The 144,179-nt window shown below is 43.8% G+C and overlaps 1 protein-coding gene across 2 annotated transcripts; it reads left to right on the forward strand.

Moving 5' to 3' along the window:
• Positions 1–35,312: 35,312 nt before the first annotated feature.
• Positions 35,313–101,044, forward strand: RAD51 (RAD51 recombinase). Of its 2 annotated transcripts, none has more exons than XM_073610295.1 (10): positions 35,313–35,630; positions 55,463–55,552; positions 68,021–68,158; positions 69,478–69,595; positions 69,719–69,810; positions 80,530–80,624; positions 90,010–90,123; positions 95,026–95,155; positions 99,621–99,742; positions 99,862–101,044. In XM_073610295.1, exons 2-10 carry the CDS (start codon positions 55,478–55,480, stop codon positions 99,983–99,985), a joined length of 1,008 nt encoding a protein of 335 aa, XP_073466396.1. In that variant the 5' UTR covers positions 35,313–35,630; positions 55,463–55,477; the 3' UTR covers positions 99,986–101,044. The 2 variants fall into 2 exon arrangements, with proteins under 2 accessions (XP_073466396.1, XP_073466397.1); XM_073610296.1 differs by having other exon boundaries at positions 35,313–35,464.
• The last annotated feature ends 43,135 nt before the right edge of the window (positions 101,045–144,179 follow it).

Here is a 144,179-nt window from a genome sequence, read left to right on the forward strand (position 1 = left end):
CAAAAACCAGAAGTGACGAGGATTCTGGTTTTTAGTTTGATGTTTACAGTTACCGGCTTGTGCAAGCATCTGATCAAATGGATCTCGTTTGCACAGATGCTTTGGAAGCCAGAGGAGAAATTTGGGGTCTAATAGACCCCAGATCTCTCCATAAAGAGGACCTGTCACTGACAATGTTATCACAAGGGATGTTATTCATCCCTTGTGATAGCATTAAAAGTGATAAAAAAAAAAATTAGAGACATTTTTTGTTTAATAAAATAAACTAAAAGAAAAAAAAGCAAGAAGCAAAATCCAGCAGGAAGGAGGGAGGAGCCGGATGTGCGCGTCTAGTTGGGACCCATGCCAATTCTGGGATGCCTGGCGCCTCTCCTCCTCTGGCTTCAGGCTAGGCGCAGAGCGTCCCCCCCAGGCTTCCCGTGGGCTCCGCGGCCCGACACCTTCGCCCCCCCCCCGGACATCCTTGACTGAAGCTCGGTATTTCCTGGGCCTGCTCAGAGCGAGTGAAGTGAGCGTCTGTCTCAGCTGCAAGGAAGACACGCCGAATCAAGCCCTTGACGGGCGCACCGACACTCTCTCGAGGCTGATGCTGTGACCTACTGTTACCCAGCGTTTGATGCCGATATGGGGCTCACGACCCCGCTCATCTCACCAGCCACTATCCGTCAGCTCCAAGGAGGCCTCCGTGAAATGACCGGGGAGGCAGTGGAGGAGCACAAAGATGAAAAACAGAACCCCAGACGAACGAGACGTTGGTAAAAACGCTCGAGTCCGTCAGATGGGGTAAGTGTGCCACACTAATTGTATATCACAGGGATCCCCCCTACAGTGGTCCCGAGAAGAACCAGGAAGACTGACAGGTAGCTTTGCCTTGTTTATTATACCCCAAACAGATTAAAAGAACTTTGACTGTATATTATCGATCGTGATGTTGCACACAGCACACAGCACTTTATGTACATGCTGAAGTTTGACCATACAGCCAAGCCAACCTAAGACAGCCTATAGGCTGACGCATCCATTGAGAGTTTACTGGACTATGAGACTTGACGCCAATCTGCACTTTATTCTTATACTCACTCCCAGCCTACCCTGACGCCTAACGTACCGAGACTCTGTGTATTCTCCCCCCACTAGGATCCTATACAAATACTTGCACCTTACTGGGGCAAAAACACACTTATACTAAATGTGCAAATTGAAACCAGATGTAAGGCAAATACGGCTTGCTCTATAAGGGTACAGGAACTGAATCCGAGAGGCCCCTCTGTACAGAGCAGATAAGTCCTTTTCCTGTTGCCCATAACTCCACAGCGGGAAGTAGCTTTTAGGAGTCCACTGCGTGGCTTTAAAATTAATTGTGTAGACCGAATGGACAGTGTGATCGCAGCTCTTGACTCCTGAATAGACCTGAATAGACCATTGAGTAATTCGGGTGCAAATTACACGTACAAGATCGGTGTCCCTGAGCTCAAATGGCCTATTAAAGAGGGATCCTATTGGGACTTCCCTGACATTTTCCACAGAGCTCCTTAATATCATACAACCTACACAACCAACGGCACTTGTTTAGTCCGCCAAGAGGTTAATAGCGTGACCCCCTATCCTAACGAGACCCCCCTAGTGGTTCGTCTATACACTATACCCACTATACACTCAGCAAGCTCTCTTAGATGGTTTTGGAAGCAGAGTGGGTAGGAGGGAGTAAATAGTGGGGGTGTACAACCTTGGACAACCCTGAACAACCCTGAACAACCCTGCGAAATCAGGTTTCTATCCGAATTATAGTAGAGAAAAAAAAATGAAGGGGAAGTCACGGAAGGGGGCCACAGCTAACCCTACTAGAACAAGTGTAAGCCTGGGCGCCATTAGAAAATACATGGTCCATGATAGCGGCAAAGAAAGCCAGGAAAGGCAACTGGGTCTAAAAGTAAAACCCCAGAGTGCCCACCCAAAATTAGTACGAGAAGACAGCTGGCTGAGATTGATACCCATATCGCAAGCAAAGAGATAATAGAAGAAACATTAATGGAACCCCAGCAAAACAAACAACTCCCAACAAAGAGCGAAATGGCAGAAATGTTTGCAAGGCTGGAAACATCGATAAAAGGAGAAATTGAAACAGTGCATGAAGATATGAGCCACATCCTAAAAAGAGTAGAAGAGGTTGAAACAATGATGGATAGGCAAGGGGCAGAGATAAAAGGTCTCAAACACCAGATGGAAGAGATTCAGCGTGAACAGAGAAATTTACTGTACAGACTGGAAGACCAGGAGAACCGTAATAGGAGGAAAAACCTACGGATTAGAGGCCTCCCAGAGACACAGGGTGAAAAAGAGAACCTACAAGAAAAAATTGATCAAATCTTTGGAGGCCTGGTACATCCACTTGATAACAGCTTTAAAATTAAATTGGAAAGAGTGCATAGGATAAGAAAGCCTGCAGAGATTAGTGAGGATGCTCCACGGGATGTAATTGTAAGATTTCACAATTACCATGACAAGGAGCAGATTAAGACCAATATGAAAAAGAATCAACCAGTGAGGTTCGGCGAGACAAATCTGCAGATTTTTCAAGACTTGGCAGCGGAGACGTTATCCAGGAGAAGAGTCCTGAAACCATTACTGGCTCAACTCAAAACTTATGATGTTCAATATTCTTGGGGTTTCCCAGCCTGCCTAATTGGTCGTAAAGAAGGTCGCTCAGCAACATTGAGATTCCCTGAAGAGATGCTGAAATTCTGTCATCGCCTAGATGTGCCACTAGTGGAAATTCCAGGATGGTGGGAAAGAATAGTAAACCATGACACTACAGAGGAACCACCATGCTGGAAACCAGTTTTTAAAATGAAAGGCCCACAAACAAAGAAAAATTACGTACAACGAGATTTATAAAAATATAAGTTCTGGGCTTTGTAATGTAACGATTGGGTGTGTTGGGGGGGTACGGGTGCTGGGTGGGGGGTTGGTGGGGATGGGGGGGGCAGGTGGGGGGGTTGTTTACAGTAATATCCCAATCCCAGGGGAGGATATAGGTTCCAAGGATTGCCCCTCTGAGCTCAACCTCCAGGGGGTTAACCGAGGGGCCGGGTGGTGTTAGTGGGGCCGCGGTTATTTGGGCCATGGGGTGGCCTGTTACTCCCAAGGGGGTGAGAGGGGGTTGGGGAGTTTGGGGAAAGGGTAGGGTAAGTGAGAGAGAGAGACACAGGTGGGTGGGGGGGGAAGGGGAGGGAAGGGGGTTGGAGACTTGTATTCACCTCAGTGCTTCCCACTCCCTAGTTCAGTAAGGATAAGCAAAGCCTTCCTCGTTGTACAAATAACAAGATGTCTGGGTTAAATATAATCTCATATAATGTAAGGGGTCTCAACTCTCCCATAAAATGTGCAAACATAGTGGGCGAATTTAAATTTCTTAAAGCAGAGGTGGTTCTGTTACAGGAGACGCACCTTTTCCTCGGCAAGAGTCAGAGAATTCTTTCCAGAGACTACCCGACGTGGTTCTACGGGGATTCCCCGATCAGGGGAGCAAAAGGAGTTGCGCTTGGCTTCGCAAAGGATGTTAGGTTCACGCTAGAGAAGAGAATGACTGACCCAGAGGGACGGTTTCTGTTCCTAAAAGGTAAACTTAACGGGTTAGATTGCTCATTAGCAAACGTGTACGGCCCGAACAATAACCATAGCAGGTACCTACTGGGAATCCTTTCAAAGTTTGAGGCTTTTAAGAAGGGGGAGGCCATTATAGCAGGAGATTTCAATCTGTGCCTTGAGCCAGGGAAAGATAGTACGTCGCGTGCCTGGGGGACTGGAGGGATATGGATGAACAAACTGAAAAAGAAGCTGCTTCAATGCCAATTGGTTGACGCCTGGAGACTGCAACACTTTAATGTAAGAGACTATACTTTCTACTCCCCTGTACACGCAACGTACTCTAGACTAGACTTTTTTCTAGTGGAACATTGGCTCCTTGAGGATATGGAGGGCACAAACATAGGTTCAATGATGTTCCCTGACCACGCGCCCGTGAGCTTACAGTTGAAAATAGGTAAACGTAAAAATTTGCACAACGACTGGAGATTAAACGAAGACCTCCTCCACGATAGAGAAACTGACAAGCGTATTAAAGAGGAACTGGAATTATACTTTAAAACAAATACGTCGGGCGAGACATCAGAAGCTATAGTTTGGGAGGCTCACAAAGCATATATCAGAGGTATCTTAATGATAGTAGGTTCGGAGAAAAAAAGAAGACAGGTAAAGGACAAACTAGTCATACAAAAAGAAATTTATGACCTAGAACAACAGCATAAGTTAACAGGGGACAGAGAGATACTGGTGGGCCTATATAGGAGAAGAGAGGCTATGCAGGAGCTAATTGAACAAGAAAACCGAAAGTTATACAACCTTGTGAAAAAAGAAAGATACCTAGGTGGTAATAGACCTGGTAGATTCCTGGCAAAGGCCTTAAGCAAAAAGAAAAACAATAACTATATCGACAAAATAAAAACTAAGACAGGTGAGATTAGCTATAAAGACACAGATATTGCGACAGCTTTCCAGGAATTTTATGGGGGGCTATATGCTACAAACAAAAATGATACTCTGGAGGAGAGGGGAAAAAAAACGAGTGAAAATAAAAAACGATTTAAAAGACATTGGAATGGTTAAAATAACTGAAGGAGAACAAACCTCCCTAGAGGCCCCCATAACCAAGGACGAATTAAGAAAGGCACTTAAGGAGACGCATGTAGGTAAGAGCCCAGGGCCGGATGGGCTGAAGGTCCTGTACTATAAAAAATATCAGGATTATTTAATACCCAAAATGTGCTCCTACATGAACGATATTGGGGATAAAGGGGAAATGAGAAGAGAAGCATTGGTAGCTAATATAGCCCATATCCTTAAAGCGGGGGTCCACCTATCTATCGTTTTTTTTTTTTTGAGTTCATTCACAAACTTTTCTTCTCAGTATTACATACTCACATATTGTGTGTAATATGTCCGCCTGTGTCAGATTTCGTCGGAAAGAATAACTTATATTATTCACTGCAGGCGGTTTCCATCTTCATTGTGGGCATTTGAAGCCCACAAGCATTTATTTCCTGGATGTTGTGAATGCTGTGCTCCCAGCATTCACTGCTCATTCCCGCACATGCTCAGTGGCATCCTGGGAAGCCTGAGACTAGCTCCCAGGAGTCTGGGAGAGGCTAGAAACACGCCTACTCCCATGGGAGGAGAACCAGGAAGTGCAAAGAAGAATAGAAAAATAAAAAGGTAATTACGGCGATTTAATTTTTTTAAACGGCATGTCAGCATCTAGGCAAGGAAGAGAATACATACAGATATTGTTCAAAATTTGGGTGGAACCCCACTTTAAAGAAGATAAAGATAGTACACTATGCTCCAGCTACAGACCCATCTCGCTCCTAAATGTGGACACGAAATTATTCGCAAAAGTGATCGCGGAAAGATTTAAACAAATAATAAACAAGATCATACACCCAGACCAGGTCGGGTTCATATCAGGAAGGGAGGGACGCGACAACAGCATTAAAACCCTCTTAGCAGTACAGAAAATCAAAAAGAGTGGAGCCCCAGGTCTACTTCTGTCAATAGACACTGAAAAAGCGTTTGACAGAGTAGACTGGGACTTCATGATGGGCACACTGGAGGAGATCGGCCTCGGGGAAAGGATCTGTAGATGGATAGGAGCATTATATTCCAGACCTTCAGCGAGAGTGAAGATAAATGGGGTCCTGTCGAAGCCCTTTGAAATGTACAATGGCACAAGACAGGGGTGCCCACTCTCCCCGCTGTTGTTTGTATTAGCCCTTGAACCCCTTCTCTCTAAGATCAGGCAGATCCCGGACATCAGTGGGGTAATGACTGGTAAAGATGAGTATAAACTAGCTGCCTTTGCGGATGATATCTTGCTTTACGTAACACGCCGAGGATTTCCCTCCCGAATATCATGTCTACCTTATCAGAATACGGGAAGTTATCCAACTTTAATGTTAACCCGACTAAATCGGAAACACCGGATATCAACATTAATAAATCCAGAGACTACTCATACTAAAAACACTTCCCCTTTCTGTGGGGGAAAAAATAATTAAATTATCTAGGGGTCAAAATCACTACAACAATAGAGACGCTTTTTCAGGCAAACTATATGCCCCTTCTCAACGAGATAAAGCAAGAACTAAATAGAATCTCATACGGACAGCTATCCCGGGTAGGGAGAATAAATATTTATAAAATGGTAATACTGCCAAAAATTACATACGAAATGCAAATGCTTCCAATAACGCTCCCACAAACATACCTTAGAAGTTTACACACAATGTTTTTAAGATTTATTTGGAGAGGAAAAATACCTCGCTTGAAATTTACACAATTGACAAAAGCTAAGGGCAAGGGGGATGGGGGGCACCAGATATTCGTAAGTATTACGAGGCTATGGCCCTAGCAAGGGTAATAGACTGGGTTAAAAACAATGTAGAAAAACACTGGGTAAAAATGGAAAATAAAATTAGTGAAACTAAACTGAATAAAATAATATGGATTCCACCTCACTTAAGAAAATGTAGCATCAAAAAACATGATATCACAGGACACGCACTCAACACTTGGGACACATTGCACAAAAGGGAGCACTGGGGTTTAACTCACCTCTAATCCCACTTAAGGATTCAGATTACTTTGCACCAGGGAAAGAGGAGTGGTTTGGCAAGTGGATATTGTAGGAAAACGCCCAACTAAAAGATGTAATGTGCCAGGATAAAATATGCACATTCCAGGAGCTCAAAGATAGGAAAAATCTGTTAGCATTAATACATGGCAGTACAACCAATTGAGCCATTTTATAGACTCACTCCCGCAGCCAATCAGATCTACAGACAACCTACTCCCACTAGAGAAAATCTGTATTAATAAAGACAGGAGGGGGGGTTCTCTAAGATCTATAAAGCTTTACTAGGGCTGGGAAATATAGAAGTCCCAGCTTTCATTGGGAAATGGGAGGAGGAACTGGAAAGGAAGCTTACGGACCCAGAAGTGTGGCTGATACTGAGAAGAGCAACCGCTACCTCAGTTAACTGTAAAATATTGGAGTTAACCACTTCAGCCCCGGAAGGATTTACCCCCTTCCTGACCAGAGCACTTTTTACAATTTGGCACTGCGTCGCTTTAACTGCTAATTGCGCGGTCATGCAATGCTGTAACCAAACGAAATTTGCGTCCTTTTCTTCCCACAAATAGAGCTTTCTTTTGATGGTATTTGATCACCTCTGCTGTTTTTATTTTTTGCGCTATAAATGGAAAAAGACCGAAAATTTTGAAAAAAAATGATATTTTCTAATTTTTGTTATAAAAAAAATCCAATAAACTCAATTTTAGTCATACATTTAGGCCAAAATGTATTCGGCCACATGTCTTTGGTAAAAAAAATGTCAATAAGCGTATATTTATTGGTTTGCGCAAAAGTTATAGCGTCTACAAACTAGGGTACATTTTCTGGAATTTACACAGCTTTTAGTTTATGACTGCCTATGTCATTTCATGAGGTGCTAAAATGGCAGGGCAGTACAAACCCCCCCCAAATGACCCCATTTTGGAAAGTAGACACCCCAAGGAAATTGCTGAGAGGCATGTTGAACTCATTGAATATTTATTTTTTTTGTCCCAAGTGATTGAATAATGACAAAAAAATAAAAAATAAATAATAAAAAAAAAAAATTACAAAAAGTTGTCACTAAATGATATATTGCTCACACAAGCCATGGGCATATGTGGAATTGCACCCCAAAATACATTCAGCTGCTTCTCCTGAGTATGGGGATACCACATGTGTGGGACTTTTTGGGAGCCTAGCCGCGTACGGGGCCCCGAAAACCAAGCACCGCCTTCAGGATTTCAAAGGGCATAAATTTTTGATTTCACTCCTCACTACCTATCACAGTTTTGAAGGCCATAAAATGCCAAGATGGCACAAAACCCCCCCAAATGACCCCATTTTGGAAAGTAGACACCCCAAGCTATTTGCTGAGAGGCATGTTGAGTCCATGGAATATTTTATTTTTTGACACAAGTTGCGGGAAAGTGACAATTTTTTTTTTTTTTTGCACAAAGTTGTCACTAAATGATATATTGCTCAAACATGCCATGGGCATATGTGGAATTACACCCCAAAATACATTCTGCTGCTTCTCCTGAGTACGGGGATACCACATGTGTGGGACTTTTTGGGAGCCTAGCCGCGTACGGGGCCCCGAAAACCAAGCACCGCCTTCAGGATTTCTAAGGGCATAAATTTTTGATTTCACTCCTCACTACCTATCACAGTTTTGAAGGCCATAAAATGCCAAGATGGCATAAAACCCCCCCAAATGACCCCATTTTGGAAAGTAGACACCCCAAGCTATTTGCTGAGAGGCATGTTGAGTCCATGGAATATTTTATATTTTGACACAAGTTGCGGGAAAGTGACAATTTTTTTTTTTTGCACAAAGTTGTCACTAAATGATATATTGCTCAAACATGCCATGGGCATATGTGGAATTACACCCCAAAATACATTCTGCTGCTTCTCCTGAGTACGGGGATACCACACGTGTGGGACTTTTTGGGAGCCTAGCCGCGTACGGGGCCCCGAAAATCAAGCACCGCCTTCAGGATTTCTAAGGGCATAAATTTTTGATTTCACTCCTCACTACCTATCACAGTTTTGAAGGCTATAAAATGCCAAGATGGCACAAAACCCCCCCAAATGACCCCATTTTGGAAAGTAGACACCCCAAGCTATTTGCTGAGAGGCATGTTGAGTCCATGGAATATTTTATATTTTGACACAAGTTGCGGGAAAGTGACAATTTTTTTTTTTTTTTTTGCACAAAGTTGTCACTAAATGATATATTGCTCACACAGGCCATGGGCATATGTGGAATTACACCCCAAAATACATTCTGCTGCTTCTCCTGAGTATGAGGATACCACATGAGTGGCACTTTTTGGGAGCCTAGCTTCATACGGGGCCCCGAAATCCAATCACCGCCTTCAGGATTTCTAAGGGCGTTAATTTTTGATTTCACTTCTCACTACCCATCACAGTTTCGAAGGCCATAAAATGCCAAGATAGCACAAAACCCCCCAAAATGACCCCATTTTGGAAAGTAGACACCCCAAGCTATTTGCTGAGAGGCATGGCGAGTATTTTGCAGCTCTCATTTGTTTTTGAAAATGAAGAAAGACAAGAAAAACATATTTTTTTTTTCTTTTTTCAATTTTCAAAAGTTTGTGACAAAAAGTGAGGTCTGCAAAATACTCACTATACCTCTCAGCAAATAGCTTTGGGTGTCTATTTTCCAAAATGGGGTCATTTGGGGGGGGTTTGTGCCATCTGGGCATTCCATGGCCTCCGAAACTGTGATAGGTAGTGAAGAGTGAAATCAAAAATTTACGCCCTTAGAAAGCCTGAAGGCGGTGCTTGGTTTTCGGGGTCCCGTACGCGGCTAGGCTCCCAAAAAGTCTCACACATGGGGTATCCCCGTATTCAGGAGAAGTAATAGAATGTATTTTGGGGTGTAATTTCACATATTCCCATGGCATGTTTGAGCAATATATCATTTAGTGACAACTTTGTGAAAAAAAAAAAAAAAAAAAAAAATTTGTCTTTTTCCCGCAACTTGTGTCACAATATAAAATATTCCATGGACTCGACATGCCTCTCAGCAAATAGCTTGGGGTGTCTACTTTCCAAAATGGGGTCATTTGGGGGGGGTTTGAACTGTCCTGGCATTTTATGCACAACATTTAGAAGCTTATGTCACACATCACCCACTCTTCTAACCACTTGAAGACAAAGCCCTTTCTGACACTTTTTGTTTACATGAAAAAATTATTTTTTTTTGCAAGAAAATTACTTTGAACCCCCAAACATTATATATTTTTTTAAAGCAAATGCCCTACAGATTAAAATGGTGGGTGTTTCATTTTTTTTTTTCACACAGTATTTGCGCAGCGATTTTTCAAACGCATTTTTTGGGGAAAAAACACACTTTTTAACATTTTAATGCACTAAAACACACTATATTGCCCAAATGTTTGATGAAATAAAAAAGATGATCTTAGGCTGAGTACATGGATACCAAACATGACATGCTTTAAAATTGCGCACAAACGTGCAGTGGCGACAAACTAAATACATTTTTAAAAGTCTTTAAAAGCCTTTACAGGTTACCACTTTAGATTTACAGAGGAGGTCTACTGCTAAAATTACTGCACTCGATCTGACCTTCGCGGTGATACCTCACATGCATGGTGCAATTGCTGTTTACATTTGACGCCAGACCGACGCTTGCGTTCGCCTTTGTGCGAGAGCAGGGGGGGCAGGGGTGCTTTTTTTTTTTTTTTTTTTTTTTTCCTTATTATTTTTTTGCTTTTTTATCTTATTTTTAAACTGTTCCTTTCATTTTTTTTTTTTAATCATTTTTATTGTTATCTCAGGGAATGTAAATATCCCCTATGATAGCAATAGGTAGTGACAGGTACTCTTTTTTGAAAAAATTGGGGTCTATTAGACCCTAGATCTCTCCTCTGCCCTCAAAGCATCTGACCACACCAAGATCGGTGTGATAAAATGCTTTCCCAATTTCCCAATGGCGCTGTTTACATCTGGCGAAATCTAAGTCATGAAATGCTCGTAGCTTCCGGTTTCTTAGGCCATAGAGATGTTTGGAGCCATTCTGGTCTCTGATCAGCTCTATGGTCAGCTGGCTGAATCACCGGCTGCATTCTCAGGTTCCCTGTTGGGACAGGAGAGCCAGAGAAAAACATGGAAGACGGTGGGGGGGGGCATTCCCTCCCACTGCTTGTAAAAGCAGTCTAGAGGCTAATTAGCCGCTACGATTGCTTTTACATGAAAGCCGACCGCTGGCTGAAAAGAATGATACCAAGATGATACCTAAACCTGCAGGCATCATTCTGGTATAACCACTCAAAGTCCAGCAACATACCAGTACATTGCTGGTCCTTGTTGGGCATACATTGTAAACTTTTTTTTCATGCAGCCTGTGGGCTGAACGAAAAAAAGATCTTGATCGGTGGGTATGCCCACCATTAGAATACCTCCCTTCATCCACCCACTTCTAATGATGGGCATACATGCACCGTTTTATATATGCCGAAGCATGGAGGCATCCTCCCACAAAAGGCAGGAGCAAATCGCTCCTCCACCCACTGCTGCCCCCACGCTTCGGCATATATGCTGAAGTATGTAACTGTGGTGGTGAAATCACCTCCGACAGCGCTGGAGTCACGGCTTTATGTATCGTGGGAGCAAACGCTGTTGCTGTCAAGATAAATAAATCCGCGCTGCAACTGAATGGCGTACCTGCTAAGCAAATGATGGTAAACAAAGTAACATTACAGTATAACAGTAATACTTACCATACCTGCAAAGCAAATACAAAAAAAAAAACATACTAAAAAATAAAACATTTAACGCAACCTGTGCCTACCTAAAATATATATATGCCGAAGCATGGGGGCATCCTCCCACAAAAGGCAGGAGCAAATCGCTCCTCCACCCACTGCTGCCCCCACGCTTCGGCATATATGCTGAAGTATGTAACTGTGGTGGTGAAATCACCTCCGACAGCGCTGGAGTCACGGCTTTATGTATCGTGGGAGCAAACGCTGTTGCTGTCAAGATAAATAAATCCGCGCTGCAACTGAATGGCGTACCTGCTAAGCAAATGATGGTTAACAAAAAACAAAGTAACATTACAGTATAACAGTAATACTTACCATACCTGCAAAGCAAATACAAAAAAATAAACATAGTAAAAAATAAAACATTTAACGCAACCTGTGCCTACCTAAAATATATATATGCCGAAGCATGGGGGCATCCTCCCACAAAAGGCAGGAGCAAATCGCTCCTCCACCCACTGCTGCCCCCACGCTTCGGCATATATGCTGAAGTATGTAACTGTGGTGGTGAAATCACCTCCGACAGCGCTGGAGTCACGGCTTTATGTATCGTGGGAGCAACCGCTGTTGCTGTCAAGATAAATAAATCCGCACTGCAGCTGAATGGCGTACCTGAAAACAAAAAAATGGTTAAAACACATTAAACTATAAAAAAATTACATACCTGAAAAGCAAACATGATAAAACATAACAATAAAACATTGCAGAATAGAATACAGTAAAAAAGAGCAGAACAATAGAGAGAAAATAGAGAGAGAGAGAACAATAAAACGACAACTATTTTTGGTTTTTTTATTTTATATTTTTTTTGTGTATTTTTTTTTTTTTTTTACTTTTTTTTTTTTTTTTTACATTTTTTTTTTATAACTGTAACTTTTAAAACTGTAACGGTTCCAGGTTTGGGTCTCTCAAAATGCGATGGCATCTTGGGAGACCCTGTGAAAGTGTGTCCTAGTCTGTGCAGTGCTGTACCCTACGCTAAAACTCAACTAGTGTATGGTAGCGTTCAAAACATTCACCAATGCAAAGACCAGGATTGCCAGGACAGGAGGGACAATAATACCGGGTGTCACGCCTAAATCCGCGCTTGCTGCAGACACGACATTTTCTTTGGGGGGCTCGTTGGGTAGGAGTACTCGGGATGGCATAAGGAAAATGCCTCTCATGCAGCCGGCCTACTGCATTTGGTTGGGGAAGGTGAGGTGGAGCACCGCCTGGAAACAGAAGGGCTCTGACGATCTATAATAAACTATAAAAAACTACAAAAAACAAACCAACTAACCAGCGTCACCCGTAACAATTATATGGTGATCACTGGTGAAAGGGTTAACTAGGGGGCAATCAAGGGGTTAAAACCTTTAGAAGGTAGTATATGGGGGTCCCTGTCGCTATAAAAAACACTGACGGCGAACCTATATACTTACCTCCCTAACTAGCGTCACCTGTGTCACTAATACAGCGATCAGAAAAACGATCGCTTAGTGACACTGGCGAAGGGGGGTGATCATGGGGTTAAAACTTTATTAGGGGGGGTTAGGGGGGTACCCTGGACCTAAGGGGGGGTACCCTAGACCTAAAGGGGGCTAACCTAACTGCCCTAACACTTGTAACTGACACAAACTGACACCAATGCAATAATCAGAAAGAAAAAAAAAAACCTGCTATTGGTGTCAGTATGTGTGGGGGTACAGGGGGGTGATCAGGGGGTGACTGGGGGGTGACAGGGGGGTGACAAGTGTGCCTGCGTGTTCTACTGTTAATGTAGTGTTGGTGCACTTACTTGGATGTCTTCTCTCCTCGGCGCCGGATCAAAAAGACCGGCTCGAGGAGAGATGACATCACTTCCTCCGCTTCTGTTTACATTCACAGAAGCCGAGGAAGCTCGTCATTGGCCAGGAGCGATCGCGAGGGGGGAGCCACGAATGAGTGGCCTCCCCCTCACCTTCGATCGACCCTGACCTCGATCCGACCGCCGCTGGCACCGGGGGGGGGGTCCGATCGGACCCCCCACCCGCGGGCAGGCAAGGACGTACCTGTAAGTCCTTTTGCCTGCCCGTGCCATTCTGCCGACGTATATAGTCGTGCGGCGGTCGGCAAGTGGTTAAACTTTAAGTGTCTGGCCAGAATGTACTTGACCCCTGATCGTATACATAATTACCAGAATGAAACTTCACAATATTGCTGGAGGGGTTGTAAGGAACTAGGGTCAATGGCCCATATTTGGTGGTTCTGTCCGGAAATTAAATTTTCTGGAGGGAAGTGAGGGGATTCATTAAAGATATCACCAGTATCGACATACCCGATGACCCTTGGGTATGTCTATTCCATATGAGTGAAATGCCCACAAAAACGTATTTGAAAATGCTACTACCACATCTTATCGATGCGGCTAAAAGTCTCATACCTAGGTACTGGCAAAAGAAAGGAAGACCCACGATGAGGGACTGGTTTAACAAAATCAACGATATTCACAGCTTAGAATACCTAAGGTTTAGCGAAGGGACGAAAATGGCGGCCTTCAAAATGAAGTGGAGGGCATGGGTGGAGTTTAAGGACTCCCTAAGAGCCGCTGAGATATGGGCTACCTAGCCTAGAGACCTGGTCTTCGTTTAGTGGTGATAAAGGGGCTAGGGGAGCAGATACTGGTGTAGACAAGAGGAGTTTGGTGTGGGAGAGGGTGGGAAAACAAGTGAGGTATGGTTAAGGGATTGGGGGGGGAGGGGAGGGGGGGCGTCTCGAGTTGGGTTTTATATGGGAAATATGTGTAATAAATATTTGCTTGTGTTATACTTGTTTTGTAAAAACGCAGATTAAAATTGCCACTATGATGTGACGAAATGATGGGATGAATTCGAATTTTAAATAACTGAAAGATGACTCCCGGAAAAATACCTCGCTGACGTGGCAAAAAAAAAGATAAAAAAAAATGTAAAGTGCCCGCGCGTTTATGTAAATGCCGATCGCACCATACATGTGAGGTATTGCGCACGACAGAGAGAGAGCAATAATTAACCTGTAAAGGCTTTTATAGCATTGCCTAAGGAGATTTTTGGGTACCATATTTTGGTGCCATCCATGGGGATACGCAATTTTAAAGCATGACATGTTTGGTATCTACTCGGCGTAACATCATCTTTTATATTTCACTAGGGATAAGCCGAACACCCCTGGTTCGGTTCGCACCAGAACTTGAGAACAGACAAAAAATTTGTGCGAACATGCGAACAACGTTAAAGTCTATGGAACACGAACGTGAAAAATCAAAAGTGCTAATTTTAAAGGCTTATATGCAAGTTATTGCCATAAAAAGTGTTTGGGGACCCATATACTGCCCCAGGGGACATGTATTGATGAAAAAAAGATTTTTAAACGGCCGTTTTTCAGGAGCAGTGATTTTAATAATGCTTAAAATTAAACAATAAAAATGAAACATTTCTTTAAATATCGTGCCTGGGGGGTGTCCTTAGTCTGCCTGTAAAGTAGCACATTTTCCCAATGTTTACAAAAGTACCAAAGCAAAATTTAATTTCTAAAGGAAAAAATGTCAGTTAAAATTGCTCACGGCTGTAATATATTGCCAGATCCTGGAAATATACAGTGCCTTGCAAAAGTATTCACCCCCTTAGGTTTTTAAATATTTTGTTACATTACAGCCTTTAGTTCAATGTTTTTTAATCTGAATTATATGTGATGGATAAGAACACAATAGTCTAAGTTGGTGAAGTAAAATTTAAAAAAAATATACATAAAACTATTTTTCAGAAATAAAAAACAGATAATTGGCATGTGCGTATGTATTCACCCCCTTTGTTATGAAGCCCAAAAAAAGCTCTGGTGCAACCAGTTACCTTCAGAAGTCACATAATTAGTGAAATGATGTCCACCTGTGTGCAATCTAAGTGTCACATGATCTGTCATTACATATACACACCTTTTTGAAAGGCCCCAGAGGCTGCAACACCTAAGCAGGCGGCACCACTAACCAAACACTGCTATGAAGACCAAGGAACTCTCCAAACAACTAAGGGACAATGTTGTTGAGAAGTACAAGCCAGGGTTAGGTTATAAAAAAATATCCAAATCTTTGATGATCCCTAGGAGCACCATCAAATCTATCATAACCAAATGGAAAGAACATGGCACAACAGCAAACCTGCCAAGAGACGGCTGCACACCAAAACTCACTGACCGGGCAAAGTGGGCATTAATCAGAGAGGCAACACAAAGCTAAGGTAACCCTGGAGGAGCTGCAGAGTTCCATAGCAGAGACTGGAGTATCTGTACATAGGACGACAATAAGCCGTACGCTCCATAGAGTTGGGCTTTATGGCAGAGTGGCCAGAAGAAAGCCATTACTTTCAGCAAAAAACAAAATGCCATGTTTTGAGTTTGAGAAAAGGCATGTGGGAGACTCCCAAAATGTATGGAGGAAGGTGCTCTGTTCTGATGAGACTAAAATTAAACTTTTTGGCCATCAAAGAAAATGCTATGTCTGGCACAAACCCAACACATCACATCACCCAAAGAACACCATCCCCACAGTGAAACATGGTGGTGGCAGCATCATGCTGTGGGGATGTTTTTCAGCAGTCGGGACTGGGAAACTAGTCAGAGTTGAGGGAAGGATGGATGGTGCTAAATACAGGGATATTCTTAAAAAAAACCTGTACCACTCTGTGTGTGATTTGAGGTTAGGACAGAGGTTCACCTTCCAGCAGGACAATGACCCCAAACACACTGCTAAAGCAACACTTGAGTGGTTTAAGGGGAAACATGTAAATGTGTTGGAATGGCCTAGTCAAAGCCCAGACTTCAATCCAATAGAAAAGTCAGACTTAAAGATTGCTGTTAACAAGCACAAACCATGCAACATGAAGGAGCTGGAGCAGTTTTGCAAGGAGGAATGGGCAAAAATCCCAGTGGTAAGATGTGGCAAGCTCATAGAGACTTATCCAAAGCGACTTGGAGCTGTGATAGCTGCAAAAGGTGGCTCTACAAAGTATTGAATTTAGGGGGGTGAATAGTTATGCACATTGACTTTTTCTGTTATTTTGTCCTATTTGTTGTTTGCTTCACAATAAAAAAAAAAAACTTCAAAGTTGTGGGCATGTTCTGTAAATTAAATGATGCAAATCCTCAAACAATCCATGTTAATTCCAGGTTGTGAGGCAACAAAACACCAAAAATGCCAAGGGGGTGGGATGAATACTTTTGCAAGGCACTGTACATAAAAAATCATTTAAAAAAACAGCGTTGGTTTCCCAGGACTATACCAGGCCCTTCGGGTCTGGTATGCATATTAACCACCTCAATACAGGGAATTACACCCCCTTCCTGCCCATGCCATTTTTCAGCTTTCAGCGCTGTTACAATTTGAATGACAATTGTGCAATCACGCTACACTGTAACCATGTGAAATTTTTATCATTTTCTTCACACAAATAGAGATTTCTTTTGGTGGTATTTAATCACTCCTGGGTTTTTTATTTTTTCCTAAAAAAAAAAAAAGACCAAAAATTTTGAAAAAAAAAAAGTTTTTCTTAGTTTCTGTCAGTAAATTTTGTAAATAAGTAATTTTTCTACTTCACTGATGGGCGCTGATGAGGCAGCACAGATGGGCACTGATGAGGTGGCACTGATGAGAAGGCACAAATATGCCGCACTTATGGGCACTGATAGGTGGCACTGATGTGGTACTGATGAGCACTGATAGGCGGTAGTTGTAACAACACCCCGAGTATGAAAGGGGTTAAAGTCATTTAGGACATTCCATACCCAAACACAAAGTCAGCTACCGGACACTTCCATCAGCCGAACCAGGAACCCATACAAATAATTCTCCCCCAAATACGAGACAAGATGCTCTGTCTTAAGGTTCAAGCAAGAATCAACTAATTTATTATCTCACATGGACACAACAGATAAAATAACTCAGAGACTCTTTTCCCCCACCCTTGTAAAAGAGGGCGGGTTAAACTGTCCAATGACAATAGACACACAGGTCAGGTGTGTTCAAACTTCTCATCAATAAACAGCAGCAGGGGGCTGCTGGAGGAATCCCCCCTCCCTCCATAGAGTTACACATCCTGTGATATCCAAGGCAGACAGACACAATAGAACATTGGGATACAGCCCCACCCCAAACTAGCACAGCAAATAGTATACAACACAATGAGAATGAGACAGCACACATTATATATACGTATATACAGCATTGAGTCTGACTAGCACAGATCATAGTGGGGTTCTCATTCACCTTGTGCCCCTATTAGTGACTCCCATATCCGGGGTCCCCAGAGTCTATGTGTCTTGGGGGACATAGACCTGAATCTAAAGTAATGCCACCTCAAGGGTCCCCAGGCATACAGCTCACAAAGATCACCGTTCCCCCAAATGCCAGGGCCCATAATCGGTTGACAAGAGGCTGGCATTCAGTCCCCTCCAAAAGCTTCTGTTCTGGCTAGGTCTGTCACAGGCAGCACTGATGGGTGGCACTGATGGGCACTGGGCACGATAGGCGGCACTGGTGGGCACAGATAGGTGGCACTGGTGGTGTTAGGTACCTGGTAGTTGAGCCCGACTTGTAGGAGAAGACCCCTCTTACAATGCTGGTTCAGGAGCCACTGGAGTGGTAACAGTGGTCTTGTGAGCACAGTGGGTAGGATTGCCTGATGGAAGTTGCAGCGGCCGGCTCAGGAACAGAGTAGAGATCTTCCAGGAATGGCTGGACTGCGGATGACAGCAGGCAGAAGTGGATCAGCAAGCTGAAGGCAGGAGATGCAGGAACAGCGGCACCTGGAGCTGGATGAGAAGGTCGAGAACACAGCAACACAAGGCAGTAGGCAGAAGGCAGGGTCAGACAGTCAGGGTTGGCAGGTGATCAGGCAGATGAGTACAATAGGCAAACAGCAGAGTTAGTAGGACAAGCAGGAGTTCGGCAACGGGTCACAGCAGAGGTAGGCAGAGTCAGGCAGGCCGGGTGGGATTGGAGATGGTAGAGAAGTCAGACGGAGCCGGGTCAGTAACAACAGCAAACAATCAGCAAACGGATACAGGAAACACTGGTACAGAGCTGCAGACAAAACAGCGCCGCCTAAGTGCAGCTGAAACATTCTTAAAGGCTCCTTGGCGGCAAACGGCGATAACGCGCACAGGTGCGCCTGGGGAGCGCGCCGGCGCACACCAGTGGGTGAATTCTGTTGCACAATTCGGGAAGGGGCCCGCGTGCGCATGCGCACATGCATGTTCCCCTGAACAGTACAGCACGTCCCTGACAGGTGGGCACAGATAGGCAGCACTGGTGGGCACAGATGGGCAGCACTGGTGGGCACAGATGGGCAGCACTGATGGGCACTGATGGGCAGCACTGATAGCCAGCACTGACTGGCATCACTAATGGCCACTGATTGCTGGCACTTGTGGTCACTGATTGCTGGCACTTGTGGGCACAGATTGGTGGCAATTGTGGGAACTGGTTGGCACTGATTGCTGGCAGTTGTGAGGAATAATTGCTGGCACTGGTGGGCACTTAATTGTAATCAGGGCACTGATGATCAGTGCCATGATTACATACCTAGCTGTCCCCTGTGAGGAGATACCGCTGATCGGCTCTCCTCTCCTCACACTCTGTCAGTGTGAGGTGAGGAGCGCTGATTAACGGCATCTCCCTGTTTACATGTGACCGGTTGTAATTGGACAAAGCCGATCATATGGTTAAAGAGAACACAGCAGGGCTCTGGCCTGAGACTCAGGAGGGAATCTGAGAGAGAGGAGCCCTGTTTGTTTGGATTGAAAACAAAGGTTTGCTTTACCTCATGTTTTGTGGGTGACGGGACCAGCCCATCACCCTATAGAGAGCAGTGTACTGTTTAGTTTAGCGCCGGACGCAAGGATTTGTTTTACTGTTTTGTTTATTTTTATGACTTTGCAAACCGCCTGTAAATAAAGCTGGCAACCTGCCAGATTTTAAAGAAACTGCCTGTACGCTAACCTTCATTTCAAGAAAAGGTGATTGTTGGATAGCAACATGGTTTAATATCATACTTCTGGTATTTCACTTCCTGGTTGATACAGCCAGGTAGCCTCAGTTGGAATGAAACACATCAAAGCTTTGTAATCAGAATAACAATGGCTTGGCTCAAGCCCACCTGCTGTGATATGTGCGATTACAAGCTTCCAAGAGAGCCACTGATGCCAAGATGTCTATGGAGATTTGACACAGGGCTAATAGAGATGATTCATGGACAAACGCTGCCCCTAGTGATTAATACAGCATGCTTCCTGGAGAATGGGCAGACATTTGAAGGACTACCTCTTCTATTATATCTATTGGATGGAAGGCAAATGGGGGTGGCTACAAGTGGGCGTGTATGTTTGAATGAAAGGAGCACACACAGACGATTTCTCTCACTCTTCCCCTTCTCTCTCTGCTGATGCTAGTTTTTGCAAGCCTCATGGCTCTGCCATCTTGAGGCCTTGCTCTGGGTGCTAGCTCGGGCCTAAGCCATGCGGCCCAGAGCTCCTTTTTCAACATCGTGAGACCAGCCGCTAGGAGTCTATTTTAGAGGATGTGATAAGTATATTCTTGTATTGTGTTCTGATTGTAAGCATTGTAACATTGTAATTTCTTTTAATACCTTTATGTTAGTTTTTTTCTAATTCTGCTGTGTAGTATATTCCTATTTTCTTGGGAAATAAATATAACATTGTTTACTAAGCAGATGTATTTGTTAAATCATTGTGCTTATTAGACTCTTATAGACTAGCTAACTGTAGGGATTAGACAAATTATTATATAGGTACAATAGTAAGTATTCTACCTTTACTTCAGTGATCCCCATGAGCTAATCTCCCCACATGTGGTGGATTCAGCGGGCAATTTCTGAAGATGGAGGAAATGATAAAGGCCCTGCTACAGGCCAATGCAGCTCAGCGGGAAACCAACCACCAAGTCGCAGAGGCCGCTGCAGCACAGCAGTCGGTCGCTGCAGCACAACAGGCTGCCAAGCAGGAGTTGAACCGGCAGTTCGCAGAGGCTCTAGTTGAACTGAAAAAGGGGTCCGCACCTCCTGTGCCAGTGGAACCAAAGATGGTACATGCATCCTACCACCTACAGAAAATGACACCTGCCAATGATGTTGAGGCATGCCTTGCGACTTTTGAGAGAGTTGCTGTCCGCGAAGGATGGCCAAAAGAACAGTGGGCGGGTCTGTTGGCCCCATTTCTGACAGGAGAACCTCAAAAGGCCTATTTTGATCTGGCACCGGATAAGGCCCAGGACTTTGAGACTCTGAAGACAGAGATACTCGCACGCTTGGGTGTCACTATGGCAGTCCGGGCCCAGCGCATGCATCAGTGGACCTACTCCAGCAACCAGCCACCCCGTTCTCAAATGTTCGACCTGATCCACCTCACCAGGAAGTGGTTGCAGCCGGAGACCTTGACAGGCCCTCAGATCGTGGAACGTGTGGTAATGGACCAGTACCTGCGTGCGCTCCCTGCTGCTCTGAGGAGATATGTTGGACAGGGGGACCCCAAAAATGCAACCCATTTGGTGGACCTAGTGGAGAGATACATTGCTACTGAGGACTTGGTGAATCCGTCTATGCCCCACTTCGGTGTGTTCAGGGGTACAAGATCGCCCAGCCGTTCTGGTAAGACTGTCCTGGGGTTCAAGAGCATGGGGAAGTTAGATAAGACTGTTGTTACGACTAATGAGACTGTGGGTCCTAGACCCGGAGACTGGCCAAAGAAGCCAGGAAGGTCTTTGGGACCGTTAAGAGGACTGGGGGTAGAGCATATACGGTGTTTTCGTTGCCATTCATTAGGGCATATTACTGCAAACTGTCCTATAAATGATGAAACTATGCAATGCAATTATGCTTATATGAAAAGACGCATGTCTCTGTTTGCACAGGTCGCATGTACTGCATAATGTCAGACTCGCATTGAAAAACAAATGTGTGTTATTTCAGTGGATGGGAAGCCACTCACAGCCCTGTTAGACTCGGATAGTGTGGTGACCCTAGTCAGGGATGATTGTGTAAACCCCACAAAACTACACCCCAGTACTATTGGGGTAATTTGTGTCGATGGGGACACCTGGGGCTACCAGATTGAGATTGATACCCCCTGGGGCAGTGTAACACATTCAGTGGGGGTGGTACCTTTGCTGCTTCATGAAGCTTTAGTGCGGAGAGATTTTCCCCATTTTTGGAATTTATGGGAGAGCAAAGGGAGGCTGGTAGGTAGAGCTCCCCTTGCTGGGGAAGCACGGGAACTCTCACCAGACCTTTTTTGCCAAAAGGAAGGGGATGCTGTTGGTGGGATCAAGGAAGCCGGATATCCTCTTCCTTTCCTTGTCATGGCTGGGGAGCCGGAGGACCTGGAAGCTAGCTCCCAGCCCGAGGGTAATGAACAGGAGAACACCTCTGACCCCGACAATGACAGTAGCCAGAATGTGGTACCCGACTTAGAGGTCAGGAGAGAGGATTTCTGTACCGAGCAACACTGAGATGCCACCCTCACCCTCACCCAGAGAAAACGTTAAGATGGTGGATGGGGAACCAGTGGATATTAATTGGGGGGTGTCTCTGCCCTACATGGCCCTTAAAAACCACCTACTGTATCAGGTGATAAAACAGGGAGAGGACGTGGTAGAACAGCTACTGGTTCCCAAACCCTTCCGTAGGGTGGTGCTAGACCTGGCCCATGGTCATGTAATGGGGGGACATCTCGGTATAGAAAAGACCAGGGAGAGAATCACCCAGAGATTTTTCTGGCCCAGGTTGTATGCAGATGTCAGGGAGTACTGTGAATTGTGCCCCGAGTGCCAAATGTCGGCACCGTCACCACATTTTCGCAGTCCCCTTGTTCCTCTAGCAATAATCGAAGTTCCATTTGAGAGAATTGGCATGGACCTGGTGGGGCCGGTAGCAAAGTCTGTCCGGGGTCACCAGTAGGGATGAGCTTCGAGTTCGAGTCGAACTCATGTTCGACTCGAACATTGGCTGTTCGCAAGTTCACCGAACAGCGAACAATTTGGGGTGTTCGCGGCAAATTCGAATGCCGCGGAACACCCTTTAAAAGTCTATGGGAGAAATCAAAAGTGCTAATTTTAAAGGCTAATATGCAAGTTATTGTCATAAAAAGTGTTTGGGGACCTGGGTCCTGCCCCAGGGGACATGGATCAATGCAAAAAAAAGTTTTAAAAACGGCCGTTTTTTCAGGAGCAGTGATTTTAATAATGCTTAAAGTCAATCAATAAAAGTGTAATATCCCTTTAAATTTCGTACCTGGGGGGTGTCTATAGTGTGCCTGTAAAGGGGCGCATGTTTCCTGTGTTTAGAACAGTCTGACAGCAAAATGACATTTTGAAGGAAAAAACTCATTTAAAACTACTCGCGGCTATTGCATTGCCGACAATACACATAGAAGTTCATTGATAAAAACGGCATGGGAATTCCCCAAAGGGGAACCCCGAACCAAAATTAAAAAAAAAAAATGACGTGGGAGTCCCCCTAAATTCCATACCAGGCCCTTCAGGTCTGGTATGGATATTAAGGGGAACCCCGGCCAAAATTTAAAAAAAAAAATGACGTGGGGTTCCCCCTAAATTCCATACCAGACCCTTCAGGTCTGGTATGGATTTTAAGGGGAACCCCGCGCCAAAAAAAAAAAAAAAAACGGCGTGGGGTCCCCCCAAAAATCCATACCAGACCCTTATCCGAGCACGCAACCTGGCAGGCCGCAGGAAAAGAGGGGGGGACGAGAGTGCGGCCCCCCCTCCCTCCTGAACCGTACCAGGCCACATGCCCTCAACATTGGGAGGGTGCTTTGGGGTAGCCCCCCAAAACACCTTGTCCCCATGTTGATGAGGACAAGGGCCTCATCCCCACAACCCTGGCCGGTGGTTGTGGGGGTCTGCGGGCGGGGGGCTTATCGGAATCTGGAAGCCCCCTTTAACAAGGTGACCCCCAGATCCCGGCCCCCCCCTGTGTGAAATGGTAAGGGGGTACATAAGTACCCCTACCATTTCACGAAGAAAGTGTCAAAAATGTTAAAAATGGCAAGAGACAGTTTTTGACAATTCCTTTATTTAAATGCTTCTTCTTTCTTCTATCTTCCTTCATCTTCTGGTTCTTCTGGTTCTTCTGGCTCTTCTGGTTCTTCCTCCGGCGTTCTCGTCCAGCATCTCCTCCGCGGCGTCTTCTATCTTCTTCTCCTCGGGCCGCTCCGCACCCATGGCATGGGGGGGAGGCTCCCGCTCTTCTCTTCTTCTTTTCTTCTCTTCTTCTCTTCTTCTTTTCTTCTTTTCTTCTCCGGGCCGCTCCGCAATCCATGCTGGCATGGAGGGAGGCTCCCGCTGTGTGACGGCGCTCCTCGTCTGACAGTTCTTAAATAACGGGGGGGGCGGGGCCACCCGGTGACCCCGCCCCCCTCTGACGCACGGTGACTTGACGGGACTTCCCTGTGACGTCACGGGGAATGCCACAGGGAAGTCCCGTCAAGTCACCGTGCGTCAGAGGGGGGCGGGGTCACCGGGTGGCCCCGCCCCCCGTTATTTAAGAACTGTCAGACGAGGAGCGCCGTCACACAGCGGGAGCCTCCCTCCATGCCAGCATGGATTGCGGAGCGGCCCGGAGAAGATAAGAAGAAAAGAAGAAGAGAAGAAGAGAAGAAAAGAAGAAGAGAAGAGCGGGAGCCTCCCACCCATGCCATGGGTGCGGAGCGGCCCGAGGAGAAGAAGACAGAAGACGCCGCGGAGGAGATGCTGGACGAGAACGCCGGAGGAAGAACCAGAAGAGCCAGAAGAACCAGAAGAACCAGAAGATGAAGGAAGATAGAAGAAAGAAGAAGCATTTAAATAAAGGAATTGTCAAAAACTGTCTCTTGTCATTTTTAACATTTTTGACACTTTCTTCGTGAAATGGTAGGGGTACTTATGTACCCCCTTACCATTTCACACAGGGGGGGGGCCGGGATCTGGGGGTCACCTTGTTAAAGGGGGCTTCCAGATTCCGATAAGCCCCCCGCCCGCAGACCCCCACAACCACCGGCCAGGGTTGTGGGGATGAGGCCCTTGTCCTCATCAACATGGGGACAAGGTGTTTTGGGGGGCTACCCCAAAGCACCCTCCCAATGTTGAGGGCATGTGGCCTGGTACGGTTCAGGAGGGAGGGGGGGCCGCACTCTCATCCCCCCCTCTTTTCCTGCGGCCTGCCAGGTTGCGTGCTCGGATAAGGGTCTGGTATGGATTTTTGGGGGGACCCCACGCCGTTTTTTTTTTTTTTTTTTTGGCGCGGGGTTCCCCTTAAAATCCATACCAGACCTGAAGGGTCTGGTATGGAATTTAGGGGGAACCCCACGTCATTTTTTTTTTTAATTTTGGCCGGGGTTCCCCTTAATATCCATACCAGACCTGAAGGGCCTGGTATGGAATTTAGGAGGACTCCCACGTCATTTTTTTTTTTAATTTTGGTTCGGGGTTCCCCTTTGGGGAATTCCCATGCCGTTTTTATCAATGAACTTCTATGTGTATTGTCGGCAATGCAATAGCCGCGAGTAGTTTTAAATGAGTTTTTTCCTTCAAAATGTCATTTTGCTGTCAGACTGTTCTAAACACAGGAAACATGCGCCCCTTTACAGGCATACTATAGACACCCCCCAGGTACGAAATTTAAAGGGATATTACACTTTTATTGTTTGACTTTAAGCATTATTAAAATCACTGCTCCTGAAAAAACGGCCGTTTTTAAAACTTTTTTTTGCATTGATCCATGTCCCCTGGGGCAGGACCCAGGTCCCCAAACACTTTTTATGACAATAACTTTCATATAAGCCTTTAAAATTAGCACTTTTGATTATTCATGTTCGTGTCCCATAGACTTTAACGGTGTTCGCATGTTCGAACGAACTTTTTTCCTGTTCGCATGTTCTGGTGCGAACCGAACAGGGGGGTGTTCGGCTCATCCCTAGTCACCAGCATATTTTAGTAATCCTGGACCATGTGACGCGCTATCCTGAGGCCATTCCCATGCGTAACACCTCGGCTAAGGCTATCGCCAAGGAGCTAGTGCAGGTGTTTAGTCGAGTGGGGATCCCAAAAGTGATCTTAACCGATCAGGGCACCCCATTTTCTGTCCAGGGTTACCAAGGAACTGTGTAAGTTATACAAAATCTCCCATCTCCGTACCTCTGTTTACCACCCCCAAACAGATGATCTTGTCGAAACATTTAATAAAACTTTGAAAAGTATGCTGAAAAAGGTGGTCAACAAAGATGGGAGACACTAAGATTTTTGTTACCTTATCTCATGTTTGCCATATGTGAGGTTCTGCAGGCATCCACAGGCTATTCCCCCTTTGAGCTCTTGTATTGTAGACATCCCAGGGGGCTACTAGATGTCGCCAAAGAAACGTGGGAAGGAGAGGCCACCCCATATAGAAGCATCATAGAGCATATCTCCTTGATGCAGGATAGAATCGCAGCTGTCCTGCCCCTGGTAGGAGAACATATTGAGCGAGCCCAGGAGGCTCAGAGGAGGGTCTATGATCGGGGTGCCAAGGTCCGTACTTTCAGCACTGGGGACAGAGTGTTGGTACTGGTGCCCACGGTGGAAAGCAAGTTCCTAGCCAAGTGAGTCCCACAGTGAGTAGTCGAGCCCCATAGTGCTGGTCCCAAAACCTGATGGCACTATCAGGTTTTGTAACAACTTTAGGAAACTCAACAGTGTGTCTAAGTTCGATGCATACCCGATACCTCAGGTCGACAAACTCGTGGACAGGCTGGGACAAAGGCTATTGGCAAATACCTCTAACTGAATCGGCCACTACAAGTGGATGCCTTTTGGACTGAATGGAGCCCCTGCATCATTCCAGCGAATGATGGACAAAACTTTGAGACCACATCGCCCGTATGCAACTGCTTATTTGGACGATGTGGTCATCCACAGCCCAGATTGGGAATCGCACCTGCTCCGAGTACAAACAGTGGTAGATTCCCTTAGGAAAGCAGGTCTCACGGCCAACCTAAAAAAGTGTGCCATAGGCCTGGAGGAGGCCAGATACCTTGAGTATGTTATTGGCCGGGGACTGGTCAAGCCTCAGACCAATAAGGTTAAGGCAATTCAAAAATGGCCCCAACCGGTAAACAAAAAACAAGTTCAGGCCTTCCTGGGCATTATGGGGTATTACAGACGGTCTATGCCCAACTTTGCCACCCCTCTGACCGATCCAACGAAGGGTAGAGGGTCAGTCATGGTTAAATGGAATCCTGAAGCCCAGGAGGCGTTCCAGAAATTAAAGCAGGCCCCTTGTGTACTACCGGTGCTAGTGACCCCGGACTTCACAAAGGAGTTTGCGGTACAAACGGATGCCTCTGAGGTGGGACTAGGGGATGTACTATCCCAGAACAGAGATGGTGAGGAACACCGGTTGTATACCTGAGCTGGAAACTGAACAAGCACGAAAAAAACTATGCCATTGTCGAAAAGGAGTGTCTCGCTATTAAATCGGCCTTAGACTCCCTGAAGTATTACTTGTTGGGGAGATCATTTCAGCTGGTCACCGACCATGCTCCCCTAAAGTGGATGTGTGACAACAGAGAGAAAAATGGCTGCGTGACAAGGTGGTTCCTGGCTTTACAACCCTTTAAATTTACAGTAGAGCATAGGCCGGGCAAGCTCCAAAACAATGCAGATGCCCTCTCCCGCATGCACTGTATGTTTGGGACAATTGCTTAGCCGCTAGGGCTTGAGCAGAGGGGGAGGATATGTGACGGTATGCGAGGTGAGGTAATCGATAATCGGTATATTTCACCTCGCATTTGTTCTATTGTCAGAGACTGAACCGGAATCTGGGCCAGATTTTTCCAGCCTCAGTGGCAGGCTTGGTTCCGTTCCGGGTCTTCTGATCCACTTGAGTCCATGCTCAGGTGGACTTTAAATGACCAGGAAGAGAGCATAGCAGGGCTCTGGCCTGAGACTCAGAAGGGAATCTGAGAGAGAGGAGCCCTGTTTGGATTGAAAACGAAGGTTTGCTTTACCTCATGTGTTGTGGGTGAAGGGGACCAACCCCACACCGTATAGAGAGCAGTGTACTGTTTAGTTTATTGCCGGACGGCAAGAATTTGTTTTACTGTTTTGTTTATTTCTACGACTTTGCAAACCACCTGTAAATAAAGCTGGTAACCTGCCAGATTTTAAAGAAACTGCCTGTACGCTGACCTTCATTTCAAGAAAAGGTGATTGTTGGATAGCAACATGGTTTAATATCATACTTCTGGTATTTCACTTCCTGGTTGATACAGCCAGGTAGCCTCAGTTGGAATGAAACACGTCAAAGCTTTGTAATCAGAATAACAATGGCTTGGCTCAAGCCCACCTGCTGTGATATGTGCGATTACAAGCTTCCAAGAGAGCCACTGATGCCAAGATGTCTATGGAGATTTGACACAGGGCTAATAGAGATGATTCATGGACAAACGCTGCCCCTAGTGATCAATTTTTTTAAAGAATTTTAAAAAATTCTTTTTTTAAAGAAACTGCCTGTACACTGACCTTCATTTCAAGAAAAGGTGATCCCCCATGAGCTAATCTTCCCACAATATATATATCAAATACACTGCCTGTACTGACTGAATATAGAGTTTACGCTGTATATATAGGCTATGCTGAATGCAGAGTGTATATATATATATATATATCTCAAATACACTGCCACTAACTAACTTGCCTGCCTAATCTAGCTCAATCTCTCAATCTCTCTATCTCCGTCCACTATAACACACTTAATGAGTGCTGTGTAAGCAGCCTTATATAGTGTGGGGTGTGGACTTAGTCCCCCTGAGCCATGATTGACCAAAGGCACCCTGCCTTTGACCAATTATGGCTATCGCTGAGGAGCGTGCTGTGTTTGGCCAAAGCATGCAGGTCAGGTGTATGCTTTGGCCAGTCATCATACAGCAATGCACTGCGGTCTTGCAGTGCATTATGGGGCCCTCGAATTTGCTGCAAACTTCCCATAAAATTTGCTGTTCGGCGAACACCCAATGTTTGAGTCTAACTTACGTTCGACTCAAACTCGAAGCTCATCCCTATATGTCACCAAAAATTGGATATTATTTTGTGTTTTTGTGCCTTAAAATTTATTAACCACTTGCCGACCGGCTCACACTGATATACGTCAGCAAAGTGGCATGGGTGCGCAAAACAACATACCCGTACGTTGCTGCTTTATCCACGGCTAGCGAGCGCACGCCCGCCGTGTGCTGTGGGAGTGTGCCTGCAGGTCCTGCGGACTCAATGTCCACCAGTGGCCCGCGATCGTGGCACAATTAATTTGCCTGTTCTGCCAAGCAACATGACAGGGATCTACTGCGCCAAGTGATCAGGAGCAGTAATCTCTGTCATGTTCTAGTGAGCCCACCCCCCCCTACAGTTAGGACATGCTGAGGGAACACACTTAACCCCTTGTTCGTCCCCTAGTGTTTTATACCTTCCCTGCCAGTGACATTTACATTAATCAGTGCATTTTTATAGCACCGATCGCTGTAGAAATGCCAATGGTCCCCAAATAGTGTCAAAAGTGTCCGATCTGTCCACCATAATGTCGCAGTCATGATAAAAATCGCAGATTGCCGCCATTACTAATAAAAAAAAAATATTAATAAAAATGCCATAAATCTATCCCCTATTTTGTAGATGTGATAACTTTTGCGCAAACCAATCAATATATACTTAATGCGATTTTTTTTTTTTTTTTACCAAAAATATGTAGAAGAATACATATTGGCCTAAACTGTGGAAGAAATTTTGTTTTTTTATATATTTTTTGGGGATATTTATTATAGCAAAAAGTAAAAAATATTGCTTTTTTTTTCAAAATTATCACTCTTTTTTTGTTTATAGCACAAAAAATAAAAACTGCAGAGGTGATCAAATACCACCAAAAGAAAGCTCTATTTGTGGGAAAAAAAGGACGTCAATTTTGTTTGGGTACAACGTTGCACGACCGCGCAATTGTCAGTTAAAGCGACGCAGTGCGGTATCGCAAAAAAGGGCTTGGTCAGGAAGGGGGTAAATCCTTCCAGGGCTGAAGTGGTTCCAAGTTTTTTCCAAAAAATTTTTGGAGTTTAACCAGTTACTGTCCGGCCTACAGCAAGATGATGTTTGAGCGTGACTTTTGTTGATGACATCCTCCCGGATTGCAAATCGACAACAGCCGATGACTGATCAGTTTAATGGCTTGCTGCTGTTTTACAGCTTTGCACATGTATTTAAAGCGGAGTTCCACCCACTTTATAATCTTATTCTCATTCAGTTTTATATTGTCCATATTTTCAGCAATGGGCTCTTTAAATTATTTTTTTTGTTAGCTTACCATATTTATAAGCTTTTCCTTTTCTCTTCTGCCTTCTCCCACCCACGGATATTTGCGTCATATCCGGCGGGTCACTGTCTCCTGGGAACTATGTATCATTATTACCAGGAGTCAGTGTGGATCGCCGCCGATCATCATGGCGACACCGCCACCCATTGTGATGGCAACCTGAGAAGTTTGCGCTGTGAGCTGTGCATACTGTGCATGCATGAGAACAGGCGGTGCATCCTGTTTTTTCAGCAGCACCGTATCCAGAAGATTATTCTTGTGGGCTTCACATGCCCACAAGCAAGATGGGAACTGCCAACAAGGACCAATATAAGGTTATTGTTTATATAAAATATTAACTGTAGCAGCGCAATTTAGAAGAATAATGAATGACACATTAGTATAGTATGATGTGATTAGATGCATTTAAAAAAAAATGTCTATATGTCGTTGGAACTCCGCTTTAATAAAGGAAGACTATTTTGGATATCATCCTCAGTGCCGACCATCCCTTTCTTTATTCTGGTACGTTGGAGGTGGCAGCAACCTCAAGGTCTGAGCACCGGGCGGAGCTTTTATGTGGGAAGGTTGCAGCGCCTATACACCTGTTTTCCTACCATGTGACCAATCTCAGCAGATCACATGACAATTGTAAACAATGGAATGCTTCCTTTCATGCCATCCATTGTATATAATTGTGTTGCTAGCTGTGATTGGTAGACATGTGCACTGCCGAAAAATTCATTCGTTTTCGTTTCATTTTTTTTTTCCTTTTTGGGGTCATTCCTTATGATTGAAAATTTGAAATAATATTTATGGTTTTGCGCCAAACATATCTTTTGGGATCATGGCCAAAAAGTTCAACCTTGGTTTCATCAGACCATAACACATTTTCCCACATGCTTTTGGGAGACTTCAGATGTGTTTTTGGAAAATTTAGCCAGGCTTGGATGTTTTTCTTCTTGAGAAAAGGATTCTGTCTTGCCACTCTACCCCATAGCCCAGACATATGAAGAATACAGGAGATTGTTGTCACATGTGCCACACTGTCAGTACTTGCCAGATATTCCTGCAGCTCCTTTAATGTTGCTGTAGGCCTCTTGTCAGCCTTCATGATCAGTTTTCTTCTTGTCTTTTCATCAATTTTGGAGGGTAGTCCAGTTCTTGGTAATGTCACTGTTCATAGTTGCCAACATTGTAAAAAAAAATTCCGGGACACTTTTTTGGCTGTAGACGGAGTCACACTATAATTAGGGGGCGGGGCTTGCGTTTGTAGGCATGGCATAGGAAAAGAAAAAATGTGGCGCGCGAAGCGCACCGCCCCAAGGATGGGCGTGGTTTACGCGGAAAGGTGGGCGTGGCTAAAATGGGCATGGCTCAAAAGGGGCGTGGTTAGAGTCTGAGATGAATGAGGGATGGAGAGGGAAAGGGGGAAAGGGGGGTAGAGGGAGAGGGATGGAGGGACAGCAGACGCAGATCCTACACCACAATAGCAATGTGTATTCCAGAGTTTAACAATCAGCAGATAAAGATACTCCAAACACCTGATGTTAGCACTTCAATCATCCCGGCACCATGGTTGTTATGGTGTCAGGATGATTGAAGCGCATTTTTTCTATTATTACATTGTAATATAAAATTAAATCCTTCAACTCACCATAATGCAGAATCAGTGGGACCCCTGAGCGTGTCACCTGCCACTAGATGCTATCAGGTGCCCCCAGCAGAGTCCGTCCTTACATCAGGTGCCCCCCCCCCGCAGAGTCCGTCCTTAAATCAGGTGCCCCCAGCAGAGCGCCTCCTTAAATACGGTGTCCCCAGGACAGTACCTCTTGCATCAGGTGTCCCCAGGACAGTACCTCTTACATCAGGTGTCCCCAGGACAGTACCTCTTACATCAGGTGTCCCCAGGACAGTGCCTCTTACATCAGGTGTCCCCAGGACAGTACCTCTTACATCAGGTGCTCCCAGTACAGTGCCTCTTACATCAGGTGTCCCCAGTACAGTACCTCTTACATCAGGTGTCCCCAGTACAGTACCTCTTACATCAGGTGTCCCCAGCAGAGTGCCTCTTACGTCAGGTGTCCCCAGCGGAGTGCCTCTTACGTCAGGTGTCCCCAGCGGAGTGCCTCTTACGTCAGGTGTCCCCAGCGGAGTGCCTCTTATGTCAGGTGTCCCCAGCGGAGTATTGGCTGCAGATGGAGTGTTGGCTGCAGTCTAGCTACATCTCCTCAAGAGTGGTGGGTGGAGGCATGGTGACTTGGGGTGTTACAGACTGACTTGGGGAAGGGTGGAGGCATGGTGGTGATTTGGGGGTGCAGGCATGATGGTGACCTGGGGGGTGCAGGCATAGTGGTGACTAGGCCGGAGGGGGTGCAGGCATGGTGGTGACTAGGCTGGAGGGGGTGCAGGCATAGTGGTGACTAGGCCGGAGGGGGTGCAGGCATGGTGTTGACATGGGGGGGGCGGGTGCAGGCATGGTGGTGACATGGGGGGGCGGGTGCAGGCATGATGTTGACATGGGGAGGAGGGAGTGCAGGTATAGTGGTGACACGGGGGAGGGGGGAAGCAGGTATGGTGGTGACATGGAAGGAGGGGGGGAAGCAGGTATGGTGGTGAAATGGGGGGGGGGTGTGCAAGTATGGTGGTGACATGGGGGGAGGGGGGTGCAAGTTTGGCAGTGACATGGGGGGAGGGGGGAAGCAGGTATGGTGGTGACATGGGGGGAGGGGGTTGCAGGTATGGTGGTGACACGGGGGGAGAGGGGGGTGCAGGTATGGTGGTGACACGGGGGGGGGGGGGGGGGTTGCAGGTATGGTGGTGACACGGGGGGGAGGGGGTTGCAGGTATGGTGGTAACATGGGGGGAGGGGGTTGCAGGTATGGTGGTGACATGGGGGAGGGGGTTGCAGGTATGGTGGTGACACGGGGGAGGGGGGAATCAGGTATGGTGGTGACAGGGGGAGAGGGGGGTGCAGGTATGGTGGTGACATGGGGGGGAGGGGGGAATCAGGCATGGTGGTGACACAGGGGGGAAGCAGGTATGGTGGTGACACGGGGGAGAGGGGGGTGCAGGTATGGTGGTGACATGGGGGGAGGGGGTTGCAGGTATGGTGGTGACATGGAGGGAGGGGGTTGCAGGTATGGTGGTGACATGGGGAGAGGGGGGTGCAGGTATGGTGGTGACATGGGGGGAGGGGGTTGCAGGTATGGTGGTGACATGGGGGGAGGGGGTTGCAGGTATGGTGGTGACATGGAGGGAGGGGGTTGCAGGTATGGTGGTGACACGGGGGGAGAGGTGGGTGCAGGTATGGTGGCAACATGGGGGAAGGGGGGTGCAGGTATGGTGGTGACATGGGGGGAGGGGGTTGCAGGTATGGTGGTGACACGGGGGGGAATCAAGTATGGTGGTGACAGGGGGGAGAGGGGGGTGCAGGTATGGTGGTGACATGGGGGGACGGGGTGCAAGGGGGAGCCAAGACCTTCAATGCACTGTCCCCAGCCAGCGGAGCCCCAGTCCTTCCATCCGTGTGTCTGTGACTGTGTCCCTGCTCATCGCAAGGGGGGAGCCAGGACCATGATTGCACTGTACCCAGCCAGCGAGCCCTGCTCCTTCCATCAGTGGCGCTCTGGGACACTGTCACACATGGGGCAGAGCGGAGGGTTGGCGGTGGCGGCGACTGAACACTTCCTTGTGTTCAGTGGAGAGGGGTCGCCAATCCCTGTAGCCAATAGGCTTCAGTGTACAACAGAATTTTCTATTTGTACACTGAAGAGAGAAGCCGATTGGCTGCCCCTCTTCCCTGCACTGAACACAAGGGGGAAATACACTCGTCGAGGTGACGGCGGCCATTTTTGTGGAGCCGTTGCCGTTTTTTGACAAACCCAAAATCCCATAAAAACAATCGGGACAAGATTAAATCGGGATGAGGGTCCCAAAATCGGGCTTGCCCTGGGAAAATCGGGACTGTTGGCAACTATGACTGTTGTGACATATTTTCTCCACTTGATGATGACTATCTTTACTGTGTTCCATTGTATGTCCAATGCCTTGGAAATTCTTTTGTACCCTTCTCCTGACTGATCCCTTTTTAACAATGAGATCCCTCTGATGCTTTGGAAGCTCTTTGCGGGCCATGGCTTTTGCTGTAGATGCGACTAAGAAAATGTCAGGAAAGACCTACTAGAACAGCTGAACTTTATTTGGGGTTAATCGAAGGCACTTTAAATGATGACAGGTGTGTGCTGACTCGGACTCCTATTTGACATGTTTGAATGTGGTTGCTTAATTCTGAACACAGCTACATCCCCAGTTATAAGAGGGTGTTGTCAGGGCTGGGCTCAGCCCTTCCTTCTCTTAGCTGGCCACTCAGCTGTTGGCTAATTGCCAGCTCCTATCTTTCCACAGTTACTCAGCTGTTGATGATATCCTGCTCATCAGTCCTGCCTACTTAAGCCGTCCAGCCCAGAGGCTCTCTGCCTTCGCCTTGGTCACATCACAGAAACTATCGCCTGTGATCCTGGTTTAGACTTGCTTTGCTGACATCCCTTCTGGCTCCAGATCCTGCTTGCTGTTTCACTACATTGATCCCTGACTTCTGGCTTGGCTATGTTTTGACTACGTTTGTTCTTTTTACTTTTATTATTAAACACGTGTGATTTAACTGTACTTCTGTCTTGGTCTGATTTCATGGTTTCTGACAGGTGTGCACACTTATGCAACCACATTATTTTTTTTTTATCTTTACTTCCCACCACCTAAAAGATTTCCGTTTATTGTCCAACTGAGTTGTACAGTTTATAGGTCACATTAAAGGTGGAAAAAGTTCTGAAATGATTTATCTTTGTCTCATTTTTTTACATCACAGAAACTTGACATTTTAAGGGGTGTGTAGACTTTTTATATGCACTGTAGATAAACGAAAGGACAGGATCTCCAATGCAGTCATTTACTTCATACAAAACGTCAATAGATATAGCGACTTTACAGTTTCAAGCATTCCTGCTGTTCCTCAAGGTGTGTGTGTATATATAAAATGTGTGTGTGTGTATATATAATGTTTGGGGGTTTTAAGTAGTTTTCCAGCAAAAAAAAAAAAAAAAAGTTTTTTCCCACGAATTAAGGACACAGCGTGGGTCTGCTGAAGAGCAGCGCCTTTCTGTGCAAATTAGCAATTATGCATGTGTTCTCCATATATGTGAACCTAGTAGCCAGGAGAAAATAAAGAAAAAAACAATGCAGTCACCATAAGTAAGGACTAGCAAGCTGCAACATGTGACATTGTTTGTTTAGTGTGGATATGTTTAGCTCCTCATTTCCCATCATGCTCCTGGGCAGTACATAGGATCTCTAGCAATACCACATATCACCACAGAGAACACACTCCAGACCGTCAATAAGGAGATCCCTCCAAGTACGCCCCACTCTGCGCCGGAAGTGAGAGCTGGGGGTGTGACGTGTGACGTGTGACGTGTGACGTGTGACGTGTGACGTGTGACGCCTGATTTAGCGGGATATTCGTATAGGCCGGGGTGCAGCTGATCCGCGTCTAGTAAAGAGGACGACGGGAACGGGTCGGTGTGAAGGGGGAGGACACATCGGGAGTGACCGTGAGTGTGCTGCAATATTCCAGGACACAGTCCGCTTTTCCCCGTCATTCAGCGGACTCGCGTGTTGTGTCTGGGCGGTAGAGTCGGAGCACTATATGTGTGGTGACGGAAGGTGTTTCCCGCACATGCAGATAGGCTGCTGGTAGAGCTTCCAGAACGCAGACAGGTGAGCGGAGACAGCGGGCCGGCTATAGGTAACCAGTGGTGAGTGAGCGTCGGCCTGAGAGTAGGAGCGCCCCCTACAAGCTGGAGTGTGTATAGAGCTGTGTACATTGTGCTGCAATGGAGGATTGCAATCTGCAGCCTCTAAACCTGCTTGTTTAAACTCCATTAGCACTGTGGCCGGATGGTCAGTTCTAGGCTGATAGAGCAGAGTGCTGTTAGGGCTCCTGTACTCTCTGGATGGTTTGACAGGCAGTGAGGAGATATCACTGTCTGTTTAAACCGCCTACATTTTGCACCGCAGCTGCATGCAATGCATTTGGCAGTCTGTAGTTGCTCATTGCGATGCAAAGCGCCCTGACACGTGTACACCCCTGGCTGCTGTCTTTGTAGTTAAATGGGTAATGGGGGCGCGGTGTGAAGTTGGCAACCTATGTTTGTAAAACTTGAATAAAAGTATACGATTTGTTTGTGCCGCAAAAATGAGCGTTTGTGCTGGTTCCATTTCTGAGATATTAAACATTCAATTAAACGCAAGCCCCGCCCACTTTGCACCAAATGCTGCTGAATTTTAAACACAAATGCGCCATTTGTGTCACAAAAATGTTTGCCGCTTTGGTTGCGGAGATATTGTGCGTTATATTTGCTTAAACCCTGCCCACTTTGCACGCCATGTTGCTGAATTTTAAAAACAAATGCTCCATTCGTTTGTGCTGCATTTGTGCTTTTTTGTGCTGCAAAAATAAACCTCTGTGCCGCTTTGGTTTCGAGGGGATATTGAGTGGTATATGTTGTCAAACCACACTGACTTTACACCTCCTTATTAAATCTTACATACAACTAGATTTATTTGTTCGCGGTTTGTGCAGATTTGGTGGATATTGTACATGGTGTTTTACTTCAAATGCATAGTTTTGCCACCCCCACAGGGATCCCCCCCCACCCCCCCCCCTTCCGATTCTCTAGAGCTGACTGAAAGAACAGACAGAGGAGGAAATCTGGGGAGGGCACAGCTGGCTCTGGCTCTAGTGAAGCAGAGCCAGCTGTCAATCAGGCGGCAGGGTGGATCTCGACAGTATTGTCGGGATCTGTCCCGGCTGCAGCGCAGTTCTGCGCTGTCAGGATATAGTGGGCAATAGCCCGCCACATGCACATGAGTTTTTTTTGTCACAGGAGAACATACTATATGTCATCTTGTGAACAAAAAGAGAACTAAGGCCAAAAAAGGTTGGGCCATAGTTCTCTTTTAACAAAAGTTTAAACCAGGTGTTAACCAAGCAAAACAGCACTCCAGCAAATTCTCTTATATAAGTCACTTCTTTTTTTAATTGCTTTTTAAAAAAAAAAAAAAAAAATCATCTATGTCAGCAAAACATTCTTTTCCTGGCAGACTACGTGTAGGTTAACCCCGCCTCCTCTCCAATGCTATAGGACCCCACTCCCATAAATTTGAGCTCACCACTAGAGACTGTGTTCAGTAATTAGCAAACTCATGACCAAAGGGTGGGAACTCCGTCTGCCATGGAGTCCATCAGGCAAGGAAAATTACGGTAAGTATTTGATAATAAAGTAAATAAACAAAAACACCAAGCGCAATAATGTTCTAGCGTGACATATACAATCAAATGTATGTGAATGCACGTGCAATTAATTAAATAAAAATTGTTAGATTGACAATGATATCAAGCTGTTATCAATTATATAGTGGTCAGAATCCCCTAAAAATTAAAACCCATAACATAGATTGATGCGCTCTGATACAAAGTTCAATCAATGTGAGAAAATAATTTTTTGTGCTAAAAAAAAACCAGTGTGAAAAAAAATTGCTACCAAATCGCTAAAATATATAAAATCGCAAATATATGAAAAAATCGCAAATATTTAAAAACTGTTTTTCTCCAGTTATACAAATCCACTGGAAGTGGTGCGATATCTCCAAAGTAAACTAAGCAACAATTGTGTATAGATATACTAAAAATGCGTTTGCAAATAGTAATCAATCCAAATTAGTGCCAATAAATAAATTAGATATATTCCCTGTGATAAGTGTTAAATCCTCCATAATAAAAAAATAAATGATATGCTTATAAAGGTGCAATATATATACAATTGATGAGTATAAATAGATAGTGCCAATAGATTAAATATAGATGATTAAATTCATGAGATAGGATAAGTAACAGGCGACAGTTCAATCCTCAGTAATCTGGGATATCTGGATTCCTGCAGTACTTATTTGTTCACCCTCTGAGCTATTTCTTCCACAGCCACAATGAATGGTAATTTTCTCAGTATCAAGTGGTTTTATGTAAAATAAACAAAGAGAAAACATTGCGCAATATTGTTACAATAAAAGTTCACAGGCAAAACAGCACAGTGATACACTCACGTGTGCCTGACTTGTTTTAGGCATGCAGATAGGCAGATCTCAGCTGGCTTGTAAGGACAAGGCTTGCTACGCAAGCTGCTGCTGCTTGATACAATGTATTCAGCAGACTGTGTCCTAGGCTCCTCCCACGCGTTGCATCACTGACACGTGACTTTCTCAAGGCTAGTCATGTGTAGATTAGACGTGTAGTGCAGATTTCTGCGCTGAAGCCACCAGAAGAGGCTGTTTCTCTTCACTGAAGTTATGTGACTGGACTGATTGTCGTCCCCCGAATTCCATTGTTGAAGAAACCCTCTCTGAAAAGGGTGTAATCTCCCCAGAGACCACTGGACTATGGGGGTCGTAGAGACCATTGTGCCAAAAATCTTTAAGCATTGCAAGGCTTTTAGGTGTGAAGAGCTCTGAGCTCGTGAGATTTTTCTTTGAATGACTGGAATCTTTTCAACGGGTAGAGAGATGGAACTTTCTACTGTGTGGAACTAAGTACAGTATATCAGGTGCTGGACTGGTTCCAGATTGCTTTTTCCCCAGACGTGCTGGAAGAGAAGCAGACGCGCCCCCACCCGACCCGCCTGGGCAGGCCCAAACTCAAAATGGCTTAGCCGGCTTTCGTCCACTGGACACCTGGCTCTTAGTGGGCTTCTGGAAGGATGCCTGTCTTCTGCTCCAATTCCTTCTGATATCTCGTCCGGGCCTGTAAGAGCGTGCTTCCCTTGAACGCTCAGTACTATGTCTTCTGTGCTGAGGCCTTTTCTGATTGAACAGATGCCTAACCTGAGGCAGGAAGCCTGACCCACCTGTGGCCTGGGCTATGGCGCTATCCAGCTTGTCACCAAACAGTGAGGACCCTTCAAGGGGATCCTACACCAGGCCTGCTTGGATGCTGGGTCAGCGAGCCAGGGGCGCAACCACAAGGCCTGCTTGGCCATGACCGAGGACAGCATAGTCTGGGCCGACAGGCGGATAAGGTCGATTGAAGCCTCCCCCAGGAAGGCCACCGCCAGCTTCTGCACCAGGATTACAGAGCCCCTGGCCAGTTCTTCCGAGACTCCTTTGATCATGGAGTCTACATTCTCCATCCAGACCTCCATGGCCTTGGATATGCCCACAAGGACCAAGGCGTGTTTGCAAGCCATCCCGGCTGACCCGTAAATCCTTTTAACATCTTTATCTACTCTTTTCTCAAGCCCATCTTTGAAGGATACCGCATCTTCCACAGAAAGAGTGGCGCGTTTAGCTAGTCGCATCAGAGCTGCGTCTACGTGGGCAGCGTTTTCCAGATATTTCACTTCCTCAGCCTTGAAGGGGTATAACCCGGAGGTTCTACTTGACATAGAGGTCTTCTTATCTACCTTGCTCCATTCCTTGTCAATAATATCCTTTAATTCAGAAAGGAGTGGAAAATTGGAATGTTCTTTCTCCAGATGCTTAAAGAATTTCTTCTGTTTTGTCGGGGGAGTAGAAGAGCCTTCCCACTTAAGGGCCTCTTTGACCACTTTAATTAGTGGAGAAACGAGGGTGAAGTCGAAGCCTCCGACAAACTCATCTCCCTCCATCTCGCTGTGTGAGGAATCATAAGGCTGGAATGGGCCCGGATCCTCCTGGGCCTCATCAACCAGGGATCCAGATAATGTGGTGGACTGGTTCCACGTGTAAGATGTACCCCACTCTTTTGGGGGATTTTCACCACCCATTTGACCAGCGTCTCCATTTGCCGGCTTTCAGCATCTTTTTCCCGACCGCCTTGGCATAACAAGCGTCACATAAGGACTTGACTTCTGGGACCCGGGTCCCATAACCCCAGCAGGATCTGTGATCAAAACGGCTGTCGTGGCAGTGGGTGTGGTGGTTGGAGGAGGAATGGGGAAATTTCCTCCCCTGTTGGGTCCTGGACGGAGAGTCACGTCTGGACCTTGATGAAGAAGGTGTGTGTTGCGGCTTGGCAAGGTCCCTGTCATCTTGGACAGTAAGCCGATGGTCTGACCTGGAAGGGCTAAAAAGGAAAATGTGACGTTTAGGGAATCGGTCCATCTGCACGTGGGCCTGGCCCTCCCCTTCTCATGCCCCACATACCTAGAGCATGAGGGCTGGCCGCACCGAGGTGGTGATCTGTCCATGGCACCCTGGCGGATGAATACGAGGCGATCCTGCAGCTTTGTAGGAACACTCGCACGTCCTGGAACAAAGGAGTACAAATAGTGCAGCTTCCCCTTTTTTAAGAGGCATCTTAGCCCCCCTTCCCGCTTTTACCAAAGCTCCAGGCTTGAAGCTAACCATGATCTGGGAACGTGGGGCCTGAGGAGCTGCCGCAAGCTGCCTGTAGTAATCCTTAGAATGACAGGGCTCTCAGGGATTCAAACCTCCCCGCCGGAATGGCGTCACCACTGTGCCTGGACTGCGCCTGCACAGTGGCGACCTGCCGTAGAGCGCCTGCACGGCCGCCGGGTCCCCTGCCGCACCGCGCATGTGCAAAACCAAGCCTCGGCTTCGTCCGAGGATCACACATGCACAGTAGAGAGCTGGAGCCGCGACCTGGAAGAGAGCGCCATAGAAGCAAAAAGAGACAGCAAGGCACATGAGGGAAAAAGCAAACAGGGAGCTTTTACATACAAAAACTGCTGCCATGGAGAATCTTCAGACCTGCCAGCCGTTTCACCGAGCCTGGGCATAAAAAAATGTCCCCACCACAGGGCACAGGGGCCTGGAGCCACACACCCGCCCATGGCTGGGCCCTGGCCTATCTTGAAACTGCCCGGCATCATCTTCCACGATCAAATTTGGGCATCCGTAAACGTAAGTGCATTGACTTGTAGGTTCAATGAGGGGGACAAAAAAGGAACGCAGTCTCTAGTGGTGAGCTCAAATTTATGGGAGTGGGGTCCTATAGCAATGGAGAGGAGGTGGGGTTAACCCACACAAAGTCTGCCATGGAGTCTGTCAGGAAAAGAATGTTTACTGACACAGATGTGTTTCAAAAAAAGCAATTAAAAAAGAAGTGACTTGTATAAAATAATTTGCTGGAGTGCTTGATTTTGGCTTGGTTTTGCTTGGTTAACACCTGGTTTAACCTTTTTTGGCCTTAGTTTTCTTTGTTCACAAGATGACATATAGTATGTTCTCCTGTGAAAAAAAAAACAAACTTGTGCATATGGCGGACTATTGCCCACTATATCCTAATAGCGCAGAGCCGCGATGCAGCCGGGACAGATCCTGACAATACTGTCGAGATCCACTCTGCTGCCTGATTGACAGCTGGCTCTGCCTCACTAGAGCCAGAGCCAGCTGTGCCCGCCCCTCCCCAGATTTCCTCCTCCATCTGTTCTTCCAGTCAGCGCTAGAGAATCGGAAGTGGGGAGATCCCTGTGGGGGTGGCAAAACCTACGCATGTGAAGTAAAAAATCATATACAATATCCACCAAATCTGCACAAACCACGAACAAATAAATCTAGTTGTATGTAAGATTTATTAACGAGGTGTAAAGTCAGTGTGGTTTGACAACATATACCACTCAATATCTCCAAAACCAAAGCAGCACAAGCGTTTATTTTTGCGGCACAAACCAGCACAAACAAATGGCGCATTTGTTTTTAAAATTCAGCAAAATGGTTTGCAAAGTGGGCGGGGTTGCAGCAACTATAATGCACAATCTCTCCGCAGCCAAAGCGGCACAAACGAATGGCACATTTGTTTTTAAAATATAGCAACATGGGTGCATAGTGGTCGGGGTTTCAGAAAATATAACGCACAATGTCTTCGCAACCAAAGCGGCACAAACGTTTATTTTTGCAGCACAAACGCAGTACAAACAAATGGCGCGTTTGTGTTTAAAATTCAGCAACATGGGGTGCAAAGTGGGCGGGGCTTGCATTGAATTGAATGTTTAATACCTCCGAAATCGAACGGGAACAAATGCGGCACAAACTAATGGTATATTTTTATTCAGGTTTTACAAACATGGGGTGCCAACTTCACACAGCTGGGGGAGGGGTAATAAAAAATCAATCACTTGGTTTTACCACTCCCAACCATAACTGAGCCCCCCCCAAAAAATATGAAGCACTCTTGGTTATAGGGTTGCCACCTTATCCCTTTAAACCACTACACATATTACACAGGTTTTGTGGCGGATTAAGGTGGAAATTAAACGCAGTGCCTTATCTGCATTAAATTGGCCTCAGAACCTGTGTAATGTGTTCGGGTTTAAAGGGATAAGGTGGCAACCCTAGGTTCACACCATATTGAGTGCCTGACAGCCAGTTCATTTCAATGGGCTGCCAAAAAACAAATGTGGCTGCACCTATTCCTTTTTATATGTGCATAATAATACATTATATCAAATCCTTTCATAAAAACTTTCATATTAACAATGGGGCTTGGAGGCTCCTGCATCATGTCCGGTAACGGCAGCGCCACCAAATTGAAGTCACATGCCCGTGACGACACGCATTTGGGTGAGACCCAGCTTGTCGTCATGGTCAAGAGACTTCTTCAATTTGGTTGCCTGCAGCCATCCACTAGAATTTGCCCTATACTACACACGCCAGAATAGGTAGCGCAGGATAATATAATATATTCTTTAACCACTTCAGCCCCGGAAGGATTTACCCCCTTAATGACCAGGCCATTTATGCAATACGGCACTTGACGCTTTACCTGACAATTGCACAGTCATGCTGCCCTGTGCACACACAAAATTGATGTGCTTTTTTTCCCCACAAATATAGCTTTCTTTTGGTAGTATTCTCCTCTGCGGTTATTTTTTGCGCTATAAACAAAAGACTGACAATTTTGAAAAAAAACAAAACAATATTTTTTACTTTTTGCTATAATATCCAAAAAAAATAAATAAAAAAACAAATTTCTTCATCAGTTTAGGGCAGTATGTATTCTTCTACATATTTTTGGTAAAAAAAAATCACAATAAGCATACATTGATTGGTTTGCGCAAAAGTTATAGCATCTACAAATTAGGGGAAAGATTTATGGTATTTTTTTGTAATTTTTTTTTTTTTTTTTTCTTGTTACTAGTAATAGTGGCGATCAGCAATTTTTAGCGGGATTGCGGCGGACAAATCAGACACTTTGACACTTTTTTGGGACCAGTGACATTAAAGTGTTCAGAGCTAAAAATAGCCACTGATCATTGTATAAATGGCACTGGCAGGGAAGGGGTTAACACTAGGGGCGATCGAGGGGTTAGGTCTTCCCTAGGGAGGTGTTTGTAACTGTGGGTGGAGTGTACTGACTAGAGGAGGAGGAGAGAGATCGCTGTTCTTGATCACTAGGAACAGACAATCTTCCTACTCCCCTGTTAGAACAGGGATCTGTCAATGTAAACAAACAGATTCTGTCTCTCTGAGGAGTGATCGCGGGTGGCCAGCGGACATTGCGGCCGCCAGCCACACGCATGGCTCCGATGACGAGCTGCGGGAACCTGCTATAGCTGGTAAAGGGACCGACGTACAGCTACGGCGATTTGCTGATCCTACCTGCTGCAGTATAACTGCTTCGGCTGGTCGGCAATCGGTTAAACACGAGAACATGGAAAAAGTATGGCAGGCACGATTTTTAAAATCTCACTTGGCCAAACCACGTGGTACTATGCTTTTTAATCCACCTCATGGTCACAGTGATGTCAGTAATGCGTGAGTGTCCCTTTTTTGCACTATATTAGAGCCGCTTGCAAGCCAGACATACACAGCTGTTACTGCTGTTTCCAGGGGATACGTATGGCACTCTCGGTCATACTTTCCTTAAAGTGGATGTAAACCCGACATTTTTTTTTTATGTCATAATTTAGAGTATAAGATTTCCTATCATTTGAGCCCAGTCTTGCCACAAAGAGTTAATCCAGCTCTGAGCAATCCTCTTTTATTGTTCAGTGAGATAAATCGTGACAAACAGAGAAAAACGTTGTCAAATCCTCCCCCTTGCTGTGACAGACAGGTGATTTACATATCTCGTGCACTAGCCTAAGACATGCATTATTTTTTAATTCCCACCCCCACTCCTTTCTTCAGCAGCTCTGCAAGGATTGGCTGTTCCACACCTCAGCATGCTGAAGTCATGTGGTTACTTTCTGTTTTTTCACTGGATGTTAGAGTTTATAGCAGAAGTTCAGTGTAAGAAATACACAGGAGAAAATGCATATTGACAAGGGGAGTGTAGAGGTGGGTGGGGAGTCTGGCATCGCGACTCCACCCACCGAGCTCCAGACAACAGACCCACCCGCAGAATGTGCAGTTTTTCGGGTCTCATAACAGACAGAGGGGAGAGATTTGACAGGTAAAGATACATGCAGGAGGCATGTATATCCTTATAGATAACCCCTATGGCAGTAGTTTAGAAAGGATGACATTGGCTTTACATCCACTTTAATCTAAACATTTAGATCCTGAGGTCTCTCTTGACTGTGATTCTGCGGGATCCTTGCTGGTAATACCTGGGAGTGAGGGTTGGAAAATCTTTTATAACACCTGTCTAGCTGTTCAGCTACCATGTCCAATCACGGCTGATCACGATGTAAACAGGAAGAGCCGTTGATTTGGCTTTTCTTCACTTGTGTCTGACAGCGCAGCTCGCTCCCCCCCCAGTTGCCCGCCCAGGACCACCAGAGATGCCACCAGGGATAGCAACCACACTGGACCACCAGGTATGCCACCCTAGACCACCAAGCAGCTGCCAATCAGTGCCAAATCAAAATGCCTGCCAGTGATGCCTATCAGTTATATCTATCAGTGCCAGCCATCACTGCCCAGCAGTGCCATCTATCAGTGCCACCCATAAGTACCCATCAGTGCAGCCTATCAGTTCCATCGTCGGTGCCGCTTTATCAGTGCTCATCAATGCCCATCAGTGAAGGAGAAAACTTACTTATTTACAAAATTTTATAACAAAAACAAACTTTTTTTTTTTTTTTCCAAATTTTGTCTTTTTTTTTTTTTTTAAATTAAAAAAATTTTTTTTTTTGTTTAGCAAAAAATGCAAACCGCACAGGTGATAAAATACCACCAAAAGAAAGCTCTATTTGTGGCAACAAAATTATAAAAAAATGTAGTTTGGGTACAGTGTAGCATGACCGCACAATTGTCATTTAAAAAGTGACAGTGCTGAAACTTGGCCTGGGCAGGAAGGTGCGAAAGTGCCCTCTATTAGCCAGTCAGGCTAATTCCGGAAGTTTCTTCTAGAAGAAACAGATCTTATTCTAATTTGGCCCTAGAGGCCATGGTTTTCCCCGTTGCAGATTCTGCCTCCACTGAGTCTTCCTAAGAGACAAGACTTCTTATCTCAGGGTCCGGTGTCGCACCCACAGGTGGTTTCCTTGAACTTGACAGCCTGGTATCTGTCAGAGAACCCCTGGGCGCTTAGTATCTTTTCTTAAAGTAGTAAAGACTCTGGTAAATTGCAGATAACCAGTCACTAGAGACATTTATTCCAAGGTCTGGAAGAAATTTTAACTCATGATATTCCTTCAATTTTGGAATTTTTTCAAGAGGGTGTCGACAAAGGTCTTTCAGTTAGTACTTTAAAGGTACAGGTGGCAGCTATCAGTGTTTTTCTCCAATTCTCTTGGAAAATCTCACTGTAGCTAGGTTCTTTAAATGTAATTTCTAGGTACAGGCCAGTGGTGGTTAGAAGTTATCCATCCTGGGACCTGTCTCTGGTGCTTCAAACTCTGGTAGAATTCCCTTTTGAGCCCCTGGAGGATATTTCGGTTAAGTTACTTACCTTTTTAAAACCATTTTCTTTGTGGCAATTACCTCAGCTCATAGGGTAAGTGAGTTACAGGCCCTTTCAGTGAGGGAGTCTTTCCTCACAATTTTTTGAGGATCAGGTTGTTTTGAAAACTGATTCAGGATTTCTGCCTAAAGTGGCCAGTACATTCCACAGATCCCAGGACGTTGTACTGCCAACCTTTTGTAGCTCGCCAAAGGGCGACCAAGAAAGTTTATATATATATATATATATATATATATATATATATATATATATATATATATATATATATATATATATATATATATATATATATATATATATATATATATATATATATATATATATATATATATATATATATATATATATATATATATATATATATATTTATTTTTTTTTTTTTGACGTGAGAAGAATTCTTCTCGTCTACCTTTCAGGAGCACACAAGGGAAAGAGTGCATCTAAAGCCACCTTGACTAGATGGATAAAGCAAGCTATTTCTGAAACGTAAAAAATTATGGAAGTTCCTCCGCCTTTTGTCACTGCTCACTCAACAATTACCTTGTCTGCGTCTTGGGCTGAGAGGGCTGGAGCCTCAACTGAACAATTTGCAGAGCTGCCACATGGTCCAGTTTTTCGACCTTCATTAAACATTATCATGTATAAAAAAAAAAAAAAAAAAAACCCAAAGGGTTAACGCTGCGCTAGAAAACTAATTATTATAAATCAAAAAAATTGAAAGTGAAAATCCAAAATCAACAAAGCCGCCAGCATCAAAGAGTCAGATACAAAAACTACAATACATGTAATAAAGAAATGATGCAGCGCTATGATAGTACAAAATAGAATAAGTGATTATATAAATAATCCCACAAAGGAAAACTAAAGCAGTTACCAAAAATGAAAGAACATAAAATGAATTATATTTTTTACATAAGTTGATTCATGCTAAAATAGCAATAATAAAGAAATCATCATAAATAAGTGCCACAAAAAGATAATTGATCCACCAGAAAGAAAGCAAAAAATTTGTGATAAATAGTGAAATCCAACTAAAATAAAACACCAAATGACATCCAAGCACTATTTAACACCATAAATAATGAAACAATAAATGTATATAAAGTCCCATCAGAAGTGGTGCAAAAATTTAATTAAGAGTAAATATTCCATGAACATAGTAAAGATGCTAATCCAGAAAATGTGGTCTAAATGGGTCCAATCTCCCAAATGCTTAGCACACCCGAGTGAGTAATGAGGCTCCTTACCGACTCAGATGACCACGCAGGTGGTCTCACCAGGCACAAGGAATATTAAGGTCTCCCAAAAACCTATAGCGGCATCTGTAGTAATGGCTAGATCTGTGATACTCGGGAAATATAAACAAGAAATGCTCCCATAGTGTAATCGTTCAAAAAGCGGGATTTATTGTATAAAAGTCTGCACTTACAAGAAGATCCAGTCAGTAGAGCATATACGAAATGTGGATAAAAGATTTAAAATGTCCCGGCGTCTCCACAGGCTTCCCACTGTTCATTTGCTTCCCATCAGTCTCTGCAAGAAGAACGTAGTGATGTCAGCATCACAGGCCCCGCCCTACACGTTTCGTCATGATAGGACGTCGTCTGGGGGTTGGCCAAAGTGACACCGCCACTACGCTTAGGGTATAAATAGTACCGAGCCTTCATCTTAGATACTGGCCGCTACATGTAAAAGATAGGAAGCAACAATGGGCGCCACTATATTAGCAGCTAGCTGCCCAAACAAATAAGTATGGCTTAAGACAGGAAGCCCGATGTATAAAGAAGAAAGTGGGAAGGAGTATTACCGCCATCTAGTGGAAAAAAGTTATACTGAACTAATGGATGTCAATGTAACAAACAGGAAGACAAATGGAACGCCACATGATATACATAACATTCTCATAATTATATATAGATTAAATAGGGACAATAAAAAAAGGACAATAACATTGAATCAAAATAACTACTGAAAATTAATAAAATAAATCATAATAAAAATATTTAAAAAGTTATTAAAAGATGAATAAGAATTATTGAAAAAAGTTGTTGTTCCAATCAACGTTGAGGCCAAAGGGCACATAAATTTTCATATCGAAGATCCATCTTGTTTCAAGCCTGGAAATAGCTCTAACTTTAATGCCTCTCCAATGAAATTGAAGTTTGGCCAGAGCTACAAAGAGGATTCCTTTTTTGATTTTTTTTTTTTTCTTTATCGTGATATTTAGCATAATGTTTGGATAAATTGTGTTTGCTATAACCACGTCTAATATTGCCCATATGCCCATATGCTCAGACGCACGCTTAAAAGAATTTTTAATAAGTATTGGAGTTTCTTGAGAAACAATAAAATGCTTGGCCCTACCCTCCCTGACCGCCCAGTGGTTATATTCAGAGGTTCACCCTCTTTACGTCATAGGATTGCCCCAAATGTTGTAGCTCCTCCTAAGACTATCTCCTTTTTTCCATCTATGAATGTTTTTCATCCTTGTAGAAGGTGTGACATCTGTCAGATTAATGCGTTTAGAGGACGTAGATGTGAAAACTTCCAATCAACTCAAACTAATAAAGTTTACAGTATTGAGTCATTCATTACGTGCTCTACGTGTATATGATACAATGCCCATGCTCCAAGCAATACATTGGACGCACTAAACGGGCCCTTCATGTGCGTCTGTCTGAGCATGTGGGCAATATTAGACGTGGTTATAGCAAACACAATTTATCCAGACAATATGCTAAATATCACAATAAAAAAAAAATCAAAGGAACCCTCTTTGTAGCTCTGGCCAAACTTCAGTTTCATTGGAGAGGCATTAATAAAGTTAGAGCTATTTCCAGGCTTGAAACAAGATGGATCTTCGATATGAAAAGTTATGTGCCCTTTGGCCTCAACGTTGATTGGGACATTAATTATTTTATCAATAATTCTTAATTATTATTCATCTTTTAATATAAAAATGTATTTAAATATTTTTATTATGATTTATTTTATTTGATTCAATGTTATTGTCCTTTTGTTATCTTATTATCTAGATTGTTTGTTTGTTTTTGATTGTCCCTATTTAATTTTATATATAATTATGAGAATGTTATGTATATCATGTGGCGTTCCATTTGTCTTCCTGTTTGTTACATTTGCCATCCGTTAGTTCAGTATAACTTTTTGCCACTAGATAGCGGTAATACTCCTTCCCACTTTCTTCTTTATACATCTGGCTTCCTGTCTTAAGCCATACTTATTTGTTTGGGCAGCTAGCTGCTAATATGGCGGCGCCCATTCTTGCTTTGTATCTTTTACATGTAGCCGCCAGTATCTAAGATGGCGCCACGGTACTATTTATACCCTAAGCGTAGTGGCGGCCAACCCCCACATGACGTCCTATCGTGACGAAACGCGTAGGGCGGGGCCTGTGACGTTGACGTCACTACGTTTTTCTTGCAGAGACCGATGGGAAGCAAATGAACAGCGGGAAGCCTGTGGAGATGCCGGGACATTTTAAATCTTTTATCCACATTTCGTATATGCTCTACTGACTGGATCTTCTTGTAAGTGCAGACTTTTATACAATAAATCCCCCTTTTTGAACGATTACACTATGGGAGCATTTCTTGTTTATATTTCCCGAGTGTCACAGATTTAGCCATTACTACAGATGCCGCTATAGGTTTTTGGGAGACCTTAATATTCCCTGTTCCTGGTGAGACCACCTGGGTGGTCATCTGAGTCGGTAAGGAGCCTCATTACTCACTCGGGTGTGCTAAGCATTTGTGAGATTGGACCCATCTATACCACATTTTCTGGATTAGCATCTTTACTATTTTCATGGACTATTTACTCTTTTAATTACATTTTTGCACTGCTTGTGATGGGACTTTAACCCCTTCCCGCCGACCGTACGCAGATATGCGTACTCAGCTTTCCGGGGTTATACCGGGATGATGCCCGCAGCTGCAGGCATCATCCCGGTACCGTTGTTTACAGCGGGCGATCGGCTACCCGAGTATAACAACGATGCGGCTAAAAGCCGCTCGGCTGTTATACCGGAGGAGCGGGAGGGGACATCACCCTCCCGCCGCTCTTACCGGGCCTCCCGTGCGATCGGGAGGCCCGGTGTCCAATCGTGTGCTTTCGGCGGCTGGAGGCGGGCTGGAACGAAGCTGTGGGCGGCTTCGTTCCAGCCTTCTCATTGTAAACGCGGAAGCGACGTCATGACGACACTTCCCATTTACTCGGCTGCCAATTGCGCCGGTTTCAAAAAAATATACAGTATTCAGAATCGCCGTTTTCGGCGATCTGAATACTTTGAAGTGCAAAGGAGGGATCGGGGGTCTTTTAGACCCCTGATCCCTCCATAAAGAGTACCAGTCACCACCTATTACTGTCACAAGGGATGTTTACATTCCTTGTGACAGCAATAAAAGTAAAACACAATCTATAAAGTAAAAAAAATTAAAAAAAAATAAAAATTTTTAAAGTGCCCCTGTCCCCGCGAGCTCACGCAGCTAAGAAAACGCATACGGAAGTCGTGCCCGCATATGTAAATGGTGTTCAAATCACACATGTGAGGTATCGCCGCGATCGTCAGAGCGAGAGCAATAATTCTAGCCCTAGACCTCCTCTGTAACTCAAACCTGGTAACCGTAAAAAAATTTTAAAGCGTCGCCTATGGAAATTCATAGGTACCGTAGTTTGTCGCCATTCCACAAGTGCGTGCAATTATAAAGGGTGACATATTTGGTATCTATTTACTCGGCGTAACATCATCTTTCACATTATACAAAAAAATTGGGGTAACTTTACTGTTTGGATTTTTTAAAATTCATGAAAATGTCCCTTTTCCAAAAATTTGCGTTTAAAACACCGCTGCACAAATACCGTGTGATAAAAAATATTGCAACAATCGCCATTATATTCTCTAGATTCTCTGCTAAAAAAATATAATTTTCTAGCAAAAAATACGGATTTTAACTTGTAAACACCAAATTTCAAAAATAGGCTTAGTCATGAAAGGGTTATATACATTTATTGTTTCATTATTTATGGTGTTAAATAGTGCTTGGATGTCATTTGGTGTTTTATTTTAGTTGATTTCACTATTTATCACAAATTTTTTGCCTTCTTTCTGGTGGATCAATTATGTTTTTGTGGCACTTATTTATGATATGATGATTTCTTTATTATCGCTATTTTAGCACGAATCAACTGACTCAGGTTGAACTGGATGGACTGGTGTCTTTTCAACCTTACTAACTATGTAACTTGTGTAAAAAAAAAAAAAAAAAATAATAGAATTCATTTTTGGTAAGTGCTTTAGTTTTCCTTTTGTGGGATTATTTATATTATCACTTATTCTATCATAGCGCTGCATCATTTCTTTATTAAACATTATCACCTGGATCTCCTATCTGCTCAGGAGCAGGCGTTTGGTCGTAAGGTCCTTCAGGCAGTTGTCACTCCCTAGACTGGTAAGTTCTGGCTTATCCTCTCATGGCTGTCCTGGAAGACTCTCAGAAAAGGAGTTACCGGTAAATCTAACTCAGCTTTTTATATAGACTATAAACTGAAGGACTTATGAATAAATAGTTGTGGAACTAATCATCTGAGTTTCCATTATTTCTTATGGGGAAACTTTGCTTTGATATACAAGTGCTTTGGATTACAAGCATGTTTCCGGAACGAATTATGCTCGCAATCCAAGGTTTTACTGTACTTTGTTTTATTTCACACTAATATACCATGAGCAGTCAATGTAGAGGTCCCCAAATCAGTGTTGCCTGCAGGAGGGCCATATCACTAACTTTTTACAATGTTTTATAAGCTTGGATGTTTGTGCTGCCACCTGTGTGATTGAGGGCTTGTGTCTTTTGTTTGCATCAGAAGGGTTTTGCATTTCTATGGAAGTCTTAAAGTAATTGTAATTTTAAAAAACAAAAAAACAACATGTTATACTTGCCTGCTCTGTGCAAGTGTTTTGCACAGAGCAGCCCCGATCCTCTTCTTCTGGGGTGCCCCGGCCGTGCTCCTGGCCCCACGGAGAGCTGCTTTCCCTGGGGGCACCCGTGCAGGCGCACTCACGTGTCCCGCTGCTGTGTCCATTGACATAGAATGCATTAAGGTGAAAAAACTGGAGACTCTACAACCCCTTTTTTTTAAGGGAAGGCAAAACCCAAATGAAGGAGGTCACTTTTAGGTCAAATGCACCGGTCAATGAATTCTCAATGATCGACACAAGCCCATAGTCTGAGAGAGGCCCTAACTATGTGGCGTTAAGTTTTTAATAGGGCTGTGAAAATTAACGATGAATTCCTCGATTAATCGTTAATTTTTTTGATCGATTAAAATTTTTCGGACCGGTAGGCCGCTTGCCCTGGGGCCGCTTTGGGCCAAGCTGTGGCTGCAGCGCTCCGCTCCCTCCTCCTCCTCCACTATATGTCATACAGTCTGTGGGCATCTCCTGCTGTGTGTCTCTGAGCTGAGTGTGAAAACTTTGGCCACGCTGTGAGAAAATCCCCGCCCTCCTCCTAGATCAGCTTGTGCGATAGACGCAGTGTTCTGTCTATCACACGAGCTGATCTAGGAGGAGGGCGGGACTTTTCTCATAGCGCGGCCAAAGTTTTCACACTCGGCTCCGAGACACACAGTGGGAGATGCCCGCAGACTGTGTAATCCAGGCACTGACACTGACTACAGTGAGGCTGCGATTATGGGCACGGTGAGGCTGAGTGTGACGTCCTAGCCATGCCCCGCTATGTCCGGCTTCGACCGTTGCCATAACAACGGTGCTAAATCAGCTAAAAGTAGTTGGATCTGTATGTGTGTCATAATTGAAATTTAGTAGATTAATCGATTAAAAAAAAAAACGATTAATCGAACACGAAAATTTGAATCCATAACAGCCCTAGTTTTTAACATTTATTAAAATACTGCACATCTGAAGCGGCTATCTTTTCTGTTTACTCTGTATTTGTATAAATGTACAAGATATCAGTCGCACCAAGTGTAACCGATTCCAGCGCTCCAAGTATTTAAAAGTCACGCACTATAGCAGCTATTATAAGAGTATAAAATATTAACAAAAATATACATAGATAAACAAATCACAGCATTAACAGGGCTAGCTGAATATCCTAAAATATTCAGTGCAAAAAATAGCATTCAGTGGGCTAAAAACATTACACACATAAAGTGAGCGACCTCAAAGTCAATACAAAAGTCCTTAAATCAGTGTGCGGTGCCGTATCCCATCAGAAGTTTTAAACAAAAGATTGTTCTTTTCTTGAATACTGTCACCGATCCACTAGGGGTGCAAAGGATCAAAAAACTCATGGATCAGAGCGTTCCTCGGATCAGAGTCATGTTTTTCGGATCAGCAAAAAAAAAAAAAGACAAATTTTGTTACACCCACCAGAGTTTTAGATTTCAGTTATTTTCAACACAAAACAAAGCTTATATGCTTAATTACAGTATTTGTAAATCTGACGGACTGTTTAGATGTTAAATTTTAAAAGCGGCAGCAAACCTGCTGACCTTACATGGTTGCTAATGTGACAGAACACCTCTGATTTTCACATTTAACTAAATGTTAAATGTGAAAATCAGAGGTGTTCTGTCACATTAGCAACCATGTAAGGTCAGCAGGTTTGCTGCTGCTTTTAAAATTTAACATCTAAACAGTCCGTCGGATTTACAAATACTGTATAGCATATAAGCTCCATTTTGTGTTGAAAATACCTGTGAAATCTAAAACTCCAGTGGGTGTAACAAGATGTCTGCTTGCCCCCTTCTCACTCTACCATTACTGTGGAGTGTGGGGTGTAGCAAGATGGCGGTGACGAGACGTCACTGACGAGACAGCGGCCGCCGCGGGGGTGTGCCAAGATGGCCGCCGCTAGGCCGCGGCCTTGCCTATGGCTGAGGCAGCGGAGCGCTCCGCGGATCGGGTGGTGTGCCGATCCGTACAGGTTGACCCGTTCGGATCACGGATCGGTGACGATCCGTTGCACCCCTACGATCCACCATGTGAACACCCCTTTGTTACTGCACTCACCGCAATTAAAAATTAACCGGTTCAATACAGGGCATTTTCACCCCCTTCCTTCCCTGGCCAATTTTTAGTTTTCAGCGCTGTCGCACTTTAAACGACAATTGCACAGTCGTGCAACGTTGTACCCAAAAAAAATTGACGTCCTTTTTTCCCCACAAATTGAGCTTTCATTTGGTGGTATTTGATCGCCTCTGCGGTTTTTATTTTTTGCGCTATAAACAAAAGAAGAGCGACAATTTTGAAAAAAACACAATATTTTTTACTTTTTGCTATAATAAATATCCCAATTTTTTTTTTTTTTTTAAAAACAAATTTTTTACTCAGTTTCGGCCAATACGTATTCTTCTACATATTTTTGGTAAAAAAAAAATCACAATAAGCGTATATTGATTGGTTTGCGCAAAAGTTATAGCGTTTACAAAATACGGGATAGATTTATGGCATTTTAGAAAAAAAATATTTTATTTATTTTTTTAGCGGCGATCGCAATTTTTTTTTCATGACTGCGACATTATGTCGGACACTTTTGACACATTTTTGGGACCATTCACATTTATACAGCGATCAGTGCTATAAAATTGCATTGATTACTGTGTAAATGTGACAGGCAGTGAAGGGGTTAACCACTAGGGGGCAGGGAGGGGTTAATATGTTTCCTAGGGAATGCTTCTAACTGTAGGGGGAGGGGACGTACAAGGGGAGGAGACCGATCAGTGTTCCTCCATTCTAGGAACACAGATCGGTCTCCTCTCACCTGACAGGCTGTGGATCTGTGTGTTTACACACACAGATCCACGGTCCGGCCCGGTCAACGGGCAATCGCGTGTGCCCGGCGGACATCGCGGCCGCCGGGCACACGCACCGGGTCCCGAGCAACGCGGCAGGCGCGCGCGCCCCCTAGACGGCCGGGAATCCCAGGACGTCATATGACGTCCACCCAGGATGGGAGATCCCATCCCAGGACGTCATATGACTATGGCTGGGTAGGGAAGTGGTTAAATAAGCCTGGTATCTCCAAAAGAATATTGGTAAAACTGGACCCTCTCCTAAGGTTACCAAAGATCTTTCTTGGGACGACTCAGCTCAGCAGGTGCAACATAGAAAAACACAAGGTAATGCTCTGCATAGCGTAATACTCTAATTTTTTAGAAACACGAACCCCCGCATACAAAATGTGCTTACAAGATGAATCGATAAAAACAGCGTGTCAAATTTAGCCTGTACAATACAGCGTAACATCTTCTTGCCACTTCCTGGAATTCCTAGAATCAGTGACATTCCTAGAATCAATGAATCGATGGCAGAGCATTCCCTTGTGGTTTTTCTATGTTGCACCTGCTGAGCTGAGCCATCTCAGGAAAGATCTTTGGTAACCTTTAGAAGAGGGTCCAGTTTTATCAATATCCTTGTGGAGATACCGGCTTATCTAATTTTTAATTGCAGTGAGTACATTAACAAAGGGGTGTTCACGTGGTGGATCGGTGACGGTATTCAGGAAAAAGAACGTCTTTTGTTTTAAACTTCTGATGTGATACGGCACCGCACACTGATTAAAGGACTTTTGTGTGGACTTTGTCGCTCACTTTAAGTTGTATAAATGTCTATAGATTTTACTGACATTTAAGTTTTTAACATTATTTATTTAACATTTCCTTTCAGTTTCATTGAAGAAAAATGGCCATGCAAGCACAATATGAAGCATCTGCTGAAGAGGAAGCCTTTGGGCCTCAGCCCATATCCAGGCTTGAGGTAAAGTATGCACAGCGCCAAAGCTTTCTACAATCCAGTCTTGTTCATGGTGGTTGACGGACAACCCTGCAACTTTCTAAAATATGATTACTTCTGAGGGAATTAGAATGTTGCCCATGTGCTCAGTATACTCTTATAGCATATTCACATTAGTAGCACATACTCTTTCTGCATTTTGAATTGACAGTTAAAATATTTTGTCAGTTCTGGTTCGTTGAGAGAGGGCCTTCTATATTCATGTGTTAACATACGTTGTGTGTGTTTTTTGTTTGTTTTTGGGATTAGTAAATCCAATGCATCTGAAAACGTGTGCTTGTGTAACTCATATTGATGCTTTTGCTTACAAGCATGCGTGGTCTGAACTAGTTCATAAGCCCCTTTTTTCTTTTAAAGGCCCAACTCCAGCCAAAACATTTCTGTATGCCTTTTCCTATCCTGGTGACAACTGCTTCTTCTGCTGTGACGGGGGCAGCATGAGGCTGCCAGTTTGCTGAAGCCCAAAACCCCAGCACTAAATCCTCAAGCCGACCTAAATCCATAGAAAAAAAGTTATTCTTGAAATGCTGGAAATGCTAACTGATTTTTGTGTCCTCAACCAAACTGTCAAAGCATCAAATGGCTGGTGTCATAACTGATCACTTGTGCAGCACCATGGCAGATGCAGATCAAGCTGAAGCAGCTTCCTTGGCTGTAACGGTTAGGACGGTTTAATTCCGCTTTAAGGCTGTCAGCAGATTGGCCTCTACTAACTCAGAAGTGCCCAACAATGGAGAGCGACTGAGCATATACAGAGCAGGGTGAGAGTGTATTACTGAATTTTAAACAGTATAGACACTTATTTTTAATGTTTTACATAGCTATACTTGCAAATGGGGCCAGCCTCAGTGATCTCAGAAGTGATCTAGCAGGAGTTCCACTTTAGAAACAGCAATAATAACTGTATAGAAGTGTTTACTCTACCCGGGTCTATTCAAAAGTAAAGTGTTTTGATTAAAACTATATTTTATTTATTTTTATTTTTTCTAATTATAAAATTTTTAAAGCAGAACTTTACCCATAACAACTTGATAAAAAAAATAATGTTCTTTAGCATGCAGCATACATTGCACGTTAATGTGGACCTCCACCCAAAAGGGGAAGGTCCGCTTGTCTTTAACCAATGCTTGGCCAGACACTGATAGAAGCAATAAGACTGCTTTATACTGCTGATGAGAAAAGGAATTTCTTTATCGTACATCATAGGAGACAGAGCCTTAAGTATTTACTTAGGTGGTGGTTGGCAGGAGTGAAGATGTGCTTTGCGGAGCTCCAGGAGGGATCCATGCTGGATTTAAAAAGCCTCCACAACCGGATTCATCCCGCCACTGTGGCTCCAGGGTGGTACCCGGGCCTCGCATAGAAGAGTGAGGCTTTGCCTGTAACGCTCTTCTTTGAGGGCTGGGCCCTAGGAACCAGGACTCTTTTTGGTCTTGCTACATTACCTAAAGCTGTCCTGAGGGGTGCTATACATGGTCCAAAGGAGTGGAACCCCTATTAAAAGGGCCCCAGTCTTTGAAGGTTTAAACATGCTGCCCGCTGTGATGGGTGAAGTTTTGATCTGTCTGTTTACAGCAGTATCCTGCAGCGAGGAAAAGCTAAGAGGAAAGCATAGGAACTGCAAAGTCCACCTATGACTTTTCTTTCAATTATATTGTAAAATGCCTTAAAAACTCCTCTAGAGGGACTAATAGTGTATAGACCCTATTTAAATCTGTGCTAATACAGCGTGTGTCTCAGCAGCTGGAAGGGGAGGGGGTCTCCTTTCCCCCTAAATTGGGAAGCTGAGTGGATAGGGATACGTGTTATGTTTAAACAAGCATAAATCTGAATAGCTGATAAAAAGGCTATGTAAATCCCCTTCCCCACCCCCTCCCCTCTGAGGTGACTCTTGCTAAAGCACAGGAAAGGGCGTGGCACATAGACAATCAGGCTCACACTTGAAAAAGCTTAAAGCTGATACTCTGGGAAACAGACAGTGTCTATCAGAGCAGCTGAAGCAAGGCTGCCACAGGACAAAGAAGCGCTGGTGCACGTGAGGGGTTTACACAGGCATTTGCAGTACAGGAAAAAACTTATTGTTTAGCATTAGATCAATCTATGCTACCACTGTTTTTCCTACTATTGTTCAAATAAGTAGAACAGTTCTTGGAGTACCTTTTGCTTTTTGTACTTTGCACTATGGCTTCAAGGCTTTTTACTAAGGCACCAAAACCACCCCCAGGCACTGGGAACTCCAGACATGCTTCCACGTTGTCATCCTCTCCAGAGATCCCTGACATGGCAAGCCAGGGTGAGTCATTGGAAGCAATTGGTGGTGCAACTGCTTCTCACACTTCAGGCCCTGTATATGTGACTGAAGATGCATTTCCCCTGCCCTGCAGGTCTTAGAAGGAAGATTAGCAGCTTTAATCGCATCCTCGATTAAAGGGGATAAGAAGTGTGCTAGATCCCTCTCTCCCACTCCAAACCCCTTACCAGGGGAACAGTGGGGACAGGATGAGGTATTACCCTCAAACGATCAGGAAAAGCAAACCGATTACTCCTCTGTGGAGGAAACAACAGTTGACGTTTCAGCTTCACAATCTGAGGTACAAATCCTTACGGACATGGTTCGCTCCACTTTCATGCTACCCCTAACAGAGTCAGCTGAAAGTCTGGTTTCTTCTTTGGGTTCCTTGAAACCTTCACATCCAGTGCATGTGTTTCCAGTCCACACGTTACTAGAGAAGCTTATTTATACCGAATGGGATCATCCAGATAAGCATTTTCTCCCTCCAAAGAGATCCTTAGTTCTCTATCCTTGGGGGGAAAAAAAAAATTCACCAAAAAATGGAAAGTTACAGCAGTAGATGCTGCGATTTCCAGTGTGAATATAAAAGTTTAACTTGTCCAGTGGACAATGCACAAATGCTAAAGGATCCAACAGGTAAAAAGTTGGAATTCCTGTTAAAATCCTCTTTTTCCTTAGCAGGTACTGTTGCTCAGCCTGCAATTGCAGCTATAGGCATCTGTCAGTCCTATAAAGACCAGTTCACAGAGGCCCTTAACAAGCTCCCTGCACAACAGGCCAGTGAGTTGGCCGATTTACCAAAAGCATGTTTTTCCATAGATGCTATAAAGAATTCTATTCACTAGGCGTGAATAGCCTTGCACTTGTGCTAGTACACATGCGTAGGACCCTTTGGCTAAATGGTTGGTCTGCCGAAGCACCCTGCAGAAACCTACTGTCTAGTTTCCCATTTCATGGGGAGCGACTATTTAGCGATGATTTGGATAAATACATCCAGACAATTTCCAGTGGAAAAAGTACTCTTTTGCCAGTCAAAAGAAAGTATAAACGTCATTCATTTAAACTGACTTTCTCTCCTGCGCCAAGCGCATCCGCCTCTTGGCAGTGGCGATGGCTTCCACCGTCAGGTTCCAGAGGAAAATCGCAGGGTCAGGTCCAGGCCCAAAGGAAGACCTGGAGCCGCAAGACTACAAAGCAGAATACTAAGACCTCTTCATGAAGAGGCATCTCCCCTCACCAAGGTGGGGAGAAGACTTCTGCATTTCGCAGAAGTCTGGCAGAGGGAAACTCAGGACAGTTGGGCTCTCTCCACAGTGACTCTAGGATACAAATTAGAGTTTCGGGAGTTGCCACCATCTCACTTTCTGAGATCAAACGTTCCCAAGGATCCAGGGAAAAGACAATCCCTGTTTTAAGCATTAGACCGATTATTGACTCAAGGGGTAATCGTACAGATTCCCACAGAAGAACAAGGTTTAGGTTTCTATTCAAACCTGTTTTATGGTGCCAAAACCAAATGGAGATGTCAGACCCATTCTGGATGTAAAAAATCTAAATCGGTTCCTAAAAATTTGCTCAAAATATTTCCCGCTCACCAAAGGTTTCTGTGATTCGAAGTGGATCAACGGCACTTTCAGTTCGCGGCCTTACCGTTCGGGGTAGCCACAGCACCACGGGTATTCACAAAAATACTGGCCCCACCTCTAGCCAGGTTGAGGGCACAGGGCATAACAGTGTTGGCGTACCTAGATCAGCTCCATACAAGCAAGGTCAAAAGCAAATCCTTCAATTCGCCTTTGCATTAGGTTGTTGGGAAAGATGGTAGCTTCATTCGAAGCAGTCCTCTGTCCCCTATGTCCAGTTCCATTCAAAACTGTTGCGAAACAGAATCCTCTCTGCTTGGAACAAGATCATCCAAGCTTTGGACTTGCCAATGTGGCTGTCCCCAAGAGTGTCTCAAAGCCTCAGTTGGTTACAAAGCCAGAATTTGCTGAAGGGGAAATCCTTCAGACCAATAATCTGGAAAGTAGCAACGACAGATGCCAGCCTCTCACACTGGGGAGCGGTACTAGAGGAGATGACTGTCCAGGGACAGTGGTCAAAACTCGAAAGAGCCCTGCCCAGCAACATCCTAGAGATTTGGGCAGTGTATCTGGCTCTGAAAACCTGGACCTCCAGGTTAAAGAATTGTTCAGTCCGGATTCAATCCGACAATGCCACAGCTGTGGCCTATATTAATCACCAAGGGGGTATCAAGAGTCTCTCAGCTCAGAGAGAGGTGAACCATATCCTTACTTGGGCAGTTTTCATTTCGGGAGTAGAAAATTGGCAGGCGGACTATCTAAGTCGCCAGCAGTTATTCCCTTCACCCTGAAGTGTTTTGGGCTGTTTGCCAAAGATGAGGGACTCCAGACATAGATCTTCTAGTGTCCAGATTCAACATGAAGTTAGTCAACTTTGTGTCCAGAACAAGGGATCCACTCATACATGGAACAGATGCACTGGTAACTCAGTGGGATCAGTCTTCACTGATCTACGCTTTTCCCCCGCTTCAGTTGCTGCCTCGACTTCTTTGCAGGATCAAGCTGGAAAGAAAGCCGGTAATTCTGGTAGCAGCAGCATGGCCCAGAAGGTCGTGGTACGCAGAGATCGTAAAGATGGCAGTGGAGGGTCCTTTGCCTCTCCCACTAAGGCCAGACCTGTTAACGCAGGGGCCGATATTCCATCCTACTTTACGAACGCTAAATTTAATGGCTTGGCTATTAAAACCCACATTCTGAAGAAGCGTGGACTTTCCAGGTCTGTTATCTCAACTTTAATCAATGCAAGGAAACCAGTTTCCAGAGCTGTATATTATAGAGTTTGGAAAGCTTATGTTTCCTGGTGTGAATTCAAGGGTTGGCACCGTCACAGATATATTATAGGAAGAATCCTTGCCTTTCTACAATTGGGCGTAGAGATGAAGTTGGCCCTAAGTACTATTAAGGGCCAAGTCTCAGCCTTATCGGTTTTATTTCAAAGACCGCTTGCTACGCATTCTTTAGTCCGGGGTTTTATGTAAGGGGTGATGTGGATTAATCCGCCAGTTAAATCACCTTTTAACCTCTTGGGACTTGGAATTTAGTTTTGTCAGTGTTACAATCCTTCTGACTGATATTTTTGGTTACTATATCCTCAGCAAGGAGGGTTTCAGAATTGGCTGCGCTTTCTTGTAAAGAGCCATATTTGATTATTCATGAGGACAGAGTGGTGTTACGCCCTCGTTCAGGATTTTTGCTAAAAGTGGTTTCGGGCTTCCATTGTCCTGCCGTAGTTTTTCCCAAAACAATGTTCCAGGGAAGAAAAGTCACCTCATTGTCTTGATGTAGTGAGAGCAGTGAATTACTTAGTGGTAGTAATTAGTAGAGGCAGCAGTTCTATTAACCCTCTCCAACTCTTTATTTAGTACCCAGTCCTTTGTGCGAAGATTTCCTTTTTCTTTTAGCCAGAATGGTTGACAGCATTTGTAGGTATTCATTCACAGGATGCAGTTGTCAAATTGTGACAGCAGGTGTGATGTCTAGTTCCCCTCCCACTTTAACAGGGAGGGGGTATAGAAAGCAGAGAATGCAGGAACGTGTTCAACTCTAAAAATGTTCCAAAGGTGGACTTGCCAAAACCCAAAATGATCCCGTGCCACACACTGTGACACACTGTTCAGTGTTTATATGTTAATATATAAATATTCAAAAACCCAAAATTCATCAAAAACAGAAAGCCGCCATATAATTCCAATGTCAAATCAATAAATACAAAAGAAATGTGAAAAAAGTCCACATGTTGGGCTCCATCTATAATCCCCTTGAAAGTACTCCCTTATGCTGTAAACACCATGTGACATTTACCACCACCATTAGCAGCTCCCCTCACCTTTGACCTATCACCTTTTTAAGGGTAATCTTCGGATGCGGTCAGATCTCTCAATCATCTCCAGATCTGTTCTCACCATATATAACATTCATCAGTTCCACTGTTGGAAAATTGGAGATAAAACACACAGACCATCATAGTGCTTTCCATATAAAATGCCACGTTTGTTGAAATAAACTCGCTCACATTTAAAAGTGCACTGCTAGCTGGTGCAGGACAAACGGCGTATGCAGTGGATCAATCCACCATGTAGGGCATCACCATTGGAGGATGCAGCTTGTGGGTAGATGATTCCAAAGGTGAACTTAGCCTTAACCACTTCAGCCCCGGAAGATTTTACCACCTTCCTGACCAGAGCATTTTTTGTGATTCGGCACTGCGTTGCTTTTGCTGACAATTGCGCGGTCGTGCGACATAGTACCCAAACAATATCCAAGTCCTTTTTTTCCCCACAAATAGAGCTTTCTTTTGGTGGTATTTGATCACCTCTGTGGTTTTTATTTGTTGCGCTATAAACAAAAAAAGCGACAATTTTGGAAAAAAAAGCAATATTTTTTACTTTTTGCTATAATAAATATGCCCCAAAAATATATAAAAAAACATATTTTTCTCAGTTTAGGCCGATATGTATTCTTCTACATATTTTTGGTAAAAAAAAATAGCAATAAGCGTATATTGATTGGTTTGCTCAAAAGTTATAGCGTCTGCAAAATAGGGAAAGTTATAGCGTCTGCAAAATAGGGGATAGATTTATGGCATTTTTATTATTTTCTTTTATTATCTGCAATTTTTATCGTGACTGCGACATTATGGTGGACACATTGGACACTTTTGGGACCGTTGTCATTTATACAGCGATCAGTGCTATAAAAATGCACTGATTACTGTGTAAATGACACTGGCAGGGAAGGGGTTAAACACTAGGGGGCGATCAAGGGGTTAAGTGTGTCCTAGGGAGGTGTTCTAACTGTGAGGGGGATGAGCTTCCACTGACATGACAGCGATCACTGCTCCCGATGACAGGGAGCAGTAGATCCCTGTCATGTCACTAGGCAGAACGGGGAAATGCCTTGTTTACATAGGCATCTCCCCATTCTACCTCTCCACACCGCCATCGCGGGCCTCTGGCGAATATCGAGTTCCTGGGGGAAGGTTGTGCTAATACCACAGGTAAGCTACTTTTTTTTTTTTTTTTTTTTTTTTTAAACCCTTTGCTCAGCAGAATGTATTTTGGGGTGTAATTCTTGGTGTGTACATGCTATGTGTTTAAAAGCCTGAAGGTGCTACTTGCATGTTTGGCCTATGTATGTGGCCAGGTAGTGGAAAAGTCTCACATGGGATATCGCCATACTCGGGACAAGTAGCAGAATGTATTTTGGGGTGTCATTTTGGCTATGTACATGCTATATGTTAGATCTTCTAAATTGACAACTTTGTGAGGAAAAAATAGGTTTTCATTTTCTTTCCATATTTTCCAAAAACTTTTGGAAAGAAAAGACATGTTAAAAAGACGCATTATGCCTTATAGAATATACATTGGGTTGTTTTCTTTCCATAATGGGGTCGTTTTGTGGGTAATGCCATTGTCCTGGTGCTCCAGGGCCTTCAAAAATGTGATAGGTACTCAGGAAATGTGTAATTTATGCCTTTAGAACGTCTGATGGTGCTACATTTATGTTGGGCCTCTGTGGAAAAGTCTCACGTGGGGTATCGCCATACTCAGGATGAATAGCAGAATGTATTTTGGGGTGTAATTGCAATTATGCCTGTACCGTGTGTTAGAAATAAAAAAAAAAAAAAAAAAATTCACCATGCCTCTTACTAAATACCTCAGACTGTCTTCTTTCCAAAAAGGGGTCATTTGGGGGGTATTTGTACTGTCCTGACATTTTAGGGCCTCAAGAAATGAGGCCATCAGTGCATTAGGATTGATACATTTTCAATAATGCGTAGCATAGCTTGTAGACTCTAATGCCGCGTACACACGGTCGGACTTTTCGACCGGACTTGTCCGACGGACCAAATCCGGCGGACAATCCGATCGTGTGTGGGCTTCAGCGGACTTTTCCAGTCGGACTTTAGATTTGGAACATGCTTCAAATCTTTATGTCGTTACTCTGCCGGACCCAGAAATCCACTCGTCTGTATGCTAGTCCGACGGACAAAAACCCACGCTAGGGCAGCTATTGGCTACTGGCTATCAACTTCCTTATTTTAGTCCGGTGTACATCATCACGTACAAATCCGTCGGACTTTTGTGTGATCGTATGTAGGCAAGTCCGGTCGTTAAAGTCTGTCGAAAGTCTGTCGGACGGGCTGTCGGACTTTTGTAGCTGAAAAGTCAGACCGTGTGTACGCGGCATTACTTTCACACAAACCAATGATCATACACTTATCAGAATTTTTTTTTTACCAAAGACATGTAGCAGAATACATTTTGGCCTAAATTTTCGACAATTCTAATTTTTTTTTTTTTTTTGTTTCTTTTAAAACAATAGAAAATTTTGTTTTCAAAATATTCACTATTTTTTCACTTATATCACAAATAATAAAAAAAAAGTGGTGAATAAATACCACCAAAAGAAAGCTCTATTTGTGTGAACAAAATGATAAAAATTTCATTTGGGTACAGTGTAGCATTACTGAGTAATTGTCATTTAAAGTGTGAGAGCACTGGAATCTGAAAATTGGTCTGGGAAGGAAGGGGGTGAAAGCGCCCAGTATTGAGGCACCTAAAATACTAATCAAATATGTAAATTTATGAGAAACCTCAAATGACGCCTTTTTTTGCTGCCATGACATGTTCAGGCTATGGAGAACAATGGAAATGTCAAGCTTCCGCTCAATGCTGGCTTCCTGGATGACCATTATTCTCTAGAACTAGATTTTGCAGTCTTAAAGCTGAGTTCCAGCCTGGAAGAGAAAAAATTAAGTCAGCAGTTACAAATACTGCAGCTGCTGCCTTTTTTAATATAAAAACACTTACCTGTCCAGGGAGTTCACGATGTCAGCACCCGAAGCCGACCCGTACATCTGCTCCGGGTGCAGGCACCGGCATTCTTACTAAGGGGAACTGGAAGTGAAGCTTTGCGGCTTCACAACCTGTTTCCTACTGCACATGTGTGAGTCACGCTGCGCTTTCTGAATGGTCCCACTGTCTTTATTTTTTTGCAATATGGGACTGTGTCGCTTTAACTGAAAATTTGTGCGGTTGTGCGATGTTGTACCCAAACAAAATTTATGTCCATTTCCCCACAAATTAGCTTTCTTTTGGTCGTATTTGATCACCTCTGCAGTTTTTATTTTTTGTGCTATAAACTAAAAAAAGGGACAATTTTGAAAAAACACTATTTTGTACTTTTTGCTATAATATCCCAAATATTTAAAAAAAACTAATTTTTTTCCTCAGTTTAGGCCGATATGTATTATACATATTTTTGGTAAAAAAACACAAGCGTATATTGGTTTGCGCAAAAGTTATAGCGTCTACAAAATAGGGGATGAAATTTATGGCTTTTTTTTCCACACTATTTTGGGACCATTGATATACAGCGATCAGAGCTAAAAATAGCCATTGATTACAGTCTAAATGTCACTGGCAGAGAAGGGGTTAGCACTAAGGGGTGATCAAGGGGTTAACTGTGTTCCCTCAGTGTGTTCTAACTGTAGGGGGGATGGGACTGACTAGGGGAGGAGACCGATCGATGTTCATACATCGTATGTTCATACTATCTGTCTCCTCTCCCCTGGGAGAACAGGGATTTTTGTGTTTACACACACACAGATCCCGGTTCTCGCTCTCACGAACGATCGCGGGTGCCCGGCGATGTACAGCGATTTGCGCAGCCGCGCCAACCTGCCGCAGTATAACTGCAGTGGCTGGTCGGCTAGTGCTCTCTGGTAACGCAGAGTGTAAATACTACACAGCCCTGGCCCATCTGTAGCAAGGGAAATGTATACCGTATTTGTAAGTATCCGAGGTCTGCCATTATTTAAAACTAGGGCTGCAACTAACGATTATTTTCATAATCGATTAGTTGGCCGATTTTATTATTTCGATTAATCGGTTAATAACCTTAAAAAAAAAAGTGTGGTGTATAAATTAGTTAATATGTAAAGTTTTAAAGGCAATTTTATTCTTAAATACCTCTATGCAGTGGTAAATATAAATAACCAACTATATGGTTAGGGAGCAAATGATCTAATCCACTCTGAGAATGACAGAAGAGATATACTGTATATACTATTAAAGGGTGAGTCTGGTAAATATCAGACTCAGATCAAATTTTTTTTATAAAAAAAAAGCAAACAATGGCTTCCTTTTTATAAAAAAAAAAAAAAAAAAAAAATTTTAAGAACGTTCGTTCGATTTTCTAAACGTTAGTGGGGTCAAATCGACGTGTTCATTTTCAACCACAGTGACGGGAAAATTTTGGAACTAATAGAAAACTTCTTGGTCAAAGAAATTTTCAGTGTATGTGGTTTTCATTGAGAAATTACATTCATTTTAAAAACAATGTTAAAAACAAGTGAAAATTTCAAACCACATTCATTCAGCGAATTTACAAAGATTTTTTCATCTGAATATTCTCGTCTGAAAATTGATCCGTGTGGCCAGCATTGATCTGTTTCTGCAGTGCTTTTTGCTGTGCGTTTTGATATTTGCGCACGTGATTTTGCTGCGATTTGCGTTTTTTTGCTTTTTTTTGGCCAATTTGTTGTTGGGCAGATTAAAAAACACAAATTGCTGCAAAAACGCATTACATGCTTTTCTGCAGCTTCTCCATTGAAGTATATTGAACCAAAAAAGCAGTTTTGCGTTTAAAAAAGTCCCTGACCCTTTCCAAGTACGCAGCGGATGAAAAACATAGAACGTGAAAGTGAAAGAAAGTGAACGTGTCCCATAGGAAACCATGTAAATGAACTAGTGCGTTTCTGCAAAAAACACATAGATGTGAACCAGGTCTAAGACATTTCGTAACATAATGGGGTTAAACTAAAATTAGCCCTTTAATAGTCCAAAAAAAAGCATATAATCACTACTGTAAGGGGTTCATTTTTTTTACTGTAGAACTGTGACTGTAATATATTTACAGTAGCGATTATTTGCTTTTTTGTACTATAAAGGGCTCATTTTAGTTTCTTTTTTTAACCCCCCCATTATGTTACTGGCCGATTAATCAATTCATTTCATAATCGATTAGTTGTTTCAGCCCTATTTAAAACGGTAATGAAGGTGTTAGGATTTTGCTTTAAGCGTATCTGAACCCAGAAACAAAAATTTAATATATTGCAGCTTAGATGTATTGGCTCTGTTAAATTTTTTTTTTTTTTTATTATTATTTTAAGCATTTTTTCCCTTAGATTTACTTGTTGAAGTGTGTACCTCTACTAGGGTGATGATGCTCATTCACCATTCTGTACCAGGAAAACAGGAAAGGACCTTTAGAATCCACATGCAGAATACATAACCTTAAAGTATCTGCACTCTTAGTTCAGTTATGCCTATTTTGCTGCTTGCCTTACTGCTTTCCCTCTGCCAGTCTTTCTACTCACTTGTCCCCAAACCAGTGAGATATCATTCATGGAGCCACTTGTAAAAATGTGGGGGAGCCAAGTCTGTGCATGCACTGTGCATTGTACTCAGTCCTATGGAGGAGAGTTCATACTGCTGTAACTCATTGTATTTTGAACAACTATGAAGTGACATGGGCTACATAAATAGTTCTGTTTTTATATACGTGCCTCCTGCTACAGAGTTGTAATAACCATCTTGGCACAGAATTCTACAATATTTCATTTCTAATTTTGGTACTCTGACAAAATGGTGAGGGCCGTGACAAAATGGATATGTGACAGTTTTTTTTAATTGTTCTATATAGCCTGTTTATATCTTGGCATGAAATGTCTTAAAAATGGTGATGTATTGCCAGGAAGCAAGTTCTTTTGTTCTGTTGTGTGGCTTTATAAAACAGCCTGGACTGCTTCACCCAGCAAAATTCACTCACCATTTTTCACTATATTTTCATTGTCATTTGCCATTTTTTCCATAGGCAAGTTAGAATTTGGTGTTATGTACTTTTGGCTCTGTCTCAGCCATTGGAATTAGGAAGTTTCTTCACAGCCCTGTCTATCCACAACTTAAAGCATTTATTCCACTGAATTTCACATTAAAGAACAATGGCAGTAACTAAATTTTAATGTTTTTTTTTTCTATATTTTCTGTTAAGCAATGTGGCATCAATGCAAATGATGTGAAGAAACTGGAAGAAGCTGGTTTCCATACAGTAGAAGCCGTTGCTTATGCACCAAAGAAGGAACTTCTTAATATTAAAGGCATTAGTGAGGCCAAAGCTGACAAAATTCTAGTAAGTCAGACTCCATCATCCTACTTTTCTAGATGCTTTGTTGTTACAGGACATTAACCCTTAATTGGACAATATATAATAGATTGGATAGGGCAGCAATTGGTTTAAAAGGATGACCGATGCTAAAATCCCTGTTTTCCCATTCCCATATAATGTAACATGGCAGTAGTCTAGTGAAATTCTCAATATGCAGTATGTATTAGATGTTTTCAGCATCTCTCTGATGCAGCAGTGCTATGGCTGTAACTTCCTGGTCCTGCTACACACAGATACGACAAATATGTTCCCTACTTATAATTTTTAAGAGCTTTAGATTTTTTCTTTTCTGCAGCTTTTGATCTCCTTCAGTCACATAGCATGCTCATTCACTGCTGCTACAAATCTCAGATTTGGTTACATCATATCTATATTTTATATTGTGCAGTGTGACTCAACAACACTCTGTACCCAGCTCCACAATGTATTTAATTTGAGCATTAGAAAATCTGTACGTATGAAGCTGCCCTGTGTTGAGAGACAGAAACATCCTTTTGCAGTCTTAAGCTCTGTGCTCCACTATGAATTCCCTACACTTATGAGAGAAATGTTGATGCTGCCATTGCTGACCCCCTGAACATGGTAGGTGCCTGTCTGTGACCCACTGGTTTCAATACTGTCCTAGCCACTGACCTTGAACAGGTATGCAGATCAGGAAAGTCCTTATGTGCGTGTTTTGTTTCAGGTCAAAGTATTGAAGAAAAAAGGCCAGCCTGTTGGTCAGGCAACCACTATTTGTAAAAGTATGCTTAGGAATGCAGTCTCCCGGTTTTCTCTCACTACGGGTTAATTTTAAAGCGAGCCTGTTGGATGGAAGACCTTTCGCACAGCAATATCATTTAAGAAGTGTTCTGCTTGTGTTTTTCTATTGGGTGGAATGTTGAAACTGTGTGACCTTGAGGAGCTCCAAGTGGCACTGCTACCCAACACTTTTGGTATATTGGACCAATACATGTAGACCCCCTACATGACTACAAAACACTACAGAGTAGTGATGTGGGTTTTAGAGGAAGGAATGACTGTGATCATGCTGTCTAATAAACCCCCCTAAGTACCAGATAGCGGTGCCTGGAGATTTTCAAGAAAGTGAAGCACCTCATAGGGAAAAATAATTCTTCTGTTGCATAGTTTTGCTGTTTAAAGGTTTGCCATCCCCTGACAAGGTAACTTTAAAGCTAGTCTTATTGCTGATTAAACCAATTCAATACTGATTTAAAACTTCCTATAAAACATTTTTAGCATGTTGTAATTACAATTATGCTTTTTTTTTTTTTTCCCTGAAGGCAGAAGCTGCTAAACTTGTTCCTATGGGATTTACTACAGCAACAGAATTCCATCAGAGACGTTCTGAAATAATACAGATCACAACAGGCTCTAAGGAACTGGACAAGTTACTACAAGGTTCACACATTTTCCCCTTGAATGGAGTAATTTATATTACATAATTTTCTAGAAATAAGCATCTTGTGTTTATGTGGTGAAAATGGTGTTGTGTACTCATATATTTTATTTTTTTTAAACCAGGGGGTATTGAAACTGGGTCCATTACAGAGATGTTTGGGGAGTTCCGCACAGGAAAGACTCAGTTGTGCCACACGTTGGCAGTGACCTGTCAGGTAAGTGCACTCAAATCTGTATAACTGCTTTTTTTTTTTAAGTTTAACCAGTTGCCGACCGCCGATGTACGTCGGCACAATGGCACGGGCAGGCATAAGGGCTTACCTGTACGTCCCTGCCTGCCCTGATCGGACGCCCACCCCCCCTCGGGGCCTACGGCGGTCGGATTACCGTCCGGAGCGATCCGAGGTGAGGGGGAGGCCACTGATTCATGGCCACCCTCACACGATCGCTCCTGGCGAATGAGATTCTTCCTCTGCTGCTGTAATGTAAACAGCGGAAGAGGAAGTGATGTCATCGCTCCTCGTGAAGCCTTTTCGTTCCGGCTTCCGAGGAAAGAAGACATCAAGTAAGTTTGCACTAACACTACACTTGCAGTAGAACACTCTAGGCACACTTTTCACCCCCGCTCACCCCCCTGTACCCCCTGTCACAGTGACACCAATAGCAGTGTTTTTTTTTGTTTTTTTTTTCTGATTATTGCATTGGTGTAATTTTGTAACAGTTATAAGTGGTAGGCCCCTTTTAGGTCTAGCGTACCCCCCTAACCCCCCCAATAAAGTTTTAACCCCTTGATCACCCCCCGTCGCCAGTGTCACTAAGCGATCGTTTATCTGATCGCTGTATTAGTGTCACAGGTGATGCTAGTTAGGGAGGTAAGTATTTAGGTTCGCTGTCAGCGTTTTATAGCGTTGGGGACCCCCATATACTACCTAGTAAAGGTTTTAACCCCCTGATTGCCCCCTAGGTAACCCTTTCACCAGTGATCACTGTATAACTGTTACGGGTGACGCTGGTTAGTTTTTTATAATGTCAGGGCACCCGCCATTTATTACCTAATAAAGGTTTAACCCCCTAATCGCCCGGCGGGTAATATAAGTTAGGTTTTAGGGTCAGATAGGGTCTGCGTCGCCCCAGGCAGCGTCAGGTTAGTGCCAGTACCGCTAACCCCCATGCACCCCCCATGTACCCCCATGCACGCAGCATACACCTCCCTTAGTGGTATAGTATCTGAACGGATCAATATCTGATCCGATCCAATCAGATCTATACTAGTGTCCCCAGCAGTTTAGGTTTCACAAAAACGCAGCGTTAGTGGGATCAGCCCAGATACCTGCTAGCACCTGCCTCTCCGCCCAGCCCACCCACTTGCAGTATCGATCAATTACTGTTACTTACAAAATCACTAAACGCATTTTGCCTATGAGTCTCACTAGTGTACCACTAAATTTAGAGCTCAAAACGGCAAATTGAAGGTACACTAGTGTAGAGGCCTACATGTTTATGAGCATGACAGATAGTGAAGAGGAAGTCACTCATCTGTTAGGGGTGCTGAAATTAATCGCCGCAATGATGCATCACGATTCGGGTGTCCCCGATGCGGCATGCATGCGACTATCGAAATCGATTGCCGTGACGTCATTGCCCCGCCCCTCCCGGGAGAGCGCTCCGATCGTATCCCGTCGTGTACAATGCCCGCCTCTCTCCTCTCACTTCCAGCTCTTCTCACGTCAGCGGAGAATTCTCAGCCCCGCCCACTGACTCACTATCAAATCAGAAGAGAGGCGGGCGGGGCTGAGAATTCCCTGCTGACGTCAGGAGAGACGTGAGACTTGAGAGCAGAGAGGCGGGCCGGGCACGGGCAGTCACATCAGTGGTGCCTATGCTCAGGGCCACTGATAAGGGGGTACAGGCAGCCCATCCTCCTAGCCCACCCACATAGTTCACTAGGCTAGCACTCCGGAGCGATGTCAGGACTCAGGGAGGGACTAATGAGGGAACTTGAGATACCCATTGGCACCGCCTCCTCAGCCAATGGGTGCACAGGGAGGCCTGTCCATCACATTCTTCGTCCCTCGGTCTTCCTGACTTGGTGCAGGCACTGGATGGAGTGGCTTTCAATGGAGCTTCTGAGCAAACTTCATTTGCTGACTGAGGTGAGGAAGAGTTTTGTCCAAGTAGTCATAAAGGCAAACTGAGCAGCTGCTAGAAGTGATGGCATGCTTGGATGGATGCTGGGGAAAGCCCATGCAGTGATAGCTCAGTCTGGCAGAGAAGTGAGCAGAGGAAGTTTTCTTTTCTGAGATCGTCTGAGCTATCACTGCACTGGCATCCCTTCAGATGAGAACAATAAGCAGACAAGAAAAGTCAGAGGGGGATGATTCTTCTACAGGATTCCATATGGTTTAAGGAGCACCAGTGCACCCCCCCCCCCACTGACTGGCAGTGCCGCCAAACTGCCCCCATTAGGCACCAGGACCCCTATCTCCCCTCACTAATCACTTGAGCCTCCTATCTCTCCCGTCACTAAGCGCCAGGACCCCCCATCTCTCCCCACTAAGTGCCAGGACCCCCCAATCACCCCCCATCTCCCGCCACTAAGCGCCAGGACCCCCCATTTCCCCTAATTGAGCACTAGTGATTCCTTTTGTCCTCCTTGAAAAAAATTGAGATTTATTATAGCAAAAAATAAAAAAATATTGTGTTTTTTTTTTTTCAAAATTGTTGCATTTCCCCCTTCGTCTTTCAGGACAGCCACCATGAGAGATAGTCTCCTCCTCTTCCTCTAGGAAACACTGCGCCAGCCCATAAATTCTTACTTCCCCCTGCCAGACCTCAGTATTAGTGTTTCCCCCGGTGGGGAGACACTGTGCAAGGAACCGGGCCACTCAGTCAGGGTGACTGTGGCTGTTTGTTTTTTTTGGAGCCTGTAATGGGAGCAGGGGCTTCCTAGGTGCATGGGCGGGACTTACCCCTCGTTCTGTTGCCACCACTTCCTAGCCGAGCGCGGCTTCAGGCTGTGGGGGTTCCCTATCGCAGCTACAGGGCTGCAGCATGCAAGCGTCCGCCTCTCCTGTATACCATACAGACCGCTCTTTTTTTGGAACTAGGCGGGCCGGACGACGGGCGACGTCATTTCCGGCGGAAGGACGAATGCTTGCCTTTGACCCGCGGCTTCCGGTTCCGGGTCGCGGAGCTGATAGGGAAGCCAGGCACAGGCTGGAGACGAGTCCGGTACGCGCACAGGCAGCGTGGGACTCGGTAGTAGCAACCACCTGCAAGTCATGTCGGAAGCGGATGCTCAGCCAACGGACACTACCTCCAGCCTTCCTAAGGTAAGAGTGCCTTGGGGAAGAGTACTCTTTATCTAGGATTGTCCCTCCATGTATGGTTCCTATCATGGGGGGGCAGACACCCTGGGTGGTCAGGGGAGGGAGGCTCAGATCCCCACATTTTAAGGAGGGTCTAGTGCACTCCCAGGGTTGTATCCTTGTTTTTAAAAAAAAAAAAAAAATTACAAAATGTTTGTTTTTTTCTTTTTATGTATTTCAGAAAGCTACAGAGAAGTCTAAGTCTACGCATAGCTCTAAGAGGAAGTGTGGAAGCATGGACAAAGGTCTTGTGTAGGGAGTGCATAGACTCCCTTGTTAAAGAGAGGGACTCTGAACAGGAGTCAGGACTTGCAGCCTCAGTAAAGGAGCTCTCGTCCACCTTTTCTTAATTTAAAGCCTTATTTGAAAGGTTTCAGCCTCCCATTAGTCCAGCTCCCCAGGATACAACCCCGCCTCTTGCGCAGGGCTCTGCTCCTGCCCAACCTGCAACTTCAGCTAGGGCAGATGAAGCTCCAGGGCCTTCCGGAGTGGAACAAAGACAGCCAGACAGTTCCTCCTCCGATTCCCAGGATGGTTCAGAGGGGGAGGACCAGGACGGGGAGTCCAGCAAATCCTCCAGATATAAATTATCCCTGGAAGAGGTAGAGGACCTCTTAGGGGCTATCTATACAACCCTCGGTATTCAGGAGGACAAGAAACCCCTGACCCTTCATGACCAAATGTACAGGGGCTTGGGGGAACAAAGGAGAAAAGTTTTTTCCAGTTCACGAAGTACTGGTTGAAACTATTAAAAAGGAGTGGCAAGATCCCGAAAGGAAACCCTTTTTTTCCTAGATCCTTAAAAAGGAGATTTCCGTTCTCGGATGATCCTGCATCTATCTGGAATAAAAATCCCAAGTTAGATGCTGCTTTCTCCCAGGTTTCCAGACACACAGACCTGGCATTTGAGGACAGGGGGGCCCTGGTGGATGTCATGGATAAGAGAATAGACTCTCTCCTCAAAAAGACTTGGGATTCAACAATTGGTAACTTAAAACCTGAGTTGGCCGTTACAGTAGTGGCTCGCAATCTGGAGCACTGGCTCTTGAAGATCCAAGAGCATATTGAAGCTGGAACGGCAAAAGAGACCATTCTATCTTCTTTTCCTACGATTCTGCGAGGTATCGCCTACATAGCTGATGCCTCGGCAGAATCAGTTCGTATGTCGGCCAGATCAGCGGCTCTGGCCAATTCGGCCAGGAGAGCTCTCTGGCTAAAAACTTGGCCGGGCGATAGCGCCTCTAAAGTCAAGTTGTGCGGGATACCGTTGACGGGAGACCTTCTCTTCGGCCCAGGGTTAGAGACCGTCTTGGACCGCACAGCAGACAGAAAGAAATCCTTTCCAGTCAAGCGGAAAACCCCTACACAAACAAAGAAGGGGTTTCGTCCGCAAAAACGTAAAGAAACCCCAAAGCCAGAAGGGCGAAAGAAATTTTGGGGTCAAAAAGGCAAGGGCAGGGGAGGGGCGATTTTTCGCCCTCCTGAACAGCCCCGTAAAAGCCAATGACTCCCCAACCACGGTGGGGGGAAGACTGGGGGCCTTCCTCCCACAGTGGGAGGCAATATCCCCCAATCGCTTTATCCTAGGGGTTATAAGAAGGGGGTACCGTATCGAATTCACAAACCCTCCTCCACGGAGATTTCTTGTCACGCACCTACCCAGGTGTACGACAAAAGCCGAGGCTCTGTTGGAAGCACTAAGAGATCTGGTAGATCAAAATGTGGTTCTCAGAGTTCCAAGGGCCGAGGAGGGCGAGGGTTTCTATTCACACGTTTTCGTAGTGAGGAAACCCACAGGGAAGTTCAGACTAATTTTGAATTTAAAGCCCCTGAACAGGTCAGTGACATACAGAAAATTCCGTATGGAGTCAATTTTCACAGTCAGAGCCCTGTTGCCCCACAACTGCTTTATGGTATCGCTGGACCTAAGAGACGCGTATCTACACGTTCCTATAATAGAAGCCTCACAGAGGTTTCTTCGGCTAGCAGTAGACGTAGGTGGAACAATGGTACATCTACAATTTCAGGCGCTGCCTTTCGAGCTATCCTCCTCACCCCGCATTTTTACCAAAGTCTTGGCGGAGGTGATGGCCTTTCTTCGGCTCCAGGGAATATCGGTGATAGCATATCTGGACAACCTGCCCCTATTTGCAGCGTGTCCACTGCAGTTAGTCAGAGATCTAGAACTAACAAAAAGGGTTCTTACAGGTCTAGGGTGGCTAATGAACTTGGAGAAATCCAGTTTGATTCCCTCTCAGCGCATCACGTACTTAGGCTATCTGTTGGACTCAACGCTACTGAGAGTGTTTCTTCCAGCAGAAAAAGTACAAAAACTGGACAGGGCAGTGGCTGTTCTCCAGTGCAGCAGTCAGGTCTCCATAAGAGTTCTGATGTTGGCCCTGGGACTATTAACAGCTACCCTCCCAGCAGTGCAATGGGCAGGTCTGCACTTTCGCCCCTTACAGTCCTTTGTCCTAAGGGTGTGGGATCACAGTCAAAAAGATCTGGACACCTTGGTACAGGTTCCGCCCCAAGTAAAGAGATCCCTCTGGTGGTGGAGGAAGGTCTCAAACTTGTCGCAGGGTCGTCTGTGGTTCATCCCAGTTTCTCAGGTGGTAACCACAGACGCAAGCGGCAAAGGTTGGGGGTGCATCTGGGTTCCCTTTTAGCACAAGGCACCTGGGAGGGCGACGAACTAAGAAGGTCGTCCAATTGGAAGGAGCTGAGGGCAATCGGGCTAGCACTCAGGTTCTTCAAAAAGGAGCTACAGGGCCACCATGTTCAGGTGCGGTCGGACAACTCGTCCGCCGTGGCCTATGTAAACAAACAGGGCGGCACGAGAAGCGGAGTCCTGTTGGCCTTAGCATCAGACATTCTGAACTGGGCCGAGACTCACACTCTCTCACACTCAGCAGTCTTCCTGAGAGGAGAAAATGTGATAGCAGACTTCCTCAGCTGAACCAAACTGAGAGAGGGAGATTGGATCCTCAACCAGGAGGTTTTCAATCTCATTTCAGAAAAATGGGGTCCTCCAGAAGTAGATCTGTTCGCGTCAAGAAACAACGCAAAATCCCCTTGGTTTTTTCTCCCTAAACAAAGGGGAGGGAGCGCGAGGGGTCGACGCATTGATCCAGAACTGGCATTTCAGAATCTGCTATGCCTTCCCGCCCCCGGCGTTATTACCGGCAGTTCTCAGGAAGTTCCAGATGGAAGACACGTCCCTGATTCTAGTAGCACCACATTGGCCAAAGAGGGCTTGGTTCTCAGTATTCAAGCAGCTAGCAGTCGAACCTCCCTTATTCCTGCCACCTCGAGAGGATCTCCTCTCACAGGGTCCAGTCCTCTGTCCACAGGTACACCAATGGCAGTTAACGGCCTGGCTACTGAGGAGGGTATGCTAAGAGCTAGGGGTTTTTCTGAAAAATTAATCTCCACCCTCCTCAACAGCAGGAAGAAGGAAACACGCCAGATCTATAAAAAGGTCTGGGTACGTTTCAATGAATGGTGTGCAGAAGGCGCCTTTTCGGTACACAGTCCCACTGCTGCGGTTGGAGTTCCTTCAGTGCGGGGCAGATAGGGGTTTATCCATAAGTACCCTTAAAGGTCAGGTGTCAGCACTCAGTGCTTATTTAGAAAAGCAGCTGGCCACCAACCCATGGGTGGTCAGATTCTTTAAGGCTCTGTCTAGACAGAGACCGGTTCAAGGCCCCCCCTTTCCCAAGTGGGACCTATCTTTAGTTTTACAGGGCCTGACGGGAACCCCCTTTGAACCTTTAGAAGGATGTCTACTAAAGGATCTTACGTTAAAAACAGTTTTTTTGGTAGCAGTGACAACTGCCAGGAGAGTCCGTGAGATTGAGGCCTTATCTGTTAGACCTCCTTTTTGCGTTTATTTTTCCAGATCGGATCATCTTCAAGACTGATCCAGCATTTTTGCCTAAGGTTGCTTCTGGTTTTCACAGAAGTCAGGAGGTAGTTCTACCCTCATTTTGTCCCAACCCCTCGGGGGAAAGGGAATTAAAATTTCATTCCTTGGATGTAAGGAGATGTATCCTTCAGTACCTAGAGCTGACCAGGATGTTTAGAAAGTCAGACTCTTTATTTGTTTTGTTTTCTGGGGCCAGAAAAGGATGCAAAGCGTCTCGACGCACTATTGCCAGATGGCTCAGAGTAACCATTGGCCAGGCCTATTCATTAGCAGGGAAAGAAATCCCAATGGGTATAAGGGCACACTCTACCAGAGCTATGGCAGCTTCTCAGGCAGAAAAGACTGGAGCAACGCCAGAGCAAATATGCAGGGCTGCAACATGGTCCAGCTATTCCACTTTCGTAAAGCACTACAGAGTGGACCTGGTGTCAGCTAGTGAGCAAGCCTTTGGGCGAAAGGTGTTGCAAGCTGTAGTCCCACCCTAACTGGTAAGTGCTCGTTCATCCTCCTCATGGTGGCTGTCCTGAAGGACGAAGGGGGAAAATTAAAGTTACGTACCGGTAACGTCTTTTCCAGTAGTCTTTCAGGACAGCCCTAGTTACCCACCCGAAATTTGGCGGTGTCTTATAAAAGACCAGAACGCAGCATGATAATGATATGGGATAGTATGTTATTAATGTGTTCTTGTGTCTCCCCAGCTGACCGGAGGTAATCTCGGAATATACTGAGGTCTGGCAGGGGGAAGTAAGAATTTATGGGCTGGCGCAGTGTTTCCTAGAGGAAGAGGAGGAGACTATCTCTCATGGTGGCTGTCCTGAAAGACTACTGGAAAAGACGTTACCGGTACGTAACTTTAATTTTTTTTGTTTATAGCGCAAAAAATAAAAACCGCAGAGATGATCAAATACCACCAAAAGAAAGTTCTATTTGTGGGGGCAAAAAGGACGTCAATTTTATTTGGGTACAACGTCGCATGACTGCGCAATTGTCCGTTAAAGTAACAGTGCCGAATTGCAAAAAATGGCCTAGTCATTGAGCAGCCAAATCTTCCGGGGCTGAAGTGGTTAAGGGAATGAGGTTATTTTTAATTCGAAGTTCCAGTAAATTTTTTTGTTAAGTCGGTAGCTACAAAAAATTCTTCTTTTAATAAAGACACTCACCTGTCCCACAATCCAGCGACATGGCCACCCGAACCCTTCTTTCTCTCCCCCGCCTGTCCACGGCGCTGGCAATACTACTGTGGGCATGGGGTGCACATGTCTCACTGCGCTGTCCTGAATGGCCGGGCAATCTTTTGGGACCTGTGATGTGTCTAAGAAGATTGCAGGGTGGAAGGGCCGCCTAGGCGTCCCAAATAGAAGTGCGAGCTCGTCGGTAATCGTGATGCATCGTGGAATCGAATCCAATCATTGGCCAGATAATCGTAATCTAATCGTGTGACCAGTGAAGATGCGCACCTCTATCATCTGTCAGATTCAGGCTCAGAATACGAACCTGTAGACAGCAGCAGCTTCATGACAGATTGCTCTGACGACGGAGTTGTGGTCCCTTTTCAAGGTCAGGCGTACCAGACCCCAATCTGATACCCACGCTCACCTGACCTAAATCCAATCGAACACCTCTGGGACATTTATGCTTTGGTTCATCCGAAGCTGCCAAATTGCACCTCAGTCTGTACAGGAGCTCAGTGATGCCCTGGTCCAGATCTGGGAGGAAATACCCCAGGACACTATCCTTTGGTTAATTAGGAGCATGCCCTGACATTGTCAGGCATGAATACAAGAATGTAAGGGCCATACAAACTACTGAGTACTAGGGATGAGCCAGATGTTCGCCGAACAGCAAACATTATGCGGTGTTCGCAGCAAATTCGAAAGCCGCAGAACACCGTTAAGTCTATGGGACATTAACATGAAAACCAAAAGTGCTGATTCTAAAGGCTTATATGCAATTTATTGCCATAAAGTGTTTGGGGACCTGGGTCCTGCCCCAGGGGACATGTATCAGTGCAAAAAAAAAGTTATAAAAACGGCAGTTTTTTTTCGTGAGCAGTGATTTTAATAATGCTTAAAGTGAAACAATAAAAATGAAATATTCCTTTAAATATCGTGCCTGGGGGTGTCTATAGTATGCCTGTAAAGTGGCCCGTTTTTCTCGTGTTTAGAACAGTACCACAGCAAAAGGACATTTCTATAGGAAAAAAAGTAATTTAAAAAAAAAAAAAAGGGGGGGGCAGCACAGTGGTGTAGTGGGTAGTAAGAAGGGTCTCTGGTTCGAATCTCAACCACGACACTACCTGCCTGGAGTTTGCATGTTCTCCCTGTGCCTGCGTGGGTTCCCTCCGGGTACTCCAGTTTCCTCCCACACTCCAAAGACATGCTGGTAGGTTAATTGGCTTCTGTCCAAAATTGGCCCTAGTATAAGAATGTGAGTTGGGGACCTTGGATTGTGGGCACAATATGGGTACCCTAAATAAAAATAGGGATAATTGTAGACACGCACCCACACTCACTCAGGTTGAACTGGATGGACTGGTGTCTTTATTCAACCTTACTAACTATTTAAAACTGATCTCGGCTGTAATGAATTTTCTGGTTCCCCCCCCCCCAGTCCATTACCAGGCCCTTTGGGTCTGGTATGAATATTAAGGGGAACCCCAAACCAATTTTTTTTTTTTTAATTGCGTGGGGGTCCCCCCAAAATCCATACCAAGCCCTTCAAGTCTGGTATGGATTTTAAGGGGAACGCTGCACCAGAATAAAAAATGGCGTAGGGGTTCCCCCCAAAATCCATACCAGACCCTTATCCGAGCACACATCCTGGTAGGCTGCAAGAAAACGGGGAGTGAGGTGCCCCCCTCCTGAACCGTACCAGGCCACATGCCCTCAACATGTGGAGGGTTCTTCGGAGTAGCCCCCCAAAGCACCTTGTCCCCATGTTGATGGTGACAAGCGCCTCATCCCCACAACCCTTGCCCGGTGGTTGTAGGGGTCTGTGGGTGGGGGGCTTATCCAGATTCTGGAAGCACCCATTAACAAGGGGACCCCCAGATCCCAGCCACCCCCCTAATTGGTAACAGGTACCCCTACCATTTCACAAAAATAAGTGTCAACAACAGTAAGCCAGGAGACACTTTGAGACAAGTCCTTTTATTAAGATAAAATAATTAAAATGTCCCACAATGTAAATCCATCTCGTGCCTCCCGACGAACCGGAAAAAAAAAATAAAGCCGCTACAGCTCTGCCTCCATGGGAGGCTCCCGCCGAGTGACACTTCTTCTCGGTGACAGCTGTTATATAGCTGAGGGCAGGGCCACCCAGTGACGTAAATGGGTGACTCCGCCCCCCCTCTGATGCCACGTGATGTCAGAGGAAGGCGGGGTGGCTAATTTACATCACTTTGACTTTTGGGGTGTCTTTGAATTCAGCCCTGCAGGTTGATAATTTTAATTTCCATCAAACGATGTGGCATCCTTTCGCTCCGAACACCTTACCCAGTCCATATCAGTATATATATCCAGCATGATATTTTTCCCCATTGAGATCCGATGTGTTTTCAAAGTGTTCCTTTGCTCTAAAAAATTATTGTATTTTAATTATGTTACAGTTTTGTGTTGTACACGCCTCTTATTTTTCAGCTCCCAATTGACAGAGGTGGTGGTGAAGGGAAAGCCATGTACATAGACACAGAGGGCACTTTTCGACCGGAAAGGCTGCTTGCTGTTGCTGAAAGGTACTATATGCTTTAGTGTTTTTTTTGTTTTGTTTTTTTTTTTTTTTTTTTTTCAGGTACTAAAGTATATGTAAATAGGAACTCTTAGTAATTAAGATAAGAGATGTAATGTAGTGGCTAAGTGGTTAGCACTAGGGTCGTTGGTTTGAATCCCAACTAATTGGCCCTAGTACATGTATGTGAGTTTGGGACCTTTACAGTGTAAGCTCCTTGAGGGCAGGGACTAATGTAAATTATAATATATGTAAAGTACTGATTAAATTGGCAACGCTATAGAAGTACCTATAATACATTTTTAAAAATGTAAAAAAATTGTGTATTTAAAGTAAGAAAAAATAACCGAAGATTCTAATACAGTGGGTATAGAAAAGAATCTAGCAGCCTGAAATGAAGAATTATTTTTTTTTTTTTTTATCCGGCTGTATTTACTAGTTATAACATCCAAGTGAAAAATATAACGCCAACATGTCAGTGTTTTCAGTTTTTTTACTTTTTTTTTTTTTTCCTGTGCTGCAAAAAGGATCACCCCCTCCGCCAGACATGTCTTTTGGTGTTGAGGCCAAATAATTACATTTTAGTCTCCTCTGACCGCAACACCTTTTTTCCATGTGGCCTCAGAATCTTCAAGGTGCGTTTTTTAAGGTGGTCAGATGAGACTAAAATTGAATTGCCAGCCAAATAACATTCCTACAGTAAAGCATGGAGGTGGTAATATCATTTTATGGGGGTGTTTTTCTGCAGCAGAGACTGGAGCACTTGTCAGGATAGAAGAGAAATGGATTGGGCAAAATACTATCAAATTCTTGAGGAAAATCTGTTGCCCTCTGCCAGAAAATTGTCAATGGGGAGAAGGTGTACCTTCCACCATGACAATGAGCCCAAAGAACACCTCAAAAATGACCACACAGTGGTTGAAGGAGAAGGTGAATGTCCTTGCATTGCCTAGTCAGAGCCCAGACTGAAACCTCATTTGAAAATCTGTGGAATGACTTGAAGACTGCAGTCCACAAATGGTCACCGTCAAATTTAAGTGAACTTGAGCAGTTCTGCAAAGAGTGAGCGAATATTGCAAAGTCTATATGTGCAGTTAGTAGAGACCTATCCCAACAGATTAAAAGTCTGTAATTGAAGGAGTTTTAAACCCTCAAGGTTTTTCAGCTTAATACATTCTTTGCATTAAGCTGAAAAACCTTTTGTAGTGCAGCAGCCCCCCAGAACCCCCCTTTTACTTGCCTGAACCCGATTGTTCCAGCGATTAGGACGAGCATAACAAGTACCAGCTGCTGTCTCTGGTCCTAATTGGCTTGATTGATAGCAGCAGGAGCATTGGTAAATGTGGCATGTTTAACCACTTCAATACCAGACACTTTCGTCCCTTCCCGCCCAAGCCGATTTTTAGCTTTCAGCACGGTTGCACTTTTTTTTATCATATCATTTTGTTCCCACAAATAGAGCTTTCTTTTGGTGGTATTTGATCACTGCTAGTGTATTTTATTTTTTGCGTAACAAATAAAAAGACAAAAAAATTAGAGAAAAAAGTTGACATGGCGGCGCTGACGGACGCTGGTGGGTGGTGCTGCTGGGCATCACTGAGACCTCTGGCAGGCATTCATAGTGGGCACTGATGAGCATCTTTTAGGGCACTATGTGGCATCCTTGGTGGCCATGGGGGACATACCTGCTCATCAATGCGGTGGGCGCTCTGGTGATCCATTGTGGGCATCCGCAGGTGGGCTGCACTGATAAACAATCAGCCCAGACCCCCCATCAGTCGAGCCGCCGTTCGGCTCTCGCGAGTGAGGAAAAGCTGATAAACGGCTCTTTCTGTTTACGCTGTGATCAGCCATGATTGGACACGGCTGATCACTTGGTAAAGCTCCTCCGTCAAAGGCTGTTTACCGAGATCGGTGTAGCTGTGTGTTAGACTGACACGCTGCACCACCGATCGCTGCGCGCGCCGGCAGTTATCCTCCTGGCCGTCATTTTGCTATAGGCTGGGCGGGAAGTGGTTAAAAAAAGAACCTTTACAACCCCTTTAAAGCAAAATGTGGTCCTACAAAATACTGACCTAAGGAGGGTAACCCTTTTTCCAACTCCGTGATTGAATTAAAAAATAGAATAAAAATTCTGATGTGTTGGTGTTATCTTTCACTTGGATGTTGCACTGAGTAAATACAGCTGGATAAAACAAACTGTCTGCCTTCACTCCAGGTAGCAAAGCCACAAAATATATGATTTTAAAGAGAGAGGGGTGATTCTTTTCTATACCCACTATAAGTCCCTATGTAAGCTAATGGAAGGATTGCAAAATCTGTAGCAACAGCAAATCTGATTTTTCCCATTATAGGACATCTGTGAACTGTAATCTGCTAACTATGGGTTTTAACTTTAGATTGTAAGCTCTCACGAGCAGGGCCCTCTTAACTTTTTTTTTTTTTTTTTTTGATTACATTGTATTGGAACTATACAGTCTCCTGCTTTAAATAGCTGGTTCAATTACACTGACAAGTTTATTATTAACTTTTTTGTGTGTGCGTATATGTACCTTTTTTTATAATCATCAGTCCTCTGCTCCGATACATGAGTTGGAAAATCTTAATTTGGATTTGCGTAACGCTTGGTTAGTACTCTCCATCTTGTCCTCCTTATCTGGAATCTCTAAATTGTTGACCATGTATTGTTTATGGGCTTTTATTACACTGGGCAGTAGGCCCCTGAATGGCTGCGCTGCCAGCTTGCCAGATATATAGGTTTTTTAAATGAAATGGCTCATTTCACACTAGCCTACTCAATGTTATGCATTCAACAAGGGCTGTACTGTTGAAGATGACACAAAGTGACAGCAGTGTACTGGAAATGACATGGCGTGAAATCTCCCCAAAAGGGATGGCCTGACAGACTATCCAAAACTAAATGTTTTGGTTGAAGTTGGACAGGCAAAGCTTTGGCATTTTCTGATGGTCAAAAAAGAAAACTGTCTCAAGGTAAAAAAAAATAGCACTTTATAAAATACTTCTATAGGGATTTGGTGTTATGCGAGGTGTTATGCGAGCTCAACAGACCTCCTCCTTTCTAAAAGTAAAGATAAAAAGATCTTCCTGATGGTGCAGAAACTTCCCCAATCAGTATTAGCCAGTGAGACTGCTCATTATTGTGATGAGCCAGTAGAAATATGTGGAGTGGGATTTGCTTCAAGCTATCACAAACAAGATTTCTCAGCACACCTGCCAGCCTGCAAATCAACCAAATTGTTTTTAAAGTAAACTGTTAAAGACTGGGTCAGTTTTTTGTTTGCACACATTTGCAAATATTCATAAGCTGCCATGCCCATGGCCATGGGGTATATGCTGCGCTCCTAACTTTCAATTCCCAGAGCCTCCATAGTAGGAGCAGATATAAGAATGGATAGATTAAGGCAGTGGTTCCCAACTCCTGTCCTCAGGACCCACTAACAGGCCAGATTTTAAGTATTACCTTGGGGAGATGCAGACTAGAAAACTGCAATCACTGAGCAGCACAGTATATCACCTGTGATTTATTTCAGTTTTCTTGCAAACCTGGCCTGTTGGTGGATTCTGGGGACAGGAGTTGAGAACCACTGGATTAAGGGGTGGGATTTGCTCCAAGCTTTGTCTGTCTGGCATTCAGCTAAGAAAGGAAGATATGGGAGGCTGCTGCAAGTGTATATAGGCACCCTTTTTCTTGTGAATAAGTAAGTGGGGAATGCTTTAATCCCCTGTCGTTTTTTTTTGCCAAGTGTCCCTTTTTTTTTTAGACATGCTTTCACCTGCTGCATTCTACAAACAAAAGGGTAAGAGGAAGTCTCTCCAAAGTGAGAGAAATCCCCCTCTTAGGGCCCTTTCAGACCTACTGTGGCATGTGGTGCCCTCTGGAATCTTTCAGATTGCTTTTCAGAGAACATTTGACAGCCGGTGAAGAGGCATTTTAAGTGGTTCTAAAGACTGGGTGTTAATTTAATGCATTCTCTGCATTAACCACTTGAGGACCAGGCCTATTTTTTAATAGAAAACTACTTAGAATCCCCAAATATATATGTGTGTGTATATATATATATATATATATATATATATATATATATATATATATATATATATATATATATATATATATATATATATATATATATATATTAATTTTACAATTTTTTTTTCAGACACCCTAGAGAATAAAATGATGGTTGTTGCAATACTTTGTCACACATTTTCCCCAGTGGTCTTATGAACGCAATTTTTTTGGGGGGGGGCGCGCACGGGGGGACACTTTTAAATTGAATAAGAAAACAGTAAAGTTATGCCAATTTTTTTTTTTTTTTTATTGTGAAAGATAATGTTACGCCGAGTAAATTGATTCCCAACATGTCATGCTTCAAAATTGCACCCGCTCGTGGAATGACGTCAAGCATTTTAACCCTTAATATCCATAGGCGATGTTTAAAAATTTCTGCATGTTACCAGTTTTGAGTTAGAGGAGGCGTTTTGCTAGAATTATTGCTCTAACAATCGCGGCGAAACCTCACGTGTGGTTTGAACACCGTTTACATATGCAGGTGTGACTTGCGTATGTGTTCGCTTCTGCAGATTATTTCACTGTCCCTTTAAAAAAAAGTTTTTTGGATCACTTTTATTCCTATTACAAGGAATGTAAACATCCCTTGTAATAGGAAAAAAAGCATGACAGGACCTCTAATGTGAGATCTGGGGTCAAAAAGACAAGGCTGTCTGGCTGCAGTCTTCTTTCCCCTTTCTTCCTTTTCCCACAGGGAAATTGGCTCCTGCTGCTGTCAATCAAATGGTGTGAGGAAGGGATCAGGGGGTGGGGCTGAGTCAAGCTGCCTGTGTCAATGGTTGCACATGTGCCCCCATAGCATGCGGCTTGGTATGGGAGCACACAGAAGACGAGGAGCCTGGAGCACCATCGAGGGACCCCAGAAGAGGAGGTTCGGGCTGCTCTATGCAAAATCATTGGACAGAGCAAGTGAGTATGACATGTTCCTCAACCAGAATATTCCAAAGTGGCAGGATCGCTGGGTCTCTGGTGTACATGATGGATGCGCTGATGGTGCCGTGGGATTAGTAAAATCTCCTCTCCGCTTTCCAGTCCTTTGGCTGCTCCTTGGCCACTGTGTATGATAGGAGCTGAAGAATTACTGGTCATTATGGTGGCCCTTGGTATGCTGGTGTGGTTGGGGGCAGATGCTCCCTGGCTGCTGCCTCCTTCGGGTGGACCTACTGTCTCAGGGGCTGGTCTTCCACCCTGCTTTACAGTCACTGGCTTTGGTGGCATGGCTATTGACAGCCAGGTTCTGGAGGACGGGGTTGTCTTGCTCGATGATCCTGACTATTACTCGTAAGTCTACCTTCTGGAAGATTTATCGTCTCACCTGGAGGGCTTTATATAGTTTGAAAAGCCTTGGAGTTTCATCCTTGTGCTTTCTCGGTAGCTCAGGTGGTGGCCTTCCCTTGAATTTGGTGTTGTCGGCACTTCAGAAGTCTCCCTTTTAGAGCATTTGGGATATTCCCTTGCTTACGCTCTCACAAAAATGTTGCCTTTCTAGTCGCTATCACTTCAGCGCGGCTGGTGTCGGGATTGGCGTTGTCCCGTAAGCCGCCTTATCTGATATTACACAAGGACAAGGTGCTGTTTCAACCTTTTCTTTCTGCATGAGGTGGTGTCAGATTTTCACCTGAATGAATCTTTTCTTTTGTGTCCTCCGCTGTTGCACCCTAAGAAGGTGGCTCTGCATTCCTTAGACCAAATGGGGAGAAAAAAAGGGAGAGAAGGGAATCGCCAGTTAAGTGTAGTGTGGCAAGTATGAATTTTAAGAACAATGGATATAAAAGCACTCATAAAGGTAAGTTAAAAGCATGCTCACCTGGTAGGGTCTGTGTCTGTTCCTAGTCTGTCCTGCAGGGCTGTTGGCATTGGTTCCGACTGCTACAGATGGTTGTGCTGAGGAGCCTGGGAGAGCCCAGGGAGTCTGCACTGACCAGCGTGGAACGCACAGCGGAAATGATGTCACCGGATGGATTGGACAGACCAGATGAGAGGAAGGCTACGCGCTGGGAGCATGTAGCTCCTTCTACATGCCTAAGGGAACGTTGCTACAGGAGGCTATTTATAGTATACTCATGCAAATGATCCCGATGCCTAGTTCGATACCTCACTGTGATCGGTGCGGCGGCGGGGGATGTTATAATCGCCGATCTCCTTGTGTGGCTTTCAATAAAGCGGCTGACAGCAGCTTCACCTCCTCTCCTCCATGGCTTTCAGCTGCTCTATTGAAAGCCACACAAGGAGATTGGTGATTATAACTTCCCTGCCGCTGCACCGATCACCCCAACTGAACTCTGTATCCTCCAGCTCCCCTGTGTCCTCCTCCTGTGGGTCCTCTGGTCCCCTGCACCCCCCCCCCCGTCCCCCATCACATTGCTATAATCTTTTTATATGGACTATAAACTGAAGGACTTATGAATAAATGGTTGTGGAACAAATCATGTCAGTTGCCATTTCTTATGGGGAAATTCGCTTTGGTATAAAAGTGCTTTGGATTACAAGCATGTTTTTGGAATGAATTATGCTCGCAATCCAAGGTTTTACTGTACCTGGTGATTTTTTTTCCATGAAAGTCTTTGTTCAGGAATGTGAAGTGACAATTACCTCTCCCCTAGAGGTGCCTGGCAACTGCATATATCTTCACCTGTTTTAGAGTTTCAGGACAATTTATGCTTTTAATTTTTTTTTTTTACATCTGATAATATCAAGTGTTATGCCCCCTGTGACTGTTGGTCACTGTGATTGGGATGGTGGTGGTGGGGGAGCAGTGCTGTACTTAAATGTAAATATTAGACTTTACATGAATTCTCTGGAATCCTTTCAGTGAAAATATTTGGTAGGTACACGTGGGAACCTAAAGGTTCTTGTTTTATTCATGTAACCATTTTACAAACATTTGCAAAATTACTTTAAACATGCCTTGCTTATGTGGAGGTAGATTTCTGCAAACCTGGGCTTTTATAGTTATTGGCTTCCCCAGCATGGTAGGACAGCTTTAACCAAACACACAGCTAGTCAGGTGTGTGTGGTGGTGTTTGTTTTTTTTTTTCCTGATTCCTTTTATTTAACAAAGTTGCATTTTCAAACGTGCATAAAAAGGTCACTTGAATTGACAGATCTATAGAAATCAGTGGTAATGCAATATGATCTGCACAGCATCTATTAGAAGGTTCAGTAAAGGAGGGTGGGATAAAGCGCTGGCAGGGGCCAATAGTGAGAAGTAAACGATGATAATAATAGTAAGAGTCCAGTTAGTATTTGGAAGCTTAGTCCATTTTCTTCTGGATCCAGACCTGTTAAAGATTCTGGTGAGAGTTGAAAGCGGCAAACAGCTCAGGAGAACAAAAGAGACTCTATGGTAATGAGAGAAAGGAAGATAGAGCAGCGCCGCTCAAAGTGTAATTTATTAAAAAAAGCTTTAATTTGCTTTAAAAATACACTCGCACTCACATTTGAGCAGCGGTAATCAGGCATTGGTTTTGGTTGTTCTGTCAGCTGTCCTTGATGTTCCCTCGGTTCCAGCTGGGCGGCAGTGATGGATCAGTCCCCGGCCGCTCCAGTGGCGTCCGTAGCTCTGAGGCTGGAGGATATCACAGCAGGCACGTCAACAGGAATCGTCAGACGCTTGAACGGGGGGCATGGCTTGAGCGCTCACGTTCGGAATATGCATGCTCCTTCATCAGGCATGTGATTTGGCTATCATCGGCACTGTTTATGTAGAGGAAGGGGCGGCGCCAGGAACTGTAAGGTGCAGCAGACCAGCGCTAGTTCCAAAGCATGGATCGTGCACAAATCGGTTTAGCCATACAACAGGGTGCTTGTGTTTGGCAAGAGATGTTAAAGGAGTCCATACATATATGTACACGACACAGGACTAAGGATGAGTAAATGAACTGAGATACATAGTTCCATAGTAGGTGAGGTTGAAAAAAGACAGTCCAAGTCCAACCTATGAAGATGAGATCATTATTAGTATTTTTTTTATAAGATATATAATATAAAATGAAATAAAAGTTATTGAAATAAAAATGAAAATCGAATTAAAGTAAACTATAGTGATGAAATCAAATAAAATACAGAAAAAATATAAATAGATCGAATGGAATGAGTTAAAATGAAATAGAGTGAAGTAATATGAGTAGCCTTATAATTTTTTTTTTTTTTTTTTTTTTGTGTGTGTTTAGAGCAGTGTTTCTCAACTCCAGTCCTCAAGGCGCCCCAACAGGTCATGTTTTCAGGATTTCCCTCAGATGAAACAGCTGTGGTATTTACTAAGGCAGTGAAACTGATCAAATCACCTGTGCAAAATAATGGAAATCCTGAAAACATGACCTGTTGGGGCGCCTTGAGGACTGGAGTTGAGAAACACTGGTTTAGAGGATAAACATGAGTAGGAGGTTCATTAGTTATATACTTACAAATGTGCGTTGACAATCTCATTGACCACAAAATTCCTGGCGCCGCCCCTTTCCCTCCCCTTTCTCCACATAAGCTGTGCCGATGATGGCCGAATCACATGCCTGATCTAGCACGCATGCTCCGAGCGCTCAAGCCACGCCCCCTGTTCTCAAGCATCTGACGATTCCTGTTGACGTGCCTGCGGTGATATCCTCCAGCCTTGGAGCTACGGACAGCACCAGAGCGGCTGGGGACTGATCCATCACTGCCGCCCAGCTGGAACCGAGGGAACATCCAGGACAGCTGACAGACCAACCATAACAATGCCTCATTAACACTGCTCAAATGTGAGTGTATTTTTAAAGCAAATTAAAACTTTTTTAACTAATTTATTACGCTTAGAGCGGCGCTGCTCTCCCTTTCAATGAGAAGGTTCTCCTTTTTAATTAACTTTCAGCTCGACCTCTAGTTATCACAGAATTAGTAGTCTGATCTGGCTTAGGCATGTAAGTTTTTCGTAAGCATGGAATATCATATATGCTTTTATTTAGACCCCTTTCACACAGAGGCTCTTTTACAGGCACTATAGCACTAAAAATAGCGCCTCTCCTGTCACTCCAATGTGAAAGCCCGAGGGACAGGCAGGACATCAAAAAAAGACCTGCAAGCAGCTTCTTTGAGGCGCTTTAAGAGCGGTGTATACACCGCTCCTAAAGCGCCCCGCGGTGCTTTTAACCCTTTTTTTGGCCACTCACGTGGGTTAAAAGTGCCTTGCTAGCGGCTGAAAAGCGCCGATAAAAATAGTGGCACTTTACCGCCGAAGCCCGGGCGTTGTGAGTGTGAAGGGGCTCTAAAGGGAAATTGCACCCTTTTTGGCCTGTGATATAATATTTTTTTTTTTTTATCCTAATAGGTATGGGTTGTCTGGCAGTGATGTTCTTGACAATGTGGCTTATGCTCGGGCGTTTAACACAGACCATCAAACTCAGCTTTTATATCAGGCGTCTGCCATGATGGCAGAATCCAGGTAAAATTAACCATTGTTTATATTAATGCAATGTATAGGACATTGTGCAAATTTACAAAACTATACATGTGGCTTGTAAAAGTTTGAACTTTATGTATTGCTCATTTTTTCTAATAGTGGCTCTACTTTCACCAGTTTATGAAGCTGGTCTTATCCATTTCTCCACTTATTTTTGCAAAATTTCAACAAAGCTGAACAGAAGCAATCAACTCTTAATTTCCAGGTTCCCCATGTTCTAAAACATGACATTTTCCTGGGTGATTTTTTCACCATAGAAAACCTGGTTTCATCTGTTTAAATACATTGAAAGATGAAATTTTCTCAAGGTGGCATAATTGCTTTCCATTTTGCCAGCTACATGTTGGCAATGCTGCTTTTGATATCAGAATATATAGGGCGAGTCAAACCATGCAACCATCTTATGGGAAATTTAAGAAGCAGTTTTCTGATCCTTGTACCTGGGCCCCCTGTAATGGAGTGTTTTCTTAACCTTTTTATCAAGAAATGACTAAAGCAAATTCTTTTGCATGTTAAGTTTGAGAAAGTGGTAAATTTCTCAGGTATCCACCAAGCCTTGTCTGTCTAGAGCTCTGGGGTAAAATATGGGTTACCAAATACATGTATTTTGCAGTTTTCCCCTAACATTTGTAGAGCCACCTCCAAAAGTGCAGTTCCAAGAGAATAGATCTATTTTGTCCCTGCCTGTTTTAATAGAGGACTCTGCTTCTGTCACAATCTATCAATTTTGTTAAAGAAAGGTAGTTTATGAAATATTAAGAAATCCACTCCTATTTCGGTGTACAACCAGCTATGGTTTTCTAATTGGACAGAAAATCCATATATTGCTTGTAACTGTGAAAACTACACTGCACAATTAGGCAAGTGGGTATTTTTGACCAAATCATCATTTTTATGCATATTGTCCCAACTCCCAAGCTCTTTAAACTTGAATGCTTATTGGATTTAAGCATATCAGGTGATGTGTATTTGTGTAATGAGGGAGGGTGTGGCCTAAAAAGATCAACACCCTTTATCAAGGTATGCATAATTATTAAGCAGCTTCTTTTCCTCAGGCAAAATGGGCCAAAAAAGATTTAACTGACTGGTCAAAAATTGTAAAAAGGCTTTCAGAGGGATGCAACACTCTTGAAATTGCTAATTGCTTTTGGGGTTGAAGATGAACTCAAAATCAACTCCCAAACCTACTGCCAGTTTTCAGAAGAAACTTTCCTCAAGCAGTAGTACAGGAAAAAGTCTTCATCTTTCAAGAAGACCATAATATTTGGCAGGACAATCCTCCATCACATGCATTCAAGTACTCCACTGCGTGGCTAGCCAGTAAAGACCTTAAAGATGAAAGAATGACATGGCCCCCTTTCTCACTTGACCTAAACCCTATTGAGAACTAATGGGCACTTCTTAAACGGGAGATTTATGGTGAAAGGAATACAGTACACCTCTCTGAAAGTTGATCGTCAAACTGACAGACTCCATTAATTGAAGGCTTATGACTGTTATTGAAAAGAAGGGTGGCTATATTTGTCACTGTTGTATTATTTATTATTATTATTGTGTATATATTTTTTTTTTCGCACTTTAACAGATGACAAACAAGTGAGATGGGAAAAATTCTAGTCTTTCATTTAGTTGCATAATTCTGTAAACTAAAAGTTGTCCAATAATTGTGCACACACCGATATTCTCCTAATGAGATTAATCCTCAAAAATATAATTTGACTAATGTACACACAATGTATACAGCAAGCCCAGAGAAATGTTATTTCTTGCTCCTGTGATTGGCCCACTGCTTATTCATATTGTTTCATTTTACAACACTGGAACTGATCGTGTTATTCAAGCGTTCAGATCCTCCCACGTAGTACCCGAGGAGGAAATGACTGACTTGTTAAATTGCATTTAACCTGGAATAGATTGGAGTTTGACTTAGAAAAATATCTTCCATTTTTATTGCCTTGCCCAGAGCTCAGTGAAATGTTGGCATGCATCATTACTTTTTTAAATTCAGCTAGAACTGTTTGTGTCAGGCATCCACATGCCAGCCCACACTCCAATGTGTGACTAACTGCCTAATAAGGTACCCTTATTCAGGATTTATATAGTGCCAACAGTTTACGCAGCGCTTTACAACTTGAGGGTAGACAGTACAAATACAGTAGGAATCAGAGGGCCCTGCTCCTTGGAGCTTACAATCTGAGAGAAGGTCAAGAGATACAAGGGGTAATAACTGTGGGGGATGTGCTGATGGGATGTGCCAGATAGGCTTCTCTGAAGAGATGAGTTTTCAGGGATCATCTGAAAGTGGATAAAGTAGGAGAAAATCGGACAGATTGGGGTAGAGCATTCCAGAGGATGGGAGAGGCTCTGGAGAAGTCCTGAAAGCGAGCATGTGATGAGGTGACAAGGGAGTTTGAAGGCAGGAGATCTTAGGAGGAGCCAAGGGAACAATTAGGTTGGTATTTTGAGACTAGGTTAGTGATTGTAGCTGGGGGCCAGGTTGTGGATGGCTTTGTAAATTATAGTTGGCCAACAAATTAAATTCAAGATACTGAGTTGCAGCCAATGAAGGGATTGGCGGAGGGGTATAGCAGACGCTGAACGGTTTGTGAGGTGGATGAGGCTGGCAGCAGCGTTCATGATGGACTGAAGTGGGGATAGCCTATTTAGAGATAAGCCAATGAGGAGGGAGTTGCAGTAGTCGAGACAGGAGATGACCAGGGAGTGGTTTAGAAGCTTTGTGGTGACATTGGTTAGGAAGGGGCGTATCTTAGAGCTGTTGCGGAGGTTGAGGCAGCAAATTTTGGATAGCGATAGGATGTGGGGCCGAAAGGTTAGTTCAGAGTCCAGGATTACACCTAGGTCATTGGCATGGGGGGACAAATTGATAGTTGAGCCGTTGATATTGACAGAGAAATCAGGGGAAGTGGTACCTGAGGGAGGAAATATGAGCTCGGTTTTGGATAGGTTGAGTTTAAGGAAGTGATGTGATATCCAGGCTCATATGTCTGCTAGTAAGTTGGTGATGCGTGAGGAGACAGATGGAGAGAGCTGGGGGGTGGAGAGATAGATTTTGGTGTAATCAACGTAGAGATGATATTGAAGGCCATGGGAGGCAATCAACTGACCCAGGGAGGTGGTGTAGATTGAGAAAAGGAGAGGTCCAAGAACAGAACCTTGGGGGACCCCAACGGAGAAAGGAAGAGGAGAGGAGGAAGTAGAGTTATGACACTGAAGGAGTGGTGGGATGGGTAGGATGAGAACCAGCGGAGATTACAGTCACGGAGACCAAAGGAGTGGAGTTTATTGAGGAGGAGGGGGGCGGTCAACTGTGTCAAAGGCAGCAGAGAGATTCAGGCGTAGTAGTACAGAATAGTGTCTGCTGGTTTTAGCCGTTAATAGGTCATTTGAGAGTTTGAGAGCAGTTTCTGTGGAGTGTTGAGTGCGAAATCCGGACTAAAGGAGATCAAGAAGTTTGTTCATGGTCAGATGGTCGCTCAGTCGGTTGTAGACCAGTCTTTCAAGAAGTTTGGAAGGCAAGTAAGGAGATGGGACGTAGGTTGTTAAGATTGGTGGGATCCAGTGAGGGCTTTTTAAGTACGGGGGGGACTAACGCATGTTTTAGAGAGTTTGGGAAGATGCCACAAGAGAGGGAGAGGTTGGAAATGTCAGTTAGTCTAGCATCGAGTCAGAGGGTGAGCGTAGCATTTGCATGTGATGAGTGTTGGATAAAAGTTTAGCAACCTCATTCAACCCTGCTAGTATCTGTGGACATGAGGTGCTGTGTGGGGGAGGTTTCTGCGCGTTGGAGATCTCCTTATGAATTGTATCATCCTTGGCGTGGATGAGACTTTTGTCCCAGTTCACATGCCTCCATAACAAAGTGAAAGAAACCTCAGACAAGGCATAGGGGAGGGAATTGTGTGGACTGAGGCGCTTTGTAGTGCCTGCTGTTAGGACTATCTTGTAATTATAGATGGAGTGGGGGAAGTTATGTACTAATCTGGTCAAAACTTCACCGAATCATAAGCCAGTACTGATCCACTCCAGGAGTTCCAGACAGGACCAGGGTTTTCGCCAGGTGCTTTCCTGAAAGGCCAGCAACAAAACTTTGTAGGACTCTTTCAGGACATGTGTACTTCCTTCCCTTTACTTAAATTAACTCCTGCTGTGGAGGTGTAGACAAGTGGGTAAAGCATGTTCTCAGATTGTGGTTTTTGTCTGTCCTCCTTTTTCATTATAAAGATTTGTTACCAAAGAAATGCACTGTCCAGGCTATGAATTTGCTTGGTTCAGTGCCCAAATGTTTGGATTGAGGTCCTCTGGTGTGGCTGGTCCCTGGTGAACTAATGGCTTAAAACAGTTTTTGCACATAAAATCTCAGCCTACGTCATTGAAAGGTAAATCGACAGTCACAACCATGCTAATTTATAGAATACTTTAATCAACATAGTGTGGTTGTGGTATTTTTCTTTTTTATACGACGTGGACTTGTGTCTTTTTTCAACCTCACCTACTATGTGAATGCTTCCGAACAGGGAATGTGATATCCTTGTGTATTACTCCCTCTCCCTTTTTTTTGTTATAAGCTGAGGGCAGCTTCACATTCTGCCGCTGTGCTTTTGCTAAAGCGCAGCTAACCTGCCTTTTTCATGCGAGTTAGCTGTGCTTTCCTATAGGCTTCTACGAGGACTTTCTTTTTTGGTGTAGTTTCAGAAAGCGCACAAACTCCTGCGTGCTGCATCTTTGGTGCGCTTTTTGAAATTATACCAAAGCCGCAGGACAGTTAGCTGTCCTTTTCTTTGGCACCAGGGCCACACCAGTGCAGTTCAAAGCATCCCTCAATGTTTGTTTGTTTTTTTAATATTGTCTTATTTATTTCTCTAGGTATGCACTTCTCATCGTGGACAGTGCTACTGCTTTATATAGGACAGATTATTCAGGAAGAGGGGAACTTTCAGCAAGACAGATGCATTTGGCTCGTTTTTTGAGAATGCTACTAAGACTTGCTGATGAGGTTTGTACTCTAATTTGAGATTTTAAGCACGGCAGACATCTTGAATGTGCAGTAAGTGCTGTGATTCAGCAGCAGTTATTCAAAGAATAAACTGATGGGGGGAAAAAACACCTTCTAGTCCTCATAAATCACAAATAACTCAATGAAAATATTAGATGTTTTGATTTTGGTGAGTGTCTATGGTTTCAAATGGGGATGCACGGATACTGGTATGGGTGCTGATACCAGGGATTTGAGCGAGTATCTGTACTTGCCCAAATGCTACCGAAACCGATACTTTGCGGCACTATTTGTATCAATGCAAAACAATGGGCTCAAATTGTACTGCAGAGAATGGCATGCGTTTTGAGCAGGAACATGGTGCCATTCCTGTCCGAATTGCATGTAATTTCCCCCACTGCTCGTGTGTATAGAAGCGCCATCTAGTGGGCAGTTTATAACTCACAAAATTCAGCAGAGGAAGCGCTATTCCAGTAAGTAGGTAAAGAGCGCTGTTCCAGTAAATAGGTAGAGACAGATTAGAAGTTCAAAACGGCAATCCTTTATTGGAAAACGCAACAGATTGATGACATTAGATAAATGGATCACAAGCCCATTCAGGGAGATGGCAGAGTGCCAGTGAGGCACTGAGACTTGCGGGTTCCATAGTTGAAGTTGAAGTGATGAGCCCTTACTGGAGATGTCATTTCTGGGTGTGCCATAGATCCAGCATCCATTGGGCTCACCGCCCGCCCCAGGAGCTGCAGGCTTAGAAGCAGCCGTTCATTCCACCAGGCTTAGCAGTCCTCTATGGAACCCGTAAGTCTCAGTGCCTCACTGGCACACTACCAGCTCCCTGCATGGGCTTGTGATCCATTTACCTAATGTCGTCGGTCTGTTCAGTTTTCCAATAAATATATGGAACAATAGGATTTTTGTGGGATTATGGCGGTGCCAAGGAGTGAAAAGGACAATTAGAAAACGTATACATTTTATTTACAAGGATTAAAATCTGAATCCATAGAAAGATTTTACACATCACTTCATTGGTCATAAGTTTCCATTGTGTAGGTGGTCATGGAGTGATGTCTGATCCCGACAAGTTTTGCTAAGATTAGCTTCTTCAGATCACTACTAGTCAAGACTAGAATAAAGATAGTCACATATATCCTCAATTATCGATACAACATTCTATACAAAATCCATTTATATGTATTTTAGCTAAATATTCACTCTGTCCAACTCATTACAAGCTTACCCAGCAGACCATAAGGGAGGTCACCACCACACGGGGCACCGTGTGGCCACAGGACACGGAAAGACCAGGCTACGATGAAAATAATAAATATATGAACTATCAATATCAAGAGACAAATATCTGGACATACCAATTAGTATGTCCAATTAAGGGCCAAACCTGGCCTTTAATATTTACTCTAAGTGTAGCATTAAACGAAAACAAAATGAGGGCGCCTATTCTTAATGCGACCGCAACCAGCAAATAACTTTTAGTGGCTAAAAACAAAGGAGATATATGCTGCTATGACTATCACTATCAATCTGCAAATTCGTATACCTGTGAATACATACGCATAAACCTACAGCTCTCTATATCTATATTTCTTGCCTGCTGGCACTTATTAAAATGGTACTACACCAAGAGCTTGCTTGGTGCTGCTCTCATCTAACTCTTCTGCAAAACCATTGCACAGAGCAGGTAAGTATGACCTGTTGTGTAAAAGTTAAACTTCTTACTTTGGTGTGCTGGCTTTGTAAATTGAGCCGTTTGTATGATCAAAGTAGAAAACTTCTACAATTACTAAAATACTGCACAAAAGGGAAGTAGTGAGGATGAGGATTATTACGGTGCCAAAACTATTCAGTCAATAATATATAATATACATAAACAGTTATTCAAATAGGAATTAAAAGAAAAGGAGCACATCTAGTTTACAATTGGCCAGAGTGGTATAAATTAATTCCTATTTGAATATCTGTTTATGTATATTATATTTGTTTTTTGATACTATGTAATAAAATTTATATTTTTAATAACTTTTGACTGAATCGTTTTGGCACCGTAATAATCCCCATCCTTTCTACTTCCCTTTTTTAATTATTGGGATGAGGTGCCTTCTCTAACTTGGACATATCTGACAATTTTTTTTCTAAAATATTGTACACGTGCTAGCCTAAAACTTCTGAACTGGTGTATAAATATTGTTATGGACAATATTTTCTAAAGTCCCCATTTGCCGTGGGGTGTCTTTTGTTTTTTTGTTTTTTTTTTTGTCGTTTTCTCTCCCCCCACTACTCATGAGCACTAGTGGTTGCAGTTTTTGTTCTTCCAGCTTGACTAGGTTAGAAAACCCTCTATCCAGTATTTTGAACACAAACAAGCCTATTTAATATAGTAAGTGCACCAACTCCTAGACAATAATCCAATCAGTAATCTGACTTCAACAAGCTGTACTCCTATTGGTGGTTTATGATAATCTATAGTACAGTGTTACTTAAACTGCATTGATTTTTTTTTTTTTTTAATAGAAACTGGTTATACTAGCCTGCTCTGTGCAATGGTTTTGTACAATCCTCCTTCTAGGGGCCTCCTGCGGATGCTCCTGACACCTACTCCTCCCCCCCTACTGAGTGCCCCTATCACAAAGAGCGTGGCTTGGCCCTGCTCCCTCCTCACTGACTGTAGTTGACAGTAGCAGGAGCCAATGGCTCCTGCTGCTGTCTCGCTAAGCCTATAAGGAGAGCGAGAGCTGCTGCTCTCATGCACAGCTCTGGAACAGGCTCAGGTACGTAGAGATACAATGCATGAAAGTAAAGAAAAAAATCTTTTTACTTTTTTTAGAACCACTTTAAAGATTCATTCCTAACATTTGCTCTCCCCTATGTTGTTGACAAATGCATACACTAAATTATTCCTTAGGATCCTATACTTTTGGAGTGAGGAAACTCTTTGCTAGACGTTGGATACATGATGAGCAACTGACTCTGGGGATGTGGATAAAAATAGTAAATGCAGATGTGATGTATAAAATGACTTATGAAGCTAGGGGGGCTCCCAAGAAGTTTAGGAAGGTATGGCTCCGGTGGGTGGACTCTGAGAATACACTGGATGAGGAGGGGTCCTAGACCATTAGATAGGTATGACCTGTTGCTATTACCAACTCATGGCAAAAGGAGCACAGTTGGCCTGCTCCTTTCACTACAGACAGGCTAGGCCTTCTTGTATCTTAGTAAACAACACTGAATATTGACATCCCGGGGGGGGGTGGAGTTTCTTTGCTTGTTTGTTATTTTTTTGACTGGTTTTTAGGGGGGAAAAAAGAGGAAAGCACATATATACTGAAATATACAGTAGGGTAGGCTCGGTGACCCGAATGGCACACTTAGGTTACAGAGATATTTGCAATACTAATGCTGTATTTACGGAGATATAAATGTTGATGTAACCCCTATCTGATGTACTGTATGATTATTCTTTATGTGCACAATAAAAAATCTTGTTTTAAGAAAAGATTCATTCCTTCCCTACAATAAAACCTGTCATAGGAAAATAGATCTGCTTTCTGCTGTGTATCTTTATAAATTTAAGATTGTAGGGATAATCCAGACTATATTAACAAAATTAGGGAAAACATAGTCTCCATTGAGTAAGATTTTCTAAAGGAGTTGAGAATCTTCAGTCAAAATGTAAATCAGCCCAAGTTTTTTAGGTCTTGGCATATATTTCTAAACCTCAGAGCCGTATGGCCACAACATGAATCCACCTATCAACTATGGTGGGCATCGGAGACCTAAGTGTGGAATTTCAAGGGAGATGGTGTGGTTACAGTTTATTCTCTACTGATCTGTGCAATGTTGAATTGCACATAAAACTTTAGCCATCTGCATATAGTACTAGACATTAAAGCTGATCTTCAGTCATTTTTTTCAACTTTCCATCTATTAAATCTTCTGCCCTTGTTTTAACATTGGATAGTAAAACTTTTTTTCTGCCAGTAAATACCTTATACAGCCCACTTCCTGTTTCTTGTTATTAGCCTAGGCTTATGACATCATGCACAGCTCTCTCTCTCGCTGTCTTATTTGAGAGTTTGCCAGGAAGGGAGGGGGGGGATGAGTCATAAGAGGGCCAATGAAAGCTGCAGAGCTGTGTGTGTAAATCCAGGAAGTGAACAGGCAGCAGCTTCAGCTGCCCAGTTAAAATGACTGCAGCCAGACTTGGGGGAGGGAGATTTCTGCAGAATATTACAGAATCGGTGTGTGTGTATATGTATGTATATATATATATGTGTGTGTGTATATGTATGTATGTGTGTGTGTATATATATATATATATATATATATATATATATATATATATATATATATATATATATATATATATATATAATGCAAAGTGGTTTTATTGCACATTATGTGAGCAGACTGCAGTTCCTCTTTAATTCCGTAACACATGTTTTTCTCTCAGTTTGGAGTAGCTGTTGTGATTACAAACCAGGTTGTAGCACAGGTGGATGGAGCTGCCATGTTTGCTGCCGATCCTAAAAAGCCCATTGGAGGAAATATTATTGCACATGCATCTACTACGAGGTATGACATAAGCAAAGGTTGCAATTTTTTTTTCTTTATAGCTATGATATTCCTAGTGTTGCGCACAATAAATATAACTTCTTGTGTGTTTTTGTTTTTAAATTTTTTATTTTTTACAGACTTTACTTACGGAAGGGTAGAGGAGAAACCAGAATCTGTAAGATCTATGACTCTCCGTGTCTGCCTGAGGCTGAGGCAATGTTTGCAATCAATGCAGATGGAGTGGGTGATGCCAAGGACTGAATGTTCACAAATACTATATACATGCAACACGACTTGCTCATCTTGCATAAAGAATGTACAGAGGATGGGGATACCAAGATAACTGCCATTGAAGGAAATATACATTGTACAGTTAATGTCCCTAAAACCAAGTGTGTTATATTTCAACTGACATTTTAAGTTTTTTTGTGGATCTTTGATCTTGCTCACAGAACAAAGTACATGCACAAAATACAATTTACTGTACATTTATGGTTTTCACATCACTTGCATTACTTGGACTTATTTTTCTTGATCTTCTCTTTCAATTAACTTTGTCTACAATAAACAAAAAATGGAGTAATGGAGTTAAAATCTAAATACCATTGAAAATAATGATCTGTTGCCCATAGTGACTAGCGAGGATAGTGTACATGATACTTTATTTGCACAAATAGTTAAATTTTTAGGGCAAGCTATTAAATCCACAAGTGATACAAAGAAATGGCGAAGTATGTGCAATACTCAAATGGTTTATTTAAAGTACTCTGTGGCCACAATCGCCTAAAACAGTTTAACAAACGCCTTAAGAGATCAGCGCCTCCAAGTATCAGTCTCCCAGGTTTATACTCTATATTCAAGTGCTGGCAAAAATAGAGAACATTTCACTCCAAAATGTAATGTAATATAGCATGCAGATACCGCCACACACTGTAATCAACTCCAGTGTAAGGTGAATGAACAACTGGCTTCAGCTCGCATCCCATTCCATTGGTCACATCCCTCTTAGATGTTTCACCCACATTGGGCTTAATCGTATGATCTGAGCTGAAGCCAGTATTTTATTCACCTTTTACATTGAAGTTGAATACAGTGCGCAGCGATTTCTGCATGCTATATCACCTAAAATCGTTCTAATTTATAATGTAAACTAAAAAAAAAAAATTAACTCTGTTGCGAGCAACAACCTGTTTCGGCAACAGAATCTAAATATGTACATCAGAATTTTCAGGTGACATCCCTCTTATAAGATGTTGTAAAAAAAGTTTTTTCTTTTGTTTTAGATTTGATGTGTATATATATATATATTGATAAAATAAACGGAATAATAATTTCATACTTTTGCATTGATCATTGTTATATATTTTTTTTCTATTTAAAGAGGAACAGAACAGTTAGCTGTGACAGTTATGTGGGCTCTCAGGTGAACTTTCAACCCCTAAATGGCTGGTGTCATAGCTGATCACATCTGCAGCACCATGGTAACTACATATCGAAATGGTTACTAAGATTCTGTCTTCAGCTTCTAAGGCCCCATTAACACTATATTTGCAGAGGAAACTTGTCCAATGCAATCCCAACATATTCAAGGTAATTTTCCTGATGTTCTTTTCAGTTCTCACCGCTATACAGAAGTGGTATGCACTGAGGAAAAGTAGCAGTGTGTTGCCAACGCAGTACACATCAATGCATAAAGTTTGAATTAAATATAATTTTGTGACATTTCAATAAAGATACGAAAAAGTAAACCTTAATCGCTTGCCGACCGGCTCACGCCGATATACGTCAGCAGAAAGGCACGTACAGGCATATTAACGTACCTGTATGTTGCCCTTTAAGAAGCAGCTTGCGCGCGCGCCCACCGTGATCTCCGTGAGTGTGATCGCGGGCTCTATGTCCGTGGGGATACCTGCAATCGTCTCACGGAGAGGAAGAACTGGGAAATACTGATGTAAACAAGCATTTCCCCGTTCTGCCTAGTGAGGGGACACTGATCACCGCTCCCTGTAATTGGGAGCGGTGATCAGTGTCGTGTCACACACACAGCTCATCCCCCCCACAGTTAGAATCATTCTCTAGGACACACTTAACCCCTACATCACCCCCTAGTGGTTAACCCCTTCACTACCAGTCACTCTTACACAGTAATCAATGCATTTTTAATCGCACTGATCGCTGTATAAATGTGAATGGTCCCAAAATAGCGCCAAAAGTGTCCGATCTGTCCCACATAATGTCACAGTCACGATAAAAAACGCTAATCGCAGCCATTACTAGTAAAAAAAAAAAAAAATTAATAAAAATGCCATAAAACTATCCCCTATTTTGTAGACTCTATAACTTTTGTGCAAACCAATCAATCGCTTATTGCGATTATTATTATTTATTTATTTTTTTTTACCAAAAATATGTAGAAGAATACGTATCGGCCTAAACTGAAGAAAAAAAAAAAAATTTTATATATTTTTTGGGGATATTATAGCAAAAAATAATGCGTTTTTTTTCAAAATTATCGCTATTTTTTGTTTATAGTGCAAAAAATAAAAATTGCAGAGGTCATCAATACCAGCAAAAGAAAGCTTTGTGGGGGAAAAAAGGATGTCAATTTTGTTTTGGAGCCACGTCGCACGACCGCGCAATTGTCAGTTAAAGCGACGCAGTGCCCAATCGCAAAAAGTGCTCTGGTCTTTTGCCAGCCAAATGGTCCAGGGCTGAAGTGGTTAAACTACACATTGCATCGGTCTTCACAGCCCATAATCAGCAGCTGCACTGTAATGCATGCTGCTTGTGTGAATAGACGCTAAATGATAGGAGGGTTTAGTTCCACTTTAACAGTTAAAAATAAAAAAAGGTACATTGGTATAACCACTAGGTGGTACCATAAATTATCAACTTGATAGAAAGTGATTTCTGATCTTGATGCAATTGTGTATAGCTGCAAATTTACTGTAGGGTGCATGTCAGTGTAACAGTTTTTTTCTATTTGGGCAAAAGTTAACAGGAAACCTCCTTCTGAAACCAGCATTTTTAACAGTTGATGAATGTTATGAATTTAAGTAAAATGCACCTGTACTTTTGTAAGCGCATTCCAACTAACCTTATGAATTGTTAGAAGGGTCTATGCAGGTCCTGCAAGATCTGGTACAGCCTTTAAAGCAGTGGTTCTCAACCTTCCTTAGTGCCGTGACCCCTTGATAACATTTCCCAAGTTGTGGGGACCCCAACAGTAAAATTATTTTCGTAGCGTGGGTTGTCACTACCCAAGGCAAGACAAGTAATTTGCGCCCCTAACCCACGGACATTTAGCGCTCCCTGAGTCCTTTCCACTTGTACAGTATTAAAACCCCTTAGGTACATTTTAGGATGTAACACTTTCTCTTTTGTTCTACTTTCTTTCCCTTTTTATCTGTCTCTATCCTAAATTTCTTGTTTCTCCCCCTCCCCCCCGATCCGTCTTTCTTGTTCTTACTCTTATTCTTTCTCTCCCTTTTTTTTTTTTCTTTGTTCTTCCCCCTCTTTTCCTCTCCCTTCCATGTATTTTTTTTCCCCCTCTTACTCCTTGGTGGGGGTGGGGGAATGGTATGAGTGACAATGCTGGGGGGAGTTCTGATCAGTCATCTTAGGTGCTCTTGATCGAGGTCATCTACTGATCTGAACTGTAGTGGGGACTTTTAATGGCAACAATAATCACAAGTAGTGTTACTCACTGTCTCTGGCTTCTCTGTGGCTTCAACTTGTGTGGTGTCTCATAGTAGTGACACCTATGCCAAAATCGAGAGATGGGGTCTCCTCCAGCCCCTCCCACTTAACCTTCCTCACCAGTCAGCTGACCTCTAGCATTCTGCCCACCAGCCATGCCGTGAACTGAATGGGCGGCTGTGAAGAGGCTGACTGGGCAGCCGCGGGCTCAAGGATCAGCCCTGCTGGGCAGCCGCAAAAAGACTGGGAGAGCGGTGCGGACTTCAGGAACAGCCCAGGATTCGGTGACCCCTGGCAAATCATCATTCGACCCCTGAGGGGGTCCCGACCCCCAGGTTGGGAACCACTGCTTTAAAGCTTCCGTATTGCCAATAAGTCATGTTGTAGGTACACACCGCTGTTGCAAATTCTAATTTCAGTAACTAAAGCAGGGGGATGGATTTTGTGAACTTGACCTGGCCTAAAACTTTTCTAAGCCTAGGTTCACATTGCAGTGATTTGACATGTCAAATCCCATGCTGACTTTGCTTCACTGCACTGATACCCAAAAGTAGTTTTTCTGTACTGCTTTTGGCGACTTCGGGGTGCGATTTGTATAGACATCTGTTCAGCAACCCGCATAGATGTCTCTGAAATAGCCGCTGAAGTCGGGACTGACATGCGGCAATATGAGATGTATGTATGTGTGTGTATATGTATGTAATATAGATATAGATATAGATTGTGTGTGTGTGTGTGTGTGTATATGTATGTGTTTATATTTTTTGGGGCATTTTTCAGAGAATATGGATAGCCCAGACTTTTCTTACACTCGTGGTTGGTGTTTGGCTGAAGCCATTTATTAATCAACCGTTTACTCTTTTTAAATCATGACAACAAACTACCCAAATGACCCTGATCAAAAGTTTATATGCCCCTGTGATTTTGGCCTGATAACATACACGCAAGTTGACACAATTGGTTTTGAATGGCTATTAAAGGTAACCATCCTCACCTGTGATCTGTTTACTTGTAATTAGTGTGTGTATAAAAGGTCAGTGAGTTTCTGGACTCCTGACAGACCCTTGCATCTTTCATCCAGTGCTGCACTGACGTTTCTGGATTCTGAGTCCTGAGGAAAGCAAAAGAATTGTCAAAAGATCTGCAGGAAAAGGTAGTTGAACTGTTTTTAAAACAGGACAGGTATATAAAAAGATATTCAAGGAATTGAGAATGCCAATCAGCAGTGCTCAAACTCTAATCAAGAAGTGGAAAATGAGGGGTTCTGTTGAAACCAAACCACGGTCAGGTAGACAAACTAAGATTTCAGCCACAACTGCCAGAAAAATTGTTCGGGATGCAAAGAAAAACCCACAAATAACTTCAGGTGAAATACAGGACTCTGAAAACGTGGTGTGGCTGTTCCAAGATGCACAATAAGGAGGCACTTGAAGAAAAATGGGCTGCATGGTCAAGTCGCCAGAAGAAAGCCATTACTACGCAAATGCCACAAAGTATCTGACATGGAAATTTTATAGATGGGCAACTCCTATCCTCATATTGATTAGTGGTTCCAAATTAACTACTGCAGTAGGGAACGGACACAAAAGGTACGCTCCGCATCTTTCCAAATAACTGTTCCCTACTGCAGTAGTTATTAATAATTTGGAACCACTAATCGTTGCCTATCTATAAATTTTCATGTCAGATGGCGAGCTTTGCCTAGGAGGGGATTTACAGGTGACTCCAAGAATCCGAAACAAGGAGCTTGAGACGATCCGGGAATTTCTGATAATCAGCTGGCTGAGGTAAGCCTTTTGCTTACATTTGAGTTATCAGACTTCCTTGATTGGTAAGGCATTTTCGGGACAAAGGGTACCTACTTTACTTCCCTTAATTGAACTGTATTGATCAGTGGTTATGTTGTCACTGTCTACTGTCCATCGGAGTGTTATAGATAATAAAGGGAAGAATAGTGCTGTTCACAGGTATATGTAGTACACATCTGCTAGATAAAGTAGTAGAGGCAAGAGGGTATAGGCACAAGTAGAGAAGAGAGAGACTGACCAGTCGTCATGGGCATTAAATTAAGTAAGGGAATGAAGGGTAAGAGACCCTCAAATGCCCAGCGCAAGTGGAGCGCTATAAAATATATGAACCGTAAGTGCGGTTCTGCCTATACTGAGCCCCTAGCTAAGTGGTTAGAGTGGACAGGGATCCACAATGGGTAACTGGATTACCAAAGTCCACAGGGACTAAGAATCATGCAGAGTAAACAGCTAGAGAAACAGCCATCTATGTGAGCAGGATGGATCAAGGGTGACAATTAACACTAGACAGACATTTTGATGTTAAGTTGTGGGATGCATTTGGGGTCAGGCACTACAACTAGAGTAAAAACATAGAAATGAGTTAAAACAGAATACTTTTATATGTTGTCAGAGAGAGAAGATGGGATGAGCACTATGGCTGCCCGTCTAATCATAGAAGCTAGAGCAGTGGTCATCGACCATGTCCTCAGGGCCCACTAATAGGCCAGGATTTATGTATTACTTTGGGGAGATGCAGACTAGAATACTTCAATCACTGAGCAGCAAATTATATCACCTGTGATGTATTTCAGTTATCTTGCAAACCTGGCCTGTTAGTGGGCCCTGAGGACAGGGTTGATGACCACTGAGCTAGAGTATGTGAAGTAGGGGATTACAATACATAGGATGTAAAGGATATAAGAACAAAATAAGGAAAGCAGAATTTAAAGCAGGGAAATATTAAAGACTTTAAAGAAAGTGAGAGAATGATATGCATGTGTTGTGTACAAATGGGGGGGGAAAATGTAAGCGATTTTAGAGAGATTCGTGTATGTGTGTGAATGCTGGAACCTTTAGTTCTATCTCTTGTGTGTGTCATGTAGGCAGATGTGATCCCCCTCCTTCGCGCTCTCATGAAAAAATGTAGCTAGAATTGAGAGATCAGTGATAAGCTGGAAGGACACCATGCCAATTTCTGTTTTTTTTTTTAGACAAAACATTTGTAACAACGTGCCGGGTTAATTTAATGATAAACAATGTGATCACAATTATTTTTTTTAATCTGTTTTCCAATCAGGGTAAAATGAAGGTTACATTTAACCGTGTATTACACAAATTGAATAGCCACACACCCTGTCAGGATAGATGCCACCTACAGCCAGTTTTATAGTTTTTGATCTGGCTGAGAGCTTTCTGTTCTGTCATATACAGAATGTTGGTCCTTTTTGTTTTTATTTATTTTTATTTTTTAAATCCAAAGCAGAATGTGTGGATTGTGAAATGATGTGCCCATTTCCCTTATAAGTGCAGTGATATAAGCAGAAGAATACTTATGTTTTGACATCAGGAAAATAATGTTGGATGGAAAGGACTTGTTTTATCTAGCTAAAACTAGAGCAAGCAGTGAGAAATTTATAACATTGCCAGGAAAAGTTGTCTTTTTGAAACATGGAACTGGAGTTCTTACACAAACAGCATGATGGTAAAACAATTGTAATATATTTATGCAAGCTGGACCCAATAATGAAGGGTTTCACCTAGGGCTGCAACTAACGATTATTTTCATAATCGATTAGTTGGCCGATTATTATTTCGATTAATCGGTTAATAAAAAAAAGTGTGGTGTATAATTTAGTTAATATGTAAAGTTTAAAAAAAAGGCAATTCATTCTTAAATATCTCTATTCAGTAGTAAATGTAAATAACCAACTATATGGTTAGGGAGCAAAATCTCTAATTCACTCTGAGAATAACAGACAGAAGAGATATACTGTATATACTATTAGAGGAGATATACTGTGTATATATACTATTAGAGGAGAGATAGTGTATATACAGTATATATCCTCTAACAGTATATTAAAGGGTGAATCTGGTAAATATCATCAGACTCAGATCAAATTTTTTTTATTTAAAAAACAAACAAAATCTTCCTTCAAAAAAAATGTCATTTTAAGAACGTTCGTTCAATTTTCTAATCGTTAGTGGGGTCAAATCTACGTTCATTTTAAACCACAGTGATGGGAAAATTTGGAAATAATAGAAAACTTCTTGGTCAAAGGAATTTTCAGACAGTGTACTGTATATACTCGAGTATAAGTTGAGTTTTTCAGCACATTTTTTTTGTGCTGAAAGTACCCCCCTCGACTTATACTCGAGTCAAGCACTTTTCTGCAGCAAAAAATGTCATTTTCCGAACTGACTTTGGGGCCCCGTATCTCAGGGCCACTTGGTGCTAGGAACCCCAAATTTGGTGTGCAAACCCAGTGGAACTGGTACCATAACATATCCAAGCTGGGGTTCCTAGCACCAAGTGGCTCCGAGATACGGGGCCCCAAAGTAGGTTCGGAAAATGTCATTCTCTGCTGCAGAAAAGTGCTTGACATTTTTGGGGCCCTGTATCTTGGGGCCACTTGGAGCTAGAAACCCCAGCTTTGGATATTTTATGGTGCTACTTCCACTGGGTTTGCACACCAAATTTGGGGTCCCTAGCACTAAGTGGCCCCGAGATACGGGGCCCCAAAGTCGATCAACTGTGTCCATCTGCATCACCCAGTCATTTCGGGACCCTTTGGGTTCAGAGACCCCAAATTTTGGCTGCAGCTAGGGGGCATCTAGAAACCCTTAACTACCAAGTTTGAAGTTCGAGGGACCTATGGCTGCAAATGGGCACAGTGAGGCTGCAAATGGGCATTGTTGACCCTCTTTTCCACTTACAGTAGCTGTGCATTTCTCACCCTCGTCTTATACTCGGGTCAATAAGTTTTTCCCATTTATTTTTGTGGTAAATTAGGGCCTTGACTTATACTCGGATCGACTTATACTCAAGTATATACGGTATGTGGTTTTCGTTCAGAAGTTACATTCATTTTAAAAACAAGTGAAAATTTCATGAAATTAAAAATTCTTTAATTCAGCGGATGTACAAAGATTTTTCGTATGAATATTCTTGTCTGAAAATTGATCCATGTGACCAGCATAAAGCTCGGTACATACCTATGCAATTTGCTTTTGATCATCCGTTTCTGCAGTGCTTTTTGCTGTGCATTTGATTTTTTGCGCACATGATTTTGCATTTTTTTTTTTAGACAATTTGTTGTTGGGCAGATTAAAAAACACAAATTGCTGCAAAAACGCATTACATGTTTTTCTGCAGCTTCTCCATTGAAGTATATTGAACCAAAAAAGCACCATTTTGTGTTAAAAAAAAAAAAGTCCCTGACCCTTTCCAAATATGCAGCGGCTGAAAAAAGCATAGTTACAGTAGCGATTATTTGCTCTTTTTGTATTATAAAGGGCTCATTTTAGTTTTTTTAACACTGTTATGTTACTGGCCGATTAATCAATTATGAAAATAGTAATCGATTAGTTGTCGATTAATCGATTAGTTGTTTCAGCCCTAGTTTCACCCCGATATATCAGAGCTGTAGCTTTATTCAAAGGTGCTATTAGACATTATTTTGGTCAAATATTTAATTTTTAATAGTCCCACATTCGGTGCAGCAAATGTACAGCTAACTAAATGTTTGTCTAATGAAAGGTTCAAAACGTGAATTTGTTTATGTACAAATCTAATGAAAAATGTGTACATTTTGAATCCAGCCACCTTATTGCCTCTATTGGAGGGGGCTGGAGACCAAGGAAAACCACATGTATTAACCACTTCAGCCCTGGAAGATTTCGCTGCGCAATGAAAAGAACACTTTTTGCGATACGACACCGCGTCACTTTAACTGACAATTGCGCAGTCGTGTGATGTTCTACCCAAACAAAATTGTCGTGTTTTTTTTTTTTTTTTTTTTTTTTTCCCCACAAATAGAGCTTTCTTTTGGTGGTATTTGATCATCTCTGTGGTTTTTATTTTTTGCACTATAAACAAAAAAAGGCATACATTTTTAAAAAAACACAATAATTTGTACTTTTTGCTTTTTACTGTACTTTTTTTTTTTCTCAGTTTAGGCCGATATGTATTCGACATATTTTTGGTAATAAAAATTGCAATAAACGTATATTGATTGGTTTGCGCAAAAGTTATAGCGTCTACAAAATAGGGGATAGATTTATTGCATATTTATTGTATTTTTTTTTACTAGTAATGGCGGCGATCTGCGATATTTTTTTACTTTTTTATTTGTTTTTCATGACTGCGACATTACGGCGGACACTGACACATTTTTGGGACGATTGACAATTATACAGCGATCAGTGCTATAAAAATGCACTGATTACTAATTACAAATGTCACTGGCAGAGGAGTTGACACTAGGGGGCGATCAAGGGGTTAACTGTGTTCCCTGACTGTGTGTTCTAACTGTAGGGGGAGGGGACTGACTATAGGAGATGACAGATCGTGGTTCCTAGCTATTAGGAACTCCCAAACTGCATCTCCTCTCAGAACAGGGATTTGTGTATTTACACACACGCGTCCCCTGTTCTGCCTCTCGTGCCCGCGAGCGCTTGCTGCGATCATCGCGACCGCCAGTCACGAGCATTGGCATCCCTGCAGTGCAGCGGGTGCATGCCTGCTATCCCTCTTAAAGGAGCCAACGTATAGCTACGATGGCTCGCAGGATCGTGTAGACCTGCTGCAGTATAATCACGGCTGGTCGGGAAGTGGTTAAATTGATGATGTAGGAATCGGCTGCTGTGAGCCCAGTGCAGGACACACTCCCTGAAGACCTAGATATTAAATTTTTTGTAGATTTGATCCCGGTTTTATACTGATGATGGCAATACCCATACTGAGTATGCAGTTTATCATCCAGAAGAATACTCTGTATTCAGTCATTGGATCCTTTTTCCCCTGCTCAAGAAGCAGAGCTCCATGTTTTAACAAAGCCTGTGAGCTATAAAAAGAGTATATATTCATATAGATAGAGAATTGGAGAGCTTTTGGTTCCATTTGAAGGGCCAGAAGTTTGTTTTTACCTCAGCAGGTAAACCAATCAAGCATGCTAAGTTAATTTGGCTGTTTTCAGCCTTCCATGTTCTTGCTGAGGTAGCCATACTAACATTTAAAAATTCACACATGGAAGCAGACCAGGTGACTAAGAATGCTGCATTTACAACCCCGGACACTTGCTGGGTCTGTGCAACTCAGATTCCACCTATGGACACCAGAACGAGAACAGGTGGTCCACAGGGGGCAACTTCTTATGAAACAGGATTTTGGAAAAATTTGATCTTTTATGTCTGCCAGTCACTCTCTTCCCTCCAGCTTGACAGATGACCGTGTCATCAGTCACGAGCAGTTATGGCTGCCTTCGTTAATGAGCATGGGATAGAGCCAGGGTTCTCAAGTTTTTTTTAATAACGTACCACTTTTTGTTTTACCTGTTACTAAAAGCTGAACATCCCTTCCAGAGATTACAAAAAGATATATCCAGATGCCCAAGTCAGGATCTTGAGAGTATGCATTTTGTCTGTATGGACATGTTTTCTGGATGTCCAGTGGCAAATGCTACTGTGAAGGCCACAGTAAAAAGTGTTATCAGAAGTAGTTTGTGAGTACAGAGTGCAGAATCTACAGAAAGTAACAGAGGAAATAATTTTTATAGGAGAGTCCTTACTAGAAGTTTTGAGGTTTTATTTTTACACTCCCTACTGTCTACAATGTAGCGGAAAAAGTAGAGTAAAACTAGAAAACTTTTGCCTGAATGTTTTCTTATTTTATTAAGTCCCTAAGGGGATGTTGGACTCTCTCCCTATGAGATTTGGTTTAGGAGTGTTACTCACTTGCTTTTTTTTTGTCTCAGCAGCTGAAGTCCTTTTGGATCTCACAGAGAATGTTGCTGATCTTTTAAGGTTTTTCACAAACTCATTTATGTATTTTCTCCCCAATTCCATATCCTAAAAGTTTGGAAGGATCTAAAACTAAAGCCAGGTGATTTGTAGATTAAGAGACCTTTATATATAAGGAAATGTTTGGAGACTTAATACTGCATGCATTTCATGTACAGTTGTGCAAAACTTGAAGGAAAAGTCACCTGGATCCACACCAGACACTGCAAAAATCACTAAATTAAAGAAATCTTTGTTTGATTTGTTTCCCTTTTGGAATCAGTCTAGGGTGCTATTTATTAAAATTCTTTAATTGTAAGGGATATATATATATATATATATATAGAGAGAGAGATAGATATCTAATTTTTTTTAAATGTGCAACAGCACAGAGACAAGCCTCATACCTTCTGGCACAAAGTCATTTGGAATGTAGAGACCAAAATTGAACTTTTTGGCCACAACCATAAATGCTACATTTGGAGAGGAGTCAACAAGGCTCTTGAGGAAAGGTACACCATTCCTACTGTGAAACACTGAGGTGGATCGCTGATGTTTTGGGGATGTGTGAGCTACAAAGGCACAGGAAACGTGGTCAAAATTGAGGGTAAATTAAATGCAGTATGTTATCAAAAAGTACTGGAGGAACATTTACATTCGTCAGCCAGGAAGGTGCGCATGGGACGTACTTGGACATTCCAACATGACAATTATCCAAAACATAGCGCCAAGTCGACCTGTCATTGGCTATAGCAGGATAAAGTTGAAGGCTCTGGAGTGGCCATCTCGGTCTCCTGACCTCAATATCATTGAGCCACTCTGGGGAGATCTCAAACGTGGAGTTGATGCAAGACAGCCAGACAGCCCAAGAATTTACAGGAACTGGAGGCTTTTTGCCAAGAGGAATGGGCAGCTTTACCATCTGAGAAGACCAAGAGCCTCATCCACAAATACCACAAAAGACTTCAAGCTGTCATTGATGTTAAAGGGGGCAATACACGGTATTAAGAACTGGGGTATGTAAACTTTTGATCAGGGTCATTTGGCTAGTTTCTGTTGTCATTATGGTTTAAAAAGAGTAAACCGTTGATTGATAATAAATGGCTTCAGCCAAACACTAACCATAAGTGAAAAAAGTTTGTTATCATTCATTATCTAAAAAAAAAAATGGCCAAGAAATCCTAAATTCTGCCAGGGTATGTAAATTTATGAACACAACTGTGTGTGTGTGTGTGTGTGTGTGTGTGTATGTATATGTGTGTGTGTGTATATATATATATATATATATATATATATATATATATATATATATATATATATATATATATATATGTGTGTGTGTATGTATGTATGTATGTATATATATATATATATATATATATATATATATATATATATATATATATATATATATATATATATATATATATATATATATATATATATATATATAAATATAAATTTTTTTTTTTTTAAGTAAAACCAGATTTTAGTTTGTAAAAAGTTGCAGTTCAAGATGTTAATAGTATACTCACCAACCAAACTAAACTTTATTTCTTCTCCATTGATGGAAACTGCATTTCATATTCATAACCAAATTGTACACCGGACACACAAATTAGAGATCATCCCCTAGACCAGGGATATGCAATTAGCGGACCTCCCATCATGCCTCTGCCTCTGGGTGTCATGCTTGTGGCTGTCAGTCTTGCTATGCCTCATGGGACTTGTAGTTCTGCAACAGCTGGAGGTCCACTAATTGCATATCTCTGCCCTAGACCATAATTCTTCCCATCGCTATCCTTTTCAATTTTAGCTTTGTGTCATCTAGGAGATTTGAATGCCTTTCCCAAGTCTGCTGTTTCAAGTATATTGATAATCTCACTAAAACAGTCATGCAGCAACTGTGTCTCTGAAGAGGCATCTCGTAAGCACAGGGCCTTATTTCATCTGTCATGTCAAGGGATTTCTGTCCCCTGACATAGCTGGACCTGCAGTGCATTTTCTTGATTCAGCTATGGCAATCAATATTCTGGTCTCTAATCCTACTTCCTGAGTGAATATGCTACAGGCAGTATGTGGGTGGGAAATCTGTCCTGTGTGTTTCTTTGTCTAGTGTGGTGCTTGGTGTCACTGAGGCTGGTATTGCTGTCATTTGCAATTTAGCTGCCACTGTATTCTGTAAGCTTCTCTCTCCCTGGGCTTTGGGTGGGAACTGACAGGGTTGGAGCATTGTGGGCATGTGCTCCAAACCCTTTCATACCTGTGTGAAGTGTGAGCCACCGTTCCACTCTGCTTCTGAAATGTGTGACCAGCACCCTTGGTCATTTCTTAATTTGGGACCACAGTGCCAAAACCCTCACCCAGGGATAAAGACTAATCTCCAGCAATGGCCATTTTTATGCAGCCTGGTTTAGTCTTTTCAAGTAGGGCTCAAAGTTTACTCACCCTCCCTAAATCCGAATTGAATCTTCTGTAGAATAGACCTCTGACTCAGAAGTCTGAGTCTCTGTACCCATTCAGTGAGAGAGATATATTCAGGGAGACTTTCAGTCACTTGTCAGGGTATCAAAACAAATGGAAGCAGTTTCTTCCTTATTGAGACAGTTTATAACACTGAAGTTGGAAGATGCACCTGCACCTGTTACCAGCAATCCCTTTTATAGAAAATGTTATTTACAAGGATTGGAAGCACCCAGATGGGCCTTTCCTCTTAGGAAACATTTCTCTGTCCTTTTTTAGTTGTAGTGTTTAAATGGTCTATTCAAACTGCAGTGGACCCACCTATCCGAGGCCTTAACAGGGCTACTACCATTGCAGTGAAAGACCCTATGAATTAGAAACTAGAATCACTTTTCTGCTCCATTTGCTGGTTGGTTCATTACCACTTTCTTACTGGGCACTTAAACCTACCTCCTGTCCAGAGCAATTTTCAGCGCTGTCGCATTTTGAATGACAAGTGCGCGGTCGTACAACACTGTACCCAAATTAAATTTTTATCATTTTTTTTCCCACAAATAGAGCTTTCTTTTGGCGGTATTTGATCACCTCGGCGGTTTTTATTTTTTGTTTTTTTTTTGGTTTTTTTTTTTTAAATTATATTTTATATTTTGTTATAAAATTTTGAAAGCAGGTAATTTTTCTCCTTTGATGTATGCTGATGAGGCTGCACTGATGGACACTTATAGGCGGCACTGAGAGGTGGGCATAGATAGGTGGCAATGGCAGGTGCCACTGGCAGGGTGTACTGATTGTCACAGAGGAGGAGGCAGATGTACCTCCTTCCTCTTCGGGACCGATGTCCCTTGAACGTAAGCCGGTGATCGGCTTTTTTTTCTCCTCACACTGTCAGCGTGAGGAGGAAAAAAAAAACGATTAGCGAGCTTTTGTTTACACACGTGATCAGCTGTCATTGGCTGACAGCCGATTACATGGAAAGGGGCCGGGATCGGCCCCTTACTCGGATCGGTGATCACCCGAGTCTCAGTGATTCTGTGATCACAGTGTGCGCAAAGCGGTGGACGGCCTCCTGGAAATTCAGGTGCGCGCTGTAGCCGTCATTCGGCTATAGCGCGGACGTCAAGTGGTTAATGTGGCCTGTTTTGGACTTGTTATCAATTTACTATATTCTCACTGACCTAAATCCCTGTGAAGAAAGATGGAGGCCATGGTAGCTGATCACTGACTGAGTGCAGATCAAATGGTCCTGGCACTTTATTTTGTGTGACTTTAACTTTTGGTGCTTGGTGTTCTGCATCAGTCCGTTGTCTTTCCAGTTCCATAAAACTCTGCGTATTGCTAGATGAAATCCTAAAGAATTTCACAGGCCCATAAAAGCAGGACTTGGTAAGTGTAATCCTTTTTTGTTTCCTGCTGCCAAACATGCCTGTTTTTCTCCAGACAGCCATGGCCTCTACACCACCAGACCTTTCTTCCCCCTTTATCAAACAATTCAGGGGCGCTTGGCCCAGAAAGTTATCAGACTTCTTTAAATCATCATGACTGGGTTATATGCAGCTAGCTTCAGGTGATTGGATACTGACAGACTGCAGGGGCATCTCGTATATGTCTACTCCCAGCTAGTCTCAGATTAGTTTCTTTGCATGATGGACCTCCTGTCTCTACTGAGGGAAGACTTCTATTGAGGCTCTTGCTCTCTCTGGATTTCTTAATTTGGCTGAACCATAGCCACTGGTTCTTTTGATTAGTGGACTCCTCTGTACCCACATCTTACTTGGTGGGAAATTGTGGGGCTTACCTTTTTAATTTTGTATGGCTTTACAGGTTCAGAGCCTAGGTTTTGAAGACCCCTGTGGAGATATGCCCATTGTGAAGTGCAAAGCAAAAAAGGGGTTAAGTTGCGAGTACAAGGCAGAATGACAACTGGGTGCTTTCCCATCTTGAATGGATATCATATGACATCCTGTTAGAAAATGGCATGATCTGTCACCAGCTGTGTCCACAGGACACACCTGATGACTGGTCAGTGTACTGGCTCACTGCCGGTACCATGTGACCAATCATTGCAGGTCACATGACGGTTGTACACAATGGATAGCTTCCTTTCATGCCATCCATTGTGTACAATTTTGTTGCTAGCTGTGGTTGGTCACTTTGTTCACATGGTACACACAGGGCCAATCAAAGCCCATCTGTATAGAGTGGGTGACTGGGGACAAAGAAGGCAAATTTAATAAATACTTTCTTCAGCTCTGTGTATACAAAGGCGCATGGGGGTGGCGTTGACACTGCTCCAAATTAACCACAATGGCTCAAAGGGGATTTGGTCCAAAAATATTTAGACAGAAGAAAGGTGGATAAAGCACCTGGACCAGATGACATCCACCCACGGATCCTAAAAGAATTGAGCTCTGTCATTTCAAGGCCATTGTTTCTAATTTTTAGGGACTCGTTAATGACTGGAATGGTACCATTGGATTTCCGCAGGGCCAATGTGGTGTCCATATTTAAAAAGGGATCAAAGTCTTTACCAAGTAACTATAACAAATCATTAGGAAGACCTAATATGGAATATGCAGTTCAGTTTTTGGCGCCAGTTCTCAAAAATGTATCGGGGAACTGGAGAAAGTGCAGAGAAGGGCAACCAAACTGATGAGGCATGGAGGAGCTCAGCTATGAGGAAAGATAAAGACTGGAGGAACTGAATCGATTTCTTCTTGAGAAGAGGAGATTAAGGGAGGATATGATCAACCTGTACAAATATATAAGTGGTCCATATCGGGAACTTGGTGTTGAGTTATTCATTTTAAGGTCATCACAGAGGACATGTCTAGAGGAAAAAAGATTTTATCTCCAAATACGTAAAGGTTTCTTCACATTTAAGTAAGAGCTGTGAAAATGGAATAAACTCCCTTCAGGGGTGGTTCTGGCAAGCTCAGTCGATTTGCTTTAAAAAAGGCCTGGATTCTTTCCTAAATGTGCTCAATATAACTAGATACTAACATTGTATAGGTAAAATTGATCCAGGGAAAATCCGATTGCCTCTCGGATCAGGAAGGAATTTTTTTCCCCTGCTGTAGCAAATTGGAGCATGCTTTGCTGGGTTTTTTTTTGCCTTCCTCTGGAAGAACTGTGGGTGTAAGTTTGTGTAGATGGGATTGTATTTTTTTTTTTTTTTTTTTTACGTGACTATGTATCATGTGACTACCTTTGAATAATCACAACAAAACAAACAATGAATCCATTTAATTCAGTATGCTTATACCAATGTAATTCACTTCTATAAGCAATCGTGTGTAAAAAAAAAAAAAAAAAAAAAAAAAAAATATCCTGATTGCTGAAGTGTAGTACAATGTTAATATGGAAACATTATTTTGCTCTGCTCAGTGTGTTTTTTTAAAAAAAAAGGAAAATTGTGAAATAAATTAATAATGAAAAACTTTATAACTTTTTTTTTCCTACTGTCACCAGTCAGTGTCCCTGATCACCACCACACCAGTTATATTATGATGCTGTACTGCACTGTTGACCATATGTAAAAAAAGACAAAAAAATAAAATTTCAAAAAACCTGCCATGCCTTTTTTTGCTAAATACTTTGGACTGCCTACTTTCCAAAAAGGGGTCATTTGGGGGTATTTGTACTGCCCTGACATTTTAGGGCCTCAAGAAATTAAATAGGCCGTCAGTACATCAGGATTGATCAATTTTCAGATATACAGTGTCTTGAAAAAGTATTCACCCCCTTGGCTTTTTACCTATTTTCTTACATTACAGCCTTTAGTTCAATGTTTTTTAATCTGAATTATATGTGATGGATCAGAACACAATGGTCTAAGTTGGTGAAGTAAAATTAGAAAAATATATACATAAAACAATTTTTCAGAAATAAAAATAATAAAATAATTTGCATGTGCATATGTATTCAGCTCCTTTGTTATGAAGCCCATAAAAAGCTCTGGCGTAACCAATTACCTTCAGAAGTCACATAATTAGTGAAATGATGTCCACCTGTGTGCAATCTAAGTGTCACATGATCTGTCATTACATATACACACCTTTTTGAAAGGCCCCAGAAGCTGCAACACCTAAGCAAGAGGCACGACTAACCAAACATGAAGACCAAGGAACTCTCCAAACAAGTAAGGGACAATGTTGTTGAGAGGTACAAGTCAGGGTTAGGTTATAAAAAAAAAATATCCAAATCTTTGATCCCTAGGAGCACCATCAAATCTATCATAACAAAATGGAAATTACATGGCACAACAGCAAACCTGCCAAGAGACGGCCGCACACCAAAACTCAAGGACTGGGCAAGGAGGGCATTAATCAGAGAGGCAACACAAGAGACCTAAGGTATCCCTGGAGGAGCTGCAGAGTTCCACAGCAGAGACGCTTCATAGAGTTGGGCTTTAGGGCAGTGTGGCCAGAAGAAAGCCATTTACTTTCAGCAAAAAACAAAATGCCACATTTTGAGTTTGTGTGAAACTCCCAAAATGTATGGAGGAAGGTGCTCTGGTCTGATGAGACTAAAATTGAACTTTTTAGCCATCAAAGAAAACGCTATGTCTGGCGCAACCCCAACACATCACATCATCCAAAGAACACCATCCCCACAGTGAAACATGGTGGTGGCAGCATTGTGCTGTGGGGATGTTTTTCAGCAGTCGGGACTGGGAAACTGGTCAAAGTTGAGGGAAAGATGGATGGTGCTAAATACAGGGATATTCTTGAGCAAAACCTGTACCACTCTGTGTGTGATTTGAGGCTAGGACCGAGGTTCACCTTCCAGCAGGACAATGACCCCCAAACACACTGCTAAAGCAACACTTGAGTGGTTTAAGGTTTTAAAGTTTTAAGCATGTAAATGTGTTAGAATGGCCTAGTCAAAGTCCAGACCTCAATCCAATAGAAAATCTGTGGTCACAATTAAAGATTACTGTTCACAAGCGCAAACCATCCAACTTGAAGGAGCTGGAGCAGTTTTGCAAGGAGGAATGGGCAAAAATCCCAGTGGTGTGGCAAGCTCCTAGAGACTTATCCAAAGCGACTTGGAGCTGTGATAGCCGCAAAAGGTGGCTCTACAAAGTATTGACTTTAGGGGGGTGAATAGTTATGCACATTGACTTTTTCTGTTATTTTGTCCTATTTGTTGTTTGCTTCACAATAAAAAAAACATCTTCAAAGATGTGGGCATGTTCTGTAAATGAAATGATGCAAATCCTCAAACAATCCATGTTAATTCCAGGTTGTGAGGCAACAAAACACAAAAAATGCCAAGGGGGGTGAATACTTTTGCAAGACACTGTATATATTGTAGTTTGTGGACTTTTCTACAGACTAAATAATATACACTGATTTGGGTTAATTTCACCAAAGAAATGTAGCAGAATACATTTTGGGCTAAATTTATGAAGAACAAATATGTATTTGCAGTCTAATTTCGTTTAGCAAAAATATTAAACCCAGTGGTGAAAAAATACCACCAAAAGAAAGTTCTAGTTCTGTGAACAAAATGATAAACAAGTGCCTTGTTTACTCTCATCTTTGGGGTGTGGTATCTGCTATGCACATTTCTGGTGGCACAGAGTGTTTCAGGATATTCAAGGTTAAAGCATAAGTTCACCTTTTAAAAAAATAAATAAATGCACATCTTTTCTTTTTGCAGGTAAAAAACGTGTGTGTGTGTTTTTTATTTTTTTTATTTTTACTTGGAGCCTGTTAAAGCATCGCCCCTACCATCAGTAGGATTCCTGCAGACTTGTCAGTGTATTTGTCTGCTAGTACCTTGTACGGGCAGGCAGATACACACTGACCGGAAGAGACAATGAAATACCAGAGCGCACAACAGTGCCATTATAGTTCATTGAGAACTACAAGCTGACAGCTGCTGACGGTACTTGTTTCCATTCACAGAGCTCTGTGAATGAATGACTTGGGCGGAACCCCGCATAGCTGTGGCTTGCTGTCACTAGAGGCAGCGGAGCGTGCGGCTGCTGCAGGAGTAACATGTTCCCAAAGGTAACCTTATCCTTTTAATGGTTTGGCATGTCATTGTCATGCCAGAGGGAACCTGGTGTGGTGCATTGTGCCCACACACTTCACTGAGTGGTGCACTATTGTGCCTGCATGAACAGAAATGCATCTGTGCATGTGTTGCCTTATTCGTGGATAGATTACTGCGATTGTGCATACTGCCTCCGAAATCTTAAATTGGGACACTGGCAAGTCAATATCTCCTGGCTCTCTTGCACATTCTTGGCATTTTACACTTGCATATCCTGCATTACAACGGCCGACAGATGTTTGCAGTGAGGCATTCCCTCCTGCGCCATTGCTGCAGAGGTCATGAGCACTGCATCTTGCACCTTTTTTCTTCTTAGCATGACAGATAAAAAATGCAAAGATAGGCAGTGAGATGGACTTGCGAGCTTAGGGTCAACTGTTCCTTTGGGGCTTGTAGTACATCTAGCCTTAGTTACCCATGCCTCTGCTGGTTTCCCCCATTCTGATATCCTCCCCCTTTTTTTTTTATTTTTTTTTATTACAAACAATTTTATTGAAAGATCATGAACATGCATGTAGTATATCAGACAAAGTCGTTCATTTTATATAAAAGTTAGCAGCTATCAGACATGGGGAGATATTGAAGTTGAGTTAAAGAGAATCAACAAACATAGAATACTTTCAGTATATAGCAGCCTTAGGAGCTTATACATCATATGTAGATATATCTAAGGTATATTACAGGGTCATAACAGAGGGGTATCCCAATGTTTCCATTTCTTATAAATATGCATGGTATCAAATAGTGTGGTGAATGCGCTCAGAAAGTTTAATTGCTTCCATTCTAGCTCGTACCTGTGACCAGGAAAGAGCTGAGGTATGCCAATTTAGTGCTATGACCCAGTGGATGGCCACGAAAAGCGTATGGATCAGTGTTTCGCATGGAGCAGGAACATCAGGTATAGAAGTGAAGCATAGGCACATTTGTATGGTGAGGTTGATTAAGCGACCTGCAATAGTGGATGTGTTTGTAGCTGCTTGCTGCCAAATGGTTTTAAGGAATTGACAGCTCCAAAAGATATGGGTCAATGAACCCAAATCAGGGCAGCCGTGGAAAAACTGCAGAGATACCGTGGGGTATATAGAATGGAGTTTTGTGGGCGTCATATACCACCTGGTGTGAAGTTTGACAGATGTCTCATGGATTGAATGCAACCTTGTGTTCTTGAACATGTTTGTCAGCATCTCTTCCCATTCGGGGGACTCAAAAGTGTGACTTATCTCTCTCCCCAGCTAAGCATTGGTTTATTTTTTTTCCTCTAGAGCAAACTCATTGAGAAAGCTATAGATTTTAGATATAACCCCTTTGTCTCTGGAAGAGCATGCACATACGTGTTCATATTGGGTGCTATGTGTTTGGGATTCTAAGTTGCCCTTGCTAAGGTAAAAGTGCTTAATTTGCGTTTATCGGAATTGCTCAGGGGGGGTAAATTGTGCTCTAGTTGGAGTTGAGGGAAAGTTTAAAAGTGAGAGCCTGCTTTGAAAGATTGAAATATTGTTACCCCAGCTGTGCACCATTGGAGGAAGCGATTTCTGTTTTTGAAGGCTTGGGGGAAGATATCCTCCCCTTCTTCTGGTCATTTAGATGGCCCATTGGCCACACCAGCCTCATCCTTTTTTTTTCCTAAAGAGGAATTTTCTGCCACAATGTCTGAGCTCATGGGCAAAGTTTTTCAGGCCTTGCTGAGGTCCTAGACAGCACGGGTCACAGCTGTGACATCCCCTCCTGAATAGGTCTTTAACCACTTGCTGACCACCCTATAGCAGTTTCACTGCTACAGGGTGGCAGCTGTGGACCAGATCACGTATATATATGTGATTTGGCATTTCTGACCTGTAGGGGGCACGTGCTGTTGATGCTAGGATTTATTCACAGCCGATCTCCGGGCGCTCAATGTCCTCCAGCACCCGCCGATCATTGGTAAAGACCGTAAAATGGCAATCTGCCTATATAAACAAGCTGTTCTGATGGCGGGGATGGATTCTGTGTTCCTGCTTTTACTTCCCGTAGCAAAAAAATAGCACACAGTGTACACCAAAATACTGGCTAGGCACAAATTTACCCCTTTGATTGCCCTAGATGTTTAACCACTTCAATACCAGGCATTTATACACCTTCCTGCCCAAGCCAATTTTCAGCTTTTAGCGCTGTCGCAATTTGAATGACAATTGTGCGGTCATGCAACACTGTACCCAAACAAATTTTTTATCATTTTGTTCCCACAAATAGACCTTTGATAGGTGGGCATGGATGGGCACTGAGAGGTGGCACTGATGGACACTGATGGGTGGCATTTATGGGTAGCATTGCTGGGCATCATTTGTCTGTACTGATCCATAATGTTACTAGTCAGTGCCCATTTGTGGGCACTGATTGGCATGTATTGGGCATTTTTTTTATATGTGGATGGCCATGGGGTACATACCTGGTCATTCACATGCTTGGGGCTTCCCTGGTGGTCCTGGTGTCCTCCCTGGTGGTCCAGTGTGGGCATCCATGGGGGGCTGCGCTGATAAACAATCAGCGCAGACCCCCCTGTCAGGGGAGCCGCCGATCGGCTCTCCTCTACTCGCCTCTGTCAGACGCAAGTGAGGAAAAGCCGATCAATGGCTCTTCAATGGCTCTTCCTGTTTACATTGTGGTCAGCCGTGATTGGACACGGCTGATCACGTCATCGGTGTAGCGGTGTGTCAGACTGACTCGCCGCGATTTACATAAAATCAGTTTGGGTACAGCATCTCATGCCCGTGCAATTGACAGTTTAAATTAGAGCAGTGCCATATTCAGAAAGTGGTCTGATCATTTGGCGGGGGGGGGGGGGGGGGGGGTGTAAATCTTCCAGAGGTCAAGTGGTTAACTTTGCCCTTGAGCCAGACACCGTGCTAGAAAAGGTGTCAGCTGAGGAAGACTCCTCGCTTTCTGAGGCATTGGGTCAGGAGGATAAGTCTGCTTGCAGACATTTCTCAATTAAGACTATTGCTACGCTTATTGAAGCTGTACGTTCTTGTTTTGTGTTGGAGCAGCCTGAGTGCTTGCTCAAAAGTATCCAGTATGGAGTCTCTAAAATTTTGCCAATGGCTCTCGCTGCTATCAATCTACCCAGGGTGGAGGGAGATAGCGATGAGGGCCGCTGCTCTCATGCACATTGCTAGTTCGGATCGGGCTCAGGTAAGTATAAGGGTGGGCTAAGTGGGATTTTGTGGCATAGAAGGTTTTTCAAAAAAACCTTAAAGCTTTAGAACCACTTTAAAGTGGTTGTAAACCTAGTTGCACCACTTTTACCTACAGGTAAACCTATAATAAGGCTTACCTGTAGGTACTGGAAGTATCTCCTAAACCTGTACGGTTTAGGAGATATTTACCATATACGCTTGCGCCAACATCATCGGTGCATGCGCTCTGAAGAAAGGGCACGATTGTGCCATTTTTAAAGTGCCCATGCCATGACTGGCGGCTCCCGCGCGGGAGTGATGTCACGCGACCAGTCAGAGTTGGAGTCCACGGCCCCAGAAGGAAGAGGGGTGAAGATCGATGCGGCCACACATCGTGGGCTTTGCAGGTAAGTGCAACATAATAGGCTAGTATGCTTTTACTTTGCAGGGGAAAAAAAAGAGGAAGTAAAACCCATCAGGGTTTACTTCCTCTTTAAGCTTGTGCTGTATGGAGCCTGGCCTCGGCTGGAGACTTCCCCCTTTTCTTTTTTCTTTCTTTCCGCCTTGTCTTCTCCTCCCCTCTAAATCTTTTGCCCAACACAATCCTGCTGAGGAAAGTTTTTTCCTGTGGTGAATTGGGATGTTTCCTACGACAGCATGACTCTCATGGAGGACAATCTTGTGTTCAAAGACCTGGTAGTTATAAGGTTAGAGATCCTCCTTTTAAAACAAAAAAAAAATCTTATTACAAAGTGTGGTCAAACAGTTTATTCCTTGCTGTTTATTGCACTGCTAAAAAGGAGAGTTTTGAGTGGCAGAAAAAGACGCTCTGAAAACTAGCGCTTCCACTCATAAAGATTAAATATCCTGCGGCAAATGTATAATGCCGCGTACACACGGTCGGACTTTTCGTCTACAAAAGTCCAACGGACGCTGACGGACTAAAGCTGGCTGGTAATCCGATCGTGTGTGGGCTTCTCCGGACTTTCAACTGACTTTTTCAGCCTCAAATCCGACGGACTTTAGATTTGAAACATGCTTCAAATCTTTCCGACGGACTCGAGTCCGGTCGAAAAATCCGCTCGTCTGTATGCTAGTCTGACGGACAAAAACCCACGCTAGGGCAGCTATTGGCTACTGGCTATCAACTTCCTTATTTTAGTCCGGTGTACGTCATCACGTAAGAATTCGACGGACTTTTGTGTGATCGTGTGTAGGCAAGTCTGTTCGTTAGAAAGTCCGCCGCAAGTCCGTCGAAAGTCCGTCGAAAGTCTGTCGGACAGGCTGTCGGACTTTTGTAGCTGAAAAGTCCGACCGTGTGTACGCGGCATAACAGTCCCTGCACAGAGTGATCTTTCGCTTTTACTAAAGCAGGATATGTTCTGCTACACTGTATCATCCTCAGCACTAGCCTGAGATCAATGATCTTTTATTTATATTTAGCGCACCCCCTTAAGGGCTCCATGTGATTTGGGATCCCCCACCCTGCACAGCCAGGCACACTGAATTTCCACAGTCGCTTCAGAGTCAGGAAACAATCCAATACTTTGTTTTTTTTTTGTTTGTTTTTTGAGGGAAAATAACTTGGATTGGGATTGAAAAAATGATGGGATGCCCACTTGACTTCAAACACTTCTATATACACTCACTTCCTCCAGCACACTTGTGGCACACTGTTAAAGGAGGGAACCCGAGGCCCCTTTAGTGTGTAGCAAAAAAGGTCAGTGCCCAGCTTAATCACTTCTGGGGCTACAGATTCCAGCACCACCTCTTCAGGCACTGGCAGCCCACCTGGCTACTGCTCCACAGTCCTCCCATACTGACACTCGCTTACTCCACAGTCCTCTTAGACTGATCACTCACCAGCCCAGGATATCTCCTGGATGTGCTGACCAGCTCCCGCTGTCCTCTCGTGCCTCCAGGAAGGGGTTCCTCTGCTTGTTGTGGAGGATCCTTCCAGCACCCAAGCCCCAGGTCTGAGGTCACCCCCCCCAGGCTAGGGGACACCCTCAAGGGCCACTGACGGCCTCCTCAACACTCCATCTTCTACCCATGACATGCCACCTCCTAAATACTCATGGGTCCTACTCCAAGCAGCTCTGCCTAGACTCCATCCTCTACTTCTGCAAGGTTCCAGAAAGCAGGAGGATTTTCCTGAGATGCTGCTTGCGAAGTCATCAAGCCTCCCTGAGTCACTCAGCCCTGACCCAGATTTAACCCAGGCCTTGCTCTCAGCCAAGCCAAATTTACCTACATTACAGCTTACTCTACAAAAAAACCTACCTACATCTAGCACACTAGAGGGTGCTACACATAAAAGTGAGTTTCCAGAGTTGCACGTTCAATGTACAGTATGTTTTGCCATCTGCCAGGATGGAGAGGGCAGGGCAATGAAATAAGCGACTGAAAATTTAAGCATTCTTTAGAGCACTGCATATCAATGTACTGAGGATGATGTCATGCTTAGGGTTATTTTGGCATAACTCAGTAAAGGTGGACTCTAATACTGAACACCAGGTAGATGTGAAGATGCAAATTAAGGCATCTCTGTCTTAATACATTATTAAATGTGTCCTGTTTACTCATCAATTGAAGGACACAAGAAGTCATATACTGCCAGGTTATGCTGCTACCTACTGGAGAATTGAACACTGGCAAACCAACTGTAGGCCAGCCCGGGATAACTTCTCCTATTCTCAAAATACTTCAGTTGCTTGTTAGTGTCCTGGGGTTATGGGCACTGCTGAGAAAAGCCTAAACTTTTTGCTAGCTAATGTTTTTCTTCAGTTAGAATTCCTGCACATTGCTGCTAATCTGGTGTCTATATGAAGTTATCCAGATTCGTAGGGCTGTAACTAATGATTATTTTCATAGTCGATTAGTATGGCTGATTTATTGTGTCGATTAATTGGATAAAAAACTTATAAGTGTAGTGTATAATAAATATTATTATACAAAATTTCTAATCCACTCTTAGAATAGAGATATACAGTATATACTATTAGCGGTTGAATCTGGTACATATCAGACTCAGAGATCAAAATTTTTATTTAAAGAAAAAAAAAAAAAGACCTAAGATGCCGTTTTGCAGATTTTCAGACAGGACTGTATTCTTAGGTTATGCATGACAGACTTCCTTGTCATAGGCAGGTAGCTTGATACAAGCTACCTGCACCTGCTGTCATTAACATATTTAGTAGCAGCAGCATGCTTTTTGTATCACCTGTCATGATGTAAAAAAAATTAGCCCTTTATAGTACAACAAAACACTCTCTCACACACACACACACACACACTCTCACACTCTCGATGGGGAAAAAATATCATGCTGGATATCTATACTGAAATGGACTGGGTAATGTGTTAGGCACAAAAGGATGCCACATCGTTTGATGGAAGTGAAAATGATCAACATACAGAGGGCTGAATTCAAAGAAACACCAAAAATCAAAGTTAAAAAATGATGGAGCGGGCTAGTCTATTTTGCTGAAATTTCATTGCAGCAACTCAGAATGGTACTCGGTAGTTTGTATGGCCCCCACGTGCTTCTATATATGCCTGACAACATGGGGGCAAGCTCCTAATGAGATGACAGATGGTATCCTGGGGTATTTCCTCCCAGGTCATCACTGAGCTTCTAAACAGACTGAGGTGCAACCTGGCAACGTGCGGTTAGACTGAAACATAATGTCCCAGAGGTGTTCTATTGAATTTAGGTCAGGCGAGCGTGGGGGTCATACAATAGTATCAATTTCTTCATCCTCCAGGAGCTGGATGCATACTCTCACCACATGAGGTTGGGCATTTTCAGGAGGAACCCAGGACCCACTGCACCAGCATAGGATCTGGCAATGGGTCCAAGGATTTCATCCTGATACATACTGGCAGTCAGGGAGCCATTGTCTAGCCTGTAGAGGTCTGTACATCCGTCCATGGAGATGCCTCCCCAGATCATCACAGACCCACCACCAAACCGGTCATGCTGAATGATGTTACAGGCAGCATAGCATTCACCACGGCTTCTCCAGACCTTTTCATGTCTGTCACATGTGCTCAGGGTGAACCTGCTCTCATTTGTGAAAAGCACAGAGCACCAGTGGTGGACCTGCCATTTCTGGGGTTCAATGGCAAATGCTAATCGAGCTCCACGGTGCCGGGAAGCGAGCACAGGGCCCACTAGAGGACATCAGGCCACCCTCATGAAGTCTGTTTCTGATTAGTCAGAGACATTCACATCAGTGGCCTGCTGGAGGTCATTTTGTAGAGTTCTGGCAGTGCTCATCCTGTTCCTCTTTGCACAAAGGAGCAGATACCGGTCCTGCTGATGGGTTAAGGACATTATACGGCCCTGGACAGCTCTCCTAGAGTAACTACTTGTCTCGTATGCAAAAAAAATCATAAATATGACAATGCATAAACATAAGTTAAACTGTAAAGTGCAATATCAATATAAAAGCCAAATGTGATGGCAAAAACAGTGCAAATATATAAAGGTCATGTGTGATTGAAACTTGATAAAAGAGATCCCATGTGGACATATAAGCGTGGATCACGCTTATCGCGTGATACCCGTCACCACAATAAGATTAAAAGGCTTACCAGAAAGCCTGCAAACACCCTTTTTCAGAGGGGTCATACAGCGCTTATTTGGATCAGAGATTGGATTGGATCACATAAGAGATGTCTGGGCTTTTCCCACCAGAGATCTTGCATGAGGAGAAATAGCACCAGAAACTGGTTTTAATATGGAAAGCTCCTGCACGGAGGCAATGGGGGATATTTACTATAATGAGCACTCAGAGTCTGGTGCAGCTGTGAATAGTAGCCAATCAGCTTCTACCTTCTGCTGGTTCAACTTGACCATAAAAACTGGATTACTACACGGATCTGTTGGCAAAAGATGTGCTTAGTGATCACGTATAATGCATTAACCGCTTGCAGACCATCCGCCGCAGTTGTACTGTGGCAGAGTGGCACAGGCAGGCGAATCGCCGTCATGTTATGTCGGGTGCGCTCCCCCCCCGGCCGCGACCATCGGATTTGATCTGGAACCAATCAATCCCCAGCCCCAGGCCAATGATATCTGGCCTGGACCTGGTGATCGGTCCTGACAAATGAGATCCTTCCCCTGTCTTGTAACTGTAAACACTGACAGGGGAAGTGATGTCATATCTTCTCGTGTCGGTCTTTTCTGTTCCAGACCGAGGAGAGAATACATCTCAGAGTGAGTTGCACAACACTACACTGACACCAGATCATGTAGGCACACAATTCACCCCCGATCACCCCCCCCCCCCCAGTTAACCCTTCACCACCTGTCACTATGTCACCCAGTGCAGCGTTCAGATTTTTTTTTTTTGATCGCTGTACTGGTGTCATTAGTGGCACTAATCAGTGTTAGGGTAATTAGTCTTAGGCCCAGATAGGTCTAGGGAACCCCCCTAACACCCCCTAATAAAGGTTTAACGCCTTGATTACCCCCTTTTACCTGTGATCACTGTATAAGTGTCACGGGTGACGCAGTTTAGGTAGATTTTTTTTTATAGCGTCAGAGCACCTGCCGTATTTTACCCAATAAAGGTTTAACTCCCTGATCACCCGGCGGGTGATCAAAGTTAGGTTTTAGCGTCAGATAGGGTCTGCGTCGCCCCAGGCAGCATCAGATCAGTGCCAGTATCGCTAACACCCACGCACGCACCATACGCCTCCCTTAGTAGTATAATGTCTGAATAGATCGAAATATATGATCTGATCAGATCTATACTAGCATCCCCAACAGTTTAGGGTTCCCAAAAACACAGTGTTAGCAGGATCAGCCCAGATACCTGCTAGCACCTGCGTTTAGCCCCTCTGCCCAGCCCAACCCACCCAAGTGCAGTATCAATCGATCACTGTCACTTATAAAACACATAACTGCAGCATTCGCAGAGTCAGGCCTGATCCCTGTGAACGCTAACAGTTTTTTGGTAGAGCTTGAATCAGTAGCTGACAGTCATGTGCTTTTTTACCTGTAAGTCTCACTACTGTACCAGGAAATTTAGAGACCAAAATGTCAAATCGAATGTACAGTAGTGAAGAGGCCTACACATTTCTGAGCATGACAGATAGTGAAGAGGCAGTCACTCATTTGTCAGATTCAGGCTCAGGATATGAACCTGTAGACAGCAGCGGCACCCTGACAGATAGCTTCCTCTGCTGTCTTTGAGGTGCAAGAACCACAGGTCCCTCGTATGGAGCAGAGAGCCAGTACTAGCACCGCTTATCCTTCTGGTGAACTGGCAAGCACCAGCAGCCTAGTACATCCTGGTCATACATCCAGCACTGCAGTAACACTTGGTGACGTGGAGAGTCCCATAAGTGCAGTTCAAGCTGGCGAAGTGGCAAGCACAAGTAGTGTCCAGCTGCCACCAAGAAGAAAACAAAGACAGGCCCGTTGAGCCCATAGTGCCCTTCCTGCTGCATTCGCCAATCCTAATTGGGATCCCACCACTTCTGCAGCACCCCTACTTCCCCCATTCACTAACCAACCCAGAATTCAGGTGGAAACAGTTGATTTTACGTCACTTGATTTTTATTTGCTGTTTTTCACCGAAGATCTCTATAGATTTATTGTGGACCAAAGCAATGTATATGCTGGTCAATTCATCGTCGCTAATCCCCAGCTGACCCTTGCTAGAGATTGGAGACCTATTATGGTCTCCGAATTTAAGACCTTCCTGGGACTATCCCTCCTCATGGGGGTAACTAAAAAGAGTGAGTTGCTGTCATATTGGTCCACTGACCCAATTCACCATACGCCCGTGTTCTCTGCCTCCATAACCAGGACACGATACGAGCAGATCTTGCGATTCATGCATTTCAACGATAATGAATTCTGCCGTCCTCGGGGTGACCCTGAATTTGATCGGCTCTACAAAATTCAGCCCCTCGTAAACCACTTCAACCAATGTTTTGCAGCCTTCTTTACTCCCCATCAAGTTGTCTGCGTTGATGAGTCCCTGATTAAGTTTTCTGGCCGCTTGTCATTCAAACGGTATCTTCCCAGCAAGCGTGCCAGATACGGGGTCAGATGTATAAGCTCTGTGACAGGGCCACAGGCTATACATATAGTTTTATGGTTTACGAGGGAAGAGATAGTTACGTAGAGCCGGAGAACTGCCCTGACTACATAGGGAGCGGTAAGACTGTAGGACTTGGTGTCACCCTTATTTGGAAAGGGGTACCACTTGTATGTGGACAATTATTACACAAGCGTGCCACTTTTTAGTCACTTGTTTGATCATCAAATTGGCGCATGTGGCACCGTGCGATCTAATCGCCGGGGCTTACCCCAGTGGCTTCTAGATTCCCGTCTTAGGCTGGGGGAGAGAGCCTGTTTGAGATGTAATAATTTGCTCGCTGTGAAGTGGAGGGATAATAAGAATGTTGTCAAGTATCAGGTGTGACCAGAGCCGTGTAGATGGCAACAGAGGAACAAACGCAGGTAAGGTGAAAATATATGATTTATTTAAGGTAAGTGAATAAATACAACCACCTAATAAATACAACCACCTCCAATATACTACAATGTGCAACCAACCAACCACCAATAGAAACCCACAAATAGCAACAGACAAATATATACAATTAAAGGGGAATACCAGAATCATAAACAGGGCTAGGCCAGGGCCATCAACGGGAGGTCAGCAGCTGGGGAAAAGGAAGGCAAACAGCACAGGGAGAGGATGGATGGATCACAGGAGGGATGGGTCAGGTACAAGGCTCAGAGTACAGGGTTCAGGTAACAGACAGGAACAGGATCAGGTACGGGTACAGATACAGAGCTTCATAGTTTCAGGATCAGGGTGCAAGGAAAGATACCAAGGCAAGGCATCAGTGTGTCTGCCGGGTACTTATACACGCCTTTTGCAATCACTAAGGTGACGCCTAATTGCAGGAGATGATGTCGGTCCCACACTGCCAGGAACCACCTGCTGGTGGATACTAGTACTGCGGCTCAAGGATCACATAATACCACCAACAGGGGAAGGCTCCCCAGGCAGTTCCAGACTGCCAGGGGACACCTGCTGGTGGACCACAGTACTGCACGCCAACTGTCAGACAGTATAATCAGTGGGTGGAACCTTTCCTGACAGTACCCCCCCTCAAAGGAGCGGCAGTGGCACTTCAGGCTGGGCAGCAAACAGTGGCACATCAGGCTGGGCAGCAGACAGAGGCTCATTAGGCTGGGCAGCGGACAGGAACACATCAGGCTGGGCAGCAGACAGAGGCTCATCAGACTGGGCAGCAGACAGGAACTTATCAGGCTGGGCAACAGACAGAGGCTTATCAGGCTGGGCAGCAGACAGGAACACATCAGGCTGGGCAGCGGACAGGAACACAGCAGGCTGGGCAGCAGACAGAGGCACATCAGGCTGGGCAGCGGATAGGAACACATCAGGCTGGGCAGCAGGCGGAACACATCAGGCTGGGCAGCAGACAAAGGCTCGTCAGGCTGGGCAGCAGACAGAGGCACATCAGGCTGGGCAGCAGACAGAGGCTCATAAGGCTGGGCAGCAGACAATGAGACATCAGGCTGCAAGGCAGGCACCGAGACATCAGACTGGAAGGCAGGCACCGAGACATCAGGCTGGAAGGTAGACACCGAGACATCAGACTGGAAGGCAGGCACCGAGACATTAGACTGGAAAGCAGTCACATCAGACTGGGAAGCGGGCACATCAGACTGGAAAGCGGGCACATCAGACTGGAAGGCAGGCACCGAGACATCAGGCTGAAAGGTAAGCACCGAGACATCAGGCTGGAAGGCAGGCATCGAGACAGGCTGGAAAGCGGGCACATCAAACTGGAAAGCAGGCACATCGGACTGGAAAGCAGGCGCATCGGATTGGAAAGCGGGCACATCGGACTGGAAGGCAGGCACATCAGACTGGAAGGCAGGCACATCAGACTGGAAGGCAGGCACATCAGACTGGGAAGTAGGGACATCGGCACATCAGACTGGGAATCGGGGACATCAGACTGGTAGGCAGGCACATCAGACTGGAAAGCAGGCATATCAGACTGGAAAGCAGGCATATCAGACTGGAAGGCAGGCATATCAGACTGGAAGGCAGGCACATCAGACTGGAAAACTGGCAGCACAACTTCAGGCTGGAATATGGACACAAGGTCATCAGACCGGTCAGCGGGTACTGAAACATCAGATTGGGTAGTAGGTACTGGGGCGTCAGACTGGGTAGCAGGCACTGGGACGTCAGACTGGGTAGCAGGCACTGGGACGTCAGGCTGGAGTGGATTAGCTGGTGCTGAGGCAGGTTGGGTTACTGGCAGGATCAAATGGGTAGGAAAGAACTTCTGTCTCTTTTTAGGTTTAGCTACTGGAGTCCTATAGGTAACTGCAGGACTGTAGGTAGGGAATGAAGCAGACTGGAGAGAAGGGTTGGAATAAGGCGGGGAAGAGGTAACAGTAGCTGGGGGAAGTTCTTGAGGGATTGCAGGCAGCCGAGAAGAGGCAGGTGGGTTAAAGGCAGGATAGGTGCAGGGAGTAGAAACTGGGTATTGATATTTGGTGGGAAGCAGGGTGTACTGAGCTGCGACTGAGGTTGCCATGGGTGAAGGGGAAAAAGACATTTGGCCTGGCAGGTGTCTGATGGCAGAGGTTGTTAGTTGGGGGTTGGCTGGGGCTGACTGCAGCATATCAGACCATGCTTAGAGTATTGGTTGCACAAACTGTAGTTTACATTCTGCTTGTCTGACCAGGGACTGAACAGACTCAACGCACTCTGTTATCATTTGTTGTGAGCAGGCTGAATGGTGTTCACAAAAGTATGTGGGATCATCCTCCAAAAGCCATACCAGGGATACAACTTGATTAACATTAAAAGGTGGAGAAAAGTAATCATGGCCTTTGGGAATACTGGGCAGGGACAGCTCTGTACATATGTGAATAAAAGGCTGCACATCCCCAAACAGCAAACAACCGTGATCCACCAGAGAGTGAACTAAACGCATGATTTCAAACAACTGTTCACTTGTCCACTCCTTAAGTGTGTTGCGGAGATATTCACCACTCTCAGACACCAGCAGAGCGTAGTAACTAATAACATCTAAATTCATTTCACCTGAAGTAAACAGAACCGAGATGGTTCCTCTGTGCAGCCACTTCTGGTCAGGAATGGCCTTGGTATACCGTCAAGTATCAAGTGTGACCAGAGCCGTGTGGACGGCAACAGAGGAACAAACGCAGGTAAGGTGAAAATATATGATTTATTTAAGGTAAGTGAATAAATACAACCACCTAATAAATACAACCACCTCCAATATACTACAATGTGCAACCAACCAACCACCAATAGAAACCCACAAATAGTAACAGACAAATATATACAGTGGAAATGGAAAGTATTCAGACCCCCTTAAATTTTTCACTCTTTGTTATATTGCAGCCATTTGCTAAAAAAGAAAAACTGAAATATCACATGGTCCTAAGTATTCAGACCATGTGCTCAGTATTTAGTAGAAGCACCCTTTTGATCTAATACAGCCATGAGTCTTTTTGGGAAAGATGCAACAAGTTTTTAACACCTGGATTTGGGGATCATCTGCCATTCCTCCTTGCAGATCCTCTCCAGTTCTGTCAGGTTGGATGGTAAACGTTGGTGGACAGCCATTTTTAGGTTTCTCCAGAGATGCTCAATTGGGTTTAAGTCAGGGCTCTGGCTGGGCCATTCAAGAACAGTCATGGAGTTGTTGTGAAGCCACTCCTTCGTTATTTTAGCTCTGTGCTTAGGGTCATTGTCTTGTTGGGAAGGTAAACCTTCGGCCCAGTCTGAGGTCCTGAGCACTCTGGAGAAGGTTTTCGTCCAGGATATCCCTGTACTTGACCGCATTCATCTTTCCCTCAATTGGAACCAGTCGTCCTGTCCCTGCAGCTGAAAAACACCCCCACAGCATGATGCTGCCACCACCATGCTTCACTGTTGGGACTGTATTGGACAGGTGATGAGCAGTGCCTGGTTTTCTCCACACATACCGCTTAAAATTAAGGCCAAAAAGTTCTATCTTGGTCTCATCAGACCAGAGAATCTTATTTCTCACCATCTTGGTGTCCTTCAGGTGTTTTTTAGCAAACTCCATGTGGACTGCTTTCATGTGTCTTGCACTGAGGAGAGGCTTCCGTTGGGCCACTCTGCCATAAAGCCCCGACTGGTGGAGGGCTGCAGTGATGGTTGATTTTCTACACTTTTCTCCCATCTCCCGACTGCGTCTCTGGAGCTCAGCTACAGCGATCTTTCGGTTCTTCTTTACCTCTTTCACCAAGGCTTTTCTCCCCCGATAGCTCAGTTTGGCCAGACGGTGAGCTCTAGGAGGGGTTCTGGTCATCCCAAACGTCTTCCATTTAAGGATTATGGAGGTCACTGTGCTCTTAGGAACCTTAGGTGCAGCATACATTTTTTTGTAACCTTGGCCAGATCTGTGCCTTGCCACAATTCTGTTTCTGAACTCTTCAGGCAGTTCCTTTGACCTCACGATTCTCATTTGCTCTGACATGCACCGTGAGCTGTAAGGTCTTATATAGACAGGTGTGTGGCTTTCCAATCAGTATAATCAAACACAGCTGGACTCAAAGGTGTACAACCATCTCAAGGATGATCAGAAGAAATGGACAACACCTGAGTTAAATATATGAGTGTCACAGCAAAGGGTCTGAATACTTAGGACCATGTGATATTTCAGTTTTTCTTTTTTAATAAATCTGCAAAAATGTCAACAATTCTGTGTTTTTCTGTCAATATGGGGTGCTGTGTGTACATTAATGAGGAAAAAAATGAACTTAAATGATTTTAGCAAATGGCTGCAATATAACAAAGAGTGAAAAATGTAAGGGGTCTGAATACTTTCCATCCCCACTGTACAAGTAAAGGAGAATACCAGAATCATAAACAGGGCCAGGCCAGGGTCGTCAACGGGAGGTCAGCAGCTGGGGAAAACAGCACAGGGAGAGGATGGATGGATCACAGGAGGGACGGGTCAGGTACAAGGCTCAGAGTACAGGGTTCATTAACAGACAGGAACAGGATCAGGTACGGGTACAGGTACAGATACAGATACAGAGCTTCACAGGTTCAGGATCAGGGTGCAAGGAAAGATACCAAGGCAAGGCATCAGTGTGTCTGCCGGGTACTTATACACACCTTCTGCAATCACTCAGGTGAAGCCTAATTGCAGGAGATGATGACGGTCCCACACTGCCAGGAACCACCCGCTGGTGGACGCCAGTACTGCGGCCCAAGGATCACATAATACCACCAACAGGGGAAGGCTCCCCAGGCAGTTCCAGACTGCCAAGGGACACCTGCTGGTGGACCACAGTACTGCACACCAAATGTCAGACAGTATCATCAGCGGGTGGAACCTTTCCTGACAAATGTTTTCATTCTGTCCTCCCTTCACGCAGACATGACAGTCCAAATTCCTACGGCGACTGGTTTTGTGGAGAAACCCCTCTGTGTCCACGAATATAACCTTAATATGGGAGGGGTGGACCTCAACGACCAGTTGTTGGCGCCGTACCTAATTGCCCATAAGGCCAGACGCTGGTACAAAAAAGTGTCTGTTTATTTCATTTGGCTTTGCTGAATGCTTTTGTGCTATACAAAGCTTCAGGACGAACTGGATGCTTCCTTAAATTCCAGGAAGTAATCAGAGCCCTTCTGTTTCCAGACGGTGCTTTGGCCCAACTTCCCAATCCAAATGCAGTAAGCCGGCTGCATGAGAGGCATTTTCCGCATGTCCTCTCTGGTACCCCTACCCAAAAGACATCCCCAAAGAAGATGTTGTGTCTGTAGAAAGCACGGATTTAGGTGTGACACCCGCTTTTATTGTCCCTCCTGTCCTGACCAACCTGGTCTTTGCATTGGTGACTGTTTCGAACGCTAACACACACTAGTTGAGTATTAGCGTAGGGCACAGCACCACACAGTCATAGGCACACGTACACAGGGTCTCAAAAGATGTGATGGCCATCACATTTTGAGAGACCCTAATCTGCAACATTCAGTTTATAGTTTTTTTACAGTTATAAGGCTGGGTTCACACTGCTGCGGTGCGGGAACGCAGCGAATTTACTGCAGGTTCCCGCATCGCACCAACTCGCACGGCAGTTCACACTGCCATATGCGAACTGCTGGGGAGTGTCATACAATGTTAATGACACCCCCAGTTCAGCCCGCATATCGCAATGCGAACTGACAATTCGGACATTTTCGGATCGCATAGGTGTGAACACCCATGCGATCCGATTTTGGTCCGAACAAAAAAAAGGGTCCTGTGCGAGTTTGGACCGAATGCGGTGCGATATCAGCCATACTATCTGTATCATGTGATGTGAACAGCAGTGCGCTGCGAATCACATGCGATGTCTGCCACCGCAGCAGTGTGAACCCAGCCTAAAAGTGGAAAAAAAAAACACACACACAAAAAATAAAAAAGCCAAAAATAGTTGTGGTTGTATTTTTCTTCTCTCTCTCTCTATTGTTCTCTCTCTTATGTTTGCTCTCTACTGTCTGCTCTACTGTTCGCTCACTATTGTTCTATATCTATCGTTCTCTCTCTGTTTTATTTTTACTATGTTTTATTGTATTTGTGTTGCAGGTATAGTATGTTACATTGTAATGTTTGTTTTATTGTTAACCATCATTTGCTTAGCAGGTACGCCATTCAACTGCAGCACGGGTTTATTTATCCTGCGTTTGCTCCCACGATACATACAGTGGGGAGAACAAGTATTTGATACACTGCCAATTTTGCGGGTTTTCCTATTTACAAAGCATGTAGAGGTCTGTAATTTGTATCATAGGTACTCTTCAACCGTGAGAGACGGAATCTAAAACAAAAATCCTGAAAATCACATTGTCTGATTTTTAAATAATTAATTAGCATTTTATTGCATGACATAAGTATTTGATGCATCAGAAAAGTAGAACTTAATATTTGGTACAGAAACCTTTGTTTGCAATTACAGAGATCATACGTTTCCTGTAGTTCTTGACCAGGTTTGCACACACTGCAGCAGGGATTTTGGCTCACTCCTCCATACAGACCTTCTCCAGATCCTTCAGGTTTCGGGGCTGTTGCTGGGCAATACGGACTTTAAGCTCCCTCCAAAGATTTTCTATTGGGTTCAGGTCTGGAGACTGGCTAGGCCACTCCAGGACCTTTTGATTCTTCTTACGGAGCCACTCCTTAGTTGCCCTGGCTGTGTGTTTTTCGGGTCGTTATCTTGCTGGAAGAGCCAGGCACGACCCATCTTTAATGCTCCTACTGAGGGAAGGAGGTTGGCCAAGATCTCGCGATACATGGCCCCATCCATCCTCCCCTCAATACGGTGCAATCGTCCTGTCCCCTTTGCGGAAAAGCAGCCCCAAAGAATGATGTTTCCACCTCCATGCTTCACGGTTGGGATGGTGTTCTTGGGGTTGTACTCATCCTTCTTCTTCCTCCAAACACGGGGAGTGGAGTTTAGACCAAAAAGCTTTATTTTTGTTTCATCAGACCACTTGACCTTCTCCCATTCCTCCTCTGGGTCATCCAGATGGTCATTGGCAAACTTCAGAGGGGCCTGGGCATGCACTGGCTTGAGCAGGGGGACCTTGCGTGTGCTGCAGGATTTTAATCCATGACGGCGTAGTGTGTTACTAATAGTTTTCTTTGAGACTGTGGTCCCAGCTCTCTTTAGGTTATTGACCAGGTCCTGCTGTGTATTTTTGGGCTGATGCCTTACCTTCCTCATGATCATTGATGCCCCACGAGGTGAGATCTTGCATGGAGCCCCAGACCGAGGGAGATTAACCGTCATCTTGAACTTCTTCTATTTTCTAATTATTGCGCCAACAGTTGTTGCCTTCTCACTAAGCTGCTTGCCTATTGTCCTGTAGCCCATCCCAGCCTTGTGCAGGTCTACAATTTTATCCTTGATATCCTTACACGACTCTCTGGTCTTGGCCATTGTGGAGAGGTTGGAGTCTGATTGAGTATGTGGACAGGTGTCAAGTACAGGTAACGAGTTCAAACAGGTGCAGTTAATACAGGTAATGAGTGGAGAACAGGAGGGCTTCTTAAAGAAAAAATAACAGGTCTGTGAGAGCTGGAATTCTTACTGGTTGGTAGGTGATCAAATACTTAAGTCATGCAATAAAATGCAAATTAATTATTTAAAAATCATACAATGTGATTTTCTGGATTTTTGTTTTAGATTCCGTCTCTCACAGTTGAAGAGTACCTATGATAAAAATTACAGACCTCTACATGCTTTGTAACTAGGAAAATCTGCAAAATCGGCAGTGTATAAAATACTTGTTCTCCCCGCCGTGACTCCAGCGCTGTTGGAGGTGATTTCACCACCACAGTTAAAAAAAAGAGCATATATGCCGAAGCATGGGGGCAGGGGTGGAGGAGCGATTGGCTCCTAACATTAGTGGGGGATGCCCCCCTATGCCGAAGCATGGGGGCAGGGGTGGAGGAGCGATTTGCTCCTAACATTAGTGGGGGATGCCCCCATGCTCTGGCATATATTTTTTAGGTACAGATTGAGTTAAAAATGTTTTATTTTTACTATGTTTTATTGTATTTGCTTTGCAGGTATGGTAAGTCTTAGGCCCCTTTCACACTGGGGCGGTGGGGGCGTCGGCGGTACAACAGCACTATTTTTAGCGCTGCTGTACCGTCGTTCTTGTAGCTGTATTCGGCCGCTAGCGGTGCGGTTTTAACCACCGCTGGCGGCCGAAAAAGGGTTAAAATCTCTCATACAGCGCGGCTATAGCCGCGGTATTGCCGCGGTATAGCCGCGCTGTCCCATTGATATCAATGGGCAGGAGCGGTTTAGGAGCGGTGAATACACCGCTCCAAAAAAGTGGTTTGCAGGACTTTTTTCACCGCCCTGCCTGCGCACCGCTTCAGTGTGAAAGCCCTCGGGCTTTCACACTGAACAAACAGCGGAGGCTGTTTAGGGGCGGTTTGCAGGCAGTATTTTTAGCGCAATACCGCCTGCAAACCGCCCCAGTGTGAAAGGGGTCTTACTGTTATACTGTAATGTTACTTTGTTTTATTGTTAACCATCATTTGCTTAGCAGGTACGCCATTCAGCTGCAGCACTGATTTACCTATCTTGACAGCAACAGCGTTTTCTCCCACGATACGTAAATCAGCGTCTCCAGCGCTGTAGGAGGTGATTTCAGAAAATGGTGCATGTATGCCCATCATTAGAAGTGGGTGGATGAAGGGCGGTATTCTATTGGTGGGTATACCCACCGATCAGTCTCTTTTTTTTGTTCAGCCCACAGGTTGCATGTAAAAAAAAAACATTACAATATATGTCCAACAAGGACCAGCAACGTACTGGTATGTTGCTGGACTTTGAGTGGTTATACCAGAATGATGCCTGCAGGTTTAGGTATCATCTTGGTATCATTCTTTTCAGCCAGCGGTCGGCTTTCATGTAAAAGCAATCCTAGCAGCTAATTAGCCTCTAGACTTCTTTTATAAGCAGTGGGAAGGAGCGTACCCCCCCTCCCTCCGTCTTCCATGGTTTTCTCGGGCTCTCCTGTCCCAACAGGGAACCCGAGAATGCAGCCAGTGGTTCCGCCAGCTGACCATAGAGCTGATCAGAGACCAGAACAGCTCCAATCATCTCTATGGTCTAAGAAACCGGAAGCTACGAGCATTTTGTGACCTTGGTTTCGCCATATATAAACAGCGCCATTGGGAAATTGGCAAAGCATTTTATCACACCGATCTTGGTGTGGTTAGATACTTTGAGGGCAGAGGAGAGATCTAGGGTCTAATAGACCCCAGTTTTTTCAAAAAAGAGTAACTGTCACTACCTATTGCTATCATAGGGGATATTTACATTCCCTGAGATAACAATAAAAATGATTAAAAAAAATGAAAGGAACAGTTTAAAAATATAATAAAGAAGCAAAATAATTAATTAAAAAAAAAAGCACCCCTGTCCCCCTGTGCTCATGCGCAAAGGCGAACGCAATCGTCGGCCTGGTGTTATATGTAAACAGCAATTGCACAATGCATGCGAGGTATCACCGCAAAGGTCAGATCGAGGGCAGTAATTTTAGCAGTAGACCTCCTCTGTAAATCTAAAATGGTAACCAGTAAAGGCTTTTAAAGGCTTTTAAAAATGTATGTAGTTTGTCGCCGCTGCACGTTTGTGCGCAATTTTAAAGCATGTTGTGTTTGGTATCCATGTACTTTTTTATATCATCAAACATTTGGGCAATATAGTGTGTTTTAGTGCCTTAAAATTAAAAAAAGTGTGTTTTTTCCAAAAAAATTGCGTTTGAAAAATCGCTGCGCAAATACTGTGTGAAAAAAAAATTGCAACACTCACCATTTTAATCTGTAGGGCCTTTGCTTTAAAAAAAATATAATGTTTGGGGGTTAATTTTGTTGCAAAAAAAATATATATGTTCATGTGAACAAAAAGTGTCAGAAAGGGCTTTGTCTTCAAGTGGTTAGAAGAGTGGGTGATGTGTGACTTCTAAATGCTTCTAAATGTTGTGCATACAATGCCAGGACAGATTAACCCCCCTCCCCCCCAAATGACCCCTTTTTGGAAAGTAGACACCCCAAGCTATTTGCTGATAGGCATGTTGAGTCCATGGAATATTTAATATTTTGTCACAAGTTTCAGGAAAATTACACTTTTTTTTACACAAAGTTGTCACTAAATGATATTTTGTTCAAACATGGCATGAGTTTATGTGGAATTACACCCCAAAATACATTCTGCTGCTTCTCCTGTGTATGGGGATACCACATGTTTGGGACTTTTTTGGAGCCTAGCCGCGTACAGGACCTCAAAATTCAATCACCTCCTTCAGGATTTCTAAAGGCGTAAAATTGTAATTTTACTCCTCACTACCTTTCACAGTTACGGAGGCCCTGAAATGTCCAGATATCATAAAACCCCCCCAAATTACCCCATTTTGGAAAGTAGACATGGTATTTGCTAAGAGGAATGATGAGTATTTTACAGATCTCAATTATTTTTGAAAATGATGAAAGAAAAGAAAAATGTATTTTTTTTTTCTTTTTTCAATTTTCAAAACTTTGTGACAAAAAGCGAGATCTGCAAAATACTCAACATGCCTCTCAGTAGATAGCTTGGGGTGTCTACTTTCCAAAATGGGGTCATTTGGGGGGGGGGAGTATGCTATCTGGGCATTTAGTGGCCTCTGAAACTGTGATAGGCAGTGAGGAGTGAAATCAAAAATGTACGCCCTAAGAAAGCCTGAAGGCGGTGATTGGTTTTCGGGGTCCTGTACGCGGTTAGACTGCCAAAAAGTTCCACACATGTGGTATCCCCATACTCAGGAGAAGCAGCAGAATGTATTTTTGGGTGTAATTCCACATATAACCATGCCATGTTTGAACAATATATCATTTAGTGACAATGTTGTGTAAAAAAAATAAAATGTTATTTTCCCGCAACTTGTGGCAAAATATAAAATATTCCATGGACTCAACATGCCTATCAGCAAATAGCTTGGGGTGTCTACTTTCCAAAATGGGGTCATTTGGGAGGGGGGGGGGGTTGTGCTATCTTGGCATTTTATGGCCTTCAAAACTGTGATAGGTAGTGAGGAGTGAAATAAAACAAAATTTCGCCCAAATGCTGCGTACACACGAGAGAAATTTCCGACAGAAAGAGTCTGATGGGAGCTTTTCATCGTATATTCCGACCGTGTGTATGCCCCATTGGACTCTTTCTGTCGAAAATTCAGACGGACTTAGATAGAGAACATGTTCTATATTTTTCCCACGGATCAAATTACTATCGGGAAAACCGCTCGTCTGTATGCTGTTCCGACGCACCAAAAACAATGCGTGCTCTGAAGCAAGCTATTGGCTACTGGCTATTGAACTTCCATTTTCTAGTCCCGTCGTACGTGTTGTACATCACCACGTTCTGGACGGTCGGAATTTGGTGTGACCGTGTGTGTGCAAGACAGCTTGAGCGGAATTCCGTCGGAACTCCGTCGTAAAAACCTTCAGAGTTTATTCCGACGGCAAAACCAGTCGTGTGTACAGGGCATTAGAAAGCCTGAAGGCGGTGCTTAGTTTTTGGGGTCCTGTACACGGCTAGGTTCCAAAAAAGTCTCGTACATGTGGTATCCCCATACTCAGGAGAAGCAGCAGAATTTTGGGGTGTAATTCCACATATAACCATGGCATGTGACAGCTTTGTGTAATTTTTTTTTTCTCATTATTCAATCACTTGTGACTAGGGATGAGCCGAACACCCCCCTGTTCGGTTCGCACCAGAACATGCGAACAGGAAAAAAGTTCGCTCGAACACGCGAACACCGTTAAAGTCTATGGGACACGAACATGAATAATCAAAAGTGCTAATTTTAAAGGCTTATATGCAAGTTATTGTCATAAAAAGTGTTTGGGGACCCGGGTCCTGCCCCAGGGGACATGGATCAATGCAAAAAAAAGTTTTAAAAACGGCCGTTTTTTCAGGAGCAGTGATTTTAATAATGCTTAAAGTCAAACAATAAAAGTGTAATATCCCTTTAAATTTCATACCTGGGGGGTGTCTATAGTATGCCTGTAAAGGGGCGCATGTTTCCCGTGCTTAGAACAGTCTGACAGCAAAATGACATTTCGAAGGAATAAAAACCCATTTAAAACTACCCGCGGCTATTGCATTGCTGACAATACACATAGAAGTTCATTGATAAAAACGGCATGGGAATTCCCCATAGGGAAACCCCGAACCAAAATTTAAAAAAAAATGACGTGGGAGTCCCCCTAAATTCCATACCAGGCCCTTCAGGCCTGGTATGGATATTAAGGGGAACCCCGGCCAAAATGTAAAAAAAAAATGACGTGGGGTTCCCCCTAAATTCCATAACAGACCCTTCAGGTCTGGTATGGATTTTAAGGGGAACCCCGCGCCAAAAAAAAAACGGCATGGGGTCCCCCCAAAAATCCATACCAGACCCTTATCCGAGCACGCAACCTGGCAGGCCGCAGGAAAAGAGGGGCGGACGAGAGTGCAGCCCCACCCCTCCTGAACCGTACCAGGCCACATGCCCTCAACATTGGGAGGGTGCTTTGGGGTAGCCCCCCAAAACACCTTGTCCCCATGTTGATGAGGACAAGGGCCTCATCCCCACAACCCTGGCCGGTGGTTGTGGGGGTCTGCGGGCGGGGGGCTTATCGGAATCTGGAAGCCCCCTTTAACAAGGGGACCCCCAGATCCCGGCCCCCCCCGTGTGAAATGGTAAGGGGGTACTTACCCCTACCATTTCACTAAAAAACTGTCAAAAATGTTAAGAATGACAAGAGACAGTTTTTGACAATTCCTTTATTTAAATGCTTCTTCTTTCTTCTATCTTCCTTCATCTTCTTCTTCTTCTGGTTCTTCTGGCTCTTCTGGTTCTTCCTCCGGCGTTCTCGTCCAGCATCTCCTCCGCGGCGTCTTCTATCTTCTTTTCCTTGGGCCGCTCCGCACCCATGGCATGGGGGGAGGCTCCCGCTTTTCTTCCTTCTTCTCTTCTTCTCTTCTTCATTTTCTTCTCCGGGCCGCTCCGCATCCATGCTTGCATGGAGGGAGGCTCCCGCTGTGTGATGGCGTCTCCTCGTCTGACGGTTCTTAAATAACGGGGGGCGGGGCCACCCGGTGACCCCGCCCCCTCTGACGCACGGGACATGACGGGACTTCCCTGTGGCATTCCCCGTGATGTCACAGGGAAGTCCCGTCAAGTCACCGTGTGTCAGAGGGGGGCGGGGTCACTGGGTGACCCCCCCCTTATTTAAGAACCGTCAGACGAGGAGACGCCGTCACACAGCGGGAGCCTCCCTCCATGCCAGCATGGGTGCGGAGCGGCCCGGAGAAGAAAATGAAGAAGAGAAGAAGAGAAGAAGGAAGAAGAGAAGAGGATGAAGAAGAAGATGAAGAGAAGAGCGGGAGCCTCCCCCCATGCCATGGGTGCGGAGCGGCCCGAGGAGAAGAAGATAGCAGACGCCGCGGAGGAGATGCTGGACGAGAACGCTGGAGGAAGAACCAGAAGAGCCAGAAGAACCAGAAGAAGATGAAGGAAGATAGAAGAAAGAAGAAGCATTTAAATAAAGGAATTGTCAAAAACTGTCTCTTGTCATTTTTAACATTTTTGACAGTTTTTTAGTGAAATGGTAGGGGTAAGTACCCCCTTACCATTTCACACAGGGGGGGGGCGGGATCTGGGGGACCCCTTGTTAAAG

The sequence above is a fragment of the Aquarana catesbeiana genome, linkage group LG13, assembly GCF_042186555.1.
Source record: "Aquarana catesbeiana isolate 2022-GZ linkage group LG13, ASM4218655v1, whole genome shotgun sequence".
Taxonomy (NCBI): domain Eukaryota; kingdom Metazoa; phylum Chordata; class Amphibia; order Anura; family Ranidae; genus Aquarana; species Aquarana catesbeiana.

Bases quoted from the DNA above. Each gene is read 5' to 3' on its own strand.
- RAD51 (XM_073610295.1), top strand. From the start codon at position 55,478: ATGGCCATGCAAGCACAATATGAAGCATCTGCTGAAGAGGAAGCCTTT. The intron at 69,811-80,529 runs GTAAGTGCACTC...CTTATTTTTCAG, and splicing joins CGTTGGCAGTGACCTGTCAG to CTCCCAATTGACAGAGGTGG. The intron at 90,124-95,025 runs GTAAAATTAACC...TTATTTCTCTAG, and splicing joins GCCATGATGGCAGAATCCAG to GTATGCACTTCTCATCGTGG.